The sequence below is a fragment of the Haemaphysalis longicornis genome, unplaced genomic scaffold, assembly GCF_048455015.1.
Source record: "Haemaphysalis longicornis isolate Haplotype H1 unplaced genomic scaffold, Haemaphysalis longicornis Haplotype H1 scaffold_7, whole genome shotgun sequence".
NCBI lineage: Eukaryota > Metazoa > Arthropoda > Arachnida > Ixodida > Ixodidae > Haemaphysalis > Haemaphysalis longicornis.
Window position 1 is genome coordinate 173,393,705 of NW_027526422.1, and position 144,179 is coordinate 173,537,883.

General features: G+C 47.4%; 2 long non-coding RNA genes across 2 annotated transcripts in view; both read right to left on the minus strand.

The window, feature by feature from the left end:
- Positions 1-11,554: 11,554 nt before the first annotated feature.
- Positions 11,555-66,938, minus strand: LOC144145538 (uncharacterized). The gene is made up of 3 exons (XR_013317519.1): positions 66,817-66,938; positions 17,953-17,998; positions 11,555-11,696 (listed from the first exon to the last, which is right to left on the minus strand). It is a non-coding gene; the product is annotated as an uncharacterized LOC144145538 (long non-coding RNA).
- Positions 66,939-109,433: 42,495 nt separating this feature from the next.
- Positions 109,434-144,179, minus strand: part of LOC144145539 (uncharacterized) — a 53,458-nt gene continuing 18,712 nt past the window's right edge. The window contains exon 3 of the long non-coding RNA XR_013317520.1: positions 109,434-110,058. This is a non-coding gene — a long non-coding RNA (uncharacterized LOC144145539). The remainder of the gene's footprint in view (positions 110,059-144,179) is intronic.

Consider the following 144,179-nt stretch of genomic DNA (forward strand, 5'->3'; position numbering starts at 1 on the left):
AGAGGTTGCCACCCCAACCGCTGCTTCCTCAGCAAGCGGTGCGGAGGCGGGTTGGGCCGCCAGACGCAACCCAGGGGGGGGGGGGGGGGGGGGGCGGGACCAAGTCCGACTCGCGGTACTGGGTCCCCGCCGAAACCAGACGCCGCTCCGCCCCCCGACGAGCTGCGTCGGCGTACCTCCCCAGGGGGAAAGAGGCGAACCTCTTTCGCGCCTCTGGGAAGGTGATGTTTTCAGTGACTTTGATGTTGATTATTTTCTTCTCGAATTGAAACTTTTCACATTTTCTGGAGTACGCCGCATGTGGGCCATGACAGTTTACGCAAAGAAATTGTTGAACGTTACGGTTGTCAGACGGGTGGTCGTGCTGGTCGCATTTTGCGCAGGTAAGTCGGCCGCGACAGGAGTTTGTGCCGTGCCCGAACCGTTGGCACTTGAAACAGCACCGCGGGTTCGGGATGTACGGCCGGACTGAACATCGGATGTTACCAGCGTTGATGAATTCTGGAAGGGTGGAGTTGTCAAAGGTTAGGATGAGGTGCTTTGTCGGTATTTGTTTATCGTCTCTGCGGATGGTTATGCGCCTGACCGCTGTTACGCCCTGACTACGAAGGCCCTCCAGCAGGTCAGCTTCCGATTCATTTAGTAGGTCATACTCGGAAATCACGCCCTGGGAGCTGTTTAGGCTGCGGTGGGTCGTGACTCGGATTGGCAGATCGGCGATGCTGGTTTGCGCAAGAAGTTTATTGGCCTGGTCCTGGCTACTGACCTCGACAAGAATTTCACCGGTTCGAAGTTTTTTGGCCTTATACGACCCTCCAACAATACCGTCAAGAAACTTTGAAATGAGAATTACCGACTGTGAAGCAAGAGGTTTTGATTGGTCTACGGATTCCATCACGATGAAGCGAGGATAGTTGTTCGGTTTCGGAGGCCTCAAGTCAGGAAGTGGTGGAAAAGAAACTTCGGTGCGGCCTCTTTTCGGGGGCCGATCACTTCTGGGGGGGGGGGTTTGAAAATGCCATATAGCATAGTATAAAAGCAGGGAGACGGGGGTACTTTCTTCTTTGACCTTACCCTGGTAGCCAAAGAGGTCCCGGAGCTCCCTGCCTGGTAAACAGACAGGGAGCCCATCCGCCGGAGCTTGACCTAGGCTCCGACGGCCACAGTTCATAGTTTCTAACCCTCCACCTATAAACACATCGCCACGGTTGGATCCAGCTTATGTTTGGGGGCTCGGGGTCCGCGGTATCGCCAGTACCATCACCAAGATTGCTCAAGGTGCCCCGTGCGGGGAAAGGACAAAGTTAAGGCAGCGGATTTCCATGCTTATTTTCACTCAGTGTTCACAAGTGAAAGCGGTCTTATCAGGCCGTGCATTTTCAGGTACAATGAATATGCAACGCTACCAAACGCGCCTGTCATATCAGAAGCGGGAGTACTTTCACTACTTCTGAGCATAAACGAAAGGAAAAGCTGGGGTCCAGACGGTATTCCGAATGGTTTCCTAAAACGGTACGCTGAACCAGTTAGTAAATACTTGTGTCTTATATATTCCCAATCAATCAAGCATTCTTGCCTTCCATCTGAATGGAAAATAGCTAAAATAACTGCAGTACACAAATCCGGCGATGATTCGATCCCCGCTAATTATCGCCCTATTTCAATTACCTCTGCCTGCAGCAAAATTCTCGAACGCACTGTGCTAAAGCTTCCAACACATTTCATTGAATCAAGCCACATTCTCCACCCAAATCAGCATGGTTTTAGATCTGCATTATCCACAGTTACACACGCTGTCGAAACAATGCATGGTTTAGCCCTAGGAATAAATGAGCGTCCGCAAACTGATGTAATCTTTATTGATTTCTTTAAGGCGTTTGACCGTGTTTCTCACGCTAAATTACTTTTCTAGCTTAACAATTTACTGGGGAATGAGCCGGTTCTCCGTTGGATACGTAATTTTTTAACAGATCGCCACAAATTTGTACAGTACTGCAACCATCATTCCGATGTGGCTCCAGTTGTGTCAGGTGTACCCAAAGGTTCTGTGTCAGCACCTTTGTTATTTTTAATTTTCATCAACGACTTATCTTACCAAGTCGACGTTCCAATAAGGCTCTTTGCAGACGACTGCATTCTCTATAACCAAGTAAAGCACCCTGAAAACAAGCTGAAACTAAATAACTTGTTAAAAAGACAGCTCAGTGGTGCGATGACTGGCAAATCAAGATCAACATCGAAATACAGCGCGCATGTCCCTTACTAAGAAAACTTCCAAATTAAATTTCTCGTACAATTTTAAAAATATGTAAATTCGAAGCGTAAACCACTATAAATACCTAGGTGTGACGATATCTTCCGATCTTGGCTGGACGGACCATTTCCGCTACGTCACAAGGAAGCATTAAACAAATCATTTTTTTAATCAAAAGAGCACTTTATTTTCCCACTCGCGAAACCACATTCTCGCATACGTCACGTTCATGCAGCCTCTCTTGGAATATGCAACTTTTGTCTGGTTCCCTCACACCACGTCTAACATTACAACTCTGGAGAGAGTTCTTGGTCCGGGGGCGGGACCAAGTCCGACTCGCGGTACTGGGTCCCCGCCGAAACCAGACGCCGCTCCGCCCCCCGACGAGCTGCGTCGGCGTACCTCCCCAGGGGGAAAGAGGCGAACCTCTTTCGCGCCTCTGGGAAGGTGATGTTTTCAGTGACTTTGATGTTGATTATTTTCTTCTCGAATTGAAACTTTTCACATTTTCTGGAGTACGCCGCATGTGGGCCATGACAGTTTACGCAAAGAAATTGTTGAACGTTACGGTTGTCAGACGGGTGGTCGTGCTGGTCGCATTTTGCGCAGGTAAGTCGGCCGCGACAGGAGTTTGTGCCGTGCCCGAACCGTTGGCACTTGAAACAGCACCGCGGGTTCGGGATGTACGGCCGGACTGAACATCGGATGTTACCAGCGTTGATGAATTCTGGAAGGGTGGAGTTGTCAAAGGTTAGGATGAGGTGCTTTGTCGGTATTTGTTTATCGTCTCTGCGGATGGTTATGCGCCTGACCGCTGTTACGCCCTGACTACGAAGGCCCTCCAGCAGGTCAGCTTCCGATTCATTTAGTAGGTCATACTCGGAAATCACGCCCTGGGAGCTGTTTAGGCTGCGGTGGGTCGTGACTCGGATTGGCAGATCGGCGATGCTGGTTTGCGCAAGAAGTTTATTGGCCTGGTCCTGGCTACTGATCTCGACAAGAATTTCACCGGTTCGAAGTTTTTTGGCCTTATACGACCCTCCAACAATACCGTCAAGAAACTTTGAAATGAGAATTACCGACTGTGAAGCAAGAGGTTTTGATTGGTCTACGGATTCCATCACGATGAAGCGAGGATAGTTGTTCGGTTTCGGAGGCCTCAAGTCAGGAAGTGGTGGAAAAGAAACTTCGGTGCGGCCTCTTTTCGGGGGCCGATCACTTCTGGGGGGGGGGGTTTGAAAATGCCATATAGCATAGTATAAAAGCAGGGAGACGGGGGTACTTTCTTCTTTGACCTTACCCTGGTAGCCAAAGAGGTCCCGGAGCTCCCTGCCTGGTAAACAGACAGGGAGCCCATCAGCCGGAGCTTGACCTGGGCTCCGACGGCCACAGTTCATAGTTTCTAACCCTCCACCTATAAACACATCGCCACGGTTGGATCCAGCTTATGTTTGGGGGCTCGGGGTCCGCGGTATCGCCAGTACCATCACCAAGATTGCTCAAGGTGCCCCGTGCGGGGAAAGGACAAAGTTAAGGCAGCGGATTTCCATGCTTATTTTCACTCAGTGTTCACAAGTGAAAGCGGTCTTATCAGGCCGTGCATTTTCAGGTACAATGAATATGCAACGCTACCAAACGCGCCTGTCATATCAGAAGCGGGAGTACTTTCACTACTTCTGAGCATAAACGAAAGGAAAAGCTGGGGTCCAGACGGTATTCCGAATGGTTTCCTAAAACGGTACGCTGAACCAGTTAGTAAATACTTGTGTCTTATATATTCCCAATCAATCAAGCATTCTTGCCTTCCATCTGAATGGAAAATAGCTAAAATAACTGCAGTACACAAATCCGGCGATGATTCGATCCCCGCTAATTATCGCCCTATTTCAATTACCTCTGCCTGCAGCAAAATTCTCGAACGCACTGTGCTAAAGCTTCCAACACATTTCATTGAATCAAGCCACATTCTCCACCCAAATCAGCATGGTTTTAGATCTGCATTATCCACAGTTACACACGCTGTCGAAACAATGCATGGTTTAGCCCTAGGAATAAATGAGCGTCCGCAAACTGATGTAATCTTTATTGATTTCTTTAAGGCGTTTGACCGTGTTTCTCACGCTAAATTACTTTTCTAGCTTAACAATTTACTGGGGAATGAGCCGGTTCTCCGTTGGATACGTAATTTTTTAACAGATCGCCACAAATTTGTACAGTACTGCAACCATCATTCCGATGTGGCTCCAGTTGTGTCAGGTGTACCCAAAGGTTCTGTGTCAGCACCTTTGTTATTTTTAATTTTCATCAACGACTTATCTTACCAAGTCGACGTTCCAATAAGGCTCTTTGCAGACGACTGCATTCTCTATAACCAAGTAAAGCACCCTGAAAACAAGCTGAAACTAAATAACTTGTTAAAAAGACAGCTCAGTGGTGCGATGACTGGCAAATCAAGATCAACATCGAAATACAGCGCGCATGTCCCTTACTAAGAAAACTTCCAAATTAAATTTCTCGTACAATTTTAAAAATATGTAAATTCGAAGCGTAAACCACTATAAATACCTAGGTGTGACGATATCTTCCGATCTTGGCTGGACGGACCATTTCCGCTACGTCACAAGGAAGCATTAAACAAATCATTTTTTTAATCAAAAGAGCACTTTATTTTCCCACTCGCGAAACCACATTCTCGCATACGTCACGTTCATGCAGCCTCTCTTGGAATATGCAACTTTTGTCTGGTTCCCTCACACCACGTCTAACATTACAACTCTGGAGAGAGTTCTACGCAAAGCAGTGGGCTTTATCTACAACATATATGGGCGCACCGACTCGCCAACTGAACTATTACGTTCGGCATGGCTACCCACCCATTCCAGCCGCGCACAGCTTCTTTGAATAAAGTTTCTATATCAGATAATGCACAAATCATTGAAAATGAACCCTGATTTCTTCTTGAACTTCCGCTACGCTGTACCAACAAGGCAACGCCATTCTTGGGAATTCGAAGAGTATTCCTTTAATAACAACGCTTTCAGCTATCCTTTTTTTCACGAAGCATTCTGGGATGGAATGCATTAGTCCCTGTTAACACTGAACAACCAACCATTGCAAAACTTTTGTAACTTCTTGAAAACAGTGTGCTAGGTTGTTTATCTTGATGGATGGCGTTCATAGTTACCTTGTATCTGATTTGGGTGCGTCATTACTGTGTGAATTGCCTCAATACCTTGAAATTTACGTAATGTGATGCTTGTATGCATCTTCGTGTGTGCATTGTTTGATTATGATGATGATGATGGTTGGATGTTTATGGCGCAAGGCCAACTAGGGTAAAGAGCGCCAAAACAATGGTTAAATATGACGGATGAAGATGTAAATGCTGAAATTGCAAACAAAAGCAAAAATAAATCAGTCAAATCAGTAAAATACAATGACGATGGCTGGTGTAAAAGGCCAGGGTGCGATAGTGAATAGCATGAACTTAGACGCAAAAACTACGCGTGATATGAGATGAGTTGTAAAAATTTGATATCACTAAGAAACTTGAAAGTGTGTTGTAGAGGAATCATAGGATTATCCGCTAAAAACAGTGCTCGGTGTAGTGGAATGTGTTGTCTGTAGAGTTCAGGGAAGTGCTTGCGTCTAGTTGTGTTGAGTGCTTTGCATGTAATGAGGACGTGAAGTACAGACAGGCCCTCCCCACACCTGCTACACATGGGTCTTGGAGATCCAGTGAGCAGATGGGAGTGTGTCGCGTGCGTGTGGCCTATCCGTAATCTAGCTAGGGCAACTTCGATGAATCTGTTGTGTGAGTCACTAGTGTATCGTCCTAGGTGTGGTTTTATTATGTGCAACTTGTTGTCTGTCCGTGTACTCCAGCCGGCTTGCCATGTTTTACGAAGGTGTTTTCTTATGTGTGGCTTGAGGTCAGTGTAAGGTATTGTTGTTATGTCCACTGTATTTGCAAGTGCAGCAGCGGCAGCCATTCGATCCGCGGTCTCATTCACCTCGGTTCCAGCATGGCTTTGAACCCAGCACAGGATTAGTTCAAAATTTTTAGCATATATGAACATTATGGCATTAAAGACACGATTGACAATGTGGTTTTTCGTGGGTCTATGTGAAGACAATGCACGCACAACACTCAAAGAGTCTGTAAAGATGACGGATTTAGGAATTTGTTTTTCCAGAATGTGCTGAACGGTGACTAAAATGACATAGGCTTCTGCTGAGAAGATAGTGGTAAGTACGCTCATGGTTATGCAAGAAATAAAGTTAGGACCATGAGCGGTGCAAGACACCATAGTTGAGGTTTTCGAAGCATCAGTGTAAAATTCGGTACATTTATATTTATCCTGCAGGGTCAAGAAGTGCTGCAGAATCGCAGCACCCGCAACCCTGTTTTTATCCATTTTCATAAAAGAAACATCACAACAGACAGGCTGCAGTTGCCATGGTGGCATAACGTCAAAAAATGATGATGTGCATACATCTAAAAACGCAACAGCAAGACCTGAAGCTTCCTCTCTTACCCTGAGTGAGTAGGGTAAAGAAGCAGATTGACGATTCGAGAATAGCTGGGTTGCAGATGTATCATTGATGATGGGTTTAAAAGGATGGTTATTCAATGATGAGACCTTAAAAGCACATAATAAATCTATGTATATTCGTTGATGCTTCAGGAATCATTTGTTGCTACAGACTATGGGCTGGGCTCGTACAGACTCTGGGCTGGGCTAGTGTGGAACGCACCAGACGCAAGGCGCATGCCCAAATGGAGCACTGGATCAAGCATTTTTAGTGCAGTTTTTGATGCCGACCCATACACGACACTACCGTAGTCTAACCGAGACCCGACCAAGGCGGTAAATACACGGAGAAGCAGTTCTTTGTCTGCACCATAGGATTGGTGGGAAAGGACCTTGAGGATGTTTAGTCTTTTGAGGCATTTATGTTTAAGTGCTTTGATGTGTGAAATAAACGTGAGCTTTTCATCAAATTTGACACCTAAAAACTTGTGCTCCCTTTTCACAGGAATAGGTGCACGGTTAACCGTAATCTCAGGGTCCGCGTTAATCCCACGCTTGCAGGAGAACACAACACAAGTACTTTTGGCCGGGTTTAGTTTAAACCCGTTAAGGTCCGCCCAGCCAGCAAGTTTCTTAACACCGAGCTGTACTTGACGTTCGCATATTGACAGGTTACCGGATTGAAAAGATATTTGCACATCATCTACATAGATGGAACAGGAAATGGTCGGCGGCAATGCCTTTCGGAGGGAGTTCATCTTAACTATAAACAACGTGCAGCTTAGAACTCCACCTTGCGGCACACTATTTTCCTGCAAATATACATTACAAAGTGCACTGCCAACCGTCAGTCGAAAGGTTCGATCGGCCAAATAACTACAAAGAGTGTTCATCATGTTGCCGGAGACACCAAATGACTTAAGGTCTCTGAGGATGCCGTAGCGCCAGGCTCTATCGAAAATACAGTAAGGCAGAACTGTTTATGGACAAATGCATCTTTTATGTAGGATTCCAGTGCAACAAATTGATCATTGGTAGATCGCCCCACCCTGAAGCCTGCCTGGCAGCCCTCGAGAAGACCGTTGTGCTCCAGAAAGTACACGAGCCTACGGTTTATCATCTTCTCCAGGAGCTTACACAGGCAGCTTGTCAGGGCGGTGGGACGATAACTTGCTGGAGAGGAAGGGTCCTTCCCCTCCTTCAGAAAGGCCACAGCTATGGCCTCCTTCCAAGATCTTGGAAGCTGCCCCGAAAGCCATATTCTGTTCTGGAGGTGTAGGAGTGTGTCAAGAGTGTCTGCGTGTAGGTGTTGTATCATGGTGTATGTAATGCTGTCTGCCCCTGGAGCTGAGGGCTTACAAGTGGCAAGAGCACCCTTCAGCTCATGAAGTGGGAATTCAGAGTTGTAAGCAGAATTCGACTTGTTCTTGTCTCGTAAGGGCTTCTTTTCTGCAGATGTTTTGTGATGCATGAAAGTATTAGAGTAGTGTGCTGAGCTGGACATGTGTTGGAAGTTTGTACGAGTGTGTTAGCCTGGTCTTCCAGTGTGTCCCCGGTTGTACTAACCAGGGGCAGGCTGTGTGTCTGTTGTCCTTTTAGTCTTCGTATACGTGCCCAGACTTTGTGTGTGTCTGTGTATGAATTGACGGGAGTTAGGAAGGTGCGCCAACTCTCCCTTTTCCCTTCACGGCGCACTCGCTTGCCAAAAGCCTTGGCCCGTTTAAACGAAATGTCGTTCGCCCGTTTAAACCGGCGAAGGACACCCCACGCCTTGTTCTGGGCCTCTCGCGCATGCCTACAGTTCGCATTCCACCAGGGCCTCCTTGGGTTGCGTGGGGCACCGGAGGCCTCGGGAATGGACGTTTCGGCGGCGTCGAGGATGTGCGCCGTGAGCAGTTGTGCCGCCTCTTCTATGTGTAGGTGTTTTATGTATGTGTAGTGCAGTTTAGATGTTTCTGTGAATGTACTCCAGTTTGCTCTTCCCTCATTGAACCTTTTATGAGAGGGGGAAGTGTTTGTACCTTTGCCTATGTATGTCAATTTGGTGGGGAAGTGGTTTACTACTATATAGGCTTGTGTCCACATGCCACTCAAGAAACGGAAAAAGCACTGAGAGCCAAGAGCCAAGTCAAGATGTGAATTACTTTTTTTTTCTATGTTATAATATGTAGCTTGGTTTTTGTTAAAAAGGCATGCTCCTGATGATGTGACAAATTTTTCAATTAAGCGACCTCGGGCATCTGTGCGGGAAGAGCCCCAGATGGAATTATGAGCATTGAGGTCGCCTAAGACTAGGTATGGTTCAGGTAGTTGATCTATCAGGGCCTCAAAATCAGTGTTCGATAGTTGGTAGTCCGGAGGGATGTAGAGGGAGCATACCGTAACCAACCTATCATAAATAATTGTTCGTATCGCGACAGCTTCAAGCATGCTCTTTAGGTGGATGGTGTGACACGCTAAGGACTTTCGGGCTACTATGGCCACACCACCTAATGAATAAGTGCAAGTGTGCCAGTCTTTTCGAAATACCAAGTAGCTATTCAAGAAGTTAGTATGTTTACTATTTAGTTGTGTTTCCTGAAGACACATGAGACTTGGCTGATGTGAATGAAGTATCTCGTACTCATCATCTAAATTGTTGATAAGGCCTTTAAAGTTCCATTGAATGATGTTGTCTGTTCCCATTATTTACATTTAAGAATGACTGGAGTATGTGTGTGTGTGTTCATGTGTCGTCTTTCGGGACTATTACTCTGGGATTGGGCTTTTCGGGCCTTTCGGTAGGCTTGAAAGTCGGTGGCCGCTCCTTGCGCTGCGTTGTAGGCAGGAACGGCCCGACATCCATCTCGTCGTCAGATGTCCGAGAGGTGCCCGACGGACCAGGCCCCCCAAACTTGCCCCCCCTCGGGAGCCCTTCGTATGAGCCGCCACCGCCGAGGCCGTCCGGGGCACCAGAGGTGGCACGAGCGGTGCGGTGGGAGCTGGTGCGGGGCCCGTGCTGTCCATCCTCTCGGCACCCTCCAACGTACTGGAGGACGGGGAGGCAGAAGCGGGAGCGGCACCGGTCGCTACGGAAGAGGTTGGCACCACAACCGCTGCTGCCTCAGCAAGCGGCGTGGTGCCGGGTTGGGCTGCGTGAGGCAACCCAGCGGGGGGTGGGGGCGGGACCAGGTCAGATTCGCTGAACTGGGTCCCTGTGGACACCAGACGCCGCTCCGCCCCCCGGCGAGCTGCGTCGGCGTACCTCCCCAGGGGGAAAGTGGCGAACCTCTTTCGCGCCTCTGGGAAGGTAACGTTCTCAGTGATTTTCACCTTGATGATCTCCTGCTCCTGTTTGAATTTCTCGCATGTTCTAGAGTAGGCCCCGTGGGGTCCCTGGCAGTTAGCACAGATGAGGGTTTGCCATGGGCAGTTGTCAGATGGATGATCGTGTTGCGCGCACTTGGCGCATGTTAGTCGACCACGGCAGGCGGTAGTGCCATGCCCAAACCGCTGGCATTTAAAACACCGGCGGGTGTTGGGGATGTATGGCCTGACGGGGCAATGAATGAAACCTGCATTTACTGATTCAGGAACTGTGGAATGGTCAAAAGTCAATATAACATGTTTTGTTAGGATTTCATTGTTATCTCGACGAATCATGATACGCCTCACTGCTGTCACATCTCGGTCCTTAAGGCCTTCCAACAGATCGGTGTCAGTTTCATTCATCAGATCTCACTCATAGTCATGACCCGGGAGCAATTAGGGCTGCGGTGGGGTGTGACCCTGATGTCGAGATCTGCGATGCGAGTTTGAGTCAAGAGATTTGCAGCTTGTTGCTTGTTATTCACTTCTACAAGAACTTCTCCTATTCTGAGTTTTTTTACTTTGTAGGACTGTAAGAAATTTGGAGATCAGGAAGACTGACTTGGAGGCAAGGGGGTTCGACGCATCAACAGATTCAATTACCAAAAACCTAGCATAGTTATCCGGCTTTGGAAAACTTGTCGTTGGCAACGGAGCAAAGTATACTTCGGTGCGGCCCCTTTCAGGGGGCCGATCTTTAGATTTACAAAAATTGGAAACCATATATCATAGTATAAAAGCAGGGAGACGGGGGTACTTTCTCCTTTGACGTTACCTTGGTAGTCAAAGAGGTCCTGGAGCTCCCTACCTGGTAGACAGGCAGGGAGCGCATCGGCCGGAGCTTGACCATGGCTCCGACGGCCACCGTTTACAGCTTCTACCCTTCACCTTTAAACACCTCGCCACGGTTGGACACGGCTTATGTATGGGAACTAGGGTTCCGCGGTGTCGCTGCTCACCGTCACCATGAATACTCAAGGTGCCCCGTGCGGGGATTGTTTGATTATGCATACTTGTTTTTTTTACTGTATTTCTTTGATTATGCCTACTCTAAACTGTGAATGAGCACCGTGGTACTGCAATAATCCCAGTGCTTTGCCTCTGCAAGTTCCGCATCTTTTCTGTAACTTTGAATGTACACGCCCACTCCCGTAATAACCCCTCTTGGGGATTGACAGTATTGTGTAAATAAATAAATAAATAAAACATGCACGTATGGCAATCTAGGTGTTAGGAGAGAACAAAAGTGATGGGGCACATAGTGCACTAAATCGTTAAATCCTGACATGTAACCCCAAGTGTCAAAAACGGTATGGACAAAGACAACATTTCTTGACAAAAATCCTATTAAATAGGCAAAATGCAAGTGGAACTGGTGTATTCGACACAAATATTTAGGTTTATTTGTAGCCTTGAGGTTACGCTTTCTTGCCTTTCATTTTTTTTGCTTCGCTTGACTCAACATGGATGCACCTTCCTTGTGTATACGCCTCGTCGTCCTCAATGCACATGCACCTTACGTCGCCGCACGATCTTGAAAGCCAATCGTGTGGGTTACACTGAAAAAAAGTAGTAATTTCAATGATCCACCTCACAGTATATAATGGTGGGTACACACGACATCTGAAATTATCTAAACCATTACAATATGTGACAAACGTTCAAATTTTGCAGCTGCAAATTTTATGGCTCTGTTTTTTGTAGTTACAAATATTCAAGATTCGCGACCTAACCTCCTATGTAGTACAACCACGGGAGATTGGTTCTAGTGCGTAGCATTCGTCGCCGAGAAACCCCCCCCCCCCCGCCCTCCTACCCCCGCCAGGACGCTGTAACGCCCTGCATTTCCACAAAAATGCAGATATGGCGAAAGTTCGACCTCTAATTGCTATGGTAGCGTAAATGGCGGGAACTGGTAACACAAAATTTTGAAAAGCTAATGAATAACAAAAATACCAAAAAATACGAGAAAATGGCGAAACGTGTCACTCATCCGCTTCCACAGTAACGAAAATTTCGCGAACGTTCCACCTGTAATCGTTATAATAGCGTAAATGGAGATAATCAGTCGAAAGTAATTTTGAGAATTTAAAACAGATAAGAAAGCTATAAAATAATTACTGAACCGTGTAGGGCCTTGCGTTTGCACGGCAATGCAGATCTCGGGAAAGTTCGGAATGTAGTCGTTATAATAACGTAAATGGACGTAATTGGTCGAAGGAAATTTTCAAAAACTAAAAAAATTGGAAAAATATAAGAAAAAACTTACGGAAAATGGGAAAACATATACCGCGCGGAGTTTCTACAATTACGCAGATATAGCCAAAGTTTCATACGTAATCGTTATAATAGCGTAAATGGAGGTAATTGGACGAACGAAATAAAAAAAAACTAGATAATAACAAATCTATAAAACAATTACAGGCAATGGCGAACCGCGTGACGCCCTCAACTCCCACAAAAATGCAGAGTTTGGAAAGCCCAAATGTAATCGTTATAATAACGTAAATCAAAATAATTGGTCGCAGAAAGTTTGTAAAGATAAAAAATAAGAAAAATAAAAATAATTAAATTGGCCAAACGTAAACGTAAACGTATAACGTAAGACTCCGTTTTCTAAATTGGTATTCACCAATTTAGAAAACGAAGTCTTGTTCGTGGCAAGCAGTGCGCAGAAGGTAGCGTTTTTACATCAGCCAGATGTCTTGTCCAGATCAGCATTTTTATATCAGCCAGATAATTTGTTTTCCCAGTCTCAAAACAAACTCTTAACGTATGCTTGCCGTACGACCACGTAATTCCGTCGGGTGTGTGTTACCCTGGAGGTGCTATCTAACACGACAATGAAGCCGTGTGCAGGAATGGAGTAATGAACGCGAAGCTGCGTCAAAACAGGCCTAGAACTACCGTTGCTAAAGCATACGAGAAAGCCTTACCGCCTACTCCGCCGCTGTCGTGCAGGCACTTCAGCATGGGGAACGCTGGATAAATTCGCCGCGCCATCTCCAGTGTGCTCCGTGAGCGAAACCCTCCGGCCTCCCCTCCGCTGCCACGCTGCCGACTCTACCGCGTTGGGAGTTTGGTGTTCCCCACGCCACGAAAGAACCGTTGGCTGGTAGAGTTAGAAGGATTTGCTTTAAAATATCTGCATAACATAACTTTTCGGCTTGATCTACCAAACGTCCAAGCTTTGTGGGTCAAGCTTCCTTGAAAGATTGATGCGCTTTTCTCAGGTGTGCCTACGGGCCCCCCAACACCGACTTGACATGCCTGGAAGCATTGTTCTCACACCATATTTTTAACACGAACAAGCATATATTACGTAGCGGATTATCCACGGTAACACAGCTTGTAGAAACAACGCATGACCTCGCCCAGTGCCTTAACGATCTTCGTTACAGTGACGTCATATTTGTGGAACGCTCGAAGTCGTTCGATCGGGTCTGGCACGTAAAGTCACCTAAGCTCAAATAAATACTGAATCATGTCCCCATCCTCCAATGGATACCTAACTATTCGTTATATTTCCGTCAACTCGTTCAATGCTTTTAATATTGTTACGGTGAAGTCTTCCTTGGCGAAGTGGTGAAGCCACTGCTATGAAAAGAAATCCCCCTGCGCGACATGAGGCTAATCGTGGAGGACGAGAAAGACGACGATCGGTGTGGCACCTGGCAGTAGCTAAAGCGGTCATCTGCCGTGTCTGTGATTTTTCCCTTTTGTAAATAGCGTAAATAAATTTAATTCTAACCGCGTCTACTCCGTCTCAGATTGGGAGAGGTGCTACAACGATTCCCTGAGGCGACGGAGCTTCGGAGCGGACGCCAGCTCTCTCAGGACACCATGTCTACCGATTCTGGGCAGCACCGTCAACCGGCCATGCCGCCGTCGATTTTGTTGACCCACCCCCGGGATCCTGAATTTTTCTACCGCACCGGCGACGTCGTGGCCTAGAAAAAGCCATGGTTCACCATGCATGAGCACGTAAGTCGCTATAACAACTGGGGTCCCACGATCATGCTGGCAAACATCGTGTTATATCTCAAGGGGATGGCCCTCACGTGGTGTGATACCAATAAACATGAGCTCACTAGCTGGGATATCTGCAAAGGCAGGCTGAAGGGGGTGTTTGGAAAACCCCTCGGACGTCAGCTCGCTTCCAAACAAGAGCTTTCTACACGTGCTCAGACGGCCAAGGAGCCGTATTTAGCATAGATACAAGATGTCCTTTCCCTTTGCGCCAAGGTCTACTGCACAATGAGTCCGACAAGATCGGCCACATCTTAAAAGGCATTGCGGATGACGCCTTTACATTGCTTCTTATCAGGAACTGCTCGACCGTGGATGGAGTCCTTTCTGAGTGCCCACGTTTCGGGGAAGCGAAATGCCGCCGCATTGAACAAAACTTCACTAGGCTCCCCAACACAGCGGCCACGTCGTCCTGTGAGAGCTCACCACCTCCTCCGCGGGACACCTCTTCCCCCGAAAATGTGGTACGCATTGTGCGCCAAGAGCTAGAAGCAATAGCTCCGGCAATTTTCATTTCCCTACCATACCACGTAACACCCACGTTATCCCTGATCCAGACCGTAGTACGCCAGGAACTTGATAATCGAGGCCTCTAGTTCGTTGTGCTCCGAACGTCGCCCTGGCACCCACGATATTCCGCCCGGAAGTGCTCTCCGCACCAAGCACCCTCACCAAACATGTTACGTGGTACAAGACATGAACCATGAGATGCGGACAATGTATTTTACAATATTTACATGGCAGCTATCGCCGAGCTCGCACCGGCTGCACGCCAGCCACTCCCTCGTCGTCATCGAATGTGGTACACCAGGCATTGCCCACCTGTTCCGTAACAATAATATTCCCGTCACGTCGGGCGGTTTCACATGGTTCTATTTTGGCTCAGTTATTGGTTTTGCTTTTTGTTAACAATTGAATAAACGTTGTTGACTGTAGAATTAGGATGTTTGGAGATGTCTGCATGTGGTATGCAGAGATCAAGACTGTTGATGACCAAATAACGGGAAGAATGCCATGAATCGCGTTGCACAGTAGTGTCGGTACTCGTAAATGATGATTACTTCAGAAAAAACCCTATCAGTGTCAGTATAAAAAACAAGTCGATTTTTAGTTTTCCATACAGGTTCATACACATCCTTCTGAAAAAATGTAAGAGTATGAATACTTGGGGATTACTATTTACTCTTACTTAGCTGGATTGCACGCATTAAAACTATAAAAAGGCATTTAACAAGCTATGCTGTTATAAATTAGCCATGAACCACAAGACGTTCGACGCAGAACTGCTCGTATACGTCACACTTGTAAGGCCCAGCTTGAGTATGCAAACATAGTGTGATTCTGCCCCCAGCCCCCACAAAGAAGAACAGAACTTTATTAGAGGCAATACAGCAGAAGGCTGTTGGCTTCATTTGTAACAGATATAGACACACTGACTCCCCAACCCATCTGCATCGTTGCATTAAACTTCAGACACTTAAAACGCCCCCAAAGATTTACCGGCAAAGGTTTTTGTATGAGCTGATACATCGCAAGGTCAGAATACATTCTGAATTATTTCTTACATTTAATCGCCCAAGGGAAACATTACACAAACACATCTTAGCTATCGAGTGCGGGTAGTCATGCCTACCGAAGAGGTTCAGGGAACAGCCTTGTCAAAACATTACCGCACAGAACGTTACAAGAGAAAACAGGGGCTTTACTTGAGCAGTGGAAACAAACCGAAAACGGCACAGGGGAGGCATTCGCCAACACACTTCAGCGGCTGTCCGCTGGCTGTCGGTGAAGCCACCCAGAGACACCAGCGGCCCCAAGCTACCCTGAACGTAGCAGCCGGTGGCTGGTGTCTCCTGGCTGAAAGCAACCCCGGCTGGCGACTCTCCCAGGCTGTCAAGCGCCGCTGCACTTATTTAGCGTGCATCGGAAGTGACATGCCCTTCCACCTCCCCGCCCACCTCGTCGGTCCGTATTTCTACAGTTCGGTCCCACAGCACAGCAGAGGGGGCGCGCGGTAATTTTAACAGCGCAACGCGAGAGTTCACAGGGGAGAATTCCCGCAGGAGGAATACCTTTGTACAAGCAATATTTTTTATTACTCGTTTTTTTTCATGAGCCTTACGAGAATGAGGCACACGATGATCCCTTGATAGAACCAGCACTCGAGACGCCTTGTGAGCGACTTGGTGATCTCTTGTTTGCGTACACAAGCGTGTGACCCGTTCCTGTATGTTCCGGGACTGCTTTATTTGCCGAGCATTAGTTCTTTTCACATTTTGTTCTCTTCTTGTTTCTGTGTTGATCTGTTGCTATTGTTAGTTTGTTGTATTCGATTAATGAACGGAATGGGATTGCTCCTGTACTGCTCTCTCAGACATCGCGTGACTGTTAGGGCCGATGTTGTGTATTTGATTGTTGCAACTCACTAATTTGTTATTGTTGGCTGAAATGATACTGTATTACTGATATCCCCCTCCTGTAATTATCCCTTCTGGGATTGACAGTATTCCGAAACAAACAAAGAAACGAAAAATAGATACAAAAAAGCATCAATAAATAAACAAAAAATGCGCGTCAATGCACCCTGTGAAGGCGGTTGCAAGGCGAAGCTGTAAACGGCACCCAGAACGATTACTCATGCGACATCACTTGAATTCACTCACGTGGGTTGCAAAAGAGTGAAACCAAAGACAAGTGAAATGCACTTAACCACACCCTTTATTACTTCAAAGAGATATTATTTCTTTACGTAAAACGAACGAATGATCCATGAATGGTGGTTTGTTGACTTGTATTGGTAAAGCACATCACCGTTAACTCTTCCTTTACGAAATGAAAGGAAGCTCAAACCCGGTGTTAGGCGGTCTCACTTCTCCTTCTCTGCCGCCCGTCTCGTTGCCTCCGTCGGCGGCGGCAGAGACGGAGGAGAAGCGAGATGCCATGCGGTGGTGTGAGCTTCCTTTCATTCTTACTAACTCCTAGTGCATGCGCAAAGCGCGCACACGGCTGCTACACGCGCCGAGGTTGGAGCGAACAGCGATGAGAGAGGTCGCGTGACGCAGAATGCAAATCCGCAGATGTGTTCGGTGAGTGCACGGTCTATCTCCTCCATCTCCGCGCGGGCTCGTAGCTCAAACCGTAAGGCAATGTCCTCTCGCTCAGTTGCTTTAATTGTTCCAGGTCGGATTTCTGGCGATTCCAGTACGGTAATTTAATTGTTCACGGAGGTTTTCCGTTGACACCAACGGTCGTGACAGAACTATTGTGTGGTAAAGGTAAAATGCTTCGCTTTAGAAACTAAATACATAAACGGGCTAAATTTTTATAATACATAAATAAATACATAAACATAAAAAGCGACGGTGAGTGCGTGAAACGCACGTCGCCCGCCCAAGTATATTGGCAACTATTGTAGACCTTGGAGTAAGAACCACAGTTGCTTCGTGTATTCTAGAGGCATTCACGCAGGAGATGATCGCGAATGTATGTTTACTAATACTAACAGTGTATATACAGTAAATAAATACACCAGGCAGAAGGAACTGACATTTGTTTTTTAAACCCTCATGACTTTCTATAAAATGAAACCAATCTGCTGTTGTACAATGGTCTTTTGTGCACACAGGAAGAAAAAAAGGCTACAGTCTTCACGCATGGTATGGAATGGATTAGCAAGTATTCTGGGATTCGCAATGTCATATATACCTTAAAACTTTATTTTACCAGTATTCGTCTATGACTTATCGAGAAAATGTTCGATGGGGCAAATGTGCAGGTGCTACTTACCGTCCTATGCTTGCAAATTGCTGATAGTGTAGCCTCTTGCAGAAAACTGGTGATACGAGAAAAAAAGAGACCTGTTTATTTCTGCAATTGCTAATATGGAATTTCGTTTTTAGTACTCTAACACGGTACCTCAAAGCTTACTTAGTGGCTCACAATGTCATTGTGTACTGAACTAAGCTTCCGTGGGACGCTTTTATCGCTGATGTAATCATGACGCTTACAGGCATCGTTTCACAGTTGCGTCGGCAGCGGTCCAAACACGGTATGAGAAATGTCAGTTAAAAACGTTCAGTTGCTCTCTGCGGATTTAAGAGTGCAGGATGAATTTTATGTCTTTCTGCACAAAAAAGTAGAGAGCGCTATAAACTGTTTTTCGTCATGGGATTCTAATGTTGGGGGGCTATTTCAATTTTACGCCCTGTATTATTTACAATCTGATTTTGGGTATAATAATAATAACAGTGTGCCCAGAAACACTTTCAAAATTTAAATTATTCTATACTGCTTCAAGCGCGCCGGATATAACTCTCTTTCTGCACTTAACCTTTGCGAAATCTTCAGGGGCGCAATAACTCCTGGTTTATACCCCCTTTCCCCACAGGAGCTTTTGCATCCTGCCTGCCTAGGATTTCGAGAAAACCAGGACCATAAATGAAGTAAGTATTTTGAGAGAAATTTTCTGCTACCATATAAAGGCAAGCGGGGGAAACCGTGGACCTAAACCCCAAATTGATTTTGTTCATCTTGAAAATCTACGAAGGCAGACAATGAGTTTACTCTTATGAAGTAACAGAAAACGGCTGAGTTTCACCAGCTTTGAGGATATCAAGTATCGGCTAAAAACAGAAGCCTCCTGGCCGCCGCCGTTATCCCGACGTATGCCCGACACGCCGTATTCCGAAAGACCAGACCACGTTAATACTCGAGGCTTGTGCTCTATAGCATGCTTTTGCTCTTGCCAACCACGACAAAACTGTCACTTAAAATAGGCGGCCGCTAATTCCGAGTAGTTTATGCCGCTTTTATATAAGATTGCTTTTTATTAAGCCACGTACGCACAAAACATTTGATTTTGGTCTGTCTGCCACTCTGTTCAACCACATAAAAAAAGGGTTGGAAGGAGCCACAAGATTGAAGATACATAGATCAAACTATTTTAAGAGCATCATATTTATGGCTTAGCCAGTATAGCTACATCATTCTGGGGCATATATGAGGGAAAATGTAAATACACAAGAGTACGCACGTTGTTCTAGGTACTAATAAAATTTGAGCGGTTTTATCACCGCAAATTAGGAAACAGGTGGCAATGAAAACTGTGTCGGTAAAAGGCCGAATAAAAGAAAGCAGACAAAAAAATCTGTCGAAATCGAGAGAATGTTCTAATAAAGCGTAACATCCTTACGCAACCTGCCAAAATTGTGAGTTTTCTAGAGCCAGATTTGGCTTTGCCTAGCCAGATACGGTGGGTCTTGCATTATTTTTAAATTTTATTTAGTTTCTCTACGCCAGTGCCATAAATATACACCATTACAGCGATTAAGCGCATTTACATCGCCAATTATGCATTCTTCCGCGAATGCAAGGCAAAGTGCATGATCGGGTCATTTCCGAATTTTTTTCTTTCGCAATTCCAAAGTTCTTTACCGGATATTTTAATTTAGTATTCCTATTTTCAAGGGATGTATAAAGATGCATATTTTTATTTTGTCAGTTGATGTTTGTAAAACAGTTACTTACAACAGATCTGTTTACCCCGAGCTTTGTCCGTCCGTCCCTCCAAAAAACCTCAAAGCGCCAAAACATGTGTGGTTAGGGAGCCCCAGGAGTCGTACCCGGGACTTTTGCGCTTGTGAAACCGGCAAGCTAACCACTGCGCCACCCCAAAGTCCCGAGGTGTTCGGTGTTACCAGCGGCGGGTAGCAATAACATGTACAGCCATTTGGAAAAGAAAACGCTTCCCGTGGTAGGAGTCGAATTGAATCGCTCGCGTCATGAAAGCGGTGTCAATCCGAGTGAGCTATGACTTTTTTGTTTCATGGCATTTATTTCAAATTGAGAGGAACATATACACCGAAAGTAGTAACCAATCTAGCTGTTTAATATTCCGGGGAAGACGGGTAATCCGAAATTCAGCAAGCAAAACATTCATAATTCCCCCTGGTGAGAGGGCAGTGATACACACCGGTGCAAAACGGGGTACCAATCACGTCCCCAACCATTTTAGTCGCAGTAGCCTTTTAGCTTAATTAGCGTTTGACTTAAGTGCAACTGGGACGACACCATCATCTCAGCGTTTCCATCTAACAAGCGCGTTTTGCCTAAACTGCGTACAGCCGTCACAGAGAACAGGAAGTACAGGTCCTAAGGCGCATCATAGGAGTGAGCTACCAGGTACCGCACACTGTGGGGTGTTCATTCGATATATTTTTAGTGTACCTTGAAGCAGATTCAAGAACAATATATCGTCTTTGCCGTCAATGAATTAATGCTCAATTGTTTCTTGAGCATTTGTAAGTCTACAGTTAACAAAAGATACGAAATTGTTCCAACTGCGCAGCCATTTTTGACGGGAAAAGATTTGGTATTTAGCATGAATAAGAAAGATTTTGTCGATTGTGAAAGGGCAAATGTACCAACTCGCTTAAGGACATAAATACCGGGTAAACCATCGTAAAAAGATATAGCACCGACATTAAATCTCTGTAGAGGGTTTTGCACCACACCGCAAATAAACAGTCACTGGAAAAACGAGGCAATAAAAATCTGCCAGAAGAACACACCTCTTCCCATCTCCACAAACACGGCCGTGAAGAACATTTAGAAGAAACAATAATACCAGACACAAACTTCACAACATACACTCCGCAAAATGCTCAAATAATGGAATGGGAGGACTCACGAAGAAACTAAACAATTGTCTCCACTCCACTCTGTGAGGTGGTTGAAAAACAAAGCGGTAAATGAGGCCCACAACCAGAGGTTGTGGCAATTGTTACCTGGGGTTCGCGGGGGCGGCGTGCCGAACGCACCAGCTTTGTCCACTACCGTGAACCGCGAGACAGAAAACGGATAGGAGCGTCTTTCGAGGTGCCAGACAGCAGAACCCTGCCATCCTGATGTGCTATTTCGGGGCTACACCACCGCGGAACGCAAGCACAGACACCAAAACCGTTCGACATGTCAGCTTCCTGATTCCTATTTATACCGATTTAAACAACTTTAGTAAGTCTCACAATTGCGAGAAAACTGAAGTAACTTTTATAATCGCCATTTATCAGAACGAGTTGCTCTTTCGCTTTTTGCAATGCCCGTTAAAACACACACGAATTGGTATTCCCCAATATAGAAAACGCAGTCCCATTCCCGGCAAGCAGTGCGCAAAGGTAGATTACTTTATCGGCAAGATGTCTGTATGCAATCTCTACATATTGTTTTCCCACCCTGCAAAACAAATCCTTTGCGTCTCTTTGCCGCACGACCTCTCAATTCCGTCGGGTCCTGCTTACCCAGCAGGTAGTGTCGAACAACTTAATCAAGCCGTGCGAAGTAAGCGCGCAATGGACGTGAAGCTGCGCCAAAATAGGCCGACGTCCTTGCCTTACCAAGGAAAAAGCCGACCGAAGGGTCCCGGCGACGCGCTAAATCACTAAAGTAGTACTTTTACTGGTCTTAAATAGCGCCCATTCGTCGTCCCATCTACACTGTGCTTCGTGAGTGATAAGCGCCCTCCACAGCCGTGTTTGGAGCTTCTTGTCCCGCACGCCACGACGAAACCGTTGGCTGGTAGACGTGGAAAGCGTTACTTTAAAACGCGCGATTAGTTGCCTCAAATACTAGAATGGGCCTAAACTGATTAACCCGTCTCATGGGCTCAAGAGAAGACGACCATAGAAAGCCGCTAAGGTCCTCTGGAAACTCTGAATGGGTAGCCGCACGCAGTGCAAAATTAGTTATCATCGCATTCCGGGCAAACAGCATTTTCAATGGGTGCGTAACACCGGCGTTGGCTTTGGACTCGGCCGCGGGTTCTAGTGCGCGCTGACGCGGTCCAGTTTAAGAGAGATGTGAAAGGCTGCGTACGAAACGATTCGGGCCAGCAGTCATGGAGACCCTTCAGCGGCAAGTTCGGAAACAAATGTGAAGTGCCACAGCCGGGTTTCCGACGAAGGAACAGAGGTCACCAGCTCTGCTGTTTGTTCAGCCTTGCATCAATAGTGCAAGCTGCGCCAATCTTTTTCAACATTTTTGCGTATTTCTTCTTTCTTTTAAAATAACCTTTCACCAATTAGCTCTATTTACGTTGTTACGAAAAATAAATGCGTTACTTTTCGCAATTATACCAATTTGTGGAAATTCACAGTGTTAAGAGGCTTCCTTATTGTCGCTTTTTGTTCATTCCGATTTGAACGTTCTTTTCGTGAATATATATTCTAATTTGGTCTCCGTTGTGTGGTACAGATGTATAAGCGGCACACTTTTTAATATTGTTACGTGGCGGTAGTGCACAGGAAATAAACCATGGAAGATGCGAGTGATGTATTTACACTATTTACACGATGTCGGCTATGAGGTAGCCCGCCCAGCTGGGTCTTCTTCTTCTTCTTCTTCAGAGCTTGGGCCGATAGCTCTCGTCTTCTTCCCGTGACACATCCTCCCTCGTCGAAAGCGACCGTCCTGGTCGAGACCTTAGTACATGTGCAAATGCGGTGACGATGCGAGATGAGAGGAAAAAGGGAGTCCTCGCCGCCACGGATGAGGATGATTCATCGTGGTGAGCACTGGCCCCAAAACAGCAATGTCCGCCGGCGCAGTGAAGCAACGTCCAAAGGCCTCGGAGGCGCGCCGGAGTTCAGGGCAGGGGAACGGTGTCGTCTTCTGTTCAGACCGTGGCTGGTCACGTCGTTTCGTCTCGGCAGGTCACAGGCTGGGGACACGGGGCTGGGGAATGGTGCGTCTATGGCTCACCGGGGCTGGGGCGGGCCGACGCGATCCAAGACCCATGCGATTTTCAGCTGCTGAGACGAAGCGAAGCTGGAGCCACGATGGGGATGATCTCCGCAACCTCCACCAAAACATGTTACGTGGCGGTAGTACACAGGAAATAAGCCATGGAAGATGCGAGTGATGTATTTACACTATTTCCTGTGTAAGTACACAGGCAATATTCACAGGAAAATTATTCCCTGTGTACTATATCTTCAGTTTATTTTCGTAAAATTGAGGTTTTTATGTACTTTATGCGTTGGTTTCTCGATCAATCAATCAATCAATCAATCAATCAATCAATCAATCTTTATTTGACATTCATGGGTACAAATGCCAGGAGCACCGACAAAAAGCCATTCAGACAGGCTTGACGAGGTCTGTGCCCCCTAATTTGAGAGTACATCACACAGAAAACATTTTTCTAAGCTACAAAAATAAAACTAAGAAAATGTACATAACGTTTAGCAGCAACATACAACATGATCCGGTTTTCGTCCGTAACAATGAATGACAGTCACAGTCACACAATCACAGTCACGCAAGTAAAATACATTTGGTATTTCAAACTAAATAAATGAGGCACTCAAAACAATCCTGAAATATGCATTGAAAACAGTTTTGTAGAATAAATAAACGCTGACAATAAATGACGGTCACAGTCACACCATTACAGTCATACAAGAAAAATACGCTTTGTATACCACACAAAATAAATAAATGAGGCAGTCAAACCAATCCCAGAATATACATTTAAAACAGTTTTGTAGAAATAAACACTGACAACAAAGAAGTTCAGTCACACGATAGACTGTTTAGCAATGATGGCAATGAGTACTGAAGCGATTGTTTTCCGTAGTTTGTTCGCGGAAAAGGAATGTGCCATTTTTCAGAATGGCGTGTTGGATAGCTGGGGCAATTCAGAGTCAACTTAGATAGCGAAGCGATGTAGTTATGTTGTTTCATTCCTATATGATTCCGTTTAAGCAAAGTTTCGTTGTACCGATGATGAATTTCGCGGACGCCCAGAGATTTAATAAGAGGTGCGGTATGTGCGTCATGCGCAACATTTGAAATCGCACGCACCGCTTTCTTCTGTATTAGTTCAAGCCTTGTAATGTTAGTAATCGTGGTGTTCCCCCATACTAAGAAGCAGTAGCTAAGGTTTGAAAGAAATAAAGACTTGTAAATGAGTAGTTTAATGGTGGTGGGCAAGACGAATCGCAACCTGACAAGAATTCCGGCAACGCGTGCAACCCTGCTTGAAACTAAGTCAGTATGTTTTGTCCAATTAAGGTGCTCTTGAAATATAATTCCCAGGCTTTTTACATAAGCAACAATCTCTATTTTCGATGCACCAATAGGCAGGTCCCCATCCATACTATAGTTCTGATTTTTGGCCCTAAACATAACTGCTTTTGTCTTTGTGCTGTTGATAGTCAAGGAATTTGATTCTGATTGTAGGGTTTAACGCGCCGACGCAACGCAGGCGATGAGGCGCGCCGTAGTGGAGGGCTCCGGATTAATTTCGACCACCTGGGGATCTTTAACGTGCGCCGAAATCTCGTACACACGGGCGTTTTTGCTTTTCGCCTCCATCAGAAAAGCGGCCGCCGCGGCCGGATAGTCAAGGAATTAAGCATGCTCCACTCGTTAAGGGTCGCTAGAACACTGTTGGCTTTAGTCAGTAGTTCTGTAGCATTACGAGAAATAAAAACAAAGTAGTGCCGTCGGCGTAGATAACGAACTTCGTAGAGCTGTCAACATTTACTACGTCATTTATATATGTATTAAATAATAACGGCCCAAGAATGCTGCCTTGTGGTACACCCGACGTGATTTGTTTGATTTCGGAAACTGCATTATCGATAACGACCTTCTGGCTCCGAAACGAAAGGTAACTTTTTGTTATGTTTAAGCATACGCCTCTAAATCTATAGTGTTACAGCTTATTTAACAGTTTTAAGTGGTTTATGCGTTCGAACGCCTTCGAAAAATCAATAAAACTGCCGAATATTAAGAATTTTTCTTCTATGGAACGCAATATTATTTCCTTTTGGGTTAGCAGTGCCGATTAGCTTGATAGACGTTTGCGAAATCGAAACTGTGAAGGTGTTGTTATGCTGTGCTTTTCACAGAACGAGGTCATTGTTTCCTTTACTACTCTCTCTTATCCTTTTGATGAAATTCGTAGAACTGATATCGGTCTATAATTGGATAAGTTGTTTTTGTCTCCCCCCTTGAATAGAACAGCCACCTTTGCTATTTGCATGCGTGCAGGAAAGATACCACGTGAAAAGGCAAGGTTATAAACGTGCTCTAGGGCGGCGCTAATAATATCTATAGTGTACTTTACCGGGCTAATCTGTATGTCGTCAGTGTGCCCAGCTTTACTATTTTTAAAAGAAAGATAGGTGTGGGTGATTTCGGCACAGTTTGTTGGTAATAAAATTGCGCTGTTACTGTTTGGGGATGGCATATATTTCCGATATTGCGCATTGTATGCGCGGTTATCAAGGGAAACAAAAAAGTTATTGAGTGCGTTTGCCAGTGCTGTCCCAGACGCTGGCGTTCCATTTAGTGCAAGTTCTTTGATTTGAATTTGCTCCCGTTCCCGCCCCAGAACGCTGTTAATTCTTTTCCACAAAATATCGCTCTGTTGCATATTTTCTGCACTAAATAAATTACTTATATACCTTCGTTTAGCTTGTCTCAAGATAGCTGTAACATTGTGGCGAAATTTTTTTAAATGCGCCCAGGTCGCTTGGGTCTCTCGTTAGCAGGAATCGTCGGTATAGATTGTGTTGTTGTTTATTCAATTGTAATGAGTGACATGTTATCCATAGTTTTAGGCTTTTCTTGGGGCACAATGTTTTGGTCTCAAAATTTTTTTGTATATTGTAAGGAAAATTGACATGAAGGCGTCATAGGCAGCGTCAGGCTCAGTTTTTTTGTAAACTGCTTCCCAGTTCACTAGTGACAGCTCGTTGCGGAAACGTTCTAATGTGATTGGGTTTATATCTTGATAGCTAATTCTCGGGAGGGGGGGGGGGGGGTTTGGAGTTGTTTTTATTGAGCCATCCAACATTAAAAAAATGGGTAAGTGATCACTCACTTCAGCTCCTATAACGCCGGACTGAAACATTTCTGCGTCCATATTGGTAATCAACACATCAATTAAGGTTGCCGATGTTTCAGTTATACGAGTTGGGGAAATAACAGAGTTAATGAAGGCATTTGAATCCAGTAAAGTCGTAAGCTCGCACTGTGATGAAGTTTTGTTTAGCATGTTAATGTTTACGTCACCACCCAACACACGTTTGAAGGAATTATCGTTTACCCATCCCAGGAAGTTATTCAAGAAAGGTAGGAATTTAGGAATACTACCGCAAGGTGGACGATATAAAACAGAGAAGACGTATTGTGTGCACATAACTGTTAATACTTGATTGATTGATTGATTGATTGATTGATTGATTGATTGATTGATTGATTGATTGATTGATTGATTGATTGATTGATTGATTGATTGATTGATTGATTGATTGATTGATTGATTGATTGATTGAGGGGTTGAACGCGCCGACGCAGCGCAGGCGATGAGGCGCGCCGTAGTGGAGGGCTCCGGATTAATTTTGACCACCTGGGGATCTTTAACGTGCGCCGAAATCTCGTACACACGGGCGTTTTTGCTTTTCGCCTCCATCAGAAAAGCGGCCGCCGCGGCCGGGAATCGAACCCGCGACCGCGTGCTCAGCAGCGCAACGCCTTAGCCACTGAGCCACCGCGGCGGGTAACTGTTAATACTTCAAAGTCATCATTCTTTTGCCAGAATTCCTCAACTAAGTCACATTTTGCATCGTTTCTAGTCATTAGCAAAATCCCCCCTCCTTTTTTAGTGGGGCGGTTGAGGTAATGCGTTGTGTAATCAGGTTGCTTCCAAACTTCGTCGTCGTTCTGATACCATGTTTCGGTGAGCATTATTACGTCAAAGGAAAATCTAAAACAGGAAATAAAATTACCGAGGTTTTCTTCCTTGTTACGAGAAGACTCGACCTATTATCTCCACTCGACCTATTATCTCTATTTACATTAACAGAACGGTTGCGTGTGCCATTTCCGCGAATTAAACATTTCAGGGAAAATTCAGGGCGTTTAACGCTTCGCTAATTTTTATTGATGTCATCCGTATTCCTAAGTTATTTCCTGGAAATTTTTAAGACGGTCTTGTTGTTATGGCAGAGATTTATACATGCATGTTTTTATGTTCTCAGTTCATTTTTCTACTATCTTTATTGAGGTACTTTTATATTTTTTGTTTGTGCGAATTCAATTCGCCGATTTTCTTTCGTTTACGCTATTGTTTCAGCCACTTTCGCATTTCTGTGGAAATAATCGGCACTGCACGGTTGTTTCATTTTCGCTATTTCTTTCTGTCGTGCTTTCCACGTTCGATTCCGTCCTTGTTTTGGCTTAGTCTTCGCCTCGAGAACGGATGTATGTATAAGGGGCAAGCTTTTGTTTCCCATAATTCAATTTCCCGGAATTATTATTTCTTTTGCATTTTTTGTTTATCGAAATTCCGTTAGACGGATTGTACCTAATTACGCTGTTAAAACGGATAAAAATATAGCGTTCGCTCCTGATGTACTTCTGTGAATATAATTGGCTTTAAACGACTGGCTCACTTCCTCTAATTTTTATTTGTATTTCCCACTGTCTTTCCCGGGATTTTTTAGTAGAGCCTTCGCTTTTAGAAGAGATATAAGATGCAAATTTGAATTTACTTAGTTCGGTTATGCCAAATACACATTTTTTCTAGTGTTTGTATTTTTTTGAGCACGTTCGACCAACCATCTCCATTTACGTTACTATGACTAAATTATTTAGTTCCTCCGAATATTTCTTTGTGTGGAAAAGCAGGGCGTTATAGGGTTGGCTCCTTTTACATATTTTCTCTTTCATTTGCATAAGCACCATTCTTTTTTGGCATTTTCTGGTTTAGTTATCCGTCTTGTACATGTATAAGAGGCATATTTTTTATCTTGTCGGTTCATTTCATACTTTTTTCGTATTTTTTTAAAGACAGATTTTTAAAGAAACATTCTGCTACAAGTATTCAAAACAGTCGACCTCGGCCCATGAAGCCACCAGGATGCGCGAAAAAAGAACAGTTAGGTCAGTGAGCCAGCCTAGAGCTTTGAATCAGCCAAAAAACAGTGCAAGGTGGCCGTCAAGCCTAGCGACCAAATTTCAACTGATTGCACTTTAAAACTTACTTTTTACGATAACTCGTACTACGTACCTACATTGGAACTCTCCAAGAACTAAAATATTAGAAAACACCATTGAAATCGGCCAGTAAGAAGTCGCAAGTGACCAAAATACACCGAAGCCACATTATTCATCGGTGCTGCCATCTTGGTGCCCTATATTGCCGGCGCACACTTCCTATTTTCCTAAGTCTGATGGGCTTCCGGACTTTTCCATCGTCGGGTTTGCTGCTGCTCCAAATACCCGGGGTCTGGGCTGACAGGTTCCCGACACGGAAGATCATGCTCCTGCACCCGACCCAGACAGTCCCGTGATCTGGACATGAGCCCCAACGAACACAAATGCCAATCACTTCGCAGAAACTGCAGTGCAGTGTGTGTCGTCCTCCTCGTTGTTCCTGTGTTTCCCGTAACTACAACTGGTCATTCGCGAGGATTCAACATTGGAGGACTGCAAATGACAACGCCGTCTCCAACTGTCTGTTGTCTTACGCGGACGTCCTGCCTGACGGAGTACCAACAGTTGCCTCTCGCAACAACGACGTTATCAAAACCATAGCTGCAAGATCGCAAGCGCTGACACCTTTGTACGCATGCCAGCGGTGGTGTGCGTCCTGCAGGCGGGACTGTGAACCAGCCGACTGTGTTACTGTGGTTGCTACTGCTCGATGTGTGTAACTGCTGTCATCGCAACGCATTGTTGTATTCTTACCACTGATCTTGCTGTTCTATCTGCACTGCGTTCTATTTTCGTTTTTAAACCAAAGCTTTCTGCCTCTACAAGACAACGATTCCTTTGTGGCGTGCGGGATAAGAAACTCCGAACGCGGATGTGAAGGCGGAGGGCAGTTTTCTCTCTCGGACAACAGTGTGCATGGCGCGGCAATACGCGCTATCAAACAGCGTTCCCCGCGCCCAGCTGCCTGGTCGCACAGGCGGGCGCGTTGGAGGGACGGCTTTGTTGTCTGCTTTAGTGACGGTTGTTCTTGGCCTGTTCTGGCGTGGTGCGCATCCGCTGCGCGCTTTCTTCACATTGCTTGATTAACTTCTTCGACAGCACGTGCTGGCTAACCCGAACCCGACGGAATTACGTAGTCGTACGTCAAAGATACGTTAAGGATTGGTTTGCAGGGCGGGAAAACAAAATGTAGAGACCACATGCAGACATCTGGCCGCTAGAGAAAGGCTTCCTTTTGCACGCTGCTTGCCACCAATGGGGCTCCGTTTTTTAAATCAGTAAATACCAATTGGGTTGTGTTTCAACAAGTATTACAAAAGGCGAAAGGAGCAACTGTATTGGATCAATAGCGATTGTAAAAGTGCCCTCAGGTTTCTAGCAATTGTTTATCTTATGAAAGTAACTAGTCGAAATCGGTATAACCGTGAATCACTAAGGTGACATGCCCAATCGTGGCGAACCTGCACTCAGATAATGAGAAGTCAGCAGGACAGTTAGGCATAGAGCGCAGTGCCCTGCAGATACTTGCATGCCTGACGCAGACCGGCCACACCCTCACAACTCTGAAAGTATACCCCTACCATTTTCATCCCTTATTTCGACTCTGTGGTAAGCACAAAAATACAAATTGGCACACACCACCGCCGTTACTTTTTTTTATTGCAGCACCTAGAGGCATTGAGGGAACGGGGAATATTTCAAACGAACTGTGTGAGCCGGTTAAGGAATTCTCTATTGCGGCAACTTCGACAGCGAACCTGTACTTCGGAGTCTATCATGAAAGAACTACGACTTCAAGTAATACCTGGATGACTTTCTTACATTTGCTGAGGGGTACATCATAATAGCAGCCGCGCTCAACACCGACCAATATGTAGCCCGCGAAGACACTGCCCCTATGGTCCCGAGAAATATTCCCAGGGACCATATTGTCCCGGTGCAGCGTTCATTTAGCATGAATCGGAGAGTGAAAACGTGGCTTCCTTCGACGGTGTCCACTTTAAGTCTTTTAAAACCGCACTCGTACATGCAGCTAATATCCCTGTCGTCATCATAGGTGACTGCAATGCGGACAACCCCACATGGAAATACCCCTGTACCACCGGATAAGGCCGTCTCCTCCGGGCGGACATTCACACTACCCGCCTACCCTAGAAAACTAATTACACAAACAAACGGGCTTACCGATAGTGTACTACGCGACAGTACATGGACCCAACTGTCAGACACATAAACTAACATCGCAACGCCTTGACGACACTCTGAATAGCCATCCATTCATCATCGAAACTCTTTTCCCGCTGCCATCGCCACGGCTATTCAGACCCACCTCATGCACCCTAAACAGACACAAAACAAAGTAGGACTACCCAACTAACTCCCACCTCCCAGGCATTTAACATCCATTCCTTGATTGAGGCCTTCAAAGCACAATTTAAAGGATGCACCACATAGGCTAGGCTGATAGAAACTGCACCCAACCAAGACCTGCACATGGTTCGCCTTCTGGAAGCGCTTGCTGCTCTTCCGGGGCTGGAAAAACAACGTCACAACCACTGCCAACATTTCCGCTTCGTACAACTCAAGCAAGTTGTACAGAAACACGCCCAGAGTGCACGCTGGAAAGCCTCTGCGGCTTACTACACAATGTAACCAGCCTAAATCATATCTGGAACCAGGGTGTTGAACCGGAACCGGAACCGAACCGAAAACCGGCACCGAACGCGAATTTTTGCCCGCAACCGAAACTGAACCGGAACCGTATTTTTTACGCCATTTTTGAACTGAACCCCAACCGGAAAAAATCGAAGAAACCGTTCCGAACCGGTTCCGGGGCCCTAAAAATACGATTTCTAGTTTCCCATTTCGGTACCCTACCTTGCGTCTGAAGATATTTTGCCACTCGCCAGACAGCACCATGAAATATTTTGCATAGTCTGCAGTTCCCAAGGACCATCGTGTTCTCTTGTAAGTATTGCCATCAATTTAATGTAACTTTGTCCGTATATACTATCATTTTGCGTTAGGTACTGCCCATCTCTCCCTATTATCTTTTACATTTAGCATAACTTAAGTTAGAACACATATTCTGAGGCAACATATCCTGGAATATTCTTCATGGTTTCTATCTGCATGGTGTTTAAAAACGTGTAAAGTTTTCAATGTGCTGTTAATTCGCGTACATCCATGTCCGCTTGTGAAGGCCTTCCGGGACACCATCAACAATAAATCCATATCTTCAACTTATTTTAGTTTGAATGGGCAGTGATATACAAGGAGCACTGCGACACAAACACTCGTAGTTCTCAAAGTTAACGTCACTTTTTCTTGTATACACTGCCGTTGTGTCCTTTGGTTACTGCTCTAAGAGAAAATAAGATATAAAAAATGGGGACCCTAATTTTCACTTTTCAATTATATTTGATAGCTTTTTCATGTTATCTTGAATGTGCTCAACCTTAAACGTAAAAGGCTGATATATTAAAGTTTATTAATGCGGGTTACCGGGTAGACTGGGGTTGATTAGTTAGGTGAGTGAATGAGCTTATGTGAATTAGTTTGACTGGTGTGTTGATTAATTTGGATTACAGGAATTAGCGGGTCAGTTAAGGCGGATTAGATGGTCGGAGCACGCATAATATTTTGGGTCCTTGGCATTCGGAAATTTTGCAGCGTTCTCTTTCTGGACCAATAAGGAAATTTTGTCAAGCACAAAGTAGCCGCAAAATTATGTGACGACCACCTGAAGGCTATAAAAGGTCTTTCGTTGTGCCCATATTCCGCTGTTATGTTGTTTCTTTAATAAAAGCAACATCCCGCACTAAAGTTAATTACTATATGCCTCATGCATATTATATATTCATCAAATGCTTTTGAAAACGTGTATAAATATGAGGGAGACGGTTGGAAAGAAACTAAACTGATAGAAAAAAAAGGAACAAACGATCAACTGGTTTGATGCAAGAGACGCCCGACAGTATTCTTCAATACCTTCTCTTTCTTTGTGCTATTGTTCTGCAGCCTCCCACAGGTGTAGCATCTCAACCCCCGCACAGAGCCCCCTTCAAGCTGAGGAAGCGGCGCCCAAAACTCTCATAACAGACTCTTAGCAAGCGTGGCCCAACTTTGCCAATGATCGATTTCTTGTTACAACACTTGCAATAATCAATCGTAGACCAACAACGAAACATTCACGATTGTATGGGCACCAGCTCATGCTGGCATCCCCGGCAAACAAGATCACGAACCTCGTGGCTCGAGATTTGACCCGCTTAGTCAGGACTGATAAAGCCGGGCCCGAGTACATGCATCCTGCAGTCACAGACCAGGAAGTTACTCAGCCCTATAGCCTCTTCCATTGAACGTATTCCTCCCTGCACAAATCGCTACCGATCAACCAATAAAGATTCCACCTTTCCACACACCACCAAACTCCACCTCTTTGACGGGACACAACTATCTCCATTTCGTCGCTTATGTGGTAAGCCTGGGAAGCTCATACACAGAGAAGGCAGCTACCATCAGTGTACCGTATATCCACCCAACGTCCACGTTCCCATGGCGATTTGTGAGACAGCCATGGCTAGCTCGGGCCTGGAAGATAAGTTGCTCGTGATGGAAACGGCTGTCGATTCGGCCCCCTCGAATGAGGACGCCTCTCTGCACCTTTGCCTTGATTTAAGTAAACTTCATTTTCTCTCTCTCTATCTCTCTACAAGTGATCATTACTGCTGCCTGTGACTTCACTTGGCTATCATCTTTCCTAGAGCCCAGTCGCTGTCACCGGTCGCTGAAGGGCCATCAGAAATTTCCCATCTCCGGTGGCTCCCTATCCAATGTCGTCCTATACATGCCGCCCGATGAGCCTTTATAGTTGTTCTTTCTTTCTAACAGCTCTGTTAGCAGACAGAAGATTGTAGCACGCACGAAGGCTGGTCTGGCAATCAGCATTTATTGACAGAGACGGGCGCTTATATACACAGCTCGGTAGGGGGCGTATAAAAATATACAGGCAAGCGTGCATGACTGCGCACGGTTACATCTCCCCTTTTTTAGTTCTCTTTATTGAGGGGTTAGAAGTCTCTGTCTGGGTATCCTTTCCGTGGACGTCGTTCTCGCTGGCTTCTTCGCAACGGTTCGGGCTCCGATTGTTGCGGAGACGCAGACGCAGGAACAGATGCGTCGGTAGGCGCGCCGACTGGTGCGGACGGCTGGTGCGCTGGCCTGAGGTGTTCACGGGTGCGTTGAAGCTGACGACCGTCCTCAGTTTCCACGACATAGGAGCGTGGAGTAGAAGCCGTCTGGACGACTTCAGCGGGATAACACGTTTTTGCTGGAATATTGTACACTGCGACACTGGATCCACGTTGCAACTCTGGCAGGTGCTTGGAGCTTCTGTTGTAGAAGGTCCGTTGTTTCTGGCGGATCTGTTGCAGTCGCTGCTTCACGTCTCGAGGTGGTATGACCCGTGGCTGGAGGTGGATGGCAGGAACGGGCAGCAGGCTCCTGGTCAACCTTCCCACGAGTCGTTGCACTGGAGACTGCAAACATGGGTCACGGGGAGAGTTCCTCCATTCGAGCAATGCCGCGCAAAAGTCTACCGATCCAAATTGATGCTTCTTTAGCAGTTTTTTGGCCTCTTGTACGGCTTTTTCTGCCATACCATTTGTGCGCGGGTGATATGGACTGGAGCAAACGTGGTTGGTGCCAACCTTACCGATGAAGTCTCGAAACTGCTGGCTGGTGAACGGTGGTCCATTATCGGTGCAGAGTTGGAGCGGAAACCCATGAGTCGCAAAGATGTCTGCGAAAGCGGAAATCACATGTTTAGAAGATGTCGACGTCACTGCTCTGATTTCAAAGAAGAAAGAATAGAAATCAACGACAACCAAGTACTCGTTTCCGTTGTGGTAAAAAAAGTCGGCGCCAACGACCTGCCACGGTAAACTTGGAATTTCGTGGCTCATTAAAGGCATTCGAGCATTTCTGGGCCTGTGCTTCTGGCATACCGGGCAACGCCGAGCTGCTTCTTCAATGTCATTGTTTATGTTTGGCCAATACAGCGCAGTTCGCGCGCGTGCCTTCATCTTTTCCGATCCACCGTGCGCAGCGTGCAAACAACAAATAATCTCGCCACGCATCTTTGGAGGGATGATAAGGCGGTTACTGCGTAGAACCAAACCTTCTTGCGTGTGAAGTTCCTCTCGGAAGGCCCAGTAGCTGCGTAGTTCCGGGATAACGTCATTTTTGTTGTCTGGCCAAGTTGTGCTTGCGTAGTGGGGAAGTTGGAGCATTGTTGGGTCCTTGGCCGTCTCTTCTTGTACCTGCATCAGGCGCCTGTCTGAAATGGGCAGGTTAGCGATGACGTTGACGTGAAAGTGTTCATCCTGCTCCTTTAGAACAGATGCATTTGGAAAGCGCGATAACGCATCAGCAATGAAAAGATCTTTCCCCGGTGTGTACTTGACAACTATCGGGTACTTTTGTAGGTTGAGGCGCATGCGCTGCAGTCGGAGGGGGCACTGATACAACGGTTTGCAAAAAATTGCTTCCAGTGGTTAGTGATCCGATTCCACTACAACTTGTGGCTGCCCAAATAGGTAGTCGTGGAATTTTTCGCAACCGTGAACAATAGCCAGCATTTCTTTTTCGATCTGAGCGTACCTCTGTTGCGTTTCCGTTAGAGAACGAGACGAATACGCTAGGGGGTGGCCATTCTGAATTATTACTGCGCCAACTCCGCTTTGACTTGAGTCGACTGACAATGTGATAGGTTGGCCCTTTGTGAAGTACGCCAGCACTGGAGCTTTTGAAAGCGCCTCTCGGAGAGCCATGAAGCTCTGTTGGTGGCGGTCCTCCCAAACCCATGCGACATCCTTTTTCAAAAGCTCTCGTAATGAAGCGGTAACCGTCGACATGTTCGGAATGAACCGGGAGACGAAGTTGACCATAGCCAGGAAGGTCTGCAGCTCTTTCTTGTCGCTTGGCGCTTTAACTTGTAGGATGTCGTGCAGCCTGTCCGGGTCCAAGCTCAGCCCATCACGTGTCAGAACGTGCCCTAGGTATATGACAGTGTCCTGCAAAAAACGGCACTTCTTTCGATTTAGCTTCAAATTGTGCAGTTGGCATCGCTGCAGAACGTTTTCCAGATTCCCGTCATGTTCCTCTTTGGTACGGCCCCACGCAAGAATGTCGTCCATTACGACGGCAATACCTTCGAGGCCTTCCATGACCTTGTGTATTGCACGCTGGAAAACTTCCGGAGCAGACAAGATCCCGAAAGGCATGCGTAGAAACCGGTAACGGCCGTAAGGAGTGCTCATGGTGCAAATTCGAGAGCTCTCATCATCGAGCTTTATTTGCCAGAACCCTGACGCAGCGTCTATTGTTGAAAAATACCGAGCACCGGCAAGGGACGGCGCGATATCTTCCAAAGTCGGCATGGGGTAGTGCTCCCTCAGTAGAGCTTTGTTTAGTTCTTTAGGGTCCATGCAAATTCGCGTCTTGCCGTTCTTTTCGACCACCACCATGTGGCTAGACAACTCCGTTGGCTCGGTTACTTTTTGATCACCTGCGCTTCTTCCATGCGGTCGAGTTCCGCTTTAGTTTTTTCCTGTAGCACTATTGGGATCCTTCTTGCCGGCCTAACCACGCCTTGGGCTTCTGGCTTAAGCTTCATGCGATAGGTAACTCCTGTGAGCATGCCTAGGCCGTTGAATACGTCTTAGTAAGGTTTCGCAACTTCGTAGAGCTGTGGTTGCTCCACCGCCGCGAGTCTGCGCAGTAACCCAAGCTGTTCTGAGACAGAACCACTGAGTGTTACGGGAACGTCGTCTTCAACGACGAAAAAGTTAGCTTCTAGGCTAGACTCAGTTCCGGTGAAAACCAGGCGTATGCGTCGTGTTGCCTTTTTCTGGTGGCCAAAAAACGTATTCAGCACGACGTCGCAACTCTCGTCTCTTTTGTCGGTTATTTCATGAAGGTTCTATTTTGATATCACCGAACAATTGGCACCGGTGTCAAGTTTGCACAAGACGGGCGTCCCTTCTATTTTCACTGTCGCTGACCAGCGATCGCCTTTCTCGGCGTTAAGTGATAACGCGTCAATCCAGAAAGTTTCTTCCTGGGCTTCAACTGCTGCAAGCCTGTCTGTGCTTACGCGCGCCTTATCACTTTTCGTTCTGCACGCGACAGCGAAATGATTTCTTTGGCCACACTTGTTGCATGTGCGTCCTCTCGCCGGGCATCTGCGATTAGCCTCGTGCTTTCTGGCGCACCTGCCGCAACGCCTCAGTTCCTTTTCGGAGACTGCATTGATATTCGATTTGCCACGCGTACCTGCTTGAATTGCCTCGCATTGCTCTTTGCCCTGTTCTCGGGTGCGGCATATTACCACTGTTTTGGCAAAATTCCCGTTCTCCGAAATAAGCCTTTCCTGAAGCTTTTTATCGTTCACGCCAAGGATAATTCTGCTCCGTAGCATGCGTTCTTCCATTTCGCCAAATTTGCAACTCTTGGCCAATACCCTCAGTTCGGTTAGCCAGTCATTAAAGCTTTCTCCGTCCCGCTGGTCGCGTATTCCAAAAATTCTCTCGCACTTCCCCGAGGGGGAGAGTGTGTAAGTGCGAATGCACGAGTTGAATTTGCGCGGGTCGGTAATGTTCGCGAAAGAGAGATCACACACACACACACACACAACTACAAAGAAAGAAAGATGCATTTATTCACAGACACCTATTTGTGTTGTCCTTGTACTTGATTGCTAGAGCGGATCTCAGCTTTGAAATTTCGTGTCAGTACTCCTTTAAGCGGGTGCATTAGCCCTTCTCACGCCCGATTCCTGGCCAATCCCCCACGTGGGTATGTGCCATGCACAGACACCTATTTGTGTTGTCGTTGTACTTGATTGCTAGAGCGGATCTCAGCTTTGAAATTTCGTGTCAGTACTCCTTTAAGCGGGTGCATTAGCCCTTCTCACGCCCGATTCCTGGCCAATCCCCCACGTGGGTATGTGCCAAGTGGGAATGCACGGGTGATGCGAAAGAATTCTTCCTGGCCAATCGCCCTAAGTGGGTATGTGTTAAAAAAATTAGAAACTCTTCTTGGCCAATCGCCCAAAGTGGGTATGTGGTGCGGATGGACGGACGGCGGTGGACGCGTGATTCAGGGTCGCTTAAGAAGTGCATTCGCACTTAAAACGATACTCGTGGTACGCTACCTTAAGTGACGGCTTGTAGAATGCTTCAAACTTCTTTAAGACTGCTATGTCCGACTTCTCTTCGCCTTCCTCAAACACAAACGTGCTGTAGTTTTTACGAGCATCCTCTCCAATACCCATGAGAAAGGTGGCGGCCTGTACCTATTTAGGCTGCTGGTTCAGGCAGGTAGCCGCGGCGAACAGCTCGCACTCCTGCTTCCACGTTGTCCAGCTCGGCCACACGTCCGCGGAGGTATCCAGGGCTTTTGGTGGTGGAAGTAGCGTGGTGACCGGGGCTGCTTGCTGGCGTGCTGGGTCGGCCATGGCGAAGTTCTGCGAAGCGAAGCTGAAAGCCGCCCGACGTGGCTTGCTATCTCGTAGATCCGCTGCTGTCCGCCGCCGCTGCCGCTCTTGCTATCGGCCGTCGTCGCTCTTATCGGCCACCGCTGCCACCATGTAGCACGCACGAAGGCTGGTCTGGCAATCAGCATTTATTGACAGAGACGGGCGCTTATATACACAGCTCGGTAGGGCGCGTATAACAAGATACAGGCAAGCGTGCATGACTGCGCACGGTTACAAAGATGAGCTAAAGGAAATTGCTCTACATGCCACCTGCCACGCTTAGCAGCCGGAAATTAACGCCGACGCCGGACTGCTTTCTACTTCTAGCACTGTTAATGATTTCGTGTTAAAGCCATTGAAACTTGGGGTAGATGAAAAGCGTAGCAGACCAACCGATTTATTTAAATTGCAAAAATGTTTGCCTCATTGAGCGAAAATTGGGGTGCGTGCAAGCGGGCGTGCTTGCGTGCGTAACATTTGATGGATTCAAAAAAAGATGGCGGGCGTGTAGGCTCTCCTGTCTGCCAAAGAAACCGCCCGCTTGCCAGTAAACTACCTGCCCGCCTGCCTCCCTGCCTGCCTGCCTGCCAGGCAGAACATTCTCGTGAGGATGAATTATTTAGGGACGAGGGGCGGCCCGTCACGAGCCGCCGGAGGGGGGGGAGAGAAAGGGAGACGCAAAATGCCCCACCACGGCGACACTCAAAGGTATTAAAAACCATGACGCAGCACAAGCTACAAGCACTCATGAAAGAACACGAAAATGATGCCGACAAGCTCATCGAATCCATCAGAGACACATAAATCCCAGCACCTATACAAGCACACTACTCTGAGTATACAGGCGCCCCAAATAAAAATATCGATGAAAAATTTGGCATGACAGAACTGAAACGCATTCTCAGCCACTGCAAAGGAAACAAGGCACCCGGTCCAGATGCCATAACCTCGGCGCATCTAAGGTACCTAGCGGAAGAAGGCTTGTCGGCAATTTTGAGAGAAATTAACAGTATGTGGCTGGTGCAACAACCCCTGGCGAAGCAAGGGAAGATTGGGAACATGATTTTTATACCCAAGCCACGGAAGCCAATCCGACTTGAAAACCCACGACCGATTACATTGACCTCAAACACCGGCAAAATCATGGAACGTATGACCTTATACCGCCTTCAAGATCATCTTGAAAAAAAAAAGACCAAACCATTTGGGAGTCCAAGTCCAAACTCGGAGGATAACCAAGGAATCCCTCACAAATTTTAACCACGAAGTAGAAAGTAAAGATCCCCCTCGCGAGGGGCGCGATCAAATGCAGAGCATTTCCGCGGGGGCGCGCCTGCAAGTCGTATGGATTACGTATTGGTTGTTGTTGTAATTGTTGTCTTCCAGCGTAGACATTGTCGATGAAGTCGATGGTGAAACGTGAAACGTGCCGTGAACCCCCTGCCACGGCTATGACGCAACACAATCCAACACAATCCACTTCAATCCAATCCAATCCAAATCCAAACCAATCCAATCCAAGCCAAGCCAAGCCAAGCCAATCCAATCGAATCCAATCCAATGCCCCTCGCGAGAGAGTGTTATAGCGCCGAAATTACGCCACCACACGAACGCGTGATGTTGACGCCACGATAACGCCACAGATGTTAGCGACCGGAGCGCGCGCGAACGACATATGTGGTTTAAGCGCCAACCTACCGCGGCGAGAGAGCGCGATGCGAGCGCCCCCACCTGTTCTTGCGCACCAACCGACTGTTGCTCAGCGCGAACCCAACGCGGCGAGAGAGGGTGTTGCGCACGTCCCCACCTGTTGTGCGCCCGAACCGAACGCGGCGAGAGAGGGTGTTGCCAGTGGAGAGAAGGGGAGGAGAACGCGGGGGAGAGGGCGCACCTGTGGCCGAGAGTTGAATGAGTCAAGGATATAAGGCGCGTCCGAAACCTTCCATTCTGTGTTGGCTTTGCGGCGCAGTGTGCAGAGCACCATGTACCTTGCGTTCTGTCCGCAGAGTCGTGGGATCGAAACCTGGCGCCGGTAAGTATTATTTTTTTTTATATAGTGTAGGGGGAGCGATGCGGACTGCGGACGTCAACGCGCGTGACATCGTAAGTTACTGAAATGCTCTCCATTTAAAAGTGATTGTGGACGGACGGGTCGTCTGCTTAATAGGTCGATGCAAAAGGCAGCCTGCAGGGAGGCTGCCCATTGCCAGAAGGTTGTGGTTAGGATGCACCGAAGGGGGAGATGCTGGAGGCTGCGGGGCTCTTCCAGCTGGCCAAGAGGGTATATGTTCGCCTTCGGGAAGACTGTGGCGAGGACGCATTATTTGGAGATGATGTGCGGCCCGTGACTGGTCGGCGAAGGGAGTGGATCGCAGAGTGGCACAGCGGTGGCTCTGAAGACACATGTGTTAGAGCGCAGCCCTTAAGCGCGCGCTCCTGCGGTTTCGCGTAGTTTCGCAACGTCGGCCTCGTTGTAACAGAGAGAACGAAGACGCTACGGAAGATAGCGCGAGCAGGAAAGTGGAGGACGAAAGTATGGCCAAAGTGGGAGGGGAGGGCGAAATTTCCAGACCGCGCGAGACATGCTCCACGGCAGCAACGCCTTACCAGATAACGACAGAGTATATCGCATTGCCGTCCTGCATTTGTTGTGGACACGATCACTTCCTAAAACTTCCTAAGACATGGAAGGCCATACGTTCCATGATCACTTCCTAAGACAGCAGCTATGCGCCGTCGCCGACAAGACTACAGTTCGCGCTGTGCTCAAATTTTGCATTAGCGACTACCGTATTCGACTGCTATATTTTTGTTTCCTCAAGAAAACAAGTGTGGTGTATATAATTGCAGTGGTATGAACCAATAATAAAACAAAATTAAGTTATGAAAATGAACGAACTTGAATCATTAAAGCTAACCTTGCGGCCATAAAGAGTAATGCTTTCACATTCATACAAATAGGCAGCCTTTAGTGTCCCAACGAACCTTTTGTTTGGCTACAGTTATTGTTGTAATCGTTGACCTACCTGTCACGATTTTGCCCGAATTCCTGAACGTGGGAGGGTCGTAGTACCCTCCACCCTAGTGACGACCCGCAGCGTGCTGATGGTGACAGTGACTGGCCGCGAGCGGCAGTGCTCGTCGGTGTTTATTCGCCAGCCGTGGGTAATTTTTCCCACCGAGCCTGGCAGGGCCACCGAATATAGCGGCCAACAAAAATTAGGGGCGGGGGGGAGGGGGGGCGCCACATACTCGTCACACTACCATAGAAAGCGTTTTGCAGTAGCTTGTACAGTTCAAGGAGCTATTGGACACTTTAGATAAACTCGCCGTGGTGGCTCAGTGGCTAAGGCGTTGTGCTGCTGAACCTAAGGACGCATGTTCTATTTCCCGACGCGGCGGCCGCTTTCCTGATGGACGCGAAAAGCGAAAACGTCCGTGTGTACGAGATTTCAGCGCACGTTAAAGATCCCCAGGTGGTCAAAATTAACCTGGAGCGCTCCACTTTGGCGCGCCTCATTCCTTGCGTTGCGTCGGCGTGTTAAACCCAACAATAAATAAATAAATAAATAAATAAATAAATAAATAAATAAATAAATAAATAAATAAATAAATAATAACAAAAATCCAATCAATCAATCAACACTTCCTATAAACGCTTTCACTCTTCTGCGCATCTGGAAGCACTGCGAAAAGTATTGCTATTTCCAGCAAGGAGCAACAGTGCGTGATTTGCTCATCACTGCGGATGCAGCTTCCGTTTCTGCTTTGCTTTTGTGCCTTTCTTTTTGAAGTGGCTATCAAATGCGTTCTATTCTGCAAATCAAGGAAAACCGGCAAACAGCCACTACACCGCTGTAATGACGTCATTCAGCGGTCGAAGAACGCCAAGACCGGGAAGGAGAGAAAAATATTTAAAGCAAATTTCTAAGTTATCTGATGAGGAGAGAGCCGTAATTTTCGCCTGAGACACTCTGCGACCCCCTAATCTAAGTACAGGATGTGTTGGTTGACTACTTTCTGCAAGCACTCAAGATTTAGAAAAAAGTTTAATAAAGTGTTGCAGCGTCGCTTTAGTTTGGCCAAGACAAAATATTTGCACAAAGAAACATTTAATATGACTTCGTTTTTATGCCGCCTTGATAAGGAAACAAAAAACGAGCACAATAAAAATTCGAGAAAAAAAACACGCCTGTTTTTTTTCTTCGACCCCGTTTGAACCCGTTTGAACCGGTTAGAACCGGTTAGAACCGGAACGGAATGGTGCTTTGGAAGTGAACCCGAACCGAACCCAAAAGCCTTGATCCCAAACCAGAACCGAACCCGAAAAAATTTCGGTTCGACGCCCTGCCATGAACCTCCTTCACCACCTCCTAAATCCCATGACGACCATAGTGTAAACTGCATCTCGGCCGTTACCTTAGCACAAAACGTGTCTTACTCCCTCCCGAATCACCTCGACACCCTGCACAACATGTACATTGCACAACCACAACGCCTTTCCGCCCCTCAGGCGCAATTCTCTGTTCATGCTAACACCAAACAAGGCGCTCCTTTCACTCTAGCCGATATTTATGACGACCTGCACCAGGTAAATCGTAACACCATTCCAGGCCCAGATTCCATTACATTTTCGACTCTCTGAAGCCTCAACATAGCGTCGTTAGATACTTTGCTGGAACGCTTAAATAACTGCTAAGATGACGTTAGTAGCGCTCCAGAAACCTATCTCACAGCCACATTTACCTTCATACCGAAACCCACCCAATCGCTCCACGCCCAAAACCACAGACTCACATTTCTCACCTACTGCATTGCCAAAATCTTAGAACAAATGGTCATCTCCCGATTAACGCAACAGCTAAACGACATTGATGCTTACCCCGCAACACGTTTGCTTTCGACGCCACCTCAGCACCAACTCCATCAGCAGCTACTATCGAATCCACCCCAACGAGATAGTTCCGCCTTGCTAGTTGTAGACCTTACTAAAGCCTGTGACAATGTCAGCCATTGCGGAATTCTCGACAACCTCAACAATCTGCAAGTCGGGGAGTGCTGTGATGATTATTTACGATCTTTCCTCACGGACGAAACAACTCCTTTCCGACTTGATACGTTAGTTTCCTCCCAATTTGCAGTACCCACCAAAGGCACTGCGAAAAGCTCAATACTCCTTCCAACGCTTTTCAATGTTAGCTTTAATAGCCCTTGCCGGGGCTCTGCTCCAAATACCAAAACTACACCGCGCTTTGCACGCTGACATCACAGTATTGATATCACGAGGCCGCGACGCTCGTTTCCAAGACACACTCCAGCTAGCGGCGAAAACAATTACAACGATCACGGCAGCAGCAGCACTATCCCTCGCCTTCCTCCCGCCCCCCCCCCCCCCCAAAAAAAAAAAAAATGACAGCTCCTTCTCCCACCTTCCCGCAACCCAAAGCAATGCACCCCAAATATCAAAGTCGCTTTGTAGGGCTCGTCCATACCCGTTGCAAGACACATTAAAGTGCTCAGGCCCAGCATCAAATAGAATAGGCTCTACACACTCACTATTCACTTGGCCCTTCGTGGTTGAATTTTTTAAGTCTGGCAAGCATTTCAAGCAATGGAATGCGGTCAACGTCCTTCGGATCCAGCGGCTAGTGCACTACTAGCATGTGGGAAAGACCCGTCCCATTTCGCTCATACAGCCACAATAGCTTCTTTCCTGCCTTCGACGCCCCGTCAGCTGCCGTTACTGTGCAAAACTGTTTGCAGACTGGAGCCAGTTCGTTGCCTTCGAGTGGCGACATACGAGGGATTGAAGTTACTTTTACAATGGCGGAACTCTTGGCAGCCATCGACCATGCCAAGCCCACAACAGCACCGAGACCGGATGACGTTTCTTTCTAGCTTTTCAAGAACACGGAAGGTATCGCTCTCAATGTTATACACTTGAGGCTGTAAACACAGCTTGGACGACAGCCATCATTCCGGATTCTTGGTGCCAGTCTAAAGTCGTTGCAATTCCTAACCAAGGCGATACCCTGGACCAAATTTTCAACCGTCGGCCAATATCTCTAACATCGACGATATGCAAGCGTATGGAGCGTATGTTACCGACACGCCTTTCGTGCTGGCTGGAGCGGTATTCGTGGTACCAACCTGGACAACTTGGATTCACGTCCCAATTGGATGCTCACGACGTGCTGCTGCATGTCTCCTCTATGGTCTTTATAGGAGTTGTTCTTTTCGGCTTCGAACGGTTCTGACGATGGATATCAAGAAAGAATGCGCCAACATCAGCCGCGAAGCTATTGTTGCGATTATTGAGTGGCTTAAAGGGACACTGAAGTAATATGTAAACATTGCGGGATTACTTGCGCAAATTGTAGTCCGGAGTCCCCAGGCCATGTTTCGACCACTCTGGGCGCGTTTACGCGATTTTATTTAGTAGAAAAATTAATTCGAAAATGCTGTCCTCCTCTCTTTACGCTCGCCCATTTTCTGCGGCGTTTTTGTGTGACGTCAGGCGGGGATAAGCTGGCAATTGGCTGAGCTACTGCACGGCTCCCCTGCCTTCAGACGGAGTTAGTCGGCCCAGCGTTTCGTCCGCGGGCCGCCGACGGTTCGTCGCAATTCGTTCGCTCAGTTGAATCGAAGCCAGGACACGTTTGTGAATGGTAGAATTTGCCTTTTTTTACTTGGTTAGTTTGTACACTGTATCTAGCTCCAAGTCAAGGTCGCTTCACACAAGCGCTGCACAAGCGAACATGCGACGCTTCGCTGACTGGTATGCCAGTAGGAAAATATCAGGCCTCTTGAAGGCGGGAGAAGAGTCAGCGAAGTCAATATAGGTACTAAGGAAATAAAATCAACTGATATTTTTACCGTACAGCGGAAAACTAGGGTGCGGGAAGCACTTTTTTGCGCTGGGCGAACAAGCACAGCGGTCAGCTGCACGACTACGCATCTGCGAACGCTTTTCCGTCTACGAAATGCAATTGCTAGACGTGAGCTATTGTGGAAACTCGGGCGATGCTTACTGCACGAGCGCAATACTACAAATAGTCACCTAAGCTGCTTGAAATGCCAAAACTAAATAGAAGTGTAAACTGATTGTACAATATATACCCTATATTACCATTGCCAGCGGAGCCCGCTCCGTGGCCGAGCTCTCTGGGTTACTAGGTATGCAACCGCAAGTATTTTGCAAGTCACGAGTTCGAATCCCCGCGGGTACGTGCTTTTTTTTTTTGTAACTTAACTTTTTCGTTTTCCACCGATGTTTTATATATTGAGTTCACCTTTTTTTGGGCGGCAACGTTCATGGCTCCACGAACTAGTTCACAAAACGTGCGCAGGCTGGCACTGGCGTGCTAGCGAGTTCTCGTTGGCGTGCTGTTGCCATAAGCACCGACTGCTTGCAGGCAGTGGGCACAGGCCAGAATGAACAGACCCTTGGCCTGGTGCGAACACGCTTTTTACGACACAGGCATGAGGGAGGCAAGCTCCAAATATGGGGGAAAAGCGCATCACATTTGGGCGTCTGCGGGTACGCGGAGGGCGTTCATGCACTGCGTAGGTTTCGGCTAGTGAATGCTACGATTCCAATCCGTCCTAGGAGGCTTTTCTTTATGCATTTTTACAGCTGACAGCATGGCAGAAGTGCGGTACGATGATTACTGAGTTATTGAGAATGCCCATCCAACAACGCCAACGGTTGTGTTTTACAGAACCGAAACCGAAACTTGTTTGGTTGCTCACCTTAGGCATCGTCCAATCACGGTGCCCGCTCCTCCTAACGTCACAGCTATAGTTGGTGCGGCCGCCGCAAACCGCGCATGGTAGTTTTTCTTCTTTTGCGCTTTGTAAAATAATTACCGATTTGTCAACCGAATAAACGATGAAAAGTGTGCTAATTTGATCCAGTCTACGCAGTGCAAGCAAAAACGGGAGCTTGACAAATTCACTTCAGTGTCCCTTTAAACTTCCAAGTCGGGCATGCACATATATTAACGCGTTTTTTCGGAACCGCACCTTCTCTATTCGCTTGTCCGGAAAAGCTACATGCCATTTCACCTCATGTAGGGGGGTTCAACGGGGTTCATTGCTGGCGCCAATATTATTTTATACCGCCTTGCTCCCCTAGCCTGGCAGCTCGCGGGACTTCGGGACGCAAAATACATAATTTACCGCGATGGCATTACTGTGTGGTCTGTACACCCTGACATCGATATACAAGAGCTCTACAAACTGTGTTAAACACAACCAACTCCTTGTGCGCCAAGGTAGGACTTGAACTTTCAAAAGAAAAAAGAAAAAAATGCATATATGTAAGTGGCTAATAACAACGGGCGCCGACTTGGGAATCGTCCGGTTGTTATTGATGAGCAACCACTACAGGAAGTTTTAGGTATACGGGTAATTGGTCCCGATGTTGCCTCGCCAGGATTTGTGGCTCCATGGGTGAAGGGGGCAAACAAGAAGGCTGCACGCGCAATACACCTCATACGCCGAATAGCAACGAAGGCTGGCGGGTCGCGAACCAGAATTTCTGGCCTGCTTGTGCAGTCTTTCTTACAGCCCCGACGTGTGTACCAGGCCCAATTCCGCCATCTCAGGATGAGGGACAGGGATCGTCTAGAAGCCATCAACCGAGATGACATGCGGGCTGTTACTGGTCTACCCCGAATGACCCCGGTACCAACTCTGCAGGCCGAGGCCCAGCTCAACAATATCGATAAGCTGGTACATCAACACTATTTTGCCCGCACCTGTAAGGTCTCTCACGTAGGTGCAGCTGCTGCGCTAGCTTGTTACATGGGGTTTGCTCTAGCGGATACAACCGTGGAAGAGTGGACGTTCCTCCACGGATGCGTGTACAGCCAACAAAAAATAAATCCATTGTTCGTATCCGTAGCCCAGTCCCTCGAAAGGCCACGGTCCAGGTTTCTCTTTTTCATTGCATAGACAGCGACAAATACATTGCGTATGTTGATACCAGCGCTAAAAATGGAATGGCACACAATGCACCCGTTTGTTCCAAGCATCGAGGTTGACGAAACCTGTTCATATGCCCCCCATCCACTGCCACCCGTATATCATACTGAATTAGCTGCAATACATGATGGACTGCTCTCATTAGTGCATTTTGTCGGGGCGGGGCCCTACTCCCGACTATTAATCCGGACGGACTCAACGCAAGCCATACATGACATTCGTCGCGTGGCACAAACGACATCCTTCTCAGATGCCTTTCATCGCTTTGCAAAAAGCACGGTACTGCAGATACGCATCGAATGGGTGCCCAGTTCATCTGTGCCTGGCAGTACGGAGGCAGACGTAGCTAGCCGCCCGAGTAACGTCATGTGACCACTAGTACCTCTTCCGGAGGACGATTGCGGGCAGCCGGAACGAGAGAAGGAAAATCTCCGGCGCACCACACGAGCCCTCATACCCTCGTGTGGTTCAAACCTCCCTGGTGACTTAACTCGCCGAGAGGAGGTTGCGCTGCGGAGTCTACGCGTTGGGACGGCTCTTACGCCGCCCGTGACTGCATACTAGCCATCTCAATACCGCGGCCCATACGGATCCGGCTGCCCATTCTGCGCCACTGCCGTTCGGGACGTGAATATGCACCACCTGCTGTGGACCTGCCCGGGATTGCATCAAGTTCGCCGGCGGCACCTTCGTGCAATCGGTCTCTGCCCTCGCCGCCCTCCTGACTTACAACGCTGGGTGCATGCACCATTTCACCGACAACTCCTGAACTTTATACACAAAACTAACTTTGTCACGTTTCTATTATTACATGCATCTATTATGCTGCAGGGCAAATATTGCAATTGAAAAATGTCCCACACAAAAAGAAACATAATCTTAAAGGGCGAAACCTGCAGTTTTTCTGGTCTCGTCACGAGTATATTTGCGAGTTCATTTGCCGCAGTTCCGCTCAGCTCCTACCAACGGTGCTAACACACAACACCAGTAATGGATGTGTGTTTCATTGGAACAGGCGAAAACTCGACACCTCAAGGCACAGGCCTCTGCCCTTGCAGTTCGACCCCACTTCCACCCCCCCGATCTTCATTGGTGCAGAAAAGGATCCAACCACCGCTTCCGTGCGCTCTTCCGCGAAGCGAATGCGAACATATAACTGTAATGTACGGTTTATGCCAGGAGGCATACAATGGCATTTATAAAAAGAGCAGCCTATCTTTGTTGGAGGATTCTACAGCGAACGTACGCAACCACCGAATACGCCACGTACAGCACGAAATGTTCATCCCTGCATTTCCACAGAAATGCAAATTGGCGGAGTTAATAAAATTGATCGCAACGATCGCGTAGATGAAGATCATTAGCCGAACGTAATTTGAGAGAGAACGTGCCCGCTTGGGGTGTTCGAGTGAGCGTCACCTCGGCTCCATTGAAATCGGTCAATTTTAATGACAAATCACCGCCCGGCTACTGCAGCTGACCACCGAGCGTTCTTCATAACGTCACCAGGAACACGAGGATACCATCCACATCCCTGTGAGTCCTGAATTCGCAACAATTTGACACGCATCTCAAGAGGACAGGCGTGCTAAGCCTAACGCCTCGCCGGCGAGGCATCCACGCCGCCGGCTCCTTTGCCGGCAAGCATGGCGTGAGCGCGCACCCCCACCGACGATCCAGTTGCACGCTTGTACACCTCCTTCAAACCCATCTGAGGAAATTATGGAAGCAAGTGACACAGACAACACATTCCCGGCCGCCACGGAAACCGAGGAAGAAATATCCAGCCCTTGGATTGAAGTAGTACGCCACTAGCTTCGACGACATACTCCTCCCGCGTCCAAGCCTGTTTCCGAATCGCCGCTGACACCAGCGCTCCGCCATCGTCCTTCAACGCGTCAACCCAGGCAAGCGCCTATACCCACGGGCGACTTTAAAACAGGCATCCGGCCAAGAAACGGCCTCCAGCTTTCCCATGGAGACCCGATTTCTCTCAGTGAATCAATCGCTCGGTAGATCGGGTTCCCCACTTAAGCACCTTTCCAGCTCCGCGTTGGTGCGGAGCAGAACCTTGTACTGGTCAGCACACCTTCTCTAGCAGCTGCGTGAGCGCTAAAGAGCCTCCAGAAGATTGTGGCCTTCGGCAACAGACACCAAGTATCAGTTTACCCAATCACTCCGGACGATTCTTGCCGTGGCGTCATACACAACATCGCACAAGAAAATCCCGAAGAGTACGTCAAGTCGCTCATTACCGCTCCCGGCTACGAGGTGCTCACAGCTCGTCTCCTCGGAGAGTCGAAAGGCTTCGTCATTGCATTTCGAGGCAAGCTAGTACCGTACTACGTATTTGTCAATCAAGCCATCCTCCGATACTACCCCTATTACGGCACGGTCGCCTTTTGCACCCTCTGTCATCGAACGGGTCGTCGAGCGGACGTTTGCACCTCGCCTCCCGCCACGCCCAAGTGCAAGGCATGCGGTCCCACCCCTCAACGAGCCTCACCACATCTGCACACCGCAGTGCGGGCTTTGTAAAGGCCCACACACAACCGCATCCAAAGACTGCCGAAAGCGGTACCTGCCCACCGTGTACATCACCAAGAAAACTTCAATCAAGTGATCATCGAACGAGTCCTGCCGGCCGCACTCCCCCTGTCTGGACTCGCGGCGGACCGGGGACCTCATCGTTCGATCTCAAGACCGAGCTGGGACCAGGGTCACGGGCCACAAGACGGGTGTTCAGCAACTATGGGAGCGTTCAACCGCCAAGGAACGCCCGCCCATCCTGGCAAGCAATGGAGATACGATGCCAGGGACGCAGCGCAAGTCACCCAGGGACAACGCTCTACAAGCTGCTCAGTCAACACGGGCACCGGTCACAAAGAACCACGCCAGGAAGAGTCCCCCAAGGTGAGCTTGGCAGGGATAGCGTCCTCCAGAGCTGAGGATAACTATAGCGCATTCATAACACTACTGCAAACGGAAAACGGGGCTCTCGGACAGAAGCTCGCAGAACTGCGGCCCTCGTAAACCATAACAACAGACTGTAGGAAGCAGGCGTGCAGTGTCTGCGACTTCCCACATTTATTGAGGCCGCGTAGGCCCGGCCAGAACTAGCGGCCGCCCAGCTGCTGAGTCGACGTTTGATGTGTTCTGTGGGGCGTGGCACTGCCCACGCAGTCCGGGTAAGCCCCGCTGATGATGATCGTGGAATGATGCAGATGATGATAGTGGCGCAGCTAGAAAACGAGGTGCACGCCACTACATGGCTTCTTCCCTAGCTTATGGGCGTGTTAAGATGAATGTGTTAACATATACGATGTAGGGTGCGCAAAAACTCTGTACAGGTATGTACAACACAGGTGATGGGTAACATTTGTCCGATTTCCATGTCTTTAGGCTGTCTTAGTCAATCATTGAGAGCATCCTGCTTGTTGCGGCTCTCTGGGGGCCGAGGCTTGGTGGTAGGCCAGGGAATAGGCGGGGTGAAAACGTGGTTGCGTTGGGCCCCAAGAGGAACCAAAGCTGATGGGTACGCCGTAAGAGTTGGACGTTGTATGCGTCTGAGATTTTCACGCCGCAGAATGAGCGCCAACATAGCCGTCGAGCACGTGCAGGTTGTCGCTGCGACTGCGTTCGGGGCGCATGTCGATGGCACAAGTCTCGCGCAAGTCGCTTGGGGGCCCGACGGTGGCTTGAAAACGGAAGGCTAGTGCAACGTGCGCGCTGTGCATAGTGGCGAGGTCGGCGCTTACTGATCGCTGTTGGACGTCGTCGAAGTGCCTACGTGGAAAAGCGACCGCGAACGCAGTGCTTGCAGCGCTGCCTACGAAGCCTGTGGCGCCGAAGCTGGAGCACCTGGTTGTTTTTCAATTGAAATCTCGAGCCGTCCAAAAGGGCGTCTTCTGCACGTGTGTTGAGATGCTGAGGGGGCTGGGCGTGGCCAGGACTGGTACTTGCTTTGCAACATAGTTCAGTCGATTCTGCCGAGACAGCGGTGTTCTCGATGCACCTAGGTGGGCTGAGGGCCGCCGTGGACGCAGGGACGGCAGGTGTACCGATGACATCGTCCTTGATCTGAGTATCAGGACCACAGGAACTGACACGGGATTACGTTATCAGCGTGCGCGACACGGGACTTTCGCAGCATCAAGTAGGCGCAGAGGACGTGTCTTGCCTGGCAGGAGGCCCTTGCGATAGAGTCCAGACTTCTTTAAACGGCGCTGTTGGGAATGCCTCTGTCTCGACGTCGCTCGAGGAGAAGCGAAATTTTCTGGTACTGTCGCTTGCCGTGGAAGGAGGTGGAATGGCGGGCGGTTGCGGCCAGTGAGCGTCTTCAGTGACGTCGACTGCAACTCTTGTCGGCGGAGGGGCGCCTTCTCGGGATGTGGTCGTGGCGGACAAGGCACGCTGTGGTTGGTTAAAGTCCGCTGTAGTCGGCGGCCGGTCCCGTCGGTAAAGGGCAGTGCCGCGCTGGAGACGGAGACCAAGGTGTCGGCGTGGGTGGGAGCGAACGCCGCTCTGCTGGGTTGCACGGAGGGTACCGTGTGTGGCAGCGTATTATGCGCGAGCCGTGCGGGTACCTCGTGTGCTGCAGGCGGCGGCGAAGCGTGCGCGGACCGTGCCGGTACCTCATCTGCTGCAGGCCTAAGCAGCTCGTCCGTGAGGGCATAGTGAGCGAGCACGGCAGCGCGAAGGTCGTCGTAGGGGGTTATGCTGGGCGGTGATAGGGCGAGGACGCAGCGGAGCTCGAGCGGAAGCATCTCCCAAAGGATGGAGTGCTTGAACGACTGTATTGTGACGTTGTTCAGAGGGAACGCCGCCTCAAGCTTGATAAACCAACCTCGGAGGTTGCGCGGCTGGAACTCCGGTATGGGCGTGTCCCCCCCTGCCGCCATGTCGGTGTGCCGCTGGCCGGGTCACAGGCGCGGAAAGTCCGGGACACCACTTTGTAGGAAGTATGCGTGAAGGGGATGCGGCTTCCCACATTTATTCAGGTCGCGTAGGCCCGGCCAGAACGAGCGGCCGCCCAGCTGCTGAGTCGACGTTCGATGTGTTCTGTGGCGCGTGGCTGTGCTCACCCTGCCCGGGCAAGCCCAGCTGATGATGATCGTGGGATGATGGAGATGATGATAGTGGCGCAGCTAGAAAACGAGGTGCACGCCATTACAAGCCAAATCACCTTCAGTTTTCCCGCGACAACTTTCCTCCGCTATCAAGCGCCCCCAAACTACCCTACCACCAGGCAGTGGTGCAACCCCCTCTTCCCCCAATCCTCCCCTCCACGTCGGGTCAGGCAACGCCAGCAAACCCCACGTCATTCATCACTCTAGATGAGGTGGTGGGTATACCTTCTTTCCTGCAGCACCTGACCTCTTCGCAACAAACGATTACGGAGCAACTCAATCAGACCATGCAAGCCCTCACAGATATGCATGCCAATTTCGAGGAACGACTCACGAGAATTGAAGCGTCTCCCCGTCAGTGCAATTGCGTCACTACCTCCCTTCCTCCACCACCGAGAGATGCTATGGAAGAAGATGGGTCCTCCTAATAAGGATAGACGGAACCACGGCGAAACACTACCTCCCTTCCTCCACCACAGAGAGATGCTATGGAAGAAGATGGGTCCTCCTTATAAGGATAGATGGAACCACGGCGAAACAGTAGTTTGGCAGTGGAACTGCTGTGGTATCCGCGAAAAACGCGCAGAACTTATCCATCATCTTCATCATCATCATCATCACTAGCCTATCTACGCCTATTGCAGGGCAAAGGCCTCTCCCATTATTCTCCAATTACCCCGGTCCTGTGCCAACTGTGACCAATTTATCCCCGCAAACTTCTTGATCTCATCTGCCCATCTAACTTTCTGCCGCCCACTGCAGCGCTTGCCTTCTCTAGGGATCCACTCTGTTACCCTTAATGACCAACGGTTATCTTGCCTTCGCATTACATGCCCTGCCAACGTCCATTTCTTCTTCCTAATCTCTACTAATATGTCCTTAACACGCGTTTGTTCCCTGACCCAGTCCCCTTTTTTCTTGTCCCTTAATGTTACACCTATCATTTTCCGCTCCATTGCCCGCTGAGTCGTTCTCAATTTAAGTTGAACCCTCTTAGTGGGCTTCCTTAGTGGTTGCAGCGATGGCGTAGAGGTAGAGCATCCGCCTCGCGTGCAGAAGGACCGTGGTTCGAATCCCGGTGCCGGACAATTCCCACCGGATTAAAAAAATCCGCGTATTGATGGAATTGCACAAAGGGGCTTGGGGTGCGGCCTGACCCCGGCGACCATTGCCGGCAACGCACTCCCTCACCTGAGCAGGATTGGCCACCCTGGTGTAGTAACGGCCACAACCTCCCATTAATACGCCAATTAACCCACGGCCCTCAGTCCCCAACGGCTGTGAAGCAACTGACCACGGCGGCGGTCAGACCTGCGACGCAGCAGACGGTGCTAAGAACTTATCCAGTATATTACAACTCAAGAAACAGCCCCGCACGTTATCGCCTTACAAGAAACCAACTGACACGCCTCGCTACCGGAATATATAACTTTTCATGCGGATGGCACGCGAGTGGTACACACGCTGGTACCCATGTCAATTACGGCTATACAGCCCCCCTGAACCTAGCAGGAGCCCCAGGCATACTGCCAGAACTACTGCCCGCCAAGGGCTCACAGGCCCCCTTACTCATCTTTCATCTCATTGTATACTGCAGACCCAAACGTTCCCCACAGGCCCTAAATGACACGCTATAGGTCATTTAGGCACAAGTCCGACCCTCAATGACACACGTCCGACACAAGTCCGACCCTCACCACGTAACATGCACCCGGAACACCACAGTGGACGACGTAAGTCTCGCGCGGAGGGCATCCCACGGCAGTACAGTCAAGATGCTGATGAAGTCTTCACAGACGTGGCAGCATACCCCTCCTACGCAGCATTCGCCCTGGCTGTAAGCCCCGCCCAAGGAGGACTGAGTATCACTGCCTCTATTAAAACACGCTCACCAGCTGAAGCTGAAGAGGCGGCAATCGCGCTTTCAATCTCCTCAACCAAGGCTACTACTGTAGCGACGGACCTGTAGTGACGGACAAAAGGCCTGCCGGCACTTCCAGGCCGGAACGGCGCACGCTGCGGCCAGCGCTATGCTAGTCTACCACGCTCCGCAGCGACAGATCCAGATCACATGGACTCCAGCCGATCTGAGAGCGATAGGGAACGAGACGGCCCACGACCTTGCTTGAGAAACGACACCCCGTACGAGGAGTGAAGACGCCGCCTAGGAGAGATCTACTCCCCTGCTGGCATGCACTGTAATGACCCAACATCTACGCCTGGCCCGACGCACCATTCCCCCACCCCACCAACCCCCATTTATCGAGCAGGCCACCCCTACCGTGCCTTGTAAACGAACACCTTTCCCCACCCAAAATGAGTCTGCCACTACTCCGAACAAATTACGTCCCCTAGCTGCCCCTTCTGTTGAGCAGACTCTGCACCCTGTTCCACATGGTTGGCGGATGCTCCTCCCCAAACCGAATCCATAAACCTCTCCCGAGCTCTGGAGGCGCGCCCTCTCCAGCTCATGCCTGTCCGACCAGCTTCGGCTGGTGCATCGGGCTTTAGCGACAGGCAAAGCATATGTGGCCCTGGACTGAGGACAGCGCCTCCTGAAGACGCCATACGAATTTGCTGCACAATAAAGATGTTTATCCTGCTCCTCGAACGTAATTTACAAAAACAAAAATACAGAATGTAGAAAAAAAGAAAAATGGAAGTCATAGTAGCAAATTCAAATGTAAAAATATTTTTCCTCCTCCACGAAACAAAGACATAAGTAAAGTAAGTAGCAAAAATAATGACAAAAACGTCAGTAAAAAATGCCGCGAATAGACAAAGCTTGCACGCCCCGCGTTTTAACAGAAACGCGTAATTATGGGAGTCAACGATTTTATTCTTATAATAGGGCGAATTGGGGCAACTGATCGAACGGAATCCTAGAAACAAAAATACGATACCTTGAAATAAATCTACGGGTTCAAACATAAGAGTCCCATACATCTCCGGCGAAAAGAGAATTAAAACGAATAAAAGCCCTGACAAACATTTACGGCGGAAACACGGCTAACAAAACCACGAAAACTGACAAAGTGTAACGCCCTGCGTTTGCGCAATAAACACGTTAATTAATCCAGATAACAAAGTGAATTGACATAATTGGTCGCACGGAATCTCAAAAGAACCAAAAATAGAAAGTACATTATAAAGGCTAGCTTACAAAATAAAATAATACGCATTTATACACCTCCTCCAAAAAACGATTACTAAAATAAAAAAAAGCGATGAACTGCAGAAACCCGTGCAAAAATATCGAGAAAACGACCAACCGTGTAAACGCTTGCCTTTGCATAGGTGTACATGTATATAATTGGCACTATAACATATTTAATACCTTTAATATAGCGCAACTGGAACGGAACTCTATAACAGAAAAGAAAACAAAAATAAAGCATAACTATTTTTAAAAGTGATCTTACAGAACAAAAAAAAACAGCGGAGTCAGCACACTTAATCGTTAAATTGTTTTGAGACCACTAATCGAGCAGAGCCCTCCGCGCGCACAGGTAAGAGCAAAAAGCATCCCAACTGCAAACACAGACAAATAAGTTGCGCATCACGCGATAATTATGCAGCTTCATATGGTGGGATGTATTGTGTAGTTTTTACAGACCATGATTAGCTTTTTGTAAGTGCCACGCATATGTGCTATATTAGTTCACAAAACACTTACTAAAACCTCGCAAATACTCACTGGCAATGTATTGCAATACACGGCGGTATCTGAATGTACCACGGTTGGTTTGTATCAGACTTGCATGCTTATAATTTTGTAAGCCTGCCGTCAAAAGTAGCGGCAAGAAATCTATCGTGATTATGTATGCCAATCAGAAAGCATCTTAATATTGTATTCATGCGGCAGATGCTTATGCAAGTCACCACTCTTGTAGAAAATATTTAGTGAGGACGTGAGGGTATTTTCAGGGGCACCACGTGTAAATACACATCGACAAATCTGAAAAATACGGACTGGAAACCGCGGCAGAGAGCGCCAGAAGGAGAACCCACTGCGCTTCATTGGGGTGATTGCTGCTTACTCTTTGCTTACACGCCTCATATTATCAAGTTAACCATAACTAAGTTTGTGGTTATTGTTTTGTACCTGTCATTTTAAAGCTGGAAGAGCGACTTAATTTGACTGCAAGCTGCGAAAGCACGCATTTTCTGGCTTCCGGCAAGCTGCAGCGAAATATTTGATGCATAGGTGGCGAGCACCTCGGTGCGGTGAAAGACGCCGACGCGCCCCCTTTTCAACTTACGCTCTCTCCGGGCGATTGCGACGTCCGGAGCAAAAGGCGCGCGGGGTGATCTCGGAGGCCATGTCCCACTATCTCTCTCAATCTCACCGTTCCTCCCAGAGGTGGCGACACTATTCTTACTTGAGCCTTTCGCAGCGAGCTCAGTCAGTTGATGCTTTCCTCGGCAGCATTTCGAAATAGTACCCTTTGTCGTGTAACAGCTGATCGGACGTGTTCGAGAATAGGTAGTTGTATTCCGGAAGAAGTTGTGGTGTTATCGCCGCCTGCGTGGCCAGTTCACCAAGCGGACATCTGATGCTGACCTTAGCAATCGGCAGGCACACGTTTCTTGTTGCTACGACCTGTTTCACCCAAACGCTCCGTTTCGTCAACTGCTCCGGTTCAACTACTAAGGGCGGATCATGTCTTACATCGCCACAGAGTCGGGAAGAACTCGGTATTTTTTATCCTTGATGACGATCTCACGTGCGTACGGCTCCAGAAACTGCCGGCTGTCCTCACTCGGGTATAAGCACATGAAAGACAAACGTTCCCTTTTTGCAGCTCGCAGTGAAATGCCCTCTCATCGGAGCTGTAACAGAGAGCTTATTTGCGCGGCGCGAAAGCTTTCTTTCGGCGCTGCTCAACTGCGTCTACTCTCGTTACATTGCCGATTTTCTCACGCAAAGACAGGCGATCCTAAAAGCAGGCGATGTGAAATCTGACCCAATCACCCGAGGAGATCGCGGCACTCCTCAAGGTTCTGTTCTTTCATCTTTGCTTTTTAATATCGCTCTCCTAGACCTTCCTCGTCAGCTTAAAGCCATTCCCCGTGTTCATCACGCATTGCATGCGGATGACATTACCACTTGGACTGACACGGGTTCTTTAGGTGAAATTCAAGATACCCTTCAAAAAGCCACTGACACTGTAAACCAGTATGCCTCATCAATTGGCCTTCGGTGTTCCCCTCAAAAATCTGACCTCATCATTGTACGGAAAAGCCCCCCTGCATTCAATAAAGAATCAGTTCAAATTACCCTCGATGGTCAGCTTATACATCCCAGACCTTCACTCAAGATACTTCGTGTTACAATCCAGGCCAATACACGGAACGATCACACATTATTGAAGCTCACCACAGTATTTACTCAACTTACCCACATGCTTCGCCGAATCTCCAATCGACATCGCGGCATGAAGGAGGAAGACCTCCGCCTTATCCGCGCCTTCCTCTTATCACGGGTCATCTACATCGCCCCCTACCTAACTCTCAGCAAAACTGACACGGAAGCCATTGATCGCCTCATCCGCAAAGCTATAAAGAAAGCTCTTAATCTTCCTATGTCTACCGCGACAACTAAACTGCTCCAATTAGGAATTCACAACTCTGTCACGGAACTCATCGAAGGGCATCTTTTCAGTCAACGACTCCGCCTAACTCAAACACCAACAGGACTGGCACTTTTACAGGACCTCAAAATGTCAACTCCGCAGACCACGGACAGAAAACCTCTTCCCCATAATTGGCGTCAATCCATTCCGGTCCGCCCTCGTCCCAAAAATATGCATCCCACTTTGCACTCCGGTCGTCGACACGCCCGTAGCCAAGCCCAAGAACAAACCTACGGAAGCAATCCTAATGTTTTGTACACAGATGCCAGCCCTTACTCCAATCCGTCCCATCACTTAGCCATAGCAACCACTAAGGACAAGATCATCACCTGCGCCTAAATCAAGACCCCATCTATCTGGGCCGCAGAAGAATTCGCTGTGGCCCTCGCCATCACTCAAACACCCGCAACGATTCTAATTACAGTCTGTCGCAGCTTTTTATCAGGTTACGTGGCCTCAACTACGTGGAACCTCCTGGCTCAACACGCCCGCAACAGGAAGATCGACATTGTGTGGACCCCGGGACACTCCTCACTAACGGGCAATAATTTTGCCCATAGACAAGCCTGCGAACTCTCCTCCCAGGCCTCTGAGGAAACACCAAGTCTCGTTCCCCTGCTCACATTTCAAGACATCACCCAACATTACCGCACATCAAGACAACTTTTTCCCCCTCCTCACCCACAGCTTACTAAAACAGAAGAAGTAATACTCCGGAGGCTTCAAACAAACACCTTTCCTCACCCAACTTGGCTACATCGGATGTACCCCACCCAATACCCTGCCACATGTAAATTCTGCCCTAACCCATGTACCCTCATACACATGATCTTGGGGTGCGCATACAACCCAGCCCTCCTACCTTTACACACTTCCCTTCCCCTCCCTGAGCTGTGGGAGAGCTTGACGACCAGCGCCGGCTTGGATGCACAACCACTCCTGGTGTCCAGGGCTGAGACAGCAAGGTCGTCCCATGGTCTCCTGGACTGAGGAGCCACTCCCACATCACCAAGCTCACAATAAAGTTTTTCCTCCTGCTCCTCCTCCTCGTTACATTTATTCTGCCCATTTTATTATCCGAGAAAATGAGTTTGATAGGTCCATCATCATTTTGGGGAGCTCTGCCTTTCGGACCTGACTTATTAGCCGTCTGCTTGCTATCTTTCTCGCCCTCTGTCGGCCCCTGCGAACCTCGACGTTCGACGAACTCTTCAGCTAGCTAATCTGCTTGATGCGCAGTATTCACTACTCGCCTGTCTTGCACCAAGAGTCTCAGGTTTTCTTGTAGGCGGCGGTAACACTATCGAGACCAAAGCACTCAACTACATTACCATGCTCTCCGAAAGCCTTCTCCTCTTTGAGAACTCCTGCGTGTTATCCCTGAGGTTATAGGTGAACTCGCAGTATGCCTCCCCTTAGCAGTCTCGGCTTCACGGATCTTCTGGTGAAACGCCTCTGCCGACAGCCTGCTCCTATGCAGGAGGCTCCACTTCACTTTCTCGTAGTCCTCCACCTCCCCGTTTGGCAGGCCATCACGTCGGCTGCCTCACCTGGCAAAAGCGTGAGCAGCTTTTGCAGCCATGTGCTTCGGCTAAACTGCGCCTTCTCACGCGTACGCTCGAAATTGACCAAAAAAGACCGATGTCTTCCTCTGCCTTGTAGGGTCGTATTAGGTCACTCATTGGCGACGTTGGGCACTCAGTCGCCGCAGACTGCACGCTCCTGTCACTCTCACGCCTAGATCGAGAGGCCTCGATCTCTAGACGCTGCATTTCCAGCCCATGTTGTCGCTTCTCTCGCTCGGGTTCGTGCTCACGTTAGTGATCTTGTTTGTTCTCCTCGCGTTCCTGTTTCTGCATCGCGAGTTCCTGTTCTCATTCCTGTTTCTGTCTCTCGAGCTTCGGTACTCGCTTTATTTCCTCTCGTTCCTGTTTCTGCCTCTTGAGCTCCTGCCGCTGGCCTCTGTCTCTGCCTCTGCAGCCTGACGTTCAGAGGTCTCCCTGCCATTTATCAGCTCCATGCATTCCGACCACTCGCCATCGTCAGCCCCAACAGCTTGTATAGTCTGTATTAGCTATGGCTTTCTCAGCGCGTTCGAAACATGCAAGTTCAATTATTTTGCAAGGTTCAACAACTGCGGCTTTTAGCGCCAATAAATTCATGGCTGATCAAGAGTACTGATTTCACAATGCAATAAGACTGCTTGGCGGGAATAAGCCACGCGACAACACACGCCTTACCAGCTATCCTGAGAAGCCTGGTAAAACTCAGTGGAGGGAGGTCCGGCACTCGCCGTTTACCGCCGTGAATTCCGCGAAGTCAAAAGTCGCCTTGCCGTTCGTAGGGTTGGATCTCGCAGCGCTGACTCCAGTTACGAAGGTGTCATGCGACCTCTGCCAACCAGTTGTTGTAGTCGGGCAGGCGTCCCTGAGCCGAGGTCCATCGCCTTCGCCGTGCGAGTGGTAGCGTGGTGGTGAGCGGCGAGCATGTGTTGTTGCCTTGCAGATGACGACAAGAATCCCAAGGCAAACTTAGCTGGTTTGCTGCATGACGACAGAAGAGCCGAAGCAAGACAAGAACAATGCCCTTCCAGGCGAGGTTACAGTGGAGGAGTCAAGCAGAGTGACAGCATCGATTGGCTGCTCCAACAGGAATACACGTCGGCGTTTGGAGCTCGTTTTTTTACCGAAAGTGCTAATCGTCACACAAGCCTTCCCCCAGCTTTCTGCACACGGCGAGACATAGTACAGACACACACAACGCTCTTTCTAGAGTTCCGTAGGGGGTGGTACTAGCGACGCATGCTAAGTCGGAGAGAGGGGAAAGAGGAGGTCTCAGCAACAGCGTCCGCGTCCTTCGGACAAGTATCTGCATGCCTCGTATGCCGCCGCCGAATTTTGAATCACGCTTTTGCCAGTCATGTTACGGCTTCTTGGGATCTGTTGGCTGTCGGTGCAAGCTTGACTCATCGACAAAGCGGCGCATGTCGTAGTGGTGGCTCCGCCACAAAGCCCCAAAAAAGCAACACGGAGCCTGTACCACAGCAGTACGCTGATTCACAGCACCCTAAAAAATGCAGAGGTTCTCTATTTTCTCCCTCTACTACGCAAACTGCAACTCACCTAGAACACACACCATCGGTTGGCGCGAGCATGACACCATCATTTATCTATTATTTGTTAATACTGCGATCTTTCTGCACGATCTTAGGAGAGTGCTAGAAATATAATGTACGAAAGTCACCTTCGCGGCAAAACACACACAAACATGCACAACATTCACAAAAAAAAGGAAACCATGCCCCACACTCCCTTCCTTCTCGGACATGGTATACGTTGATGCTGCAGAACAGCATCTCCGACACACCTTCGTCATAGAAGCAGTGAACCACATGCCAACCCCATCTACATCAACCACCATCCGCTCTGTCCATCCCCACGGGGCGGAAAAAGCAGCAGTCGCCCTGGCCACCACCATCCACCCAACCCCTAGCCTCAAATTAAGAAATTCGCAATATGTCGTTAAACATTTTTGCCCTCGCCAACAAAATTCTCTTCTCGCAACCCCTCCTCTCGCACCATCTCTCTTTTGTGGACTGCTGTCCATATTGTACTTGTTGTCATGAAGAAGGGACACGAGGCGGCCCGGGCTTTGATACTGCGGACCCCTCAACCGACCCTAGTCTCCGCTTTCCAACCCCGCGTCACCTAGAGCCTTTAGTCATCTTCCATGATATCACCTTCCATCACAGGCTTTCACGCACCATCGTACCATCCCCTGACCCTCATTATCCCCCGTAAAATCAGCACTCTGGAGACAAATTTAAACGCACTGCCACCCCACTCGAGCCATCATCACCCACATATCATCATCATCATCATCATGATCATCATCATAAGCCTGCGTATGTCCACTGCTAGACGAAAGCCTCGCTCAAAGATCTCCAGCCACATATCACCTCCCTAGTTTCCACCCAGCTTGCCGACACTTCGGGGACTACCCAGATACCCCCACGACATCTGGTACTGCCACACCCTGCTTCTTTTCTCCCTAACCCCCCTATTCCTGGCTGCCTACCGTAGCGCTGTCGGACGCCCATTCCCAGTGCGCCGTTTCGACAGGACTCGGGACCCCAGAGCTGGCCCTCTGCGGCTCAACAAAATCTAGGCCAAATCAGCAATAAAACGTTTCTCTCTCTCTCTCCAACTTTACCTGGTGAACAGGGGATGTACAGCAAGAACATCGAGGAAATCCCGGATTGAGGAACTCCTCCATCGGGCGGGTGCCCTAAAAGTAGCCTCTATTGAATAAAACTTTTATTCACTATTCACGCTATTGAGGCGATAAACTGTTTGACTGCCAATTAGGTTTTTCGGTAGAAATCCTGGGCGTTTGGTGGTAGGCACAAAAGTGTTTTATTCCGGGATACATCAACATTTCCGTGACGTCACATTCGTCATGGAAATGACGCTAGTACAACGAAGCAAGCGGCGTGTAAAGGGTGCACCCAGGCACACAGGGTCTTCTTTCGCGGAAGCAACCTTTGGTACTATAGAGTACGTCATACGTAAGGTTGTTCGTTTTAGGGTTTTGTATTTTAACAAGAAAGTCGGGAAACACCAAGATTTCACTGACGCCGTATTCGTCACGGAAATGACGGCAGTACACGTTTACCGAAGCGACCCGCCAACAAGACGTCGCTCTGCAAGCACACCCACAAGACAGCCGCCGACCCAGAAATCATGCTCAGCTGCAGATTTCCTTGCACATTTCACTTTCGCGTTTTACCAATTTCTATGACGCAGGAGTCAACCACAGTTTTTTTCCGTGCTTTTTTGGTTTGGCCTCCATTCTTTGAAGTGGGTTATGATATGCGTATTTTAAAGTCCTAGTTTTCTTTTCGTAAAATTGTCAATTTTTATTATTGGGAGTAATTGAAATTCTGTTTGATCAATTACCTGCATTGCTGCTGTTATAACGGGTAAGTATGTTGTTTGCGCCAATTATAAATTTCTGTGGAAATGCACGAGAGTACTCTATTAGCTCATTCTGACTATTTTTTCATTTTTATTTGAAAGGTTCTTTTCTACCCTTTTCAAGCTTAGCCTTAGTTTTTTTAGATTTGTATAAAAGGAAAACCTTTTATTTCGTCAACTCATAGTTACAAAACTTCATTCGTCCGCTTTATATTTGAAGCACCTCTGCTGAAGAAATTGCCATAGCTTTCGACGCTACCTGGCTCCAAATACAATACTATTATTACAGATTCTCAGCCAGCCTGCCTTAATATTCTATTCGGACGCATCTCAATTCCCATTTTACAGACACTCCCATCACTCAACCCCCTCTCCGACATCTACATCGTCTGGAGCCCTGGTCCCTCATTCCTCGAGCCTAATGAGACAGCTCACGCCGCAGCCCGCGCATCTCCACACAAGACATTTCCCTCAGGGCTCTAATCCATGGCCTACCGTCCTCTACCATCCTGAACAAGCAAACAATATGCAAAGGAGAGGAAAGAGTTTACTCTCGAGCAACGTTACTATACGGCTGGAATACAATGCTGAAGAGACGCGGATGTATAGCCCAAGGTTATCTGTAAGCGAGCATTCCGAGTTACATAAAGCCCCCACGACATCCTCCGCCATTTTCGCAACATTCCCACTTACCTAAAAGTACACACATACAACTAATTGTTAGCTTTTAAAAACACCCCATCGCTCACGCCAATTTGAAACTGATCCCCAAAGCAGTAGAAAAGCCGGCTGAACAGCTCCCGTGACGCTGGCCAGATTGCCACGGTTCCTCGTGCAAGGGCTGCAGCAAAGGTACCCAGACTTAGCCGAACACAGCCGGCCAAAAGACGCCCCAGAGTCCAGTTTTCTCGATAAAACGTTATTTCTCTATGATTTGTATTTATTGGATTATTTTTGTTTTCCAAAGTTTCATTCAGCCAGTTATTTCCATGCAGGCTATTAAAAATATAACTACTTTACTTCCTCCAATTATACTTTTGTGAGAATTCCGGGCGCTACACGATTTTTCTTTCATTTCTGCTATTTTTATTCAGACTTCGAGTTTTGTAAGCGGTATATTCGATGAATACTCGTTTTCACACTTTACTTTCCTGAATGTTTCATTTTTTATATTTGTTGTATTTTCGAATTTTTCAAAATTGCGGTTTTTCTGTATACTTTGTTAATTCCTATTTCAAATTCTATTTGAATGGCTCTTTTAGCTTAGTCCTACTTTTTTTGGGTGATGTACGAGATGCGTCTAAGAACATGAAAAGTAGCCCTTATAAACGACACACACACACACACACTAAAAACGACGCGGGCAGGCTCTACACTGCGAAGTGTTTAATAGCAAGAAAATAGCATGGTATCCTTATACCATTATCTGGACATACACAATGAAAACCGGGTGTACATGCCTACATGCGCCAATGAAACAATTGGTCTAAAAAGTGCATCTTAGCGTTGAACAATACCACTAAAGTTTTATTAACTCATTCGCTACACTTCAATCTTAAGTGATAGGCTTTCAAAAGTTCCCTCGTCTTCTCTTGCCTTTACCCCTACCACATCGTCAAAATTTCTCTAATAGATTTCGTAGCTTTCTGTAGCTTTCCTATCTTGCTTTCTGGCGTCTATCCGTATCCCCTTTTTTGTCTGTCATTCCTGTGCGTTACTTCCGATGTTTTTAGACCCTAACCAACACGTCCAGAAAGACGTTCTGATAAGGTGTCTGATTGGATTGCCTCAGTTCATTTTCGCAACCTTTTTTTTATGTTATATGTTATTTTTTAGTATTTTAAAATACTGTTCTTCCAATTATCTCCATTTACGATATTTTGACAAATTATGTTTATTTCCGCTAAATCTGCAGTTCTGTGAAAATGCAAGGCATTGCACGATTAGATGTTTTTTTTTATTTTTATTCGCAGTAATATAAGTAGGATTCTCGGAATTTTCTATCCCTTGGAGGCTTAAAATTTGACGGCAAAACATTAAGCTTTGAAACAAAGAAATTCTGTCTTGGCTGGTTAAAATCTTGCGTGCCTGCTATGGAGGTCCTATTATCAGTGTCTTCGATGTCCATTCAGACGTAATTTCATAGGCTAACTCGTTTCACCGATGTACTGCTTGTGACAGAATGAAAGTTCCAGCATATACAAAATGTAGAAGACTTGGTGGTGAAATTTGCATTAGCCTAATGAACGCATGGTCTGGCAGTGCTATTAACAATGCAGTCCGTCTGCAGATGTCTGCCAGTCTCGCATTCTAGATGGAGGCAGGGGCTGGTTGCTGTGAAGCACCAAAGTGTGCAAGCAATAAATTATCCTTTAGGTTTTTATTTTCTGCTAGGTGACTCTTGGGGCTCTCAAAACGTCTAGTTAAGTCGGCGATTACTGGCTAAAATTTGGGTGGTATCTCTGCAGTGCTCAAGCAACAGCTTCGAAACGAAAGCGCCAGGCCACCAGCCATAATTAGTAAGTTCTCAAACGTGCTCCCTAACGAAACATCCTGCGGGGTCGCGTCTCAGTAAGCACATCCGCGTTTACCCTCCACTATTTCGCTCATTTCGACTAACCGTTGACCCACTGGGCATTCTTGTTGCCAGCCCCTCTCCTGGCTAGCTTGGCTGTACTGCTAGAGGATCTCTTGGGTATTAAGTGGGATGTCATAAAGTTCTGCGAGGTTAGAACAACGGGAGATGCCTTGATGGAGCTGAATAGCGGCGATATTTTGTGCTACAGATAATTCCAAGAGGAGAAAGAAACATAAAAAATACGCCTTGGCATTCGTAATTCATAAACAAATAGCAGGGAGGTGTAAGAATTTTTCAGCATTTACGTACGAGTCGCTGCGGTTGAGATCAAGCTAAACAAGGGATACAGGCTAAAAATTCTACAGGCCTATGCGCCAACAACTAACCACGATGACTAAGCCGTAGACATTTCATACGAGTACGTAGAATCAGCAGTGAAGAAGGGAACAACACAGTTCACGATTGTGATGGGAAACTTTAACACAGATGTCAGTCAGAAATAAGTTAGAGATAGCTCAGTGGGAAACCTTGAAATAGATAATCAAATAGACAATCCCTCAGGAAGTAAGCACTTATTTAATGTGCTTATTTATCCTATTTGCGACTCCACCAGCGAAATTCCTGCTGTCATGCCATTCGTAGAAAGTTTCAGTTGTTCCATATTGTTTTTTTATATAACTACCATCGCGGTAAGGTTTCTCCAGCGAGTTATTAGGCTCTAGATCTTTCAATTAAGCTAGGTGTTGTAGCGCCTTGATCCCCCCTTTTTACGCGCTTCTAGGCAACAGCGGCCACCTGAGTTCGAGCAGGTGCTACATGTCGTCTCTGTATAAATAGCTTAGCAACTGGTACCTAATTTGTGTTGCTATACAGAGATCCAGGAATATCAGCCTATTTACAGCTTGCTACTCTGGGTTTGTAGATGAACATGGTTTATCTAGGCCGAATTATGCCGAAAGATGAAAAAATGAATGCGATACGGAAGATGAAAAGCACACAGAAAGTATGGTGACTATTATAATTGTAACACACATTCGCACCACTTCATGCATATAAGAGTAGCTTGAGGGTGATAATTACAAAATATGAAAAGGAATGTTTCGTTAAACTATGTTTTAAAAGCGTGACAGGACACTTCGCTCACTCCTGGTAGTATAGAAATAAAAAAAACGGGGCATTGCGAACGCATTAGGATGGTAGCAATAGAGGGACGCAATCGCACCAATATAACTGTTGGCTTTCCCTGCAGTCACTCCTGCGATAGACTTGCAAGCGGCTGCTTGAGCGGAAGGTGTGAAACGTGGTCGCGAACGTAAGTATGCCTCTTATGAAGCAGCACGAGAAAAAAAATGCCGCACGGCTGGCTACAATGCAGGCGTTTGCTGCAGCTGAACCCACCACCTGCTGGCATTGCAGCAGTCATTATCACGCTTAGATTATATTAACGCAGCCAAAAAAACATATAACCGCAGACCTAGAATTTGATATACAAAATCTATTACTCTAGAATAAAACACAAGTATTTTTATTGCCAGACATATCGAAAATGCCCCTCTGAGTTTCTAGCGAAATTGAAGCTTCGAAATGACTATATATTTAAAGAAAGGGCATGATTCACAGTATGTTTTATGAAAGAGCAGCACAGGACTCTGCAGAAGTTAACCAGTACCTACCAAGCTCACCAGTACCTTCTACTAGTTTTGAAGAGTAATAGGTGTGTCAGAAATATGCCAACTTTGTTATTTTGACTGAGTCAGACCGGATCTCGTTACAAAATAAAAACCAAAAATACACTTACTCTTCTTGCGCGCTGGCTAAAATGAGGCCAAAGAGCACTAGGAGAGCCAATGTGTTCATTTTTAGAGGAATTTTTGCACTTGTGCGTCGATTCCCAACGCCTATGCGTTATTTCTACAAAAACTCGTCAATGCTTTACATATACATCTGTCACTCCAATGCCAAGGTGTAAATCAACAACGCTTTTTATGCTGGAGAACAATAACCCAAACTTTTTATGACGAAGTTCGGCCACAGTTTCGATCTATTTTTATCGAGCGATATTTCAACAAAAAGGGGCTTTCTTTAATGACCTTCAAAAATGAACTCTGCAACACGTGAAAAGTATGCCTGCATACATTAGGAGCGTTTGCTTTGCAAAAAATTCTCAACCGTTAAATTGCGGAAAAATGTACGATACTGAACATTCAATTACTGGTACGGTACAAAATTGTCCGCGAAAACCCTAGTACTGGGCGATGAAGGTGACAATATTACACGCAGAGCAGTTTAGGGGCTCCGCTTGTAGCCGTAGCTCGTTCGCTTTCACGCTATTCAGCCACCGCACTCACGCGGCGTAGCGCCGTAACGGAGCCAAACAGAACCCCGCGGACTCACGCACCCAAACACCGGCTTCAAAAAGATACGCGCTTCTCCCTCGATTCAGTCTTCGGGCCGAGAGTTAACGGCATACTTGAACAAGTGGTTTATAGAGTCATAAGCACTCGAAACTACTTAACCGCGGGAATTTGTCATACATGTCCCCATCATTTAGCGCAAAGAAAATTCAGGCACATTTGAAGCAAAATCTGTGTAATTAACCGGCATCCCCCGTGCCGTGACCATTCAGTTAGGAACGCTCGTTGGGTTGCTGTTTACGATAGTAAGCGAAGGAAGTGGCCGCGGAAGACAAGAACGACACGTTCAAAACTGCGTAGTATGGCTGCAGCATGTGCGAGATAAAAGCAAGCAGAAAAAGAGCAGAACTCCCGCTGGGGCTGTTCCAGGCAGAAGGCGCGCTAGCACTGCGAAGGCGGGAAATTTTAATTGCATAAGAAAAAATATCTGTTCAATTCATCAAGAGAGGATTGCGACACTAAGGGAAAGAGCGTGAGGGTGGTAGAAATGAACGAGTAACTGCCTTACAACCCCGCTGACAAATTAATCACTGATCTGCACTTCCACCCTCTTTTACGTCGAGTGGAATTGCTTTAATTTTCGTTCTATAAATAAAAAGGAGCGATGGTTTCAACCTGTACCCATACCGTGCGCCAACTGGTAAATTAGCTGCCATTATTGTTTGCGTACTGGTTTTCTACGAAATGAAGTCATTTTTTTAAATATCTCGTATTCCTGCTTTTATGAAGGTAGAGTTTGTGAGTATTAAGCCACACTGTAAAAAAAATCCGTAATTTTACGCACAAATTACGGACCAGATGGCCGTAAAAAAACAGAGCAGTGTTCCGTTTGATGCAGAACAAAGAAAATACCCGTTATTTTAAATGGAAGTGCGCTCCGTCCCTCAGTATACGGATGCTCTCTCCGTTACACGTCAAACGGAATCTTTTTCTGCTTTGCAAAATACGGGCGTTACGTTTGTATGATGGAGAACAGAAACAGATCAGTGTATTACTAACAGCAAGACATATATTGCCGTGTCGATCATCGAGAATCGATCGAGAAGCGAAAACTACGGCCCGATAACATTCGTGGCGTAATGAATGCGGCTGTATTTCGTTAGTGTCTAAAGTGTATTAAACTTGGTGAGGACCATGAGGCCCATACCGCTCAAGCCGAGCGCTGCATCTTGTCTTTACGACGCTCCGGCGACGTTACTGCCCCGGACCTGCAAACTGCACATGCGTGTGTCACCGGCACACTTGTAGAAAATATAAGGTCATTTTCGTGCAGAATCAGAGTTTCGGAAGGTAATTTAGTTCTTAAGGAATCAATACCAGCCGAAGTACTTACCCTAAATCTTAAAACCAAAGCACACCCAGTGGACCACAGACGTCCATCGAACATCCGTTGGACATCCAGTGTCGGACATTTGGACGTCCGTCAGACGTCCGCAGAAAGCCAGCGGACGTTTTCCAGACGTCCGTGGGATGGTCCGATGCAAAGGAATAGCTCATCCTACGAACGTCCGACAGACGTCCCAGCCGGATTTTCCGACATCCGGCGGATGTTCAAAATTGGACATTTCCAAACCGAAATGTACAGGGGACGTCCAGGGGATAACAAAATGCGGATATTGGATGTCCGCCAGACGTCCGTTTCTGGTCCTAAATTTTACGAATCAGGGAGAACCTGTACTTGCTGTAAGCCTCAGTGCCTTGTTGATAACATGCCTTGAAGTACTACTCCAGCTTTAAGAATACTTGATACAAAAGCCCCTTCTGTAGCTTGTTTTGGCACAACGCTAGTTATAAATGCTTGCACCATGCACTCTGTGGATAGAAAGCTCCACACCCTATTCATATGTCTTTCCAAGAGCACGAACAGTGATGTTAGAGAAGTATAATACAGTAGAACGTTGCAAGCTTATCGTCACGACTTTTCAATAAGGACTATGCATACACTCCGGGCTTTGTGTCAGGATAAATATGAATAAGTTGTAGTAGGCAGTTACCAACTCGGTGAACAGGATGCTTCAACATGACAGCCCGCAGTGTACACATGGTTCCGTATTGAAAAGCGGTTACGATAATAAGCTCGCAACTTTCCACTGTATTATGCTACTGCAAACATCACTGCTCCCACTCTTGCTAAGAAAAATATGAATAGTGTGTGGAGTTGTCGGCCCACACAGTGCGTGGTACAAGCATTTATAATTAGGGTTTCGTCAAAACAAGCTACAGAAGGGGCTTTGCATCGAGTATTCTTAAAGCTGGAGCAGGGCTTCAAGGCATGTTATCAATAAAGCGCTGAAATTTACAGCAAGTACAGATTCTCAAGTTTATTATAGAAAGGTGAAACCTACACTACTCAGCTTTATGAATCTCTACCGAGTATGTTTGGGATATTTCCATTAAATTTGTAAGACAAAACTTCCAGCAATGCACACTGAAGAACAAACAGCTTGAAAAAGTGAAGTATTTTGCTGAATGAAATAGATCTGGCACACTGCAGATTACATGTTGCAAAGTATGGCATGCAAACTAGATAAAACGAAGTCGCAAAGCTTGAAAATTCTCTATTTAATGCTTTATAACCTCCAATGTAAGTACAACCTTTCACGTGCCCATCGTGGTTCATGCCAGGAACATCTTGGCTCAAAATTTTCCCCAACTCCTCGGTCAGCACCTGCAAAACCAAAAGCAACAATTTCATGTTTTTGTCCTATATACGGCTACATTATTAGACACAAAAAGAATTTTTGCCTGCTTTTGAACTATTTTGGATGGCTCGACTCTACAGCTAATGTAGTGGCATGCCAACAAATACCAATGATGTTTGAAGTACTTTTGACTGCACCCTTCAAGAAAATTTTACGAGGCATTGCGTATTCTTTACTTTTGTGGTTTTATGTCGGAACATGCTTCTGTCGTCACTTCATGGCGAACTAAATTTTTGACTCTTGAAAACCTCTAAAAAGCCAAATGATAGCTGAAACTGGTAGGATTCGCAGTGCTTCGCTAGATTCCCTCGATCTCACTGACAAGCTGCACCGTCTTGCGCACTAGCATAAGCAGTTTGCGGACGGGGTACTGCAGAACAAATGCCTACCCTAATTTAAAAAAAGAAAAACTGCATACCTCGGTTGCATCGAGCAAAGCTGTTCTATGCCCGCCGAATATTCTACAATATAAACATACGTTTTCACCAACGCGCTTTGACGGCATCGATCAATTATGAGGTGTGCGCGCCGTAGTGGAGGCCGCCGGATAAATTTTGACCGCCTAGGTATCTTTAACGTGCGCCTAAATGTCGTACACACGGGCGCTTTCTTTTCGCCTCCATCACAAAAACGGCCGCCGCGGCCGAAAATCGAACCCGCGTCCTTGGGCTCAGCAGCACTACGCCCTATCCACTGAACCACCGCGTCGGGTATTGACGGATACGTGCGTCTACAAGCGCATACAGCAAGCACGGTTAATATATTAGTACACGCTTCATGCTCACGTCAGCAAAATGCATTTACTTCGCCGCGTTCGCCGGCATAAGCCACACTATAGGGCACCTCGGCGTAAATACTACAGCCGCGTCCTTCTTCTAGGGTCGTGAAATCACCCACCTAAAATGCACCGTACGGCTTTTTACACGTTTGGCAACACCGTGCCTACATTTCAACTCAAGGCCAATGCATAACGTATCTCCGCAACGAGCTCATTCAGTAAAAATTGTTGCAACCCTTTCCGTAAACTTGAGTGGACGTAAAATTATCCACTGTGCACACCACGTCGTAGGTAGTGCCGGGCTTAATGCGAACGCCGGCACACTCAACGACTGTGTCTTTCAACGAGAGCACGTGCACGTACCGCTGATAGCTTTACGGAAACGGTATAACTAATTTATCGCGCCTATGATTGCGAAGAAAAGATGATTCCCTGACCGCGTTGGCACTGTCATTCAAAACGCGCTAAGCCAGTTATGCCTAACTTCGGCACAGCGTATGGCGTTTGCAGTACACGGAAAGGTAAAGACGATTTCCCGCCCCCTCCCCACTCACCGGCACTTATAAAAATGTCTTACCTTTCATTGAGGACGCAAAAAGATGTCTAGAAGAAAGCAGCAGGGAAGCTAGTTGGCGCTTCGCAACTCGCACACATAAGCGAATGGCTATGGCTATACGGCTTGACGTGGCTTGTCACAGTGTTGGCTTCCAATGCACAAAATACAAACAAAATATAGTTACAAAAAGAATACATTTTAGCATAATTATCAGCAAATCAAACAACTGTTTTTATGAAACTTTACGAGATCTGCTGTCCTTCTTTTTTAATTCGAACTTAACTATATCATATATCAAGTTGACTCGCTCAGCCCGCATCGAGTGTTTTGTGCGCGAGGGCTACAACTTTGCTTTCTGAGCTGACAAATTGTTTGCCTCCCGCTGCAGGAAGCAAGAATATAGACAACATAATTAACTCGGGGCTAATTACGATAAGTTATTAACATGATTGCGGAATATTGCTTCAACCATGCAGACGTACGATGGGCGTCCAGCGGACCTTATTGATGGGACCACAGTAAACGTCCATGCACAAACGTAGCTCGGACATCCGTCGGACCAAATTAAACGGACGCTCACGTTTCCCAAAAAAATACATCCGAAGTACGTCCGCCAGACGTCGAGCGCGGGACTTGGACGTTCGGCTGTAAAACGGACATCCTACAGATATTTGTGGTCCAATGGGCAGCAAGTACTATTCATGCAGTGGGAAATCGCAGTCGCAGCCAGTCACACACATTTTTGCGAGCGCTTTCTTGAAACAGCGGAGTGGATGCCGATCAATTATTCTGGGGGTTACGCGGAACCTTACTGCGCAAGCGCTATTTAAGAAATCGTCCTTTATCAGCCAGGAAATCTGTAAGCCAGCTAGTAAATACTGATGTCTGGCACACGCAGGGTTGGCATCCAGGTACTATAAAGGCTGTTCGGCACAAGTGCAGCATTCGTCCGGTGGTGCAGTGGTCTCGAGCGTCATTCCCATTCGATAAACATCGCGCGTTCAATTCCTCGTCGAAGTATTTCTTTTTCTTTTCTGAAGGTTCTATCAATTACAGAAAGACGTGCTTTTTGAAACACTGTTTGTTTTGTTACGGCATTTCTGTACTACGGAATGTTCGTTCTTAAAATTCTTTCCGTTGTCTAAATTACGAAAATGTGTCCGGCAACATTTTACCAGCAGCTTTCTCCGTAAAATTGGTCATTTTTTTACAATGCAGGAATAACAGTTCTAAAACGTTTTTTTTAAGCGGGATGAACTAAAGTATTCGTACAACAAAGTAATCTTTGTGCAATACTGTATTTAGCTTATCTCTTCATATGACATACGAACGAACCCGCTTTTCACCTAGCTTGGGGGTCGGCAGGTAAGAAAGGGTTTTCGATTTTTAAATTTTAGTGACGCTGCTACGACCGCTTCTTCTAGAAATAAGTATGCCGTCAGTAACGGCTGAAAACAGTGCTACTCATAAACGATGGGCGCGAAGCTTAGTAGAAAGATTTGAAATCGTGAGTTGCAGCTACATGAATAAAATTGCCAATATTTGATCAGTTACAAATTTAAAAGCAATATTTAACAAAGAGCCTAGAAAGACGTTTTCGGAGAAATTGTTGTTGTTAATCACAATGCCGTCATTCCTGCCAGCGACATGTGACCCTGGCCCCCTCTGTGCTTGCGTGATTCGAATGGCACAGCTGCCTGCGTTGCTAAATGGCAACTGGCCGACCGACGGACGAGCATTACTGAAGATAGCAGTGCAACGGCAAACCTCACCCAGGAGGTGAGCGTGATTTTCCAGGACTACAATTAACAGGGCAGCAAAAACAGTGCGCCAGACGTACACTATGAACCAAAAGGCCGTGATCGTCGGCATTGCCTTCAGACCTCTGCAATCACCGCCATCCAAGCCTAGCCCATGCACGTACAGTCATATCCATGGTTCGTTCAGATGGCTCGAGCTAATAAAGCGGCCCTCAGTCACGGTGTTGTGGCCAGGGACTAGCAAAGCGGAGTGGTTTGTGTATTATATTTCAGAAGTTGCAATTAAACAAGTAGCAAAGTGTGTTTGCGCCAATCGCTTTTGATTTATGTGCACCTGTAGAGATATACATCAACTGAAACTACACGATCGTACGGCGGCCACCAAAAAAATGGCCTCTAAGCGGAGCTATATATGTAGAAAGTGAATCGAACATGCCGCGAAGTGATTTCTCATACCGGGCTTCGCACAAGGTACAAACACATGTGTACGGCGATTCACCCCTACTGCTTTCACATTAGTACACCGGAAGTAGTGCATTGGTGCCCTCGATTTCTTCTGGTTCACTTGCGCAGCCTCAGGTACAGGGATTTCGTTTGCAATATGCTCGACGAAATTATTTAGGAAGAGAACTGCAGTTACGTTTGTAACACATTACTTCTGCATGAAGTTCGTCCTTTTGTGCTTGCATGAAGTGATTAAGCACACAAACTGCTATTAATAAACCCTTCGTAGTTGGCGGTGGCAATTATTTCGTCAAAGAGTGAGCTAGCTTGCAAGTGGTTCTCTGTGCAGTCCTAGCCATGGTGTGTGCAACTGGGTGCGGCTGCTGTTGCAGAAGGTTGTTAAAAGGTACAGTATTCGCGGCATAGGTTTAGATAAGTTACAGACACGACAGCGGGATAAGTATTGTGGAAATTCGTTTAAAATGATCCGTCTCAAAACACTGTCTTCCTTTAACATACAGAATAATTTTACAGCAACCGTTATGAGTCAGACGAAGGGTTCCACACGCCTTAATTCTTACTCAAATTATTCTGGTACCTTTTCATTCTTCCTCCTTCACTCACTTCCTCACTCACTCTTCCTCCTTCTTACGTACCTCCATGACTACATTCATCAATTTCACCGACCTGCAAAAGATGACAGCAGGGCAGTAGACGGTGACTTTACTGCAAGGATGATGGATGACAGAGGTGTCCATTGAGAACGTCCTACGTCCCACAAAATATGTTCCCTGATCATTCGCTGGTGCATGTAAAAAAAAAAACGTAAGTTGGCCAGCGCAGTAGGGCCAAAAGTATGCGAACTCAGGCAATGCGAACGCCAATACAAGAAGCAATCGTGTTAATCAGCATACAAAGGGATATCTTCAAAATCAAATAATTAAATAAGGTTCCTTCCACAAAGCGCGTAACATTATTTACGTCCTAAACCTTCTCTTTGCGGAGTAGACTGCGTTCAAACAGAAGAAAGCTCTAGTTAGTCAAAAGTTCATTCAGTCAATTAACCATGGAACTATACTGAATCGCAAATTGCAATAAACGTGTTTTGCTTCGTGCACCCCTTGGACCCAGCCAAAGCTCCCGTTGAGGCTTGGCACCGCAGCTTTCATGGTCATCCTTCTTCACAGAGTGGAAGGACATTGAATTTTTGTAATTTTTTTGTCAAACCCAGGACCATGCCGAACTCTTTTCCCGCTTCCCCTTTTTTAATTGTTTCCGAACGTGTGCAAGGTGAAGTCTCATCACACCTTCATAAAATAGATTATTTCTCGCTTCAGTTCGTATTCTGTTTGTGTGCTCATTCTTAGTTAACAACCAATTGCATGTTTTACTAAAAAAATACAAAAAACTCGTTCCACCAGTTGTGATTGGTATCTGCTAAAACAGCGCGGAGTCGCAGTTACGTCCGTTTTCTCCAATACATGGCAATTTCTCTCCGTAGATTGCGTTATAATGACAACAAACTAATTCTCCAGCGTTTACAACTTCACTACCTAATTACGACAAGTAAACGAAGCTCGGCATATCGGTATCATCGTCCTATCAGCATAGTTTCATAGAACTTGTTTTAGATACATTTAATAACACATGAGTTGAAGCCGTTTTCTTTAATCATACTCCCTCCGTATATTTCCATGCTTCGCTGCGCAACAGGCAATGTCGCAAGACCAGCTTACAAAGACCAAGCTTCTGCCGATCTTCATAAAGTCGGCTTTACCTGTAAACAGAAATGCTTTGCTGGGATCTCCGGAGGGAGCGTAAAACGATACAAGGACACGCTGTAGTCAAGCCCAGCCCAAGAACAGCGTCGCTGTTAGAAATACCGGAGTGGGAGAGCATATGTGGGACACAATTTTTTCACCGCGAGACGGGCAAGATTAGTTATCTGTCATAGCAGGGCAGGGCGAGCAACGCATCTTCACTCTCACCCTCGGCCGCTGAAGCGTATACGAGAAGACATGCTGAGCAAAGAAAGTGGCCCCTGGCGCCCAGCTCTGAATGTGATCAGCGCTACCCACGGCCGGGCTGGAGGAGCGGCGGGCGCGCACTTTCTAATGTGCGCGCTCGCCGCTCCTCCAGTCTGGCCGTGCGCTACCGTTTGAAGCGAAGTAGGACAGGCTAGCGAGCGTGGTTGGACGCGCACGCGCACATCCATGTCTCGACACCAGAAGTGCAACGTCAGATGTCGCGGCAATGCATTTTCCCACGCGCTCGCGTGCCCCGGCTTATTTTGACGCCGGGTGTACATCGTTCCCTACAGGCCATTCGCTATTGAAATAAAATTAAGTCTCCTGATAGATTGTCCGTGTAGTTATACATCCATCTATATTTCTCTGCCCTAAAAACTTTGAAATTGTCTTTTACAGTGAAGCTGTGTACGGCCAGGTTTTCGTGCAATTTTTGTGTCAGCCACCCAATCTTCTTCCCCTAAAGCCAAGTAAATGGCAATTTCTCAGAATAAAACTGCTGCAAAAATTGTGATCGCACACGAGGACACTATTAGAGATCACAGTTTTATTTACCTCTCGAAATTGATTAACAATTGGCTCGCGATTGATTCACAGAATCTGATTTATACCTGACAAGATACCGATAGGCTAGTAATTTTACATTTTGTTGGGCGCGGCGCAAATGGTGCTTAAAAAACCCCAGTGCTTTGTTAGCAGATGAAACGATGTTAGCAATGTGCGTTGCCCACGTTGAATCACTACAAAGGGTTGCTCCGAGATATTTGTAGGAAGGGACTAGTTCTAGGTTTGTGCCAGCAATTTGATACGAGAAAGCGTGGATTTCTACGGCGGTGAAAGGGGACGGTATTACGTTTGTTAGGGTTCAGTTCTACTTGCCAAAGGTTGCACCATTTGTGGACACTGCGCAGGTCATTTTGTAGGGACACGTTATGAAAAGCACCGGTAATTTTAGGATACATTACGGAGTCGTCTGCAAATATGCCGATGTTAGACGATACATCCACTGGTAGGTCATTAACGTAAATTATAAGAAGTGGACCGAGTACAGACCCCTGGAAGGAACCTCAGATAATGGTAAAGTTACATATTGTATCGTTCACAAAGACTGATTGTGAGCGGTTACTTAAAAATTTTTTCAAGCCATTCTAAGATATCGGCATTTAGATGTAACGTGGCAAGTTCTAGAAGTAGGCGCTGGCGGGGAACTTTGTCAAAAGCTTTTGAGAAATCTAGGAAGATGCCGTCAGTCTGGAAGTTAGAGTCAATGTTTACATGCAGGTCGTGAACAAACATAGCTAGCTGCCTTTTGCACAAAAAACGTTTGCCGCAGCTACGCTGCGCGCAGTAAAAAGATGGCTAGCATCAAGGAAATCCATGATATGTGTCATGATATGTTCAAGGATAGTCCGGTGTACTTTAATTTAATGACGCCGATAATTTATTGATGAGTGTTTGTTACCACATTTATGGACTGAAATGACCGTTCCATGTTTCCAGTTTGGGGGCAGCATGCCTGTTGATTCCGACTGAAAAAATAGTAGACACAGATGTGCTGCACACATATGTTTAGTGTTTGTTAGTACTTTTCAGGTAATGTCATCCACACCAGCTGCCGATGAAAGTTTGATATTGTTTATAAGGGATTAAATTGCGGATGGAAAAAGATGTAATTGGTGACATGGCACTTTCAAAGTTCCTATGGGAAATATAAAATTACATTTCAGTTTCTTGAGTAAATTAACCCTGACGCGAACGCGGCATTAAACACGTGGGCACATTCAGTGCTGGTTAGGGCATCACCTGACTGATTCGCTAGAGAAATAGTGCGCCTGTCTAGTGAGTTTAGCACGTGTCAGGTTTTTTTAGGGTTGTTCTTAAGCATGTTTGCAATGTCACACTGAAAGAATGAGTGCTTTGCCTTGCGTAGGGCTTCCAGATAAGCATTTCCGGCGGTTTTGTATTTATTCCATGCATCAGGGGTATTTCGGGAATTAGCTGCGCGGAAGAGACGTGTTGTCTTGTTATCTAATCGTTTCAGTGCTTTATTAAACCAGGTTTCTGCTGAATGGGAATCAGTGCTAATTTGGAGAATGTGTTTGCCAACCAGTTCGTTTAGTTTGTCTTTAAAAATCAGCCAATTTTCGCATACGTTGTGATAAGGCAAGAGCTTTCAAAAGTGGAAGATTACTTTATAGTTGCCCTTATCAAACGAATAGTTTTTAACTGTGGGAGTCAAAACATCTTTTATTACGAAGTCGACGTGTACAATTTTAGAGTCACTGATTTCGGGGATGTACGTAATAGATGACACGATCTCAGGATTACTTGTTCAGAGATGTTCTACAATATTTTGGCAGATACCGGTGGCACGGGTTGGTTGTGTGAGTACTTGAGATAAATTAAAGTTTCAGAATACCTCAAGGAACTCGTTCGATTTCCTTGATGTAGCCTCTGGTGCAGGCTTGCTTGACCAATATAAGTAGGAAAATTGAAATCCGGATAGAATTACATCCATGTTCGAATGCTTAGTTTTTGTTTCCCTAAGGATGTTTATTCAGCTTTAAAAGGAAGTCGGGGGGTACTATGAGGGGGCCTGTAGCAAACTCCCAGTACAACTGAATAAGTTGCGGCGTGGCATTCGAGCCATAGAATTTGAAGGTCGGATATAATGTTTACAGGTGTACAGTATATATTATTTATTTACGGAGAAAAGTACCCCTTTCCCCCTAGTGCCCTTTGATTCTTTCGAAACAATTAAACATTTGGTAGGTAAGCTACCAAATGGTAAGCCATCGTTACGTTAATAATAAAAAGCTGCTGCCAGATGACAAAACCAGATTAGAAATTATTTCGCGTTTTGGGATGAATCTGCTATGTTATTAAAGATAGCTGAGAGCAAAAAGTTTGATCGAAGGGCGGGTCCAGAGCCCGAAGGCGATGTTAAAGACGGGGAAATCGCTACGATATTTCCTTAACAGATTCTGTGGAATGCTCGAACACCTACCATTTTGTACCACTAGAAATGGACTGGAAATGACTGTCTTTCAATAAAACCTTAAGTGGGCTGGAGTCTGTTACAACCACAGCCCCTACTTAGCCCGCCCTCGCATCTTCTCTGCGGCCCTAGAAAGCGCTAGCCCCTTTGTGGAGCCCGTGCCTTTCGAGCGCAATAAAGACCTGCTGGATGGCCCATGCCATATCCGCCTTGTTGGTTCACTCGATCGCCCTTTGAAGTTCCGTCGGGTATTCTTCGAAGCTTTCGCCGTTTGAGTCGGACACGCAATTCCACATAATGAGCTGCCGGTTGGCCGGCCCTTTCGTACATACGCTGCATTTGGCATTTGGGTATTCGTCGGGGTACATGTGGTGTAGCGGTGCCGGTGACAATGACCGACGCTGTCTTTGGGTTCCTGAGATACGCTGCCTCTTCGCGACTCAGCGCCCAGTGGGTTGGCGTATACGCTGTTTTCGTCAGCCGGATGTTCTTGAGTGCTCCGCCATAACGCCTGGGTCTTCCTTTAGTCTGAACCCACCATGCCCACTCGGGATGACTCCCCACATTGGGTGTGAAAGGTTTTGAAGCGCAGAGAATAATACGTAGGTTTTGATTTGGCAAAAGCCAGAAGGTATCTCCGAGCAATTAGGGTAGCGTGAGAAAAATCTTCAACAGCGCTGAAATTGCTTCCCCTAAATTTGGGGGCGCTCAAAAGATTAGGTTTCTTCGTTTAAAAATGGTTAAATGTTACGGTGACTGTGCGGTTGCGGCCTGCTATATTGCCGCAAACCATGTATGGGTTTGTTCACTGTTTGTTTTAGATGCGAAGCAAAGAGAATCTCTTGTCGGCGGCCGTGTCCTTCCTGCGTGCGTCCGTTGTTGTCCGCAGCCTTTCCACTCTCCACCTCCCCTCTCCGATAGCGAACACCCTCTCGCGAGGGGCATTGCATGGGATTCGATTGGATTGGCTTGGCGTGGCTTGGATTGGATTTGGATTGGATTAAAGTGGATTGTGTTGGGTTGTGTTGCGTAATAGCCGCGGCAGACGCACTGGCGCCGGCGCGTGCCCAGGTGAGAGCGAACACACTCTCTCAACATCTGCGGGTGTGCGGCCCAGCGCGCTCTTACTCCGCCGGTGGGTGGCGCTGCGCGCGGTGCTGCGCATGTGCAGTACTCTCTCTCTCTCGGCGCTCTCCTCTCCTTCGGCCGCGCTGCGCACATAACCGGTTTCCCACTCTCCGGCGGCCTTTCGGTCCACGGTTGCTCTTCGCTTGCGCTATCACATTCAGATAAGCAGACTGTCTCGCCCTAAGTCCACTAGCCCAGAACAATCTTCTGTGATCTACAATGTTCTGGATGTGAATCGATGGTTCCAGAAACACTTGTGTCGAAAGATAAGGCCTGAAGAGCAGACGCCGCGGCATTCCATCTCCGAAGCTCGCTTGAGTACGTCATTTTGCTGACTGCTGCTTCGCCGCCCGTGTATTATGTGAGTTGTTAGGGGAGCACAAGTTCGCTCAAAACTACGTCAGAAACCTCTAGCGAAGCACCGAATAATAACCGAAGATGGACCCCGACTCACCCGACAGTCACCGTACCGCGTCTCGTCATACGAGCGGGAAGCCATCGGGACTTAGGGCGACGACATGCTCAGCGACGACATTATACAGCCATCGAAAAGCCCCTGGGCTACGCCGGTCGTACTCGGAAAGAAAAAAGACGGCACATTAAGGTTTTCCTTTGACAAACGCGACTGAACAAAATCACCAAAAAGGACGTGTACCCCCTCCCCCGAATCGATGACGCTCTCGACCACCTCTGCCACGCGAAGTACTCTCATCGATGGATCTGAAGACCGGCTACTGGCAAGTGGACGAGAGAGAGAGAGAATAAACTTTCTTTATTGAGAAAAAAAAATTAAAATGGAGTCTTCGGGGTGGCTTCCCTAGTCCAGGACGCCTTGAGCTCGGGCCGCGTCCACAGCCCTCTCGACCAGCTGACGCTGATCCTCGAGGGTGGAGCTGGCCAAGGCTCTCTCCCAAAGCTCATGGGTGGGATAGGGATTGGGGCGGGGAAGCGGAGCTTGGTCGCAGCATCCTACAATATGATAGAGTGTCCCGGGGGCCTCGCAGAAGCGGCACTGCGGGGGGAAACAGGTAGGGGCCAAAATGTGACTTCTGGTGGGGTGGGGGAAAGTATTCGTTTGAAGGGCACGTAGGAGTCACTCCAGATCTCTGGGGAGTTGTTTGTGCGCTGGAGGGTAATGCTGTCGCTCTAGTCGGTAGTGTAGCGTAATTTCTCGGTACGTGACCATCGGGTGCATGCGCTCACGCTCACTTCCGGCAACAGCGGCTCGGCGGGATAGCTCTCGAGCCAGGAGATGGGCGGTCTCGTTGCCAGGAACGTCGAGATGAGCGGGGGCCCAGATGATCTTGATGGAACGGTTTGGGGGGCGTTGTGCAAGAATCTTGAGGGTTGTGCGGTGGATTCTTCCGTTAGCGAAATTTCGGCACGCCTGCTGCGAGTCCGTGATGATGACAGTAGCTGTGGTTTGACTCACGGCGAGGGCGACTGCCGCTTCCTCCGCTTGCAATGGGTTGTGGTGTGGTATAGTGAGACTGGTGTGGTGGTGTTTCTTCATGACTACAACAGCTGTCGTGGCCTGAATCCCGGGGTATGTGGCAGCATCCGTGTAGGCAGTGTCGGATTCGTTTCCGTATCGCCTCGAAATGGCTCTCGCTCTGGCCTCTCGTCTCGCCGCGTGGTGCACAGGGTTCATGTTGCGCGGTAGAGGGGGAACAATGAGGCATTGACGGATTGTGTGTGGTATGCTTCTTAGGTCAGGAGGTGAGTGTTGAAGTGGGACTGAAAGTCCCAGGCGGGAGAGAATGGCTCTGCCCGCTTCTGTGGCTCCCAGTCGCACTCTTTGGCTTGAGAGGTGGGCCTCGATTAATTCTTCTGCGGTGTTATGAATTCCAAGCTGGAGAAGTCGGTCTGTGGAGGTGCTTGCTGGGAGTCCGATGGCTTGCTTGTAGGCTTTCCGGATTATCGTATCTACTTTCTTGAGTTCTCCCGCGGACAGAAGAGCATACGGTATAGCGTAGGTGATCCGGGATATTATGAACGCTTGGACTAGTCGAAGCGTGTCTGCCTCCCCCATACCTCGCGTTTTGGAGGCAATGCGTCTGATCATGTGGGTTACTTGTTCTGTGGTGTGTTTTAACATGTTGATTAGAATGGAGGATGTGCGGTCTGCTTGAAATGTCATGCCAAGGATCTTGATGTGTTGAGAGGGGCTGATGGTATGGCCGTCCATGCAGATTTTGATCGTCGGAGATCCAGGTGGTTGGTTTTTTTGGTGGGAGACCAGTAGCAGTTCAGACTTCAAGGGGGCACAACTAAGACCGCACGATTGGGCGTAGTGGTTCACTACGTCCGCCGCCATTTGCAAACGGTTCTCAATCTCCCCTATCGATCCAGTGGACGACCAGATGGTAATGTCGTCCGCATATAGGCCGTGCCGGATACCCGGTATGTCGTTTAGGAGAGAAGGAAGGCCGAGCAGGGCGATGTTAAACAGCAGGGGGGATAGGACTGCCCCCTGCGGTGTGCCGCGCCCACCCACAGAGAAAAGATCAGTGGCGTGGTTCCCGACCTTGAGGATGGCTTGCCTGGTGGTGAGGAAGTCTCGGACGTACTGGTATGTTCTTGCGCCACAGCCAAGGAAGTTGAGTCGAAGCAAGATGGCGGTGTGCTTCACATGGTCAAATGCGCCCTTTAAGTCTAGTGCCAAAATGGCAGTAGGAGAATTTCGCGTGGCAGGTGCCATTACCTCCTCTTTAATTTGAAGTAGGATATCTTGCGTGGAAAGATTACGGCGGAAGCCTACCATAGTCCCGGGAAGCTTTCCTGTGTCTTCTAGGTACGTTTGAAGCCGGTTGAGGACAATATGTTCCAGGAGCTTCCCCACGCAGGACGTGAGGGAAATGGGGCGTAAATTTTCTATGCTAGGTGGTTTTCCCGGCTTCGGTATTAGGCGGACCTCTGCCGTTTTCCATTCAGCTGGGAGAACACCAGCCCGCCATATCTTGTTGAGGTAGGAGGTGAGATCTAATAGAGATTGATCATCCAAGTTGACCAGAACTTTGTTCGAAATTTGATCCATGCCCGGTGCCGTGTGCCTTCGAAGACCGCCAACGGGTGCCGCAACCTCGTGTAAAGGATGTCCTCGTCGAGTAGGGGGTTAGGGCTACCGGTGTATGGCGGGAGCGGTTCTGACGGGTGAGTGGGGAGGTAGCGATCCCGGAGGCTATTGAGGAGATCTGCCATGGTCCCGGGGTGTTGTTGAATGATTCGGGTCATGTGGTTTTGTGACTCCGCCTTGCTGTTGGCCGGATTGATGAGGAAGCGAAGCAGTTTCCAGGTTTTGCGGGTGCTCAATGTACCCCTTAGCCCGTCGCAGAGCGTGAGCCAATTCTCTCGGAAGAGCATAGCTGCGTATTGCGCTGCGTCGGCCGTGAGCTGTGCCATCCGCTTCTTAAGCTTGCGGTTATGCTTTTGTTTCTTCCACCGTTTTAAGAGGCTGCGGCGGGCCTCCCACATGTGGAGAAGCCGAGCGTCGATGCATGGGATGGTAGTTGTGGTTTGTAGTTGTTTGGTGTGTTCCTGCACGTCTTGGCGGAGTTGTGCGATCCAGTCTTGTATGGACAGTGGGGTGCGGGAAACTCCGGGTTGGTTTCGTTGTCCTCGGACCTCTCTCAGCTTGGCCCAATCCGTGAGGCGGGCGGTTCCTATTGTGGCCTGATAGTCTTCTCCGTATATGGTGCTGGCCAGGATGGCGTGATCACTGCCCAGGTACTCACCTAAGTGGGACCAGCGGGCACGGGGGACAAATTTGGTCAAGGTGAGGTCAGGGGTAGTGTCCCTGGTGACGCTGTTGCCTATTCTTGTGCTTTGCTGGGGTCAGTTAGCAGGGTGACATCTTGATCAATAATAAATGCGTGCAGCGCTCTGCCCCTTGGGTTGGTGTAAGTATATCCCCAGACGGGGTGGGCTGCGTTGAAGTCGCCCACTACTAGCAGCGGATGGTTGGCCGCCATGTGGGCAGCTTGCTCTATTACTTGCTTCAGGGCGTGGGGAGAGCTCTTCGGTCTGCAGTAGATGTTGAGCAGAAAAAGGGTGCGTTTTCTCTTAACCGCTTTCGGAATTTAGCTCGAGCAGTATTCCTAAGGGCTCTGACTGTTGAAGGGGGTGTTGAATAGCGACAAGTCGCTTGCTGATAAGGGTGTGAAGACTATTGCCTTTTTCTGTGCTGTATGTGATGAAGCCGGGAAGGCGGACCTGGGTGTTAGTCTCTTGAAGCGCGATAATTTCGGGTGGGGTAGATGGTGCCGAAAGGTACTGGGTGAGTGAACCGTGCTTATTCTTGAATCCTCTACAGTTCCACTGCCAGACAGTGAGTTTCTGTTGGGTGTTCGGTTGCCTACTGCATCGTTGTGCTGCCATCCTGGGGGAAAAGAGGGGTGACTTGGTGAGGGTCAGCCATTTGGGAGGTTTGGTTGCTGTGCCACTGCTGAGGAGCCACGAGCGGAAGCATATGTTCCTCTAGCTTGACTATGCGTGCCGTCACTCTTGCATCGAATTGCAACATGCGGTCGGTCAAGTACTTTTCTAGAGTAGCCTCAATAGATTCGGTAGATCGTGTTATTAATTCTTCTATCTGCTGGAGGGTCGGTATGGAAGGTGTGGGTTGCGCGTTCTGGGGATGGTTGGGATGCTGCTCTTTCGGCGGGATTGGGGGTTTTTCAGCCCGTTTGCGTTTTTCGGGTGGGGAAGACTGGGTGCTGGCTTTTGCAATGCTGCGTGTGCTAAGGAACTCCTCCCGCATCGCAGATAATTCTGCTCTGAGAGATGCAAGTTCAGCTTTTAGAATAGCATTTTCCTCTAGTAGGCGGGCATTCTGCGCCTGCACCTGTGTTATTTCAGGGTGGTGAAGGGGGGGCTGAGCTTTGGGAGAGGCGACCTTTGCCCAGCTCACCTGAGATGGTGACGTAGTCGTCTGCGATGCTCCGATTCCCCTCGTGGTGCTTCGTGGCCTTGTTTTGGAGGCATGCTTGGATCGGGATCGGGAGCGACGTCCTGATTCCTTTCCGCTTTTGGTCGGTGCCTGGGAACTGTCTCGCCTGTTCCGGGATTGGGACCGGGAGTTTGGAGTCCTTTTGCGAGCATCCACGGACTGTGAGCGGGAACTCCTGGCGTTCGTGGGTGGGCCTCCTCCCTTTCTGCGGTTGATCGGTGGTAGGAACCTCTTGGGACATGGCTTACTTGCCGTTGTGTGGGCGCCTCCGCAGAGAGTACACTGGGGGCGGCACTCGTGCTGGTCCGAAGTCAGTTGAACGCCGCAATTCTTGCATTTGGGCGTTGATGGGGGGTGCGGGCACACGTCTGCTCTGTGGCCGGTCTTGTGGCACACGTGACAGTGGGCGACCGTGCGCTTGTAGAGGTAGCACCTCGTCTCTACCCCACCGACGTAGACCATAAAGGGCACTTTCTTCCCCATAAATGTTATGACGATGGTTGTAGACTTTCCTAACCTGCGGCATGTGAGTGGTTCGAATCCTGGAGCTGAGATGGCTTTCATTATTTCGTCGGGCGTTGCTTCGAGGTGGATGTTATGGATCACGCCTTTGCAGGAATTATCCGGGGAGACCCCGTATGATGAAACTTCAAAGGTGCCATTTCCAATTGTGAGTTTTTCTATCTTGCTCAGTGCCGCGGCAGTGTCTGGGGAAGGGGTGCTCACGATGAGGATGTTCTGATTTTCGTCGATGCGGGCTCTGATTGTTGTGCCTTCGGGCTGGAGATTCGCCTCACGCAAGATGCAATCTGAGAGGGCCATGGGGCTCACCTTGCTTAGTGGCAGGCCGTTGCGAGGTCTGATGGCAAGCTTGTAATCGTCGGCGGGCAGCGGTGGCAGTTTCGGCTTTCGCGGTGAGCGGCTGGGGCGAAGATCCGATTTCGGAGGCGTCAAGGTCGTCGTCGGTGTGATCGCTTGTGATTTCATTCTGCGGCGCTGGGCCCGGCTTGTGACAGTGATCCAGTCCGTGGTGTCATTATTCCCGCCGGTAGTAATTCCATCTTCTTGCGAACCTCGCAAATCCATTTCTTCGTCGTCTGAGATGTCTGTAGACGACCGGTGAGCTTGGCCGGCGTCCGCTAGAGTCATGGGAGACGCCATCTTCTGCGACGAGGCAGCCTATGTCGTGGCAATGCCTCGCCGCTAGCTTGTTAGGGTTAGCGGGCCTCCGCCGCTTCGAAACTTGACCTGGCCGTAAAATGAAGAATGTTCTACGTACGGCTTCAAGCTTGATGTTGTCGTGCTCCTGGTGGCTTCATGAACACGATGCGAGTGTTGAATCCAGTCGGAACAGGAAATTTCCGCTGAAATTCGCCTTTGTTTGGAGAGCCAGTGTAGGGTCTGTTAGAACAACTCGCCTCCCGCCGACGGAGCCTCAAGTGGACGAGAGAGACCGACAGAAGACTGCATTTATAACTCCGGACGGCCTATACGAGTTCAAGGTGATGCCGTTCGGGTTGTGCACGGCGCCATCAACGTTTCAAAGAGTCATGGACACTGTGCTAGCTGGCCTGAAGTGGCACACTTGCTTCGCATACCTCGACGACGTTGTGGTATTCTCCCGGACTTTCGACGAACACCTTTCAAGGTTGCAGTCTGTACTCGAGGCCATCTGTACGTCGGGGTTAACGCTGAAGCCTGGAAAGTGCCGCTTCGACGTTACAGTAGTCTATAAATCTATAAAGAAATCGACGTTACAGTAGTCTATAAATCCGGTAGGAAACACTCCGATGCCGACTGTCTGTCCCGTGCCCCCGTCGATCCACCACCTCAAGTCTCCTATGCCGACAGCGCGTTCTTCGGAGTCGTGACGGAGAGCGATCTAGCCGCCCAACAGCATGGCGACCCCGAGTTACGCGTCATGATCGACTTCCTTGAAGGACGCCATGTCGCCGTGAATAGGGCTTTCAAACGAACTTTACCAGCATTCAGCCTCAAAAACGCCGTCCTCGTGAAGAAAAATTTCAGCCCCCGAACGAGAAGAAATTACCTCCTTGTCATCCCTGCAGATCTTCGTGACGAAATTTTGGAAGCGTTCCACGACGACTCGTCTTCCGGGCATCTCGGCACAGATCGCACAATTGAAAAAATCAAGGCGAGGTACTACTGGCCCCGCCTTACATCCGACGTCACTCCCTACGTCCGGAGCTGCCGTGACTGCCAGCAACGGAAAACGCCACCGACGAGACCCGCCGGACTTCTGCAGCCGATCGCCATCCCATCTTCTAGGCCCTTCCAACAGATTGGAATGGACCTTCTGGGCCCGTTCCCTACATCCCTATCCGAGAACAAGTGGATTGTTATAGTGACAGACTACATGAAGCGCTACGCAGAGACCGCCAATCTTCCGAGGGGGTTGCACAGAAAGTCGCAAAGTTCTTCATAAGCCAAGTTGTGCTGCGGGATGGAGCCCCGGAAGTCCGAATCACGGACCGCGGAACGGCATTTACTGCGGAGCTGATGCAAGGGATATTACGCTACAGCAACGCGGATCACCGAAGAACGACGGCGTACCACCCACAAACTAACGGACTAACGGAACGCCTGAACAAGACAATCGCGGATATGCTGTCAATGTACGTCGAAGTTGAACATAAGACGTGGGACGAAGTCCTCCCGTATGTCCCGTTTGCGTACAACATAGCGACCCATGAGACCACGCAGATGACACCGTTGGAGCTCGTCTACGGAAGACGGCCGACTACGATGGTCGACGCGATAATTTCGCACGTAGAAGACGACGAACTCAACGCCGACGTCCAAGAATACCTTCAGCGTGCGGAGGAGACCCGCCAGCTGGCTCGAGTTCGTACAATGGACCAGCAGCTGTTGGATGTCGGTCGCTACAACCTCCGACGCCGAGACGCCGAGTACCACCCTGGGGATCGTGCGTGGGTTTGGACTTCCATCCGTCTACGCGGAGTAAGAGAGAAGCTTCTGCGACGGTATTTCGGACCCTACCAGATTCTACGAGGTGTCGGCCAACTTACCTACGAGGCGATCCCCGATGGTGATTCCGGAACATCACGATGACGCACGCGGCCCGAAGTCGTCCATGTGGTTCGCTTGAAACCTTACTAAGCAAGATGACGGACTTTTTTTGTTGTTTGTTCGAACTGTCGTTTATTTTAGCATCGGGTCGATGCACTCTTACAGGGGGAGGGGGGTAATGCCGCAAAACATGTATGGGTTTGTTCATTGTTTGTTTTTACTGCCCGGCCACGCCCGGCTTTGTTATCTGCGTTCCAAACGAAGCGCATCTTCCATTCTTTACTTTTATGCCGCACGGGCTATCACATTCAGATAAGCAGACTGTTTGGCCCTAATGCCACTAGCCCAGAACAATCTTCTGTGATCTACAATGTTCTGGGTGTGAATCGACGGTTCCAGAAACACTTGCGCCGAATGATAAAAGCCTGCAGAGGAGACGCCGCGGCATTCGATCTCCGACGCTCGCTTGAGTACGTCACTTTGCTGACTGCTGCTTCGCCGCCCGTGTATTATTTGAGTTGTTAGGGGAGCACAAGTTCGCTTCAATAAACGTGTTTTCCTTCAAGGCAACTGCGTCGCCTCTGGCTTCGTGACAATATGACGTCCAAGGCACTGTCAATGTAGTACGCATCAAGGGCAAATTTGAAGTGGTCCTTGCAATGGCGGGAGACAATTTATTCAGATTCTGCAAATGTTTCTTTTGCGTTACGATGAGGGATGTTATAAAATATTAGACTAGGGCCATGTAATTCGTTCTCAGGGTCATTCATATGTGTAGCAAAGCGGGCAATCTCGCCAGCCATGCCGGTGGTGCCAGATCTGAAAGTGTCCAGGTCGGTTCGCAGAGTTGAAATTCCTTTACGGAGTCTCTCTTAAGTGAGTCGCGCTTTTATTTAGGTCTGATTGCGTTTTTAGATGCGACCGCATCTCATTCACCCGACTTGTCCCAGCATCCAGCGTCGTCGGCGTTGTTGTCGGCTTCCGCCCCTCCCCCATTCTCCTCGCCACTCCAGCTGCGCCCTCCGCCGCTCACCCCCTCTCCCCTCCAAAAGCGAACACTCTCTCGAGAGGGCCATTGGATTGGATTCGATTAGATTGGATTGGCTTGGATTGGATTTCGATTGAATTGGATTGGATTAAAGTGGATTGTCTTGGGTTGTGTTGCGTCATAGCCGCGGCAGACCCACTGGCGCTGGCGCGTCCCCTCACCGTTATGCGCGCTATAAAACGTGGTGCCTGCACCGCTCCGCTCCATCGTTCCAGCGCCGTTCCTCCGCTCTCCAACGCTGCAACGTGAACCCCCTATGCGTCGCATCTACACGGGGGTTCCCGCGAGGGGAGGTGGGTGTTTTTTTCCCTCGTCAGCAGCATGTCTGTTTGTTCTTGCACTTCGGTGATCAGTTTTTACTGGCCAGCGGCTATTTTTTCGAACTGTTTTATCACATTCCTAAGGTCGGGGCCAGGGTTAGATTCGATATTCACGGACAAAAGCAACGACTGACAGACATCAACACATTAAAAAAAATTGTGCTCATCACCATGGGCTTGGTAGCTGCGTTAGAAAGAGTTAGTATTTTTTTTTTAAATAATGGTACTTTCCACTAACCTGCAGGCCACAGACAGCGGATAAATGGTCTGTGTAGACGCACAGCCAGTGAGCTCACAGCGCGCAGCGGACGACAGGCGCGGTTTTACAGGTGACGCCGTTGAGGATGCTGCTGCCGAGGGTGCTTTCCAAGGGAATTCTGGGATCGAAGACGGTAGCAGCCACGCTGTATCTCCGATCGCTCCTATTCGTCATGGTCGAAGTGGTTGGAAAACTCAGACAAAAAATCCGTCACCAGAAGAATGGCATTTCTCTGCGTGTCGTAAGGCTGATAGCCACAAGATATTAGGCCTAACTTCCCATTTTGAGCTTTAGGCAGTCAGGCCTCACGTCACATCTTCGAAGTTAACCCCTCAAAACGTCATCTACTGAAAAAATTGCTCTCTCAACGCCAATCAGCCAGTACCAATTAGTGGCGTACACTGCGAACCGAAACGCTAGGTCTACGGTGTTCACACGCGGACTCATGGTGAAGGAAAGAGGCGTGTACTCGGCGAATCGGATATGCCGTTCGGGTGGAGCAATTGTTAGCGTATCCTGCCAGGCTACAAGGGTTTGATCCAACTACACACCCCTCACCCCCCCCCCCCCCCACCACCACGACCATCGCCTGTATAAGGGTGTTTATCCTTTTGCACGTTAGATGTTTAAGCAGGGGAATCCATACTGAACGAAGATTCGGAAAAAATATGTTTTCAGCTGAACAAACTTATACTTTGCTGGTCTAAGTAATACCTACCCAAAATGTGGACTATTATTCATGATTCTGTGCAATTTAGCCGCCACAAAGAATAAATGATCCCACATTCTACTCAACCACGGAAGATTTCTAGCATGCGGAAGTTTTGATATTTAGACTTTGCATAAAATAGTTGCGCTTTAGCGTATTAAGAAACAGCACCATTTGAAAAACTTCAGCATGCAAGAAAATGAAATGCCTGGAAGGGTCCTCAGAATTAAATAGAAAGTTGCAACATTGTAAACACATAGTATTTTATGTGCCATGTTACGAACAGTGATGTTCACACATGAGTAAAATTTTGCGTCATTTATTTATATCTACGAAACGTTTGGCGGACGTGCGCAAAGAGTGGCAATTTTTTTTTTAAATGACATACCCAGTCAAGAATACCCACGCAGTTACCTTAGTTTTTTATACTGCTTGTAGCTATTTGAAACGACAAGGGCGAGTGATAAAAACCTGCCTCCTAGCAAAAAATTTCATCAAAAAAGGGGGACGTCGAATACGACAACAAATCAGTACTACTATGTGTGTTTTATTGGTGCAAGCGTGCCTGAGGCCAAAGAGCTCCAAGCGTTTTAGAAGCGAAGCAGCTTACGTTCGAGCCTGTTGCCTCCGCCGTTGTGTGGACGCCGCACAACGGCGCCCACTCCCGCACTGCGCATGCCTCTCCAGGCAGCGCTGATGATGATTGTGGCAGGATGCCCCTAGGGATTGGCCAACCAAAGAATTCATCACGAGATAGCTTCGCGTTCGACCACCGTCGTCATAATCTGGTAGTGGAACCCTGAGTAATATGCGAGCCATTCCTCCTCTCCTCCCCGATGCTCCTCTGATCTCCGGCATTCCTCCTCTCCTCTCCGAAGCTCCTGTCCTCTCCGGGGTTGCGCAAAGAATGGCGACACCTGGGGCTCCGCGCGCGATAACGCGAAGCAGACTAGGGTTAGAGATACGACGGTAACCGCTGCATACTCAGCTGGGGGCGCCACTGAAGCTCCACGGTAGAAATGACACGCGCGCGCGTTCCGCTACCCTCATTCTCCTCCCGCAACGCCGCGATTGAGCAGAAAAGTAATGGGAACTTGAGTTGGCCCTATGACTGCTTCGCTTACTACTCAGGATTTTTTATCACATTTGTTTCTAAGATATCATGGCGGTGATTGTGATGTAGTTGGTTTAAATGGCCCATCCTCTAAAAACCGGAGATGATTAAGATAAGAGGTAATAATGACGGTGGTTAAGTGTATCAGTGCTGTGGCATCTTACCATGCCCATAGCTTCAGCGGTAGCAGTGACGTCCTGGCACATGTTATGAAAACGCTTAGAGCCACGGTCCGTTGCATCGGGTGGCCCTGATGTCCCACATGCTATGAGATGAGTGCTAAAAACTACAATTTCAGCGAGGTAGGCAAAACGTCGTTCCCTTCTGATCGGGGTGGATCAGATAGAAACAATGATGAATGTAAGGGTATCGGGTAGGTGCATAGTTAGGGAAAGTGTCGTTTCCTGGCATCACGGTGTGACAATCATTCAATCAATATGTGGAGAACTGTACGTCGTTGACCGCACTCCTTACAAGCTTCCCCACTTCCCTTACATATATAGGTAAAGGCCCAAGCAGTCCATCTTCCCATAACAGGTTCAATGAAGCAAGAACAGACTGGAATACATTCACAGAAATATCCAAGCTATACTACCCATCCATAACACACCTACACGTAAATGAATCCGCCCAACTCCTCAAGGCGCATAACCTCGACGCCGCCGAAACGTCGGTTCCCCACGCCTGTATTGCCCTGCGAAACCAGAAGAGGCCGTGGTGGAATGAGAACTGTAGGCGGGCACGAGAGGCCGAGAACAACACCTGGGGTATCCTCCGTCGGGGCGCTGCGGTCACCGAAAGAGAGCGTACGTATTTCTCATGGGCTCCTACTATTATAATAATTTTCGCGGTGCTATTAGGTAACACGTTTTCGTAGTTGCCAGTGCGTGCGGAATGGTATCCGATACCGACTGAGACCACATTTGCCTGAGTAGTATGTTATTTTTTTACTTTGTGGACGATTTCCTCTCGACTCACGTGCGGTTTTCGCTAAGCCTAACAGTAGGCTTAGAACGCGTACGGCTCCTGGCGGTTCGGCCCCGGTAGCCAGTCCTAGCCTTTAGGCAAGGTCACCGAGAATCATGGCCCAGATGGACACAGCGATTGAGATTAGCATGTCAGCGAAGGAAAGCAAGATTTCGCAGTTGCAACTAGGCAGCCATGATGGAAGAACAAATGTTGAAGTCCAAGGCGAAGATCTTATTCCCAGTGATACGGCGGAGTGGATGACCTCAGGGAAGCGAGCCAAGCAAGTCGACGTTACTGAACGATATCGATAATGCATCATATCGATAAGGCATCATATGCCCTCGATAATGCATCAAGATTATTGTGAGGCCACGCGGCGGACTCAATGTAACCAGAACTGAATCTTCGATCATCATGTCGGCCATTATTGCGGCGACAGGTTTACTGAAACTGGAAGTAAGTGAAGACACAACTAGCACCTACGTAGCGCAAAATATCATTGTCGTGAGTACCGTACACAAACGTCGCGTAGGGTTGTATCTCAGGATGCGAGGCCTCTTTATAGGAGGAAAGATTCATGAAGTCAGTTCTTATCAGGCGGCATTCACAGTGAAAGGAGTGATAAGAGGAGTAGCTCCTGAAGACTCCGCTCCAGAGTATAATGCTATTATTGTCCACCCGGCCACACCGCTAGCAATTCAGGCACACATAATTGGAAATACAACAACAGTAATTGTTCGGTTTGAAGGACCCAAGGTTCCTAATTATGTGAAATAAGGCCCCATCCTCTTGCGGTGTAGCATGCTAAGCGATATGGCTCGGCTAACCTCGCCTTTACTATTAAATGCATTCTCTCTCTAGCCTTGCATGCGGTGAAGCTGACCATAACATGGATCATGAACGTTATTGTAAACCTAAATGCAAGCTGTGGGAAGGCTAACACGTGACCGGCACCCGGGAGTGCGCAAACAAGTTCAAGGTGCCCTATATTGTCCAACTAGACAACGGAATCGTAAGATGGAGGACTTGCGGAGCCAGCAGCTGTACCGTTTCCCAGAACGAGAAGCCGGCTTCTCGCCACTGCGGCAAACCTCAGTCGAGCGCACAAGAGGACGGTCGCAAACACGTGCCAGTAGCAGTCAACGATCTAATAATAAGCGAAGAGGTAGCCCTCATTCACACAGCCGTCACCTTCTCCGTCACGGCACCGTCACGTCAACAAAAAGCGACGTTGACCGAACGGGGAAGTGTTCAGACTGGATCTACACGGGAGCCCTCCGTCAGACTACAGGGTCGTCTGTCTAGTGATCAGTTTAGCCTAGAATTGAGCGTTTTTAATCTGAAAAGTAAAGAAAATGGTTTGTGCTCACTTTTCGCTAAATTTAGCCGTAAGAATTTGTTTTCTGATTAGCTGGTTTAGCGCGGGGCATGGTCCCGTCACGTTGACGTGACGGAAACGTAGAGCTCGACCTCCCGTCACCCTCGCACCGTTTTCGGCGAGAAATCGGCCGAAAAACGGCGCCCATGACGGAAGACGGTGACGTGACGGTGACGTGACGGGGTGTACAACGGCTGTGGGAATGAGAGCTTAGTCGTAACCAACAACCGTCAGAAACTACAGGATTTCCCGCTCAATATATTCCAAACGCCACACTGTAAAACTGGCCGTCACTTTTACGGCCAAGTGACCGTGATTTTTGACAAGCAGTCAACGTAAATGGGGAAGACTTATGTTTCGCGGTCAACTCCATGGGAGAGGGGATACAACAAAGAGCGAAAGGAAACAAACAAACCGATTTCGGTAATACAGCACTCTGATTAGCCACCCCAGGCGGCTCTCGCGGGTGGAGCCCTTCGCATTTTCTCTTGTTCGACGCCGGCTTGTCGAAGAATGCTTCTCTTGTAGGGGACCCCCCCGGGAGGCACCGCTGCCTGTTTCTGGGATGAGTGGGGGTCTTTCAAAGGACGTATCCTTTGTCTCCCCTCGCGGCGGTCGCGGCGGCTGCCGCCGTCCGCGCGATCGGGGGGAGGAGGGAGGAGGGACATTTTCCTCTGTTTTCGGAAAGCGTCAGGGTAGCCGTCCTTTACCATGGCCGGGCGCACACATACTTCTTCGAAACTGCGGCGGAGCAAACGTCTCTTTTCTGGTCCCCTTCAGCAAGCAGCCATGCGTAGGGAGCTGCAGCAACAGAAGCAGAACAAGTGCATCTGATGGGGGTAAGTGAACGATTTACCGCATCAAGAGATTTTTTCTCGCAAAAAAAAACAAAACAAACTGCGAACGCAATAATTGTGAAGCAAGCTCAAGTGTGCAGAGTATATTGGTTCGAATACTATGACGACCGTCGTGTCAAAAACTGGAATCGTGTTTCGGCATCTGTAGTTTGAACGGGCAGCATGCTCGTCGGTGCGAGCGGCCGGCAAGGCATAACTGCGTCGTGAGAACGATAGCCACCATCGCTCCGGCCGCTGCACGGCATGGAGCTTTTAGTTTGTCTAGCACTTTTATTTGCCCCCAAACAGGAAATGCGTCACGCGTTTTGATGAGTTTTGTCTCCAACTGACACAGTTGCGGAACTTCTACATGGGAAGACATAGGCGGGCATCGACAGCGCCTGATTTCGGAACCGCAGTAGGCGGGCGTTTCTTTAAGTGCACGACGCGTATGTATAGTTAGAATATAATTTTGCGCGTAACAATGCTTTTGTTCGTGCCCGCGCACCCGCCGAAACTCGGTAATAAGCAATGGCTTGTCGCTTGTTCACGCCGCAGCACTGTTTCCGAAAGGTGGGGTGGAGAACGGTAGGGGGCTGTCGACTCTTTCATCGGGTCCTGATAGGGCAGAAAATCAGCACACTAACGACTGCTTAAACTTGACGGGCCAAGAGCTTCTGGACACATGTAAACTCTGCGCGTCTTTTTTTCTCGTGCGTCGCATTTTTGTGCAAAGTATGTATAATTTTACTCACGATCGTTGCGTCGCTCCTTCAACTGCGACGGTGCGTAGGTGCAGTAATTTTGTCGCCATGCAGGCTCGAAGATTGAACTCGAGCGGGTCTTCATAGCAGTCGACGAACACGGCAGCGTCACCACAACTATACTATGAAGCACGCAGTGTCACCCGTCATTGTGGATTCTTCATGTTCAACGTTTGTTACCGACACGGCCACCCTCATTCTCACGATGGAGTTTGCAAAGGTAAATGAGTGTGGAACAACTTCATCTCGATAACGGCTAAAATTTTGTTAACTTTCTCATCGCGGCGGCCACGTACTAAAGAAAAATTCACAGCATATCCACGGGGTGAATGATGATGAGTGGGCGAAGCTCCTGAGGGGAAATCATCGGTAAATACGTGACTCTTCAGTGAAAGTTCGCCCACTACATCTGTGTCCGAACGTAACGTCTAGAAAGTCTCGCTTAAACCGCGCGTCGGCACCTTGGGGCTGAGCTCGCCTGATGCGTTTTGCAGACGCCTCACGAGCTCTCACTGCATCTGGGTCTGCCTGCCGATACGCGCGCTTTCTCGCCGCTTCCCGTTCTCTGACGTTTTGGAGATCCTCTTCGCGCCGCAGCCGTGCCGCTTCGCGTACGGCAGGGTCCTCGCGCCGTTGCCGTGACGCTTGGGCCTCTCGTTCTCGAACGTTGGGATCTTGGCGGCGTCGTCGCGCCGCCAGGCGACACGCTTCGGCCTCCCGCTCTCGTACGGCAGGATCTTGGCGGTGGCGTCGCGCAGCTTCACGGAGCGCTTCTGCCTCGCGGGCTAGCACATCTGCAGCCTTATCCATCGGGCGACTCCGAGCGCGCGCCAACAGCGAACGGATTTTATTACAACGCTCCCCGCCATCTAGTAAACAATCTAAGAACTAAACTAGAGGTAGCCACGCCATCTAGTAAACAATCCAAGAACTGAACTAGAGGTAGCCACGCCATCTAGTAAACAATCCAAGCGCATCTTTTCATCATATACAAGTACCGCCATCTAGTAAACAATCCAAGAACTAAACTAGAGGTACCCACGCCATCTATTAAACAATCCAAGAAATAAAGTAGAGGTGGCTACATACATACGTCGAGGATGGACAGACCCACGCCTTAAGGAGCTTCGCCCCTAAAAACTACTGTGACCTTCTGGCAGCTTCCTTTGTTCTGTGGTTACATAGTGCGACGTGGCTTATTGAAATGGGGTTTTTATTTTTTATCTTTTTACGCCATAGTTTTATGCACATACTACGTATACTAAACTTTTTCCATTTAACTTTTGCACAGTATTCTTGAAAAGTCGCTGTCTTATTAAAGCTAATAGAAAAGACGCTGTTTCGATTGGATTAAAATATTGTCATATTTGTTTGCATTGTCCAAAACCTGTTTTTGTGTAGGTTGATGCCTTTTTGTTGTCTATTATATACAATTTTGTCCAAATACCATTAATATCAGGTTCCACCTAATCACAATGCAAATCGTTCTATTTTTCAGATGCTGTGGATCATGGCTTTTCAGGAAATCAACAGAAAAGCCACAAGTTTGCTGTGCATTCCTGCATCCATGCTGCTATGTACCATTCTGCAGCAATAAATACCAGAGCACTGAAGCTAATCGTTGTAGTTTCTTTTATCAGTTACTGCCCACTGCATGTGAAGATTGGGCAGTTCAGCTGAACACTACATTTTATTTACATTTGACGTCTAAATGACAGTTTGCTGTGAAACACTGAGGCCGTCATATTGACGGGCCATTAGTATTTCATATTGACAAGGATACATCAAAATGACATAATGAAAAGACGTCAGCCCGTCATTTTGAGGACTAATTTGTATTTCAGGATGACAAACAAGACGTGAAAATGACCAAAAACGATGTCATTTTGTATTGACGACCACCCGTCAATTTGACAGCAAACCGCTTGGAAATAGAGCTGGCAGAACTTTTCCGTCATTTTCACCAATTTTTTTTTACGGTTCAGTAAAGATAATCCAGGCGGCAGTGAATATAATCCAGGCGCCAACCAATATAATCCAGGACCCACGCAGTGCAGAACACATGACAGCGCTTTGTAATTTAGTTCGCAACCACTACAAATCCGGGCGCAGTGCATTTTCATCCAAGTTAAATGGACTAGGTTACCTGACCACTTTAACCAGCCTACCTAAGAACTGCGCAATAAAACCGTCACGTGACTATCCAGCACTCTCGCCTAATTATTATACTGAATACGAGGATGGTGTCATGGGTATGAATTAAGGCATTTAAATTGCTCGCTTCCGCGAAATTTTAGGGGAAACTGCCGGAATGCCTAACTCTCGAAACCCTATACGGGCCCGAACGTGGGACGACAGGTGGCGCTGCTGGCGCCGTTCAACAGCGCCACCCGCGGAAGAAAATACCCGCAATGGTCGGGACATGCCCTCGCGTGTAGGTGTGGAGATCGCGTATTTCCGTGTTGTTTAAAGGGGCAAACTCTCGTTACCGTGATTATGTTAGTCGTGACGTGAGAAACTCGAGTTTTTTTTTTTCAGAAATTATGTCTGGGCGACACGCGTTCGGTGGAATTAATTGCATAATAGAGGTATTACTTCATTATTCCTTAGTCATTGATTTGGTTAAACGTCAATGATGTAACCAGGGCTTGTGAGGTACCAAATTAATGGTCTCGATATGGGGAATCACGTGGGAGAAATTAAAAATTGCTTATGTCAGAGTAATACCACAAGGGCTTGTGAAGTATCAAATTAGAGGTATCAATAAGTGGTATCACGTGGTACAAATAAAAAATAGCTTCCCGGTTGCCCTCATGAGAGTCACGTGAGCCCTAGATTGGGTTAAAAGTCAAAGTGATGGCACTAGGGCTTATGAGGTATCAAATTAAAGGTCTCGATGAGGGGAATCCCATGCGAAAATTAAAAATTGCTGCCTAGTTAAAGTCGTGAGATAGCCGCGTGAGTCATACATTCTCCTAAAAGTGAAAGATATATCACTATGGCTTGTGAGGTATCAAGTTAAAGGGCTCGATGAGCGGAGTCACGTAGGACAAATTAAAAATTGCTTCCAGGTTATAGGCATTAGATAGTCACGTGATTCACAAATTGGGTTTCAAGTTAATGTGACGACACTAAGGCTTGTGAGGTACCAAAATAAATGTCTCAATGAGGGGAATCACGTGCGACAATTTATAAATTTCTTCCTAGCTAAAGTCATGATAACAGTCACGTAATTCCCAAAATGGAATAAAAGTTGAAGTCACGCCGCTAGGGCTTGTGAGGAATAAAATTAAAGGTCGCCATGAGGGTAATCACGTGGGACAAATTAAAAATCGCGTCCTGGTTATAGTCATGAGATAGTCACGTGAGGCATAGATTGCATTAAAAGTCAATGTGATGGAACTAGGGCTTGTGTGGTATCAAATTAAAGGTCTCGATGAGGGAGTCATTTGGGACAAAGTAAAAATTGCTTCCTGGTTATAGCCATGGTATAGTCACGTGAGCCATAGATTGGGTAAAAAGTCAACTTTATGACGCTAAGGCTTGTGAGGTATCAAAGTAAAGGTCTCGATGAGGAGAATCGCGTGGGAAAATTTAAAAATTGCGTCCTGGTTATAGTCATGAGATGGTCCCGTAAGTCATATATTACATTAAAAGTTAATGTGAGGCCACTAGGGCTTGTGGGGTATGAAAATAAAGGTCTCGATGAGGGGAATCACGTGGCACAAATTATAAATTGCTTCGTGGTTATAGTAATGGGATAGTTACATGAGTCATAAATTGGGTTAAATGTCAATGTGACGCCACTAGGGCTTGTGAGGTATCAAATTAAAGGTCTCGATGAGGGGAGTCACGTGGGACAAATTAAAAATAGCTTCCTAGTTATAGCCTTGAGATAGTCCCGTGAGTCATAAATTAAATCAAAAGTCAACTTGATGACGCTAGGGCTTGTGAGTTATCAAATTAAAGGTCTCGATGAGGAGAATGGCGTGGGACAGTTGAAAAATTACTTCCTGGTTACAGTCATGAAATCGTCACGTGAGTCATAGAATGGATTAAAAGTGACAGGTATGTCACTAAGGCTTGTGAGATATCAAATTAAAGATGTCAATGAGGGGAGTCACGTGGGAGAAAATAAAAACAGCTTCCTGGTTAGAGTCATGACACAGGCATGTGAGTCATAGACTACATTAAAAGTCAATGTGATGCCACTAGGGCTTGTGAGGTATCAAACTAAAGATCTGAATGAGGCGAGTCACGTGGGACAAATTAAAAATAGCTTCCTGGTTAGAGTCATGAGATAGTCACGTGAGTCATAGATTATGTTAAAGTCAGTGTGATGCCGCTAGGGCTTGTGGGGTATCCAAATAAAGGACGCTATGAGGGAAAGGCGTGGCACAAATTAAACACAGCTTCCTGGTTATAGTCATGACATAGTTACGTGAGTCATAGATTGGGTTAAAAGTGAAAGTTATGTCACTATGGCTTGTGCGGTTTTAAATTAAAGATCTCAATGAGGATAGTCACCTGGGACAAATTAAAAATAGCTTCCTGGTTGGAGTCATGAGATATTCACGTGAGTCATTGATTACGTTAAAAGTCAATGTGATGCCACTAGGGCTTATGGGGTATCAAAATAAAGGTCTCGATGAGGGTGATCATGTGGGACAGTTTAAAAATTGCTTTATAGTTATCGAAATCGGATAGTCACATGAGTGATAGATTAAAAGTCAACGTGAAGCCAATATTGCTTGTGAACTATCAAAATAAATGTCTAGATGAGGGGAGTCACGTGGGACAAAGCAAAAATTGCTTCCTGGTTATAGTCATGAGATAGTGGCGTGAGTCAAAGATTACGTTAAAAGTCAATTTCTTGCCACTGGGGCTTTTCAGGTGTCAAAACAAGGGTCTCGATTAGGGGAACCGCGCGGGACAAATCAAAAATTGCTTCCTGGTGACAGACATGAGATAGTCACGTGAGTCATAGATTACGTTAAAATTCAATGTGACGCCACTAGCGCTTGTGAGGTATCAAATTAAAGGTCTTAATTAGGGGAATCACGTAGTACATTTGAAAAATTGCTTCCTGGTTATAGTCATGATATTGGTCACCTGAGTCACAAATTGGGTTATAATCAAAATGATGCCACTAGGGCTTTTTAGGTATCAAATTAAAGGTCGCGATGAGGGGAATCACGTGGGACAATATAAAATTGCTTCCTGGTTATAGTTATGAGATGGTCACGTGAGTCACAAATTGGGTTAAACGTCAAAATTATGCCACTAGGGCTTGAGAGGTATGAGAATAAAGGACGCTATGAGGGGGAAAAAGTAAAACAAATTAAAAATTGCTTCCTGGTTATGGTCGTGAGATAGTTACATGAGTCATATATTGGGTTAAATGTCAAAATGACGCCGTTAGGGCTTGTGAGGTATGAAATTGAAAGTCTCTATGAGAGAATCACGTGGGACAAATTGAATATTGCTTCCTGATTATAGGCATGAGATAGTCTCGCAAGTCATACATTGGGTTAAAAGTCAAAGTGAAGCCCTAGAGCTTGTTATTGGCTGCCCGAATGTAAAAAGAAAGTTACGTACGCGGAAAGAGGCTAACGATGGGTTAAAAAGTTGGTAATTAGATATCTTATGATGTCGCGTGACTTCTATGGTTGATTAAACAGTCACGTGACTTTCTATGACGTGTATTTTTCACGAGTAAAAGCATCATAGGTATCAAATGATCGCCATGCATTTGCTTGTTAGCGGTATATGCAAAACATTTGTCGTTGCAAACATTATTCCTAAAGCTGTAGCATGATTTCCATGTGTCAAGAATTAGTCACGTGACTCACCATGAGGTTAGTTGCATCACGAAGATTGGCATCATGGGCATGAAAAGAACACTGTTGAATTGCTTGTTTACATGATGCGCAAAAACGTCTTGTCATAGGGAACATGTCTCCTTTGGATGCCGCATGACTCCTATGGATCATGAATTGGTCACGTGAATTGCTATGAGGTTTATTACACGACGAGCATTGCCATCATCGGTGTCAAACGAACGCTGTTTAATTCCTTGTATTCGAGATGTGTAGGAGAATCTTGTCATGGTGAATATGATTCCTTATGATGACGAATGACTCCAATGAACCATGAATTAGTAACCTGACTTATTATGAGGTGTATTACATCCCGAGTACTGGCATAATGGGTGTCAAATAAACGCTGTTGAATTGCTTGTTTTCGTGATGTGAGGAAAAAGCCTGTTATTGTCAAAATGTTACCTTAGAACTCGCGTCACCCTAATTGATCATGAAATATTTATGGGAGTTGTAAGGTTTATTATTCCCCGAGTAATCACATCATAGGTACAAAAAATGCTGTTGAATTGCTGCTTACGTGAATACCAATTTTTTTCCTTGTGCACGTGATTACGGATGATATGGCATGGTTCCTAAGTATCATAGATATGTAATGTGACATACTATGAGGATTATGACGTCACGCGTACTCTCACAGTTTATATCCAATATAACGCTATTGAATCGCTTCTTCACGTGATTTGCGAAATCACGCTTTTTTGCTATAGTGCGTGATTGCAAGCACATCAATTTGAAAGCAGAACGGAGGGCCTGGTTTCGCGAATGCTGAAAACATATAGGTGTGATACTCTTCATTACAGTTCCGTCATGACTAGGCAATATATATATATATATATATATATATATATATATATATATATATATATATATATATATATATATATATATATATATATATATATATATATATATATATATATATATATTTATATATATACATAAGACAGAAATAAGGGTTGGCAGGTCAAGAAAACCTCGGAAAACAATGGGAGGATATGGTAGGTCATTGAAACAGAAAAAGCATTTGGAAGCAAAGAAGACCGGTATTCTGGAGGTCGTGGGTTCGGATCCCACCAGGCGGACATTTTTTCTTCACTTTCTTTCCAAATTCTTTATCTGTTTCAATGGCCTACCATTTCCTCCCATTTATTTTCCGAGGTTTTCTTGACTGCCAACCCTTATTTCTGTCTTATTTTCAACGAGCCCCTCATTTCCTATTCTGATTCGCTATATATACACTTGACTAAAGCTTGGGATTGGGCTAGTTGGTTTGACATCTCAGGGGGAAAAAACAGCGCAGAGACGGGGACTAACGGACGAAAAGACAGTACAAGCACTGACTAACAACTGGGGGTGCTTTATTGCGTTCTGCAATTTATACATGAGGAAAAAGTGACGTCACAACCCTAGGAAAAGAAAAGTACACGCTGAAATGAATTGCACTGTGAACGAACAATGAGTTTTTCAGGACCTGACAAGCGCTATCTGTCGATATACGCTATTGAGGAAAGCAAGTTCTCTTTGCTGAAACGTAGGCCACAATCGTGCTTTTACCTTGTTCGAAGTTTTTCTTCTCTTGTGTTCTCTACCATCTTCAAAGTTCTACTACTCCCTGGATTTTATATATATATATCTATATATATATATATATATAAAAGGATGGTCCCTTTCACTCCGATTAGTCCGAGTGGCGCTGGCTACCACCCCCAACCACAGGAAACTAATACCTTAACAAAAATACCCGACAAAGTTAAGGGGAGAACCGCCCCGACGGTAGCGTAGCGGTCATCACACCAGACGCATATTGTGTAGGTCAAGGGTGCGGGTACCGCCCGGCAGGCGTGTATTTTTCTACTTTCTTTGAGCACGAAAATTGAGTCTATGTGAAGCTAAAAAATCACGTACCACATTTCCCCTTTGGTATGGTTGACCATTTGTTGCTAGAGATTTTCTTTACTGCATGATATTGTTATTGGTGCCCTCTGTATGCAAGCGACGATGTTTTAACCTCTTGCAAATGTAAACTTTTAGATCACCTTATTCTTCCTTGAGTTGTCAGGATTGCTTACTTTACAAAGTTGCAATATTAACACAAAGAACACTACCATTTGAAAAGCCTGGGATAAAAACATGCCAAGGGGTTCACCGAAGACTGGTGCTTTTCATCAGACTGAAGAAAACGCTCAAATAAATCTAAAATGGAGGTGAACATACACCAATAGCTTCATTCGCCATGCGTAGGCTATTCGTAACATTATAACAGATGAGGCTACGTTCTCCTCGAAAAATATAAAATGGTTTTTCCTGTATGTGTCTTCTATGTATTTTTGAGCACAGTGTGTTCGCGGTCAAAAGTTGAGAAAATGAAACCAGAAATACGGATTACGCAAGCACCAATGTCGAATATACAGCTCCTGTTTTGCTGGGGTGAAATGTTCAAGTTCAAGTTCAAGTTCAAGTTCAGGTTTATTTCATTTTTTTGCATAACATAAGCGAGTACAATGACAAAGGTGGTCCCGAAGTTGAGAACTGTCGGGGGGACCTCGTTACATAATGTAATTTTAATAGAACAAAACGCAGCAAGCATTGAGCAGGTTTTAGAACATCCTGAAATATAATTAAGACAAGCAAAAAACAATGTATCGAACAGGAACCATGCAATAACGCTTCATTGAGAATTAGCACACAAATATTCTGGAAAATCAATTATACAAATCAAAAACACTTATAGTTTACTAGATATGTAGTTCTCTAAGAAGATATAATTTAAATAATTTACGAAAAGAATGTAATGCATAACTTCACTTAATTTCTTCAGGTATTATGTTCCAAGTCGACACACCAGCAAATTTTGCGGTCTGTTTGCCGTAGTTCGTACGCACGTTTGGCGTCAAGAAATTGTTTCGGGCAGAGAATCGGGTTTTATTTCTGTTAATGAGATGCTCACGGGGCAATCCATCAATGGATATGTGATTATGGACAAGGCGATACATAAATGAAGCCAGATTTAAAATAAATAAGTCGTTTACCGGAAGCACGCCTAGGTTAATGTAGAGTGGCATGGAATGAGACTGATAAGGAGCAAATGTAATGATTCGGAGAGCCTGATTTTTAAGGATTTGAAGAGGTTCCATATGGGTAGCATATGTATTGCCCCATGATGAAATGCAGTACGAAAGATGACCATGAATATAAGCATAGTATAACGAAAGAACAATTCGTGGGTGAAAATAAGGGCGCGCTTTGATAAGAACATGAATTCCGAAAGCTACCTTTTTAAGCAATGATTGCACGTGATGATTAAACTTTAAATTTCTGTCTAAGACAACGCCGAGAAACTTCGTAGTATCAGATAAAGAGATTACATGGTTGTCGAGAGTTAGAAACGCGCGCGAGGTAGGGGTCTGGGGGAAGAAAATATCATAAATGTATTTTTTGTTGGGTTTATTTGAAGACTGTTTATGGCGCACCAACGATGAACGTTTAATAAGTCTGAATTCAATCTTTGCTGAATCTCATAGGCTGATTTATCTGATGTAAAGATGGTAGTATCGTCGGCATAAATGAGGCTGTTTGAATGGGTAAGAATAGCAGGAAGGTCATTATAAATAACAGAAATAGTAGAGTACCTAGTATGGAGCCTTGTGGAACTCCAGTGTTGATTGATTTAGAAGTGGAAGGTGTACCGTTAATGAAAACAATCTGAGAGCGGTTCGTTAAATAACTACGAAGGAATTCCAATGGAGGCCCTGATATGCCATATGCTTCAAGTTTATGTAACAAAATATGGTGGTTAATTTTATCAAACGCCTTAGTTAGGTCAATGAAAACTGCTCCAACGAGTAAACCTTCGTCGATAGCCTTTTTAATTTGGTCAGTAAAACTAAGTACTGCTAGTTCCGTAGAGTAGCCAGGCCTGAAACCAAATTGGTGTGAAGAGAGTGGGTTAAATTTCAGGAGGTGAGACATTAATCGGATGTAAAAAAGTTTTTCAAATTACTTTACTAAAGAACAGAAGAATACAGATCGGGCGGTAGTTATTGATACATAAACGGTCTCTTTTTTTGAAAAAAGGAGTAGTTTTACCAACTACTCGGAAAATCGGAAAATTTGCCAGTTTAAACAACTTGTTAATGATTTCGGCTAAAATAAGCGATAATTCAAGACACACCAGTTTTATCTTAGATGGGTGAATATAGTCTAGGCCGGGTCCGGTCGTTTTAAGAGATGAAATAACATTGTAAACTTCTGCCGTCGAAGTAGGACGTAAATAAAAAGAATGAGGACAACGTGACAGAACGGGTAAAGAAGGATTAATCTGGGAGCTATCACAGTTGGCAAAGTGTTCACTGAAAGCTTCTGCAATGTCACTGGGATCGGAAATAGAACAGTCATGAACTAATATTTTTGATAAATGTGGCGGGGTACAGTTGTTTAAAAATCTGTTGATTAATTGCCAGTTCTTCTGGGTATCATTGCCGTTCTTTTGAATTTCTTTTTCATAGTTATCACGTTTGGCCCGCTTCAACAACATTGATAGCACGTTAGAATATTTCTTGAACCGATTTTTCAGGGAAATATTAGAAGATTGGGCTTTTAATTTTTTTCTGAGATTTTCCTTCTTAGATATGGAACGTAGCAATCCCGGAGTAATCCATGGATTCCTAGGGGAGCGATACCACTTCGTGATATGGGTTACAGATGTACATTCAGTGAAGCACGCGCTTATTTTCATAGAAAAATCACGAAACGCTTTTTCTGCGCATTGCTCTACCGCTACAGAACCCCAGTCAGTACCACGTGTTAGTTCTACAAATTTTGTGGAATTAAATATGGACTTCGTATGGACACTCGTTTGAACGGGAGTATGTGCTCCTAGGCACAAAAAAACTGGGTAATGATCAGTGAATAAGTAGTCAATAACACCAGAATTCAAAATGCAGTCAATATTACACATGATATGATCGATTAACGATGATGAGCCACTTGCATCGCATCTGGTAGGATAATTGATGAGAGAAGTCATTCCATAGCCAAGGTAACAATTCACATATTCAGCACAGGTTGTACTATTTGTGTCAATAATGTTTATATTTATCTCTCCACAGATTAAAATATTTTTGTGTTGATTTGTTAATCTATCTAGAATGGTTGTCAACTGGATGCAGAAATCTGAATATGAAGAAGAGGGTGACCGATAGATGGACGCGATTATTGTACTGCGATTATTCATTGGAAGGACGGCGGGCTCGAATTCTAGCCAGACAGATTCGCAATTGATGTTATTAAATGAGATGTCATTGCGACGCCTGTATGAAAGTGACGACGTAATTAGTATAGCAGACCCTCCTGTACGATGGTTGTCCCGGTTACAGTATTTCGAAGCGTATCCTGGTAGCGCATACAAACTACCGTCACCGATAGACAACCATGTTTCAGAGAGACATACGATTGAAAATGTGTGGTCAACTATAGAAAGGAATGCTAGCAAGTCATCATAGTGTTTGGGAAGGCTTCGCATATTGAAGTGTATGAGTGATAATGCGGGTGATTGCTCACGGAGCAGTGCTTTGGCCTCCTGGCATGTGAATACACACGAGGCCATAAGGAAAAGAACAAATGGTCATCAAGAGTGCATGCACAAGCCTAAGATACGAATCTGAGGTCTTCCACGCCTGAGATGCGACATACGCGGCTGTCATCAGTTTTCCTAGCCTTGATAGCACCATTGTTTGTCCAAAGGTGCTTCCAACTGTGTTCTTTCTTCAGTGATAGCGCCTGTGCGAAGAAACGGTTTTTTTCTGGCGTGAGATGTTCATTGACGAAGATAGGGTTATCTGTCTTAGATTGAATTCCGATGTCAGTAGTTGTTAGTCGGGACTTCCTAGCTTTACTGGTGAACTCTATTTTTTTGGTCCTCGAAACAAACCGCGCTATGATGCGCTGCGTACCGTTCTTCGCAGGAACGGTAAAGGGAATATGTAAAGGAAATATGTGAATAAAAGCGGTGAACATCCGCGCTAAGAATGATTCGATAAGCTTATCGCTACAATGAAATTTCAAGAAAAAAAGTAGAGGCAACTCCGATGCTGCTCCAATGATTTAGGTAACAGAATCGAGATATGGCACTTTGGAGTTAGGGGGAGGACGGCAGGAACGACCTTCGCCGGGTTGGCTCTGCTTTCCCCGAAGGGATCGGGCCCCCGAGCCTCCCGGTAGTTGGTGGGGATGAGTAGGATTTTTGCAATTTTCTTGCCAACCATGATGTGCCTTTAACTGCAACAACACTATGTACCTCTGTCTACGTCTAACTACCTCTATGTACAATGATAAAGAATGGATTTATTTGGTTTGCATCAATGCCGATTTCACCTGTGTTTTTATAACGAATCCACGCGGCTGATTTTGGGTAAGTAATATCACGTGGCATTCTTTTCTGACGTAGATAAAAAGGCGTGGCTCAAAACAAGGAGGCCTGTTAGGTGCTTGGACCAAAAATACTCTTTAGTCAAACAGTTCGCTGTTCAGGGCAAATTTTTGTTGTTGACAGAATGGACAGTCCTGACAAATATTGACAAAGGTGGACGGTACTGAGGTGTAATTACCATTCTGTAACCCCCCCCCCCCCCCTAGCCCTAGTTTTCATTCCGGTAAGGCTGATTTACTCGCTGCGGTCTTGGGCACCTTCTCGCGAGCGTGACCGCTCTTTGACAACTATTTTTCATTCGTTTTCACGGATGCCTTTTTGACACGTCGCGCAGTAGTTTCATAACGGCGGTTGATTGCGAAGAGGAAACAGATGCGCGGATATGCGTAAGAAGGAGTTACATCCTCAGTCGTCCCTGAACCTCTAGCCACCGTAGTTTCAGCTCGAAATCTACCTACCAAAATCTACTGGTTGAAGAGCGACTTTCCAAGTTGGAATGCCGGCGTGAGCCCATAACTCCTCTTCAGTTGAGAAGGCGTTCGGAGCGACATTTTCGCCGGTGTCTCTTTATAGTGTCTCTTTATAGTTTTATAGTGACGCATCAAAAACTGAAACTATGGTGACTTGCGCTGCTCATGGGCCAAACTTTGATGCATGCACAACCATGAGCACATACACCACAATTTACTCAGCTAAAGCAAATGGCATCTTTCTCATTGCCCAACGCATTCTTGAACACCAAATTCCAAAGTCTTACGTATACTGATTCCTTGAGCGTTGTGCGCACATTGACATCACACAACTCGTGCAAAAACAGAAAGGCCGTTATGGTTCTCAACAATATCATGTCTATATATAAGCTAAAAAACTCTTTCTGGTCTTGTGCTGCGTTCCAGGCCACGCTGGGATCGCTGGTAATGAGGTTGCTGATGCGAGGGCTGCTGCCACCGCATTCAGGAACAAAGTAGACATAACAGCACTTTCACACAGTGACGTTAAGCCACAAATTCAACAACGCCTTCGTAACAAATGGCAAACACAATGGAATGTACAGACAGACAACAAGCTACGTGTACTAAACCACACTTGTGACGATACACAACTGACTCACAGAACAGACACATCGAAGCGACCTTGCAAGGTTGCGGATAGCTCACACACATGCAACACACTCGCAGCTGCTCGCTGGATCTCCGAGGCCCATGTGCAGCGGGTGTGGAGAGGGCCTATCCGTAAAACGCATATCCTCATACAATGCAAGGCACTAGAAAAAACACGACTCAAACACTTTGCACAACTATACAGACAACACATTTCACTACACCCATCGTACTTTTTAGGGGACGACCCCATTATTACCCACACGCGTATTTTTAAGTTTCTTAGCCATGTCAAGTTTTTACACCTCAATGCTTACCATGCATGTTCAAACCCTGGCCCTTAACACCAGTCATCTTTATTGCTTTTAATGTCATCTCACGTATATTTTTAGTAAATGGTTTACACTTACTATCATCTCGTCCTCATAATGCAACTTTATATAGAATTCTTTGCCCTTAGTCGGCCATGCGCCACAAAACCCAACCATCATCCCATCATCATCATCAAAAATGACCTGCCGCATACATTCTCTTCCAGCTGGCGTTCATATTCAGTCGAAGTGATATTTAAGGACCGGTTGGTTCGACGAACGTGGACTTCACCCCACAAAAATGAAGGGTGGTAGTGAACATCATTTTACAAGACACGAACGGGAAAATGTACTTAGCCGTTCACATCATCTTTCGAAAACCGAGATTAGCTTGCTCCAAATTTCTTGTTAACACAAATTTCTTTCGTCTAATATAAGGGCCGAAAAGAGAAACGCTCACAAAGTAGGTGTGTGGTACATTTATGAGCCAGTACTACAGTCAGTGCGCGAAAGAAATAACAAACTTTTTCATAGACTATTTTACACTACACTCTACTGAAGACGCTACTATGTGACAGCATTTTTGTTTACTTCACCCCGGATCATCATAATTACTAGAAAAAACTGGCTTTCCTGCAGTGCGTTTTGGTTTGACTACTGGGGACGGCAGCGAGAAGCTGAAAGCTTCGCTTTAATTATTCGTTACCTGAACGTATGCCTGGCACGTCATTGCGCAGTTGGTGCATGATCATTGGTGTGGTAGAAGCACCAATAAAAGAATTGAGACGTGACAAAGTTGGCTCAGTAGTGACTACTCTTAATTTTTAGGCTCATTAATTTTTTCCGCAGCCCTCCAGTCTTCCATGTCTCGGTCAATTAGTTGGGATTGTAACGCACGAGGCCGGGCATAAATTTACTGAAATAATGACCGGTCATGCAGGACATGCGCGTTTATGTATAGTTTTAGATTTTATGCTTTGTCTGTTTTCCTTTTCTGATTTCCAATTAACTTGCTGTGAACGCATTTCCCTTTTGTCAAGGAGGTTGAATCTTCAACGCATTTGCATTCAGGATTTTCGGAAGGACATGTGTCGCCATATGTCAAGCCAGGGTCGCACTGAAAAAGAATGAAAAAAACAGGACTTTTATAGGCCTCTCTACGGTATAGCTACACAACTAGCAGTAGTACACCGTAATTACGGGTGGGAATTTGCGCTAATGGCAGTTATGGGAGTACCCCATGTTGAGGTATTTCTTACTTGTCATAGTTCACCATGGTGCTGCACATAATTAGAAACTCCCACCTCAGTAAACACATCCGATCCTACAGGAGGCATTAAGCTATAAAAATCACTGAAACCACGTTTGATTGAAACCATCTGAATACAACATGTACCAAGATAAGGTGCGTGTAGTACGTATAGCCCGCCAGCGGAGAGAGGTTGCACCGCACGGAACGCGCGCGCGTACCTGACGAAGAAACGCACTTTACGGATTGATGCAGCGGTGCCGTAGAGGGGCGCAGTGGTTGCGTATAGGTATAGCATCCGCCTTTCGTACAGAAGGACCGTGGTTCAAATACCGGTACCAGACAATTCCCACCGGATTTTTAAAAAAAGTCGTGTATTGATGGTATTGTAAAATGAAGCTTGGGGTGCGGCCTGACCCCGGCCACCATTTCCGGTAACGCACTCCCTCACCAGAGCAGGATTGGCCACCGTGGTGTAGTAATGACCGCAACATCCCATGAATACCCCAATTAACCCACGGCCCTCAGTCTACAGTGGCTGGAAAGCAACTGACCATGGCGGCGGTCAGACGTGTGACGCAGAAGAGGGTGCTAAAAATCTCTAGAGCCGGACAGGCCGCCATTGGAATCTGAGCCTGGCAACGCTTAACGCGAGAACTTTATCCAGCGAGGCGAGTCTGGAGGTTTTGTTCAAGGAGTTAGAGAGCATTAAATGGGGTGTCATAGAACTTAGGGAGGTGAGGAGGAAAGGTGAAGTCTTTACGGTGCTGCAAAATAGACACGTCCTGTTTTACCGTGGTCTAGAGGACACAAGAGAACTGGTACTGGGATTTCTATTCAATGAAAGCATAGCTGGCAACATAGGCGAATATTATAGCATTAACGAAAGGGTACCCGATCTTGTAATTAGGCTTAATAAGAGTTACAAGTTCAAGGTGGTACAGGGCTACGCGCCTACATCCAATAACGACGACCAGGTAGTTGAACGCCTCTATGAAGATGTGGAATCGCAATGGCCTAATTAAAAACACAGTATACAGTAGTTAAGAGAGACTTCAATGCTAAAGTAGGCAAGAATCACGCTGGTGACAAGGCAGTTGGGAACTATGTTCTGGGCTGTAGAAATGCCAGGGGGACCTACTAGTCGCGATCGCAGAACGGAGTAATCTATGCATCATGAATAGCTTCTTCTGCAAGCGGGAGAGCCGTTTGTGGACGTGGAGAAGCCCGAATGGGGATCATAAAACTGAAATATACTTCATGTTATGCGATAACCCAGGCATCGTGTAGGATGTGGAAGTTCTCAGAAGGGTAACATGTAGTGACCACCGTATGGTAAGATCTCGAATTAGGCTAGATTTAAGGAGGAACCGTAACAAGCTAGTGTGAAAGATGCCCGTCAATTAGCTAACAGTAGGACGTAAAGTTGAAGAATTCTGGATCGCGCTGCAGAACCGATATTCAGCTCTTACCTAGAAAGCAGAGGTTACGGCACAGGAAGCCACCGACAACCTTACACGCATTATTACGGAGTGTCCAGTAGAAGTCGGGGGCACGATGGCTAGACAGGGTTCTGGTAAGCTTTCCCTGGAGATGAAAGATCTAATTATGAAACCACAAACTATGACAATCTCCATCCCAGGTAACAGAGTAGAACTAGCAGAGCTTTCGAAGTTAATCAATAAGCATAACACAGCTGACATACGAAGTATAATATGGAGAGGATCGAATATGGTGTAAAGAATGGAGGCAGCTTGAAAAGAGTAGAGGCGTCTAGGCGTGTGGAGAAATTAGATTGATGCACTTAAAGACAAGCAAGGTAATGTCATCACAAATAAGGATAAAATAGTCATAGTAGACAAAGAGTTCTATAGAGATCTTTACAGGAGCCGGGACATCCAGGATAGTGGCGAAAGAGAAAGTAATTCAGAGGAGCTACACATCCCCCCAGTGACGACAGAAGAAGTAAGAAGGCTTTGAATAAAATGAAAGGGGGCAAAGCACTTGGTGCAGATCAGAAAAAAGCAGACCTCTTGAATAATGGCGGGCAAATTGTACTAGTAAAACTGGCAAGCCTCCACACGCAATTCCTAATGACCGTGAGTGTACCGGATTCTTGGAAGAACGCAAACATAACCCTAATCAATGCGAAAGGTGACATGAAGGGCTTGAAAAATTACACGCCGATCAGCTGACCGTCAGCCGTCTTGAAGGTACTTAACAAGGTAATCGCTAAGAGAACTGCTGTCACTTTACATTTTATCCTACCTAAAGAAAAAGCAGGGTTTCGTAAAGGCTATTCAACAATGTACCATATTCACACGATCAAAGCAGAGGATAGAGAAGTGTGCTGACTATACTGAACCCCTAAATATAGCCTTCATAGACTATGAGAAAGCATTTGACTTGGTCGAAACCTTCGCAGCCATTCAGGAATCACGGAACCAGGATGTAGACGAGTATTCTGCAAGGATACTAGATGATATTTACAGTGGGTCCACAGCTACCACCATCCTTCATAAGAAGAGCAGTAAAATACATAATGAAGGGCGTCCGACAAGGAGACACGATCTCTCCGATCTTATTCACAGCATGTTTACAAGAAGTATTCAGGAAATTGGATTAGGAACAGTTGGTAGTAAGGGTTAATGGAGAATACCTCAGTAACCCCAGATTGGCGGACGGCGTTGCCTTTTTAAGTAACTAGGGGGACGAACTGCAAAGCATGCTTCCCGCACTGGACAACCAGACTAGAACCATGGGCCTGAAAATTATTATGCGCAAAACTAAAGTAATCATCAATAACCTATGGACAGCACACTGGTATGGGATAGGTGGCGAGAGAGTGAAAGTGGTAAGGAAATATATCTACTTTTCCAAGTTGTGAACCCGGATCCCAACCATTAGGGAGAGATAATTCGAAGGCTAAGAATTGCGTGGACTGCATTCGGCAGGCATTCTCAGATAATGATCGGCAGCCTACCATTGCCCCTGAACAAAAAAGTGTATGACAGACGCATCTTACCGGTACTCACCTATGGGGCAGAAACTTGGAGGCTCACTAAGAGCGTTCAACTTATTATTGAAAACGACTCAGCGGGCAATGGAGCGGAAGGTGATAGGTATAACTTTAAAAGACAAGAAGAGTGCGGAGTGGGTCAGGGAACAAACGCGTGTTAAGGGAATATTAGTGGAAATTAAGAAGTGGACGTGGACAGGCCATGTAATGCGAAGGCAAGATAGCCGTTGGTCATTAAGGGTAACAGAATGGATCTCTAGAGGAGGCCGCCTCTGCAGGGGGCCGCCGAAAGTTAGGTGGGCAGATGAGATCAAGAAGTTTGCGGGGTAAATTGGAAGCAGTAACCACAGGACCGGGATAATTGGAGATTGATGGAAGAGGCTTTTGTCCTGCAGTGGGCGTAGATATGCTGGTGATGATTTTAGTGACTGATTGACTTCGCTGTGTGGAGACGTGTTTTAACGCGATAGCTCTATTTGATTCATTTTTCGACTGCCCCTTGGCTCCTAGCCACCCACTATCAGCCGTGCTCATCAGGGGTCCAGAGAAATACGTCACCGCTGCCACCTGGAATCTACGACAGAGGCAGCAATCATCTTGAGCTCGGCCAAATTGTGATGTGGCGCAACGGCAACTCAAGTGTGGCAAGGAGGACAATGATACAATGGCGGATACGAAAGGACATGCATTTTCAGCAGATGCCGCTCCTGCGCGGTGAAGTTTGTTCTATGCCCATTCGAGGGAACATGCTCGGAAGACACTATCGCCACCTGTGCCGGCAACTTACGTCATCACACCACAGCGTGTTTCCACTTGAACATCAAAAACTATAAACTTCCCGTAATTCATCCCCGAAGCTGCTAGTGGAATACGAGAACCGTGGTAGTGTAAGTCTCCGGAATAATTTAACCCACCGAGATCTCTAAAGGGCGCTGTAACCTAAAAAGAATAGCGTTTTTGTGAAAACGGGTGCCGCGGTTAGTTGTGGAACCCGCCTCCTTGGGCTCAGCAGCGCAACGCCTTACCCACTGAGCCACCGCGACGTGTTTTCCACCGAAACTCATTCCAGCACCAACATTGGGTGACCTCACTTAAAGAGGGGGAAATATTAACGCTAGTCTCTAAGAAATCGAAGAAAGCATATGTTTTCAACATCCTTTGCAATATTCCCGCGGTTCTGTTTCCGCTGTAAGCTCGGTTTGGCAAACGAAAAATGCCGCCATGCGGCTGAGTTTAAAATCACCCTAAAAAAAGTACGGATGAGCTTCAAGAGAACAGCCACGTAATTATGCTCATCGTGGATCTCGAGACAAGCGGTGGTGTTATACTAAAAACAACAACAAAACAAATCTCTATCAAGTTAACCAATGTTTAACCAATGAGTAGACCACAATAAAAACGCCAAACCAAAAGAAAATCAAGAAAAAAAAGAGCCGAGAAGACTCACGCAGTCGCTGATCATGAGCCGAATATTGGAGACCCTACGGTACAACAAATTTATTATTGCTAAAGAATGTGATAGAAACACTTTTGTTCAGGACAGCATATGAGGCAGTCTACAACCTCGCTATTTTGACCGTAAGCAAGCATACAACGGCTGGACAGCCAGGGCAATGGAATAGAAATGCATATATGGATCCAGAAACAAAAAGGCCATAAAAATGCCAAAGCCATAAAATAAAAATATTCTAAGCAACGAATGTACACGTGAAGCGCAGGACAGGGGCGGGTAAAGGTCTGTGGGAGAGGACTTCACCCTGCAGTCGTCCTAAATAGGATGTCAGTGATAATGACGATAAATATGCCCCACTCGTGTCTTCCTAACGCATTTTAGGAAATTGGAGAAACCACTCTCCGGCCACTAAGAGAGCGGATGGAAAAACAAAATCTGGAGGGGGGGGGGGAATCGTATAGAAGGCAGGCACCACCCCTCACGGCTTCAAAAGAGACTACTGCAGGCCATGATAGACCAGCCACCGTTCCAGCGACTACGATTAAAACTTTCCTGTACCAAAACTACTGATCCAATGGTACACAGGAAGAGGCGATATGGCAGGATCAAATTCATTCGGGGAAAGTTGAAAAATCATGAGGCCACAGTATACACGGACTCTGGGATGTGCAAAAGCACGTTGCTGCAATTATCGCTGTTGACTACTCTGGAAATCTTTGGGCCTGCATGATCCTCGAATATACAGGAAGAAATAAGTGGAAGTTGGAGCCATACTTTCGGCGATCCCAATAGCGGAAGTATCAAATGGAAGAGTAACATCATTGCAGACTTTAAAAATACATACTCTTTTCGGCAGGTAGAATACCTACAGACTTCGGTAAATTATTGCCATCCACAACGCAAAAAGTTAACAACCTCACCTGGACACCCGGACAGAATGGTCTGGAATAAAACAACGCACTAACCAAGAGGCAAACGAACTTACATACCGTGCTCGTTGTGACCACGACTACCAGACTGACCTCTTGGAAAAACGTGAAGAACGAATTGCCGTCGTATGAATAGATAACCGTCGTATGATAGATAGATAAGAAGCCGAGCTTTAACCGGCAACTTGCAAGTTCTGTCCCTCAACCGGCACCCATTACCATCAAGCACGAGAATGTTAACAAAGCCCAGGTCTACCCCCAACCGCTCCCCCTCTTACGAAAAGTGGGTGGCCTCCTGAAAAGTCTAGCCCAGGGATCAAGCGCATACTGGTGGAGAGGGTCTCGACTGCAAGCCAAGGCTAGGGCATGCCGGACGAGGGATGCCCCCCACCGGGCAGGTTCCCTAACCGCAGCTCAAGTGCTCGTGAAATATAAATTTATTCTTCCTCGTCGTCCTATGCCTGGGAACACGATCTTTCCCCGTGGCGGCAACGATGTCTCAATGCCGAAGAATCACAAACTCTCTGGACAAAAAACCAACACAAGTATCTCGAAACCAATGTGCGTTAAGGTGTCCGGTAGAAACATCATACATTAACTTGAGACTCAGCTAAACCGGGAAACACCCATTGTCTTCCGCGCATCCAAGCAATGTCCAGAGGTATGGCCAGGGGGGAACAAATCAGGCATAACATATTCTACTCCTTCGAGACATGGGAGACAGCTTCGACCAGCTCGTTACCTCAAGATAAGCGCGAGCTGATTGAGAGGGCAAAGGTAGGAGGTTGCTGCATCTGGTGCCTTAGTCTTCAGGTTCCACCGTTGAGCTGCCTGTCATCTGTTTACCCTGTTTTCCTCGACCACAGCTATTTCATCTCGAAAAAAGATCTTCTCTCTCTCTCTCTCACTCTCTTCACGTAAAAAGCAAAAATTTTCAGCCCAGCCTAGAAGCCACAGAAAAACATTTTGAAACACTGCCACTGACGCCTCCTCACTGGAACTGACCAACACCTCAGATCCGCAACCTTACACGCTCACATTTTAATCTACAGAAGTGCAGAGAGCCTTTCTATTTCCTGGGCCACTGCGATTAAAACCTTGGTTGCTAATCTTTCTCTCTTCGATGACCTTAGTACTCGTGAAGCTTTGATCAAAAAAAATCCGGACACATCGTACGAAAGCTTTCCTTGGGAGTCAAAGTATCGCTATCGCGCCTTCATCTTAGGATAGAAACGTGGATGTCTCTGCAACTTTTTTTGCGCTAAGATGGCCTGACTAGCCGCCGGTGTACACCACCCCTGAGAAACATACATGTGTGTGCACAGGACTGCTCACCCATGGGAATTGTTATCTAAGTAGGGGTGATGCATAGCCAGCAGTACCAGTTTTATAATAAATAGCATGGGCATTTACGCGATTCCTGTGTTTACAGAATGTGCTAACAGATGGCTCGCGCAATATTGCATGTGATATTTGAACTCAATAAAAAAAATCTCGCTGCGCCTACATCTGTTTTTTAGGATAAAGCCGTGAAATTGATTATTGGATATTTGTATCGCAAGGATTTTTTAGCAAAAGTGTAATAGACATATAGAGGGTCTGAATAGAGTGGGAAATCTGTAAAAAAATTAGTCCCTTCCACTCTGTGAAGAAGGATGACCTGCAAAGCTGGACGCAGTCCACGGAGTGCACGAAACAACACACGTTTATCGTAATTTGCGATAGAGCATACTTGCTAGCCAATTAGCTGAATGAACCTTGGCCGGATCCAAGCTTTGTTCTTGCAGATAAACATCGAAATGCCTGTGTCCCTCCCCCGTCGTAAGCATCTTACCGTTTGTATAAGGCCGCGGTAAGATGGCGCCGCAATTTTCGTAGTAACTTTAAAGAATCATGTCATTTCACTTCTCTGCAAAGGGAAATGCGTGACATGCCATTTTTTACGCCCTTAAATCACAATACGGCTTTCACGTCGGTAGTCTGAACATTGCCTTCACACAAACCCCATCCGCACTACCACTAAGGACTCCGGACAGGTCCCATTGGGCCACTTAACTTCCACCTTTAAACATCGCACCAGCACAACGTACATAATATCCAGCAGTACGGGCCTGAAACCTATAGCTGCGAGTGCACGCCCATTTTCCTCCCTCCCACTATTCTCCACTACAAACCTGCGCCCGCCTAAACCGTCAACCGGTCATGTGCGTGTGCTTAGAAGTTACAGACGCCATTGAAAATATCTCAAGAAAGCCCTCTAAAGACGTGATATTGGCTCATGGCAGAATTCCAAGTGGGCAAGGTGCTATTCATCCGGAAGAGATTCACCGCTACTCGACAAGTTGAACATGAGGCGGTAACGGCGGTGCCAGCAGCTTTCCGTTGTTTTCGCGGCAATTCGCGCTTGTGTTCGGGACAACACTTCAATTCTTGCCCTCCTTTCTCCAAACGAACGGCATATATCCGTCCCATAATGATTTAAAACCTGGAAACTCTTTAGCTCTATCCCGGCGAACAAACATCCGGATGTCCGTTTTCCTTCCCCCTCGTATGCATCTTACTGTGTGTTGATGATGATGATGGTTAGAGTTTTTCGGCGCAAGGCCAGTTGGGGCAAAGAGCGCCAAACAAAAGTATCTAAAATAAAATAGTGGCCACTGAAGCCAAAACAACAATAAAATCAATTAACGCCAATGGTGATGGCTGGTGTATAGGGCCAGATTTGATTATGCGTGATAGGAAATGAGGTTTAAAAAATTTACATCTGACAAGTACTCAAACACACGTTTAACGGAAAGCATGGCATCGTCACCCAGAAACAGAGATGGATGTAGGGGTATATGTTGTCTGTAGAGTTCTCTGAAGTGTTTGTGTCGTGTTGTGTGAAGTGCCTTGCATGTGATTAGTATGTGCACTACGGATAGGGCCTCTCCGCACCTGCTGCACTGGGGTCTAGAAGATCCCGTCAGGAGATACGAGTGCGTTGCATGGGTGTGCCCTATCCGCAGCCTACCCAAGGCGACTTCCGTGTGTCTCTTGTGTGAGTCAGCTGTGTACCATCCCAATTGTGGCTTTATTACATGTAGTTTGTTGTCTGTCTGTTCGCCCCAGTGTGTTTGCCATGTTCTGCGCAGGTGTTGTCTTATGTGTGGCTTGAGGTCTGTGTCGGGTATCGTTGTAATGTCCTGAGTGCAGCAGCAGTGGCCCTCTAGTCTGCCAACTTGTTCCCAGGGATCCCAGCGTGTCCTGGGACCCAGCAGAGGAGCAGCTGATGCTTCTGTGCATACACAGACATGATAGTGTTAAATACAATAATAACTATGTGGTTTTTGGGGGGTGTATGCGATGACAGTGCGCGAACAACACCAAGGAATCTGTGTAAATCATGAAATTGAGAATTTGATTTTCAAGAATGTGTCGTACAATCAGTAAAATTCCATACGCTTCTGCTGAAAAAATTGTTGTGTGCACGCTCATGGTTCTGGCTGCATTGAAGTTTGGACCATGAGCAGCGCACGACACCATAGTGGAGGTTTTAGAAGCGTCACTATAAAATTCTGCACGTGTGTATTTAAACTGCAGAGACAGAAAGTGCTGCAGTATTGCAGCTCGTGGTACACGATTTTTGTCAAGTCTCATAAAAGAAAGGTCGCACGACACACGGCGAACTTGCCAAGGCGGTAAACTGTTAGAAAACGATGACCTGTACACGTGTAAAAACGAAGCGCTCAGATCCGAGGCTCGCTCTCTCACTCTAAGTGAAAAGGGCAGAGGAACGAATGGGCGATTTACAAAGAGCAGAGATATCGATGTATCATTAAAGACAGGATAAAAAGGATGATTATTCAGCGACAAAATTTTAAAAGCATAAAGCAAGTCCATGTACGTTCGCTGGTTCTCAAGGCTCCACTTATCACACTCGACATAAAGACTCTCGGCAGGGCTAGTGCGAAAAGCACCCGAAGAAAGACGAAGGCCCAAGTGGAGCACTGGGTCTAGAATTCGCAAGGCTGTCTTAGTCGCCGACACATACACCACACTGCCATAGTCTAAACGAGACCCAACCAAAGCAGTATACAAGCGAAGCAGGAGTTCTTTGTCGGAACCGTAGGATTGGTGGGAGAGAACCTTAAGCGTATTCATTGTTTTGAGACAATTATTTTTAAGTTCCTTGATGTGGGGAATGAATGTGAGTTTGTGGTCAAACACAACACCTAAAAACTTGTGCTTCTTGTTCACAGGAAGCGACACGCCATTAAGATGAATGTCGGGGTCCGGATGGACACCGCGCTTTCTAGAGAACACAACTCAGGAGCTTTTTACAGGATTCAATTTAAAACCATTCTTGTCTGCCCAGCCGGCAAGTTTCTTTACACCAAGCTGGACTTGACGTTCGCAGATTGACATATTGCATGATTTATAAGATATCTGGACGTCATCTACATACATTGAATAAGAGATTGTAGATGGCAGTGCCTTACCAAGAGAGTTCATTTTTACTATGAAGAGAGTGCAGCTCAACACGCCACCTTGTGGCACGCCATTTTCTTGCACGTGAACCTTTGAGAGTGCACCACCGACTCTTACTCGGAACGTTCTGTCTGACAAGTAACTGACAAGAGCGTTCAACATGGTACCCGAAACACCGAATGACTTGAGGTCACTAAGGATCCCATAACGCCAAGCGGTGTCGTATGCCTTCTCAAGGTCGAAAAACACAGTTAAACAATACTGCTTATGCGCGAAGGCATCCTTGATGTATGAGTCAAGAGTTAACAGTTGATCGTTCGTCGATCGCCCCACCCTGAAGCCTGCCTGGCAGCTCTCGAGAAGACCGTTGTACTCAAGGAAGTACACAAGCCTGCGATTTATCATCTTCTCGAAGAGCTTGCATAGGCAGCTCGTCAGGGCAATAGGACGGTAACTTGAGGGGGATGACGGGTCCTTTCCCTCCTTCAGGAAAGCTACAACTATAGCCTCCTTCCAAGAGTTTGGAATGTGCCTCGAAAGCCCTATCTTATTATATAGGTGTAAGAGTGTTAGAAGAGTGTCTGCGTGCAGGTGTTGTATCATTGTGTATGTGATGTTGTCTGGGCCTGGAGCTGAGGGTTTACACGTGCTCAAAGCAGCCCTCAGCTCATGCAGTGAAAACTCTGAGTTATAAAAAATTGTTGACCTGTTGTTATCTAGTATGGGCTTCTTTTCGGTCATTTGCTTGTGTTTCATGAAAGTTTTCGTGTAGTGTGCTGAACTGGACACGTGTTGGAAGTGTTGTGCGAGTCTGTCAGCCTGGTCTTCCAGAGTGTCCCCTGTTGTACTGACCAGGGGCAGGCTGTGTGTCAGTTGTCCTTTGAGTTTGCGTATACGTGTCCATACTTTCCGTGTGTCTGTGTAGGAGTTTATTGATGTTATGGATGTACGCCAACTCTCTCGTTTTGCCTCAAAGCGCACACGTTTCCCTAATGCCTTGGCCCGTTTGAACAAGAGGAGGTTTCCCGACGTGGGGTAACGACGAAGGATACCCCCCGCCTTGTTCTGGGCCTCTCGCGCCCGCCTACATTCCTCATTCCACCACGGCCTCCGCTGGTTGTGCGGGGCACCAGAGGCGTGGGGAATGGACTTTTCGGCGGCATCGAGGATGTGCGCCGTGAAGAGTTGGGTAGCTTCTTCGACGTGTAGGTGTCCTATGGATGTGTGGTGTTGTTTGGATGTCTCTGTAAATGTATTCCAGTTAGCTCGTGCTTCATTGAACCTATTATGGGAAGATGGACTACATGGGCCTTTACCTATGTATGTGAGTGAGGTGGGGAAGTGGTCACTGCCATATGGGTCAGTTCCCACGCCCCACTCGAGAAGAGGAAAGAGAACTGCGGAGCCAATAGCCATGTCAAGACATGAGTATGTGTTGTGTCCCATGTTATGATATGTAGGCTGTTTATTGTTGAAAAGGCATGTTCCTGAAGATTTAAGGAATTTCTCTATAAGGCGACCACGGGCATCCGTGCGGGAAGAGCCCCGACGAATGTTGTGAGCATTAAGGTCGCCTGTCAGGATGTACGGTTCGGGCAGCTGGTCAACCAGCACTTCGAAGTCAGAGCTCAGAAGTGTAACATCAGGATGAATGTATATGGAGCATACCGTGATCAACCTATTAAATATTATTAAGTGTATTGCTCCAGCCTCAAGGATGTTGTTCAAGGTGACAGGGTGGCATGCTAAGAATTTTCGGGCGATTATGGCCACACCGCCAGAAGAGTGTGTGCAGCCAACCCTGTCCTTTCTGAATACCAGGTAACTATTCAAGAAATTTGTGTGCTTGGAATTCAGATGTGTTTCCTGGACACACATTAAACTTGGCTGATTGGCATGCAGAATCTCATGCACGTCGTCATGATTATTCAGAAGGCCTCTGCAGTTCCATTGAACTATGTTTTTACTTCCCATTATTTAGTGTGAGAGCTACTGGAGTGTGTATGTTTATGTGTCGTCTTTCGGGGCTGTGACTCTTGGATTGGGCTTTCTGGGCCTTTCTGTAGGCTTGGACGTCGGAGGCCGATCCTTGCGCTGCGTTGCAGGCAAGAATGGCACGACGTCCATCTCGTCGTCCGATGTCCTGGGTGTACCCGTCGAACCGGGCCCACCGGACTTGGCCCCCCTTCGAGGGCCCTTCGTTTGACACGCCACCGCCGCAGGTATCGGAGGCACCAGAAGTGGCACGGGCGGTGCGGTGGCGGTGGGAGTCGGTGCGGAGCCCATGGTGTCCATGGCACCCTCCAACGCACTGGAGGATGCGGAGGCAGGGACGGGAGCGGCAACGGTCCGGACGGAAAAGGTTGCCACCACAACCGCTGCTGCCTCAGCGGGCGGTGCGGAGGCGGGTTGGGCTGCCAGAGGCAACCCAGGGGGGGGGGGGGAGGCGGGACCAAGTCTGACTCGTGGTACTGGGTCCCCGCCGAAACCAGACGCAGCTCCGCCCCCCGGCGAGCTGCGTCGGCGTACCTCCCCAGAAGGAAAGAGGCGAACCTCTTACGCGCCCCTGAGAAGGTGATGTTTTCGTTGACTTTCAAGGCAATTATCTGTTTTTCCTGTTTGAACTTTTCACAGCTCCTAGAATAGGCAGCGTGTGGTCCATGGCAGTTCGCACAGGTGAAGTTCTCGGATTTACAATTGGCAGTTAGATGATCATGTGCTGCACATTTTGTGCACGTCAATTTACCACGACAAGACGTTGTGCCATGCCCACACCGCTGACACTTCAAACAGCGGCGTGGGTTTGGCACGTAGGGTCGGTTTTGACATCTCAAGAAACCTGCGTTGACCGACTCAGGAAGGTTATAGCGGTCAAGTGTCAAGATTATGTGCTTGGTTGGAATTATTTCATCATTTCGGCATGTGGTCATTCGCCTCACTGCTGTCACGCCCTGATCTCGGAGGCCCTCGAGCAGATCTGCTTCAGTCTCATTCATTAGATCCCGATAGAGATCACGCCCTGGCAGCTATTCAGGCTGCGATGGGGCGTGATCTTCATGTCAACATCTACCATGCGCGTTTGCTGGAGGAGGTTAGGGAATTGTTGTTTGTTTTCTACTTCTATCAAAACTTCTCCCGTTGTGAGTTTCTTAGCCTTGTACGACTTTCCGATAAGGCTTTCAAGAAACTTTGAGATTAGAAACACAGACTGCGAAGTGATGGGCTTTGTCTTGTCAACAGATTCCATGATCAAAAACCACGAGAAATTATCAGGCTTTGGGGGAGAGATCAATTGCAAAGGAGGAAAAAAAACTTCGGTGCGGCCCCCTTTCGGGGGCCGATCACGTCTGGGGGGGGGGTTTGGAAAATGCCATATGATACATTGGAAAGCAGGGAGACGGGGGTACGTTCTCTTTTGACCTTACCCTGGTAGTCAAAGAGGTGCCGGAGCTCCCTGCCTGGTAGACAGGCAGGGAGCCCATCGGCCGGAGCTTGACCAAGGCTCCGACGGCCACCGTTCACGGCTTCTAACCCTTCACCTTTCAACTTCTAGCCATGGTAGGTGACAGCTTAAGTATGGGGGGCTCGGGGTACGCGATGTCGCCACTCACCGTCACCAAGATTACTCAAGGTGCCCCGTGCGGGGATCTTACTGTGTGTGTAAGATGTCTGTGCAACACATCAACCCAAACCCTAACCACTCTTTATAACAGGACCGCCGACTGACCGAATTGGGCCCTGTAATTTTGATATTTAAATCTTTTAGCAGCACAAACGGCATTTCATCGGTAGTGGCACGAAGCCTAGCTGTGCGTGCACACCCCCCTTTTTCCACCCGCAACCCGTGCACGCATAAACTGAAAATGGTGATGGCGCGTACTTAGGCTTGAAAGACACCGGCGAAAACGTCGCTCGAAAGGTTGATTTTGATTGATTGACTATAGGGATTTTAACGCGCCGATGCAACGCAGGCGATAAGGCGCGCCCTAGTGTAGGGCTCCGAATTAATTTCGACAGCCTGAGGATCTTCAACGTGCGCTGAAATCTCGTACACACGGGCGTTTTCGCTTTTCGCTTCCATCACAAAAGCGGCCGCCGCAGCTGGGAATCGTACTGCGTCCTCGTGCTCAGCATCACAACGCCTTAGACACTTAGCCATCTGCTGCGGGTCGCTCGGAAGGCCTTCCAAGCTGAAAAAGAACTATGGGCTCACCATCGTTCCAACTGGGGAAGTTTTTCTTCTACCGGGAGGGATTCGCAGCTACTTGGCGAAGGGAATTTGAGCGCAAACGGTGACGGCGGGCTTCAGTCGTTTTTGGGATAACCCTTCGGCAGCCGTTACCTGGGCTTCGCGGGAGCGGTGTCTGTTTATGGCCGCCTATCCGCGTGATTGAACGCAGCAGCTACGAAAGAAAGAAAATGGAGAGGAAAACTTTTATTGTTGCTTGGTAGGGGTTGGGAGTAGAAGCGGTGGGAGTCCCCACCCATTATCCCTCAGCCATCAGCCGGGAGTCATTGGTTCCTGGCGGCGGGTTCGGCCATTCGGACTACTTGTAGCTAGATGTCAGCTTCCGAGCTGAGCAAGGCTGCCTCCCACTGCTCGGGTGTGCTTATAATGAGTGTTCTCTGATCAGCTTCATCTATTTTGAAACAGGACCAGATGATGTGTTCTAAATCCCCTCTCTGCTTGCAGTGTTTACAATTGTCATCTTGTATGCCTTGGTAGTAATAGCTATGTAAGACTGGGTTTAAGTATATTCCAGTTTGAATCCGTCTCCAAGCTGTGGCCGGCTGCTTGTTGATGGTTTTATTGCGCTTCCGGGTAACAAAGCTTGCCTTTTCTGTAATGATCAAGTATTTCGCTATAGGTTGCCATACGATCCCTGTCTGCTCTGCGGAAAGTGAGTGGCTCGGTGGTTTCATTGGTGGTAGCCTGGTCGGAGAGTCCTCGGGCTAGCTGGCCAAGGATATGAAGAAGAGTAAAGTGTAGTATGACACGTGCGGCTACGTTGTCATCTTTCTCACTGCCTTTCCCTCGCACATGTATCATGTGCCGCCTCAAAGGAGCGCCCTCCCCCTGACACTTTCCCAGTTGCTGTTCCATTCTCCGCTAATGCAAACCACGTAACGTTTGCGCATGACATTCAAACACAATATTCAAGAACATGCTCGCTGCTCCCTCGGGTTGGCTAATCCGAAACACGGGACATTTACGCGGGAGGTTCCAACACGATTTCCAAGAGGTTGGCTGGAGGCAGCGGCGCACTGCGAGACAGCAGCAGAGTAGAGCACGCCCCCGTACGTGCGCTGATTACGCGAAAGGTTCCAGAGATGCCCCGTGACCGAGAAGACAGCAGCTTGCGCTGCGCACAAATTTCATATTAGGGAGTGTAGTAATCGTCAGGGCATTTTATTACGCCCATCTATGCTTTTGTTTATTTTTCAAAAGCACCGGATAAACGCACTACCACCGTTAGCTGCCGACTGCGCAACTTGCGAAAGCGCATCCGTGGAGGTGAGGGAAAAAATAGTTGGAAAAGGGCTGACAGCGGTGTTGAGGAGGAGCCCCGTAGCGGCGTCGAGTAAATCGATGACCCCGGAATGAAAACGTGGGGACTTAGACATATACTGCTTTGCAGTAAAACGCCGCGTTTTCCCCAAACCCTTTTTCTTGCTATCACGTGGCTGTTATAAACAACTTTTGTTAAAACAGTATTACTCATTTGTTTGGGTTTCTTATATCAAGACACCCTCATATGTCCAACGGCCTGCAATAAATTGACAACTTTGTGGATAAATTGTGGCACTTTTGACACTGTCAAGGGTGTAACCTTTTAGGAATGCAGGCATATTGAGCTCCTACTCCGTAATTAAAAAAACGCACGCATAAAATTTTGAGACTCTAGTTTCCGAAGCTCCGCTCGCCACGGCTGCTTGATTCAAAGCAGTGGGGATTTAATGGTAAATATGCGCACAATGTAAACGCGTCGCGTAAGCAGTCGCTAACTCATTGACCGCTCGTAGTAAATCTTACTTGTGCGGAGGGAGAAAGAATGGTTTCAGCTTTTACAGAACGCATCGTCATGTGGGCTGGAAGAATGGTGGTGTGTTCCGTGTTGTGCACCGGAGGTATTGGAACTGGGCAGCAGTTGTATGGCACCACCGTCGCTTCAGCGAACAGCGCCGCCCGTGGCAAACTGCTCACCAGTGGAATGCTGGTGGCGGTCAACAGAGCGTTGTTTTGCATGGCTTTCTGTCATTCTGCTGCGGTGCGGCTTTCAAAGCGCAGGTAACCAGAAGAACCTTTTTATATCGGTAAATCTTGAGCGCAGAGGGGACCTTTACGAGGCATGCCATGAGCGGGATTCACGCCCATACTCATTAATTTCAAATAACAGAGGACGCTCAACGCGCCAAGCTGGAAGTCAACCTGTAAGTGCAAGTCCGTTCCTTCCTGCAAAGTTTCGATGCCTGCATGTAGTTTGTATCACGAAAAATATTTTGCAGCTAAATTCGCCGACAAAGCCGGTGCATGCAGCAGATTAAGGAATGCTGGACGCTGGCCTTGGGCAGTTGATGACGAAATGACGTTGTGCACAAGCGCGAGGCAAAGTTGGGGGGGTGTGATCTATGGTTTCCTTAAAACAGAAATTGTGGACAATGCCTCTTCCGTAACTTTCTAACAACAATACAACCTGTTTAAGTACATAGAAATACGCTTAGTAAACTCATTAGGAATCAGTTACAGAAGAAATACCACATGATAGTACTGTAAAACATTAGTGTTTGCGTCGAAAAGCATTCTTTTTCATGAATTTAATTGGTTTTTGGCTAGTTGGTTAATAGTTTTCAAAAAACAATTCCTGCATGGTTAAAGGACGAGAGACAGGAGAGTGCCGAAAACCTGAACTCTGTTTTACGACTGTATGCTCCAGCGTTTAACAAGCTGCCACCAACGCTTGAAATATTTTGCACTCCTCCCTCCAACGACGGTGATGGTTTATCACAAAGCTTTCTAGCGTGGGTTTCCTTGGTTAGCTTCTGGATTTCAACTTTGATGCCTCACTTGGACTCAACTTTGACTAGTTGAGCTTGGAATTTGATGAGCACGCAGTTTGGTCTTTTGATGGCCGCGCCTTTGACTTAGAGCATTTCCCATTCGATTTCGCACGAAGAAAGCCTCTCGTTCAACCATCGTCACCGTTAAACGAAGGCTGGATGGTGTTGCTGTTCAAATTTGCGCTTCCATTCACCCCTCTACAAATCCTCAGTGGTTCCAGCTAGTCGGGAATGCGTCTTTGCTGGAGGGCTCGGGATGATGCACCCCTATTTGAGGCAACTAGCCGCGGGTATTTGGTTTCTCCACAAGGCATTACACTATTTTTTAGGTACTCGGTGAAGAATACTTAAGCAATACAAAACACAGGCTGACGTTAACACTCCCACATTTTTTAAACTATCGATTGCAGCTTTTATTCCGCGCAGGCGGTGAAATGGGAAATAAAGGGAGGATGGTTTGTAGCTTGGGCTGTTGGTTTGTTTAATAACTTTGGCTCTTGATAAAATGACCCCTGCAAACGTGAGAGTTGCGCTGCGGCTCTAAGGCTTCCATGCTGTCACAGTGTCGCTCACCAAAACAGAAGGCAGAAAGCTCACGGTTAGAGAAAGAAAGTGCAAACTGCCAATGCGTTTCCAATGCCACACGGTAATCGATCTCGTACGTGAGTGCCTTTCTCTTCAAAGCACACGTATCAAGGTATCCCAGCGTTAAGGCTTGCGCGGAAACCGTAGTCATTGAAACCAGTGAAGATTATTTAAAGTGGTATAAATGACTACAAATATTAATTCTTTTGTTCCTAATCAGATTGCATAAAGGCAGGCGCAGAGTGCTCCAAAAAGCGTTCATGTCAATGATGCCCATTTACAAACATAGACGCGTCAAATACGTTTACCTAGCCATTCTTGCATTTGAGAAGAACTTAATACTAATAGTACTACTTCTATTCTTGCTCAGAATAGGTGGAGCCAATCATAGATCGCTGCAAAAAGCGCTCGTGTCATTGTAGCTCATACCACACTTTTGAAGCGTACGACAGGTTTACGTAGCCGTTATTGCATCTAAGAACCCAAAGCATCTGTCTAGACCTCGTTTCACCGCACATATCCACTCACAACACCACCAAAACATTCAAAGCACCGAAGCAGACACGGCAAAACAACGGCAGGCTGCGTAGTCCAATGCACCGGCTCATTCCGCTATAGGGGAGCGCCGAGTGGTGGCGCCACCCATCCAGCTTCCCGGTCCCTATAAGGGATGTGCTTAGTGTCCATGCACTGACTAGAGTACGGTGCCCACGAGATGCAACTCTACGCCGCAGGTGTGAGCGGCTCAGCCCAGATCCGCCGTTCACGCTGTCCCGTAGCAGTGGCACCATGGCGGCGGCGAAGGCAAATATGTGCATCACGCTGTTTTTACTCCCCGTAGCTGGCCACGCCAGCTGCTTGGAATCGAAGGGTAGTGGGCTGTGCGTTTGCATCCCCTGCGAGGTCTTTACGGCCCCCAAGGAATGTAATTTTAAAAACCCCCTTCCGCGGTTTAAGAGGTGTACTAGGGCAAAATCTTGGTTGTACATTTGTAAGAGTAACATTTATTAACATAAACCAATTGGATGTAACAATGAGTCAAACATATGTTGCAGAATCTTTACAAACGCCCATTTTTGCTACCTAATGTACAATCGCAGCCTCAGTGCTGGTTATGGCAAAACCGTAAATTACCTTTTTTTAGATTCTCATGGCCTACATATTCGGTAAAAAGCACTTCTATATCTCAACGTTGAGCGAGATAATCACAACACAGTTTTCCCCTTTCCCTCAGTTCCGAAATTCCGCCATAGCGAACCCCTACGCAATGAGAGAAATACACTCTTGAAGTTTCACGCCTTCTTAGTCCGGCCGTTCCTGCTGGGCCTAAATGAATCAGTCGGTCAGTCGGGCACTTCATTTTATACGTATAGACTACTCTCTGCCCATGCCAGTCGCCCCCGCTTTACGAGTGCCTTGGACGCATTTTTGTCTCTTCTCTACGACTTATTGCCGTCTCCAATACATCGGAAAACACGTATAACGTGAGGCTAAGGAAAGAACTTAAAATAGAAAACAAAAACAAAACAGAAATGAAAAACGTAGTTAAAAATGCTAGAGGCAACATTAAGCACATATTGTAATCAGCTACTTGCGCCAGACATATAGTTAATAAAACTTTATAAGACACCAGACGGAGCGACACCACACACGGGAGAGCAACAAAAAACTAAATTTATTACGATAGTGCGGCTTCTTAATGAGCGAGCTAGATAAAACCAGTATTGTCAGAAGGCTACAAGAAACAAGCTGAAGTGGGGAGTTTCTACATAGTCCCAAGAAATGAGCTCTAGATCATTATTGTGCGGATTCCATTGAGTACAAGAGCTGAACCGAATGTCTTAGGATGGTTTCACTTTGTAGACGCACCATTCATGCTCTAATGGGTTTATCTCGTCCGACCAGCCATCGTCAGCCACGGACGTTTTCTAAAGCTCTGTTGGCAGATTATGCTTGTGCACTCAACGGTTCTTTTCTTTATAGCACTGGATGCACTTGGCACGTCAAAATGCGCGGAAGGCAGAGACGTCCGGTACTCCGGTCCCCATAATTGCCAAAAGTGATCAGCCGTCCTTTGTCGGTATAGCATGCGACGGATCAACTGATCCTGTGTTTATGAGAGTGCTTCCAGACCACACCCTTAGGCAAATCAAGCGTCCTTCCAAAACAAAGCTGGAGGGTTGTCAGTGGTCTGCTTCGTTGGATTCCGCATACACGTAGGTTAGCGGTTTTCAATTTATGACGGCTTTAGTTTAGGTCAGAAACGCTGTGAGATCATCAAAATTGCAGTATCAGTTGTCCTACGCCTTCTTTAAAGATGTCTTTACTGTCTGGACCATCCTTTCCTAGAATTCATCCCACCTAGCAGCTCTTCCACCGATAACCTTCCACTTATTCCGATGACCCTTGAAATAATTCTGGACCTCTTCTCCGTGCAATGTTTCCCACAGTCCCTTCAAATTATATAAAAATCACTGGAACTCTTTTCCGTTGTACGAAAAGATGTTTCGACAAACTCCTTGTCTTGCTATGAACCTTTTGAATACCATCAGAAGGCTGGCAGTACTCATATTGACCAGTAGCTCCAAGTGCACAGCGTGTGTACAACACACGTGAAAACCAGTATGTATGACGTCTTGTTCTTGCATTGGTCCTTTGTATTCAATCGTCCTGCGAACTGAAGGTCAGTCCCTTCAAACGGTGGAGCCTGGTTCACCCTGTCACGTGGGAAAGAAGCTACTGGTTCGGTGGCAGCACGGCTGTTAACCCAATTGCACGTGAAGCATGTCTGCAAGCCCATTTTGACCATCTGTCTTTCACGGACCACTCAGTACTCTTCCCTGAGCTCCTTCAGCGTTTTAAGTGCGCCAGCATGTATAGAAGTCGGCGATGGGTGGCGCACATGAAGGTTTTGTGAAATTAAATCCACAGAGAGAACGATCGGATGTTTCGTGATGTATCAGAGCGCAGAGGGTTCAAGACGTCCTCCGACCCTTAATGTTGCGTTTTCATTACAGTCGACATCCACGTCACGCAAGGGAGAGTTGCTTCAGTAAAATGTGCTCTTGGGCTAGTTGGTGCATTATGAATTACAAAAATTGCGCTGAATAGAAAGACAGAAGAAGAAAGACAGACAGACAAGAGGGTGACTGTTGAACACGTTGCAGCTGTTTTGAGAAGGCCGCGCGATAGATCTGCACCATCACAACCTTCTGAGCTTGCGCGCTCTCGTCTGCTGTCAGATGTCCAGTGTGCTTTTGTTGGGGTCTCTTCAGTTCCGCTTGAAACGCTGCACCCACGCAATAACTCGAACAAGCTTAAAAAGGGAGCTGCACTGCTTCTTTGGCAAGGCAGCTTCTTTTACGGTTACGTTGTGAATTTGAGCTGGTTTCTTTCTTCCTCACCCTCGCTCACATCGACAACTTCAAGTGCTGGCCAAGCCGCAAGTGTTTCTGAAAAACAGCTCAGTCCATTCCACCAAACCGTGTTTTCCTTGAGGGCCCTAAACCTCACTCCTCTCGTCAGCAAATGAGCTGGATTCTCTGCTCCAGGATAATGATTCCACATGTCAGGATCACTTCGCTGTTGTATCTCCAGCACTCAATTGGCCGCAAAGTGCTTCCAGTGTCGCGCTGACCCTCCACTCAGTGTTGTGCATCGTTGACGTCTGTCCGCATCTACCACCTCGCAACTGCGGGGCTCAAAGATTAGGACAAATATTACTTCATTGCGTGCCCACCAGTATTTCCATCAATTCCAGTCTTTGAAGAGAAAGCTCTTTGATTGCAGCCACACGTGACTTCGATAAAATCAAAGTGACGGTAGGTTTACTTATTCCTGTAGTACGGAAGTACGCTACAGGTCCGTGTGCCTTCGTGCTTGCATCTGTGACAATGCGGACGTTAACTTGGTCGTTCTTGAGACCACAGTATCTTCTGGGTACTGTGGCCGCCTTTAAAAGATGTAGCTGTGTGTTACATGGCCTCTAAGCTGTCTGTACGTCTTCAGGCATAAGCGCATCCCTTTCGAGTTCCAGTTTTAAGGGTGGCTGAAACAACAACTTTGCGGTAACTGTTACTGGGAAATTGAGTCCAGGTGGGTCAACAATGCCTGCTAATGTCTGAATGATGAAGGGTTTTGTATTGCCATTCTGATCCATGTAGTTCAGAATGACATCTGACGAGAAAAGCAATCAGTCTTCGTCCTTCATACACATGATTCCTAAGTCCTGTGAGCATCTGGGCGTGGGGCATTCAACTTGGCTCTCTGCACAGCCTGTCCTGTCAAGTGTAGCAGTCATTGCTATGTCTTGGAATTTGTTCACTTGTTCCGTAGAGTCATACTCGCACGATTCATGACTTCTAATGCTGCACGATAGAAGTCTTCCGCCTCCTGTTCCGACTCAATTGAAGTGATTAGATCGCTCATGTTTTTATCGTGTCGGGATGAACAGCCACCTTCGACAAGTAGTGACGCAAAATGGCGGCGAGATAGAACGTGTTGCGTGTCACTCCAAAAGGCACCCTCATCATTTCTCAGACCTTTATCGGATGGCTAGGTTCTTTTTGATTTAGCATATGCTCACGCCGTGAGAATCGTAGAACATCTCAACCCTCACGGCGCACGTAAATCTGTAGGAACGACTTTTCAAGCAGCTAGACTGATTTGATGAATCCTGAAGTTCCGTAGTACCTTCAGAATGTCCGGATACATCTTGGGGCCACCTGCATAGTCTCATTTATGGGGCACACCTTAACACGACCCTAATTTTCGCCGTAAAGCTGTCAATTTTGAATAATGCTAAATGCGACATGTACTACATTTGGTGTTCAGACTTGGGGTATGTCTCTGCGGGAACTCGTTCCGCAAATCCCTGCTACAGGTGCCGACGTATCGCCGCATCAGACTGTCACAAACGGCCGGCCAGGCCCTCAATTTTTTCATACGGGCGGCCAACATGAAGGCTTCCTCAGCAGGTGACGGCCATTCTTTTGTAGCGCTTCGGAACCTAAGTCACCCGTCTACTTTACCCGAGTTTTTTTTTCCCTGCCTTTCGTTGTCACTGCTCCGAAGAGGGCACGTGGCAGAGTCGCGGAGCTTCGGCTCGCTCGCGGCTGTCCCGATTTCTCGGGAGGTGACGTCAGCACGCCACAGGGAACCGGTATGGTCCAAACCGGTCGTCTCCGATTCCGGGAAGGCGATGTCACAATCACGCGAGCAGCCCTGCACTGGCGGATGCGGAGTGGTGCCGGCGGCCCATGGAAAGACGGAAGCAATAGGGACGGCGGAGATGCAAATGCGCGGGAGAATCGGGCGAAGTTTATTTACGACTGTGCGATCGGGGGCTAGAGGCAATCGACGGGAGATTTTTCAACGTGCAAGATGGTGGGGAGGGCCGGGTGTGATGCGGCTTTAGCGGAAGTTCCTTGGTAGGCCGGCGGCGGTACGACCAGCGCCTCGTCTACGGGATCGAGTTCGCCTCGACGTTGCCGGTCAAAAGGCCGACCACACTCCGCACCCCGGAGCACCGAAAAACGTAAGCGGCTGCCTGGCGAAGCCGACTCAAATTCGCCGTGACTTTTCGTCATTGCCCTCGCGGTTATCCCTGGCCACGCCTAGGGTTAAGATGTATGCCTTCTCGTAGAGTGTTTGTCATGTCGCTTACAGATTTAATACTTGATGTGTTTTTTTGTTGTTGGTGCGGCTGGGGGGTGACAAACCCGCTTTGCCTGCTCGCGCAAATAAAGAGGCGCGACAACCGTTGGTTGTATTTGCAGGGTGGCCGGCCCGTGCGTGTGCCGAAGTTACTGAGAGTTCACAGGGGTGCCACGGTTACCAGATGCTCAAACCAAAAACCGCCTTATCATCAAATCAAATCTCGCGCAACTCAAAAACAACTCCCGCGAAATTTCGCCGCAAAGTCATACAAAGTTTTGTAAGGCATTAAAAACGACAATTAAGCTCAAACATGTTTAACAACAAAGGAAAATCACCTTGTATTTACGCAACAGGCAACAATCCCGAGAACTAAAACACCTGTGCTATGTGGCGCGCCGTTGTAGAGGGCTCGTACAGACGCTCATTTTCATCTTTCGGCTTCATCAAAAAAAGGCGGCCGTAGCAGGGATCCGCCAAACCTTCAATGTGAGTATTCACAAAACACATTAAACAAAAGAGGGCAAAACCGGCGCAACGTCCTAGGTCAAAAACAGCACCGATCAAAGTAAGTACACCAGTCGGTCCATATCGAACCCAAGATTTGAACCGGAAAAAAACGCTTCAGTTGGTTCACAAATTTTACAACAATCTCCGATTCTTTCCAAAGCACACTTAAAATGAAGAATGGTTTCTAGTGTTTCGTTAGACGTGTGGTCTTTAGGTCACTTATTGTCAAAGACACTTGTCTGAAAACACGTTCCACGGTGGTATTTGATATCGGTTTAGGTAAATTTTAGGCAATCGGGATTTATCCGATTAAAACCCGATTTTAGAGCATGCAGCTGCAAAAACTGACTATAAGAGTCAAGGCTTCAAGCTAGCCGGCCTACCAGTTAGCCGATTTGCAAATGAGCGTTTGTCGAAACTGACGACATACGCCAACTCGTGAAAGGATTTTCATACTGCCAGAGCTGTTAAATAAGTGACATTAACGTACCCCTCTCGTTTTAAAGAGTTCGCACTTAGCACTGGCCAGTGCTTTCTCGCTCAGCCTCAGCGCGGAGCGAGAAACACCCTCCCAATTCGGAAAAGATAAACGGAAGACGACAAGCTGAGAGAGCAGATGAAACATCAAATTTCCTGCGCTGTTTCTGGCATTGCTCACATTTTTTCCGGAATTTTCTCCTGTATGAATATCCACAGGCCATCAACATTTGCTTGCAGAAGGCTATATTTATACAGGATAATAGTGATTCTCTTGTCGTGTATTGCCAAATCATCAAACATGGTGTCGTGAATAGGCTTCATGTGTACAGGTTTTAAATCTCTTTGCTACAGACACTACCGAGTTGCTGTTTTGAGACGATTATAATTCCCAGTTGCAATAATCTAAGATATTCTGAGCGCGAAGCTCCGAATCGTAGAAAATCATTTATTTCACTGCTCCATTATCCCCATCACCAAACACATCGAGGAACGCTTCGTCTTCTACGAGACTGATCATCAACATCGTTAGTTGCTGGTCCGGTGTCCCGAGACGGCTTAGTCGTACAATAAACGCCTTACCTCACCGAGTAACCAAGGCCCTTAAAAGTGGTGGAGGTTGCGCTCGATCCCGTCCTCAACGCCTTCCAAGCAGACCCCTGGAGCTCCGTTCAGGTAGGCGATTGCCTGTAGCAGCGATGCAGCGTGAGGCCGGAAGCAGTCCCGCTGGCACCTCCCCTGCTGCGCCTCTGGCATTTGCTATCACCAGCTGCCAGCGCGATCCTCCTCATTTCGCCGGGCTCTACCATGAAGACGTTGATGACTGGCTGGATCAGTTTACTCCAGTCAGTACGTTTAACCGTTGGGATGACGTCGCGAAGCTACAGAACGTTGGGTTTTCCTTGGACAAGGTGGCACAAGCATGGTTTCTTAACAACCACCACCGGCTCGCCGACTGGGCCACCTTTTGTCAGGAGCTGCGCCAGATATTCAGTAGGCGAACCGCTCGGTCAGACATGGCGAAAAGGAAGCTGGCCAGTCGCCTTCAAGGCCCTGAGGAGACGTATGCGTCTTACATAGAGGACGTTCTCGCTCTATGTCGCCGTGTGGATACAAGCATGCCGGAAGCCGACAAGGTTCGGCATGTCCTGAAGGGCATAGCACCTTTTGCCTTCAACGCCCTTGTAATTCCAAATCCTTCGACCATCAGCGATATTCGGACAACCTGTCAGCGCCTGGACGAACTCCAAGCCGTCCGTCTGCAAGCAAATTGTCTTGCTATGCAACCACAGGGGGACGTGGACCTTCGCGCCCTCATACGTCAAATCATCCGCCAAGAGCTCCAGTTCAATGACCCGCCATCTCCTCCACGGGATTCCTTTCGCTCGGAAGCGCACCAGTTGCGCGACCTCGTGAAGGAGGAGCTGGCATTCATGACGGGTGGGATGCCGATGCCACCCCCCACTACTACAACTCCCAGCCCGACCTACTCGGCGATGGTATCGCGACCGCCCCTGCCTCAAGATGCCCCGTTCGCACCCGCACATGTAATAGCGATCTCCGCAGCGACCGTTCCACGGGGGTACTACACCAACGTGCGAACCCCTCGCCATGCTTTCCCGAGCGACCGACCCCTCTGCTATTACTGCGGGATCCGGGGCCACATATCCCGCTTCTGCCGACGCCGCGAAGTGTGAGCGCAAAGTGTGAGCGCGAAGCTCCGAAGCGTAGAAAATCATTTATTTCACTGTTCCATTATCCCCATCACCAAACACATCGAGGAACGCTTCGTCTTCTACGAGACTGATCATCATCATCGTTAGTTGCTGGTCCGGTGTCCCGAGACGGCTTAGTCGTACAATAAACGCCTTACCTCACCGAGTAACCAAGGCCCTTACAATATCAACGCGACATGGGTGCACCAAATACCAGTAGCGTCGCTTCGTACGCGAGGCGAAATCGCACTTGCGCTTAAAATATTGCTTGAATTTGGTGGACGTGCGCGAACCTAAAACTCCTTTAAAACCCACCCAACCACCAAAAAATATTTTTTCCAGCCAAACGAAAGCGAAAGTCGCCCGATTTGCGCTTTCTCGTCCAATATGGTAAGCCTGGGTGTGCACGAGTACGTTTTAAACCAAATATTTTTTACGGGATGACCAAGATGAGATTACATGGGAACAGACGCGCTTGACAAAAAGAAAATGTTTACGCGGACATCGACTTTGAGGGTACAGGCACTAAGTGGGGGATGCCGTACAATGTGGCGATTGGGGGGCTAACGCGCAGCCTAAACCAGACAATTAAAAACAAACCAAATACGCAATGGGGCGAATACACAAACATACTCTCTGGGGCGGCTTCCATCGTACCCCCAGGCACACCGACAACAAAAAAAATATCAAGTATGAAAGCTGTAAGCGACATACGAAACACTCTAGGAGGAGGCATTCATCTTAACCCTAGGCGTGGCCATGGATACCCGCGAGGGCAATGACGGAAACTCACGGCGAAGTTGAGTAGGCTTCGCCGGGCAACCCCTTACGTTTTTCGGGGCTCCGGGGTGCGGAGTGTGGTCGGCCTTGGGACCCGCAACTTCGAGGCGAACTCGATCGCGTAGACGAGGCGCTGGTCGTACCACCGCCGGCCTACCGACGAACTTCCGCTAAAGCCCCGTTACCCCCGGGCCCTCCCCAGCGTCTTGCACGTTGAAAAATCTCTTGTCGACTGCCCCGAGACCCTGCTCGCGCACACTTAAATAAACTTCGCCCGATTGTCCAACACAGTTGCACCTCCGCCGTCCCTATTGCTTCCCTCTTTCCCTGGGCCCCCGCCAAAACGCCGCATCTGCCAGTGCAAGCTGCTCGCGTGATTGTGACATCGCCTTCCCGGAACCTGAGACGCCCGATTAGGACCATACCGGTTCCCTGTGGCGTGCTGACTTCGCCTCCCGAGAAATCGGGACAGCCGCGAGCGAGCCGAACCGCCGAGACTCCGCCACGTGCCCTCTTCGGAGCTCTGACAGCGAAAGGCATGGGGGAAAAACAAACACGAGTAAAGTAGACGGGGGGACTTCGGTGCCGAAGCGCGACAAAAGAATGGCCGTCGCCTGCTGAGGAAGCCTTCATGTCGGCCGCCCGAATGAAAAAATGGAGGGCCTCGCCGGCCGTTTGTGACATATACTTAGTCATCACCCGTTCATCATTCAATAGCTTCTTAGCAAGGTTGACCAAACGCTTCTTTTCTCTAGCTTTGTTGTCAGCTAATGTCGCGTTCGCCTGCTTCCAGGACCGTCCTACCTCGTAGCTTCCGTCAAAGAGCTTCATGGATGACGCATGTTTTCTTGAAAACACCGATTTCGTCGTTTTGTTGGGTGAATAGTTCAATAAGGCCCTACTCTCTAGCTCCCAAAACGACGTGATGTTGGTCGACAAGCTGTGCGTTTCTCCGCATACGTGGGTCCGGAGAGGTTGTACTTTACGTCCTCGTCTCTGCACTGTTTTCAAGTGTTAAGTATCCGTACCCAACTAGCCCAGCGTGAAGACTTAGAAGTTGTGAAAGATGCTAAATTGGTCTACACGAACGCCCCTTTTACAATAAGGCAACGGTATCCTAATAGTCGTCGACTAGGAGGGAGGCCTTAATGATTGTCTCCCAGTTACAAACACTAGCCCAGAAACGGCACAGACTGCCGCCCGGCTACGAAGCGCAAGGTGAAGCGAATACCGCAAACAAAACCTTTTAGAGACACCGAATCTAAAAAAAGTCACCTCAAACGTCATCATTGACTCCAACCACAGGCCGATCGAAAAATTAGAGATACGCAACCCAGAGATCCCAAACGAATTACGAGGGAATGGAGGGCAAAGAGAGGGCGAACTTAGCTGCGGTTCACCACAAAAACAGCAAAGCAGTGGATTGTAACTCCTTTCAACTTCTCTCGTCGAATTTAGAAGAACGGCTGAACACACGCCGAATGCATCATGCCAAGTACTCTTGCCCAAACGAAAGATTCATTTGTTTAGAAGCCTTAACACGCATTTAAAGACAAGACCTCTCAGTGCTAATACACGGCAATACATTTGTATGGACAACAAAAACGCAATAACCACAGCAATACTTTTGGGAATCCCTCTATTCTGTAACACGCTGCTTGGGTTATTGCCAGGTGTGGCCCTCAGCAGGCAAATCTATCAATCAGTTTTGGCCAGCTCCGAGCCAGGGATTCAAAAAGACCTGACCCATGGAGTCTGGAAAAGAGCGGAAAAAAACGGCAGCCCTGGACAGAGAGTCGCAACCATAGTTTCAACTTATTCTCTTTTGATTCCATCTGAAATAATTCGCTTTATTTCTCTCTCTCTCTCTCTCTCTCTCTCTCTCTCTCTCTCTCTCTCTCTCTCTCTCTCTCTCTCTCTCTAGTTTATTCAGTACAGTATTGTGGTGGATCTCATCAACGTCCTGGAGAAAACCAATGATAACATCCATTGTGTTTCTTTATTCTGAGGTAAAACTTAACATTTCCTTTTTCATAGAAGCAGCATAAGTAATCGATCAGTCTTTTCTGAAACCAACTTGTTATTACGGTATTATGTTGTAAACGCCGCAAGGAGAGCTTATTCTTTCCCTAAATAATTTTGCCAGGTCCTTTGGAAACACATTTTCGGCATAGACCCACCGATATATTATCGGTGTAAGTGTTTGACGTTAAATATTTGTCTTCCCCTTGTGGAGAGTGCCTCGACGCTGCCTCGCCGTGAACTCTATCCCCGTACCCTTCCCGGCCGCCTAGCGCTCCGCCCGTCCTCAAGGACGTGGCGTCGCCGTCATACAAGAAATGGCACCCGGGGCCCGGGTCGGTGGTGCGCGGTGGAATGCGGAAGCAGGCCCGGAGACCCTCTGCTTTCGGACTCCGAGAGACACAAATTAGCGGTGAGGTGTTTTTGTCGGGTTCTTAGTGGCATTCGGCTGATTTCGCTTCAGCAATGTGAGTTCAGAGTTGTTTCCACCGAACCGCAGTGCACCTCACTTTTAGCATGCCGCAGAGAGCAAGGCCGCGTCCTCTAAAAACAAGTAGTATCTCTAGACATACACCGTGTTAGAAAACGAGGTAGAAAACGTGCTCTACTACCGGGAAAATAATTTATCGCTTTTATTTAACGGGAGGAATTTGTAGGTTCTCAGCATTAAAAGTTGACTGGTACCCGCCGCGGTGGCTCAGTGGCTAAGGCGTTGCGCTGCTGAGCACGAGGTCGCGGGTTGGATTCCCGGCCGCGGCGGCCGCTTTTCTGATGGAGGCGAAAAGCAAAAACGCCCGTGGGTACGAGATTTCGGCGGACGTTAAAGATCCCCAGGTGGTCAAAATTAATCCGGAGCCCTCCACTACGGCGCGCCTCATCGCCTGCGTTGCGTCGGCGCGTTAAGCCCTACAATCAATCAATGAAAAGTTGACTGGGTCGTACGGCGATGAACGCACGGTAGTTTCATCACTCTCATGCGCGGCAAGAAACGCGGTGTTACGATTTCTGGGCGTTGACAGAGAGAGAGAGAGAGAGAGAGAGAGAGAGAGGGAGAGAGAGAAAGCTCTTGCATGGCCAAGCTAGGTCAGCCAAGTTAGCCGCCCTACTTGCTACCCCAGCGGTGGTTAGGGTAACATAAAAATGTATGAAAGGATCTCTGACGTACACAGGATGCTCCCACAGACAGACACACAAAAAGAAAAACACAGAGCGGTTTCAAGCACGCAGGTCCTATGAGCTCCTTTTAAGAAAATGCAGACTCATTGTCAGGGTTGGCTAGATATTCGCTCAGCCTTATTAACCCTGCAATCGTCAGCTCAATATGTTCAACGTGTTCTCTTACTCGAGAAAACACTGTGTTGAGGCTTTCCCACAAAAGGTCACATCGTTTCATCGTTGATTTCGTTTGGCTAACTCCAGGAAACAGCTCGCCTCGGAATACCTTATATTCTTGCAGGTTGGCACCATCTCTTGTACGCAAAACCCTTTGTAGGCAACATCTTTCTGTTATATTTGTTCTACAGCGTGTGTCGAGATTCACAGCTTGCGTAGTTTTTTTGCTCCTGACTGTTTGAGGTGAAATATTTTTTCACCTACTAAGATAACTATAAAACAAGAATTGTATGCTGCATCTTCGTCCCATTACGACTACACAAGGTCTTCCAAGGGAGCATAATGATATACGCAACCTTTATTTACCATAAGAACTTTATCCAATACGCCACGACGGACAAAGTCATACAACTACGTTGTGTGAAAAATGCGTTGCCTTTGTAGAGTGACCCTACAACTTTCTTTTTAACTCTTTCGTTACCGCGGGAAATTGGCAAAATTTTTAAGGGTCTAACAAAACATTTTTTTACGTTGTACATATTGGTTAGGCACACATTGCAGTGACATAAAATGCAGATTATTCCACGCGCTTTCCAACGACACCAGATTTAATAATGTTTTCTTAAATAATGATTGCGAAAAAAATTATCGAATTCGAAATTTCTGTCCACGCGTCGAAGAAACTAAGAAAACGTAAGTTGTGTACAATAAACCACCAGTAGTAGAAAAAATTGAGAATATACATTTTGTAGGTAGAGATTTCAAAAACCCGTCCTAGAAAAAAAAATGAGTTGCGCAGTACAATTTGTGAGATATAAAAGAAAATGTTAGCCCGCGTGGTGTCCGTGCCCTGTGGTGAAGCCCAACCACTATTTCACATTTCGCTATTTTGGATGGTTCTCTAGAAGAAATCTGGTGGTTTGACATTATTAAAGGCCCAAATTAGCCTCCACGTGATGTAAAAACACCTTGTCAGTGATTATGAGCGGCACAATATTGAAGGCAAGCAAGCGATGTGAAAAAATCCGCTTGGAGTTGAGAACCAAACTCTTTGGTGAATGCTTGTTGACGTTCTGATGATCACTTATCAGTAAGAACTTTCATTTACGGTTTATTATCATGTTCTGACTCACTATGGTAGCCTTGCTTGCAGGAATAAGGTACGATGCGCTAGAATCAAGCCCAGCAAGCTTTCACCACCAAGCCGCCATCGGGCTGTGAAACCACTGATCTCCACTTAGTTGCTGGATGGCGCTTCGCCGCTGTCGCGGCCGGGCGCGCGCACGGCCACCGGAAGTTCAACGGCTCGTCCCGGAAGTCGGGCGTCTGCTATGCTTTTCAACCGCTGATAAGCGTCCCGATTGGCGGATTTTGGCATTTTGTTCTCACTTTATTGCATTTTGGCTATACACATTGCGTTCAGATCGCAACATATGCTATACCGAAATATGCGACGTTAATATGAAGCAGAATTTAATTGCAAAGGAGAACGAAAATGTCACTTGGGTCTTGGTTTGAGAGACGACGCAGCTGTAACGGGATTTATGCTAGAAATTTATGCTAGGGATTTATGCTAGAAAGAAAACAACGTGAGCACGGCGACAGGCTGTAGCCGAGTTCGTGCGCCCGTTCTGTCAAAACAGTTGTCAGTAAAGTGGTCACTGCAGAGCCTGCTGCCTGGGGATGGAGAGCTAGTTACACGGGCACAGTTATCCACGGTTAAGCAAACCGCGGTTAGACAAACCCGCATTTTGCTGCGTTACACGACAGACGAAACTGCGGTTACGTCGCTAACCATGGTTAGGGCAAACTGAGCTTGGCACCTCAGTTCGGTCACGCTAACCGCACTTTCTGCAGCCGCAGTGCTCAAAATCGCACAATTCAGTTCGGACGGAAGTGGCGGCGCATCAGCGGAGGCGAAAAAAAGTAACCTGGCGTTCGGAAGAGACAAAGGTTCTCAAATAGCGGGCGCCCAAAAGCTGTCCCCAAGATGCGCTGTATACGTTCTTTGCATCGCTCTCGCAATCAGCGCGACTGCCCGTCAGCAGCGGCTTATCCGCCCGATCAACTACGACAAACGCCGTGCTAAATTTGTAAATTACGCGCGTCGTCCGCCATAAATGGATATAGCAGGCAATCTTGAAGCGTTTTCAGCAGACGGAAACGATCGGCGCGCGCGTCGGCCGTGCCTGTAAACACGCCGGCGCGCCTGCCCGCACGGCACTGCTTGCGGCCCGAACCGCCCCAGACCACGGCAGCAACAGCTTATCGCATCGCCGCTCTTCGAAATCAATCTGATCGCGGAAAAGAACTTCCGCATTCGAGAAAATGGATGTTAGTGCGGTGAAAAATTGTGCTATGGATTGTAATTCGCAGTTGTAGAGATAGCGGTGGTCAAATATCTACCGCGATGCTAAGATGAAAGTTCCCAACACCGAACAGACCTAAGCAAACCAAGCCGGTTGCGAGCTGTTGGGGAAGCCCCTCTTCTCGGCGCGCACGAGTGCGTTGCGTTTGTGTCAGAAGCGAATACTTTAACGATATTTCTTTTTGTCTACACTGCTTCTCTTTTGTTTTTATCGTGAAGTTAAAAGTGTGGTAATTTATTTTTGTTGCGATCATAATCAAGTGACTGCGGTCACCAAACTTGCGATTTCGCGTGTAACATCCAAAACCGCAGTTTGCGATAACCGCGGTTAAAGTTTAGTAACCACGGTTAAACTTAACTTCGGTTACTTTCGCCGTGTAACTATGGTATACGTTTGCCACCCAACGCCGGTATAAATCCGGCTTAGAGCGAGGGAATCTGCGTAACAAGAGCCCCAGCTTAAAAACGACACTGATATGACATTTGCGTTTCGCTGCGTATCACGCACGTCGTTCAGAATATTGTAATACTTCCAAGTAGAACGTCTTCCCAGACGACTTCTCTGGTCTGCTTGTGCAGTTTACGGCGCAACAAGCAGGCATTTTTGGCGGAATGCGTGCAAAACCAGCCCATGCGTAGCATGCGCTATGCTGGAACGGCCCGACTTCCGCGACGAGCGCTCGAACTTCCGGCGGCCGTGCGCCGGAGAGCTCGAAGCGCCATCCAGCAACTCTGGTGGAGATCAGTGTGTGAAACGAGTTCAGCACTCCGAGCCTACTACATTGCAGCGCCACCTAACAATTTCGAAGAGAAACAAATACAAGGCTGTTAGAGACTCTGTCAGAATAGATAGTACTACTAAGAAGCGACACTAGACCTCCGGAAATACCCTCGTATGAAACCGAAACTGTCCGGTGAACAGCTGGCGGTGTTCAAGGCCGATTGGAAGCGTTCTCCTCGTCTGAACTGACACCCGACGACTTGGTGTTATCGTTTGACTTTCAGCGGATGCTCTTATCGCAGAAGCAAGGCGTAGATAATGTCGAAGCGCGAGCGGCATGCTTGTTTTGAGGAGCATTGGCGGGCAACGGAGGCGCCATGGCAAATGAGCTTGTAGTTGGGAAACTGTGTAGTAGTGCCAAATAGAATTTCGCAATGCAAAAACGAAACCGAAACTTCTGGAAACTGGTTGAAAATGGCAGGCGCACTTGCTAGACATGCGGGGGACCATCAGAAATAAGCTTTGGGAGAATAAAGCTGCCCTTTGTCCGAACCAAAGATCATTAGTGAATAGCTGGGGCCATTTTCAAGTAATTATCACCTCTCAACGCTGTCTGACTACAAAGCTGACCGCTTTATTTGGTATTTGACTTGCCGGGAGCCTTTTGACAAAAAAACTATTATGGTAATGCAGCCTAGCGATGATCTGCAGGCTTTTTTCTCGAGGGCAGCAGCCACGCCCCCTTCCTCAAAAACACGCGCACCTCAGCTCGCAAAAAACGCCGTCAAAAATCTCAATGTCGCCGGAGCGGGAAAATTTAAACTGATTCTAAAAGGGCAGTGCCTAGACTAACCACTGACCGCATTAGGTGCACGAGAAATGACTACAACATGT